The sequence below is a fragment of the Phascolarctos cinereus genome, unplaced genomic scaffold (genome assembly GCF_003287225.1).
Source record: "Phascolarctos cinereus isolate Bilbo 61053 unplaced genomic scaffold, phaCin_HiC Scaffold_5;HRSCAF=322, whole genome shotgun sequence".
NCBI classification, from domain to species: Eukaryota; Metazoa; Chordata; class Mammalia; order Diprotodontia; family Phascolarctidae; genus Phascolarctos; species Phascolarctos cinereus.
Window position 1 is genome coordinate 457,677,261 of NW_027555958.1, and position 144,179 is coordinate 457,821,439.

A 144,179-nucleotide genomic window follows, 5' to 3' on the forward strand; every position below is an offset into this window, starting at 1 on the left:
TCTCTAATTCCTTATAGACTTTAGGGGTCAGTATGTACAGAAGCTTGCCTCGGGATAAACGTTCCCATGCCTCTTGCCCTAGCTCTGTTTGTTATGGTTTGTTGATTCTAAGTTCTCACTCATGCTTAGCCTTGAGGCCAGGTGGCTGACTCGGGCAGACAATACTAAGAACTGGGCAGGGAAAACAATAGATATGAAATTTGGCATTGAAACTACTTTCTTGTGAGAAAATGAGGATCTTTAGCTGCTTAGATTGTTTATGTTATTAATTAGCACTTGTAGATCATTTCTCATGTACAAAGCTGTTTCCTATAGTATACAATCTTGTAACACCTGAAAATAAACTAGTCTTACAAGCATCAGTCTCAGACTCACCTAGCCCAACTTTTCTTTCTCCAGTTCCCCTTCCTCTTTTTCTTTCACCGCACTGTCTTACATCACGCCGGCTAGCAGCATAGGATTAGTTTAATGAAAAGCTTCTGACAGTTCTAGGTATGCAGCAGAGAAATGGGCTGTCTTAGGTCATGGGTTTCCCCTCACTAAGGGTCTTCAAGCAGATGCCAAACTGACTATTATAGAATGTTAGAGAATGAACTGAGTTCTGCTTAGCACAGTGTCTGGAACACAGTAGGTGCTCTACAAATACTTATTGACTGATTGACTTGATGGTCTCTGAGATCCCTTCCAACTTGGAATCCCTTCATTTTACAGACTTGGCAATGGAAGATCAGAGAAGTGACTTGCCCAAAGTCAAACATCGTCAGTGTTGAGTCAAACTCATGGCCTCTGGCTCCAAGTCCAGCACTTTCTAATGTGCAGCAGAGCCTTTCAGAATGACTTGGGGAGTGGGGAGGGTGTAGGCAGTCCCAGAGAGAATGGTTGGCTGTTGGCAATGGTGGGGCCCAGGAAAGTACAGTCACATGGAACAGGAGGGAAGAGCTCGGCTGGACAATGGGGAGGGAAGAGCAATGCGAGGTCATTGGGGGTTTAGTGTACTGTACATTGGTACAGATGCCCTGGCCAGACACCACACGGAGACAATACGTGGGGCCCCAAACAGAACCAGGAAGGGACCAGCCTGAATTGCTTCTGGAAAATTGCACAGTACACAGTACAGTATCACTCAACTTTCTCCCCCAAACAGACACCCATCTTTTTAATACCAGTGCTCTTTGGGTGTTTCCCTAATTCTCAAAGTCAAGAAATATCACAATTCTCAAAGCTGAAGAGTTGAGGATGGTACTCAAAATCAGTGGTGAGGCTCATTGTTGGAGTAAGTTTCAACACATTGTCATCCAAGAATTACAAAGGGGAAGGGGAAGAGAATAGGAAGAAAGGAATAAACATTTATATAGTGCGTCCTATGTGCCAGGCACTGTGCCAAACACTTTGCAAATATTATTTCATTTGATCCTCCCAACCAGCCTGGAAGGTAGGTGCTGTTATTACCCCCATTTTATAGATGAGGAGCCTGAGGCAGACAGAGATTAAGGGACATGCCCAGGGTCACACAGTTAGTGAGTGTCTGAGGATGGATTTGAACTCAAATCTTCCTGATTCCAGGCCCAAAAGGAAAAAGAGATGGTAGAAAAGGATTTCATCAAAGAAATGTCTGATTAATTAGATTCTAAAAAGACAGAAAGGCAAGGTAGTGTAAGATGAATGCAAAGGTGGGCCCAGTCCTGTAAGAATCATTCCAGAAACACAAGTGCCCAGAAAGCATTAAGGCTGGTGAGAAATGCTGGGTTCTAAGGTCTCTCCCAGAGCTGAGAGTCTGCTCCAAGGTGCATTCCACTCCTGATATTCCATGTTGGAAAGCTCCTTCTAGCTCTGACATTCTATGTTCTCAGGCCCCTCCCATCCTGATCTACTGAGGCTCCTTCCAAATCTGACATTCCATGTTCTAAGATTCATTCCGGTTCTAATATTCTTTGTCCTAAAGTGGGCAAGGGATGATTCAATTCTTGCATTTGGGAGATCTTGTCTAGCATATGAATGAATGGATGGAAAGACAGATTGATAGATTGATGGATGGATGGACGGATGGATGAATTCTTTCTCCTGTGTGAAAGACTGCAGTATTTGGCGTTAATGCTGAAATGCCTTTGAAAAGGAATAAAATCCAGGTTGATGTCAGGAAAGTGAAGGCAGGCGTATTTTTTTCTTCCAGGCAGCTGTAGCAAGACATTAAAATTCACCCAGGAGTCACCAGAATCCATTCAGCTGGAACTGAGACCAGCTAGGAATGTGACTGACCACATTTGTTTACAGTGTGCTAATCCCTCTCTGTTTTTAGTTCTGCACAGAAAGACTTCAGGAGAAATGTACTAAGTCTAATTACAGACTGTCGGCACTGAATATCTCAGGGGAAAGCATGTCCAGAATAAAAGTATTACAATGGTTATATATGTTGAGTTTTCTTTTATTTTTTTTTATCCTGGGTTCCTGGGTTCATACTGCCTTAGCTGTGAGGAATTTCCTAGGCCAAGGTAGGAGAACATTTCCATAAAGATTAACTCTGTTCTGTGTCCAGGGGCAGGGTCAATCTTACCTGTTGTTAACAATGAACATCAGAGTGGAAGAGTCCAATTGGGGCTGTTTACTGGAGACGAATGTCAAGGCTCCACTCAGAGATTTTTAGAGAAGGAACAGATATTTATGCAATTTTCATACTGCCTCCAATGTTGATGTACTCTGGTGTAACCAGCCTCTCCTCTGCAATCACTATAGCCCACGGGTCAGAAAGTCAGAGGTAGCTAGCAACTAGGTCTTGGAGAAGTTTATAGCAAGTTGGCTGTGGTCGTCTGGGGTTTTCATTCTTATTTGTCTTGGATTTTGATTGTGTGGCTTTGCCACTGTCCCTTTCAGAAGCACAGTCAGAGGCCGGTGTGATGTATCTGTGCTTCCTTATGTATCTCACATGGCCAACATCTGCACAGATGAGGAAACTGAGTCTCAGTGAGAGGGCCATAGAACTTGTAAGATTCAGAGCTGAGCAAATTGGCAGAGATAACAAAAGATGGGAATAGCAAATGTTGGTGGGATTGTCAGGACACAGGCACACAATTAATTGTTGGTGGAGCTGTGAATTAGGAAAACCATTGTGAAAACAAATTTGGAAATATGCAAATAAAGCGACTTAATGATCTATACCCTTTGACCAGAGATTCTGCTATTAGGTATATACTACAAGAAAATCATTGATTAAAAAAGTGTCCCTCAGAGATTCTAAAGTATTTGTAGTAGCATGTGTGTGTGCGTGTGTGTGTGTGTGTGTGTGTGTGTGTGTGTGGTATCAAAGAACTGAGGCAGCTAACAAAAACAGTTTTTTGCTTTTTTGCTTTTTGAATCAGACCTGCTTTTGTATTGCTGTAGATAGTGACGTTTCACTGAAGAAAGTCCATCTGCCAATATTGTTCAACTTGCAACTTGGGGAAATGTTCTGAGGCACTGAATGTGTAAATGCCTTCCCTATGTCACATATAGTTGGCATATATAAAACCAAATTTGGACCCAAGTGTTCTGATTCCAAGACTGGCTCTCTATCCACCCTGCCAAGATGTCTGTGCTTTCATGTACGTGCTTTTAAGTGTTCTTTGACTCAAGTTGAATAATTTCCCTCCGTTCAGTCAATCAATCAATCCACAGGCATTCATAAGCACCTACTGTGTTCCAAGAGCTACTTGGTCTTAGGTGAGGCAGCATGTCTTGCCCCTGAAAGGGTCCTGCAGACCCTTTATAAAGCCCCAGTACTGATATCAACAATCCCTTGACTGCAGGCAAACATGACATGCAGAATGAGCTAGACAATAACTCATGCCTGTCGGGAATTGGACACCACTGACTATTAGTGCAGCGAGTGATTCCTTTTCCAAATGGATTACCTTTTCTTCTGCCACTCTGCTCTTTGCCCCAATCTATCTCTAACAGAGTGCTGCAAATGAAGGCAAAACCCATGGACCCAAAGGGGCTTTCTGTAGCATTTGACATTCACCTCTGAATACTCAGTGTTGATGCACCCACGGAGGCAGTGGGTGCTGAGGGAAGAGGTGCTGGCCTGGGGGTCAAGAGACAGAGCTTCCAAGCCCATCTCTGATATTTGGGGACTGTGTGACCTTAGGCATGTCATTTTTCTCTCTAAGGTCCACTTCCCCTCATATCGTGCATTTCAAGTGAAATGCCTTCTCACGATTCTCTCTTCTGCCCAATTTCCATACTATGCTTCCATTCCCCAACCTATCCAGTTTACCTTCCATGTCCTCTAGGAGTTTCCAAGGTGATATTCCTAAAGTGTAGGGCTGACCTTTTCACTCTCCTGCTCAATGGACCCCCAATTCACAACTCCAGTGTCATCCTGGACTCTTCATTCTACCTCATTCCACATCGCCAGTCACTTGTTCAATGTCATGATGCCCACTTTTTCAGCCTCTTCTGTTTCTGTCCCTCCTCTCCACTCAAACGACCATGACCTTAGTCCAAAGCCTTATCATCTTTCCCTTAGATGACTGTGACAGTTTTCTAGTTGCCTCGAGCCTCTGCACTCTTCCACTCAGCTGCCAAAATGATTCTCCTAAGGCCTAGATCTGACCATGTCACCTCCTCCTCCCTCCTCAGTAACACCAGGGGCTCATAATTCCCAACCAAACCAAACCAAACCAAATAGAAACTTCTCTGTTTAAAGCCCTTTGCAACCTGGCTCCAACCTCCCTTGCCACCTTGTGATATATTACTCTCTTTGCTTAGAGGTAGCTAAATAGCTCAGTGGACAGAATCATGGACCTGCATCAACACTTAACACAGTGCCTAGTACATGATAGGTACTTCATAAATGCCTACTTCCTTGTTTCCTTCATGAACTCTATGGTTCAGCCAAATTTTCTTCCGCTCTGTCCATCGCACACTGCATTCTCTCTCCTCTTTCTGTGCCTCTGACCAGGCTGTTCCTGGTGCTTAGAATGCGCTCCTTCCTCATCACCTCTTAGAAGCCCTAGATTAGTGCCTCCTTTTCAAAATCACATTTTGTCTATTTATTATATTTTTATATCTATACATCAAAGAAATTGCAGGTTTGGTCTCTATTCCTATATTTTGTATGATTTCAAATATATGTATTGATAGAATTTAAACCCCTTAAAATAGCAAGATATGTTTGCATAAATGACCTTTCCAGTATCATTGCCTTCTCAGCCCTGTTTCTGCTTCTCTCTGGACTTAAATTCAGTGACTTGGGTGCTTGTCACTTTGCAATGCTCCTCTGCCATGCTGGCCCCCTGCTGTCGTGGATGAGTTCCTTTGGTGACCTTCATTTAGGGATTGGCTGCAGACTGGCCGTGTATCATTTCTTCCTGGCTGTTCTTCTAACTCTCCCTCTCCACCTTGATGTTCCTGTGGAAGGAGGTACCTCATTCCCTCACCCACTTTTATCTCCTTTTGCTGTACTGTCTTCCCTCATTAAACTGTAAGATCCTAAAGGGCAGGGACTGTCTTTCTTTTTGCTTATTGTACCCCTACATCTTAGCAAGGGTCTTGGCATATAGTAAGTGCTTAATGCTGACAGTTCTTGCTTTATGTAAATTTGCATTATGTAAATTTGATTTTACATAAAGAATTCTGAATGAAATCCACATTCTCCCCCCAGAACCCCCCCCACCAAAACTAAAAAACACCTATGTTAACTTTACTGTGGCTCTCTCCACTCCTGTCTCTTGGATCTATGCTCCTTGGCCTTCTTTCCCCCCTCAAATTGAAAGCAGAGCAGAGACTCAGAACTGATGCGGGAGGGTAGGACTTGGCTTGAGACCTTTGTCCCTCCCCACCCACCAATCCACAGGTCTGCCTTCTGTCTGTGCTGAGGTACCACCAGTGTGTCCCTGGTCCCTGTGTATTGCTCATCCTCTCCAGTCTGGGTCTATGCCCAGACCCGACATGTCTGTTCCCCCATCTTATCTGGATTTAAGCCTTACCTCTGACACTTACTGTGTAACTCTGTGCAAACTTTTCTAGGCTTCAGGTGACTGTCTAGGATGTCATAGAGGGGTTATAATTTACAGTGGTAGAGGAAGTTTCCACACTGGGAATTCCTTACACTGACAAATTCAGAGATATAATATCAAGGGGTTATCTAAGAATTTTAAAGCTTGAAAGGCCCTTAAAAAGCATCTTATCCATTCTCCATCGTGGGCCAATAAAGAAGCTGAGCTCTAAAGGGGGAAACTGACTTTCCCAAGGTCATCCCATGAATTCAAACTAATAATAACAGTCACTTCTATCTTCACATGCTTTACAGTCTACAAAGAGGTGGGTAGGTGTGGTGGTGAATTGAGCCTGGAGTCAGGAGGGCCTGAATTTCAGTCTGGCCTCAAACACTTACTAGCTGTGTGACCCTAGGCAAGTCCCTTAACCTTTGTCTACCTCAGTTTCCTCCACTGTAAAATGAAGATTGGCCATTATACCTCCCTCCCAGGGTTGTTATGAGGATCATATGAGATATTTGTAAAGCACTTGACATAGTGACTGGCACATAATAAGTGCTTTAAAATCCCTTCCTTTCTTCTGAGAGAAAGGATTATTAATAACCAATGACTTGGGGAGATCCAGAGTTCTCCCTTTTTCTGGCATCTTCATTTTGAAGCTCTGTCTCTGATGGCTGAATTCACATTCTCCTCAATCTTGTTCAGACCCATCCAACCTTGTAAGGAATTTCATCTAAGGTGGGGAAGCCCATTGTGCCCTATACAGGTTTGAGTGGGGATAAATTCTGTGAATAGATTGCCCAAGGCTGGGGGATTAGAAGCAAATGACATAATCCAAGTTCATTAGAAGAGGTCCAGCCCCTCATTATAATATTCATTATCTCCCATGACTCGTTAACCAATCAGAGTTGATTGCCAGCATCAGAAACACTTGCTCTTCCAAGGGCATAAAAACTGCGAAGCCACTGCCATGAGTGGATCTTTGGCATTTGAGAGTGTCACTGACCATTTTATTAATAAAATGCTAGCATTATTAATGAAATGATTAATTACCCAGAAATTATATCTTCTGAACTTGGTAAACATCACACTTCCACTGACCTTGTGAGCTGTGTAATGCAAGGATTCTTATCCTTATTTATAAATGAGGAATCTGTTGCTCGGAAAGGTCCAGTAACTTCCTTGAGTTCACACAATTGGGGATGGTAGAGTCAGGTCTGAAGCCTTTTTTCTGTGACTCTTAAGTCCAGTAGCCTTTCCACGATATGAACCTACCTACCCATAACTTGGGCTTCTGCAGTGGACTCCCATGTGCATGTAAATTCCAGCCAACTTCAGGGCTGAGAGACTGCAAGAAATAACTACCAGCTGTACCCAGATGAGGACACAGAAGGCCTTTTACTTAGTTACGCTAGATTGTTGATGGCCTCTGGTCTGATGCACATATATGGGTTCAGGTACAGCCTGTAACTGATGTCACGAAAAACTTCCCAACAATGAGAAATGTCTAAACATGAAATGGGCTGCCTTGAAAGGCAGCGAGCCTCCCCTTTTGGGAGGTCTTCATACAGAGGCTTAATGCCCACTCGTTGGATTTCTTTTGTGTATGAGTTGGGTTAGATGGTCACTGAGGTACCTTCCAACTCTCAGAATCTCTGATTCTGAGGCATAGACCCTTTTGGGAAGCAATGGTGGGGATGGGAAGGTGGGAAGGAAGTTGTACAAGACTTATTTAGGTTCAATGTCAAGAAAATTAGTGAGGGCTATCCTAAAGTACAATGAGCTGCCTTGAGAGGTGGGGGATTCCATCCCCACCCCCAGAGGTCTTCAAGCAAAGACTGGGTGACCACTCATTAGGTAACCTGTAGTGGGGATTTTTTTTCAGATTGGTTGAGCTAAATGCCCATTGAGATCTCTTCCAACTCTGTGATTCTATTAATTCAGCAAACATTTACTACACACCCACCTTGTGCAGTGCACTATCCTTGGTTCTAGGGTTATGCAGATGAAAAACTTTCTAGTCTCTGCTTCCAAGAAGCTTACTACCTCATGCTTTTCAGATTTAGGCACTAAAAAAATAAAATATACTATAAACTAGCTTCCAAATGATTCCTTTGTATTGTGTGGAATTCCATTGCTCTTCATACTGAGTGGTGATATATGAGCCGGCATGGTTTCATCAAGAATAACTCATGCCAGACTAACCTAATTTCCTTCTTTGACAGGATGACTAAAATGAATAGATAAAAGGAAGGCTAGTTTACCTAGATTTTAGCAAAGTGTCTCATCATATCTTATACTATTCTTGTAGAGAATATAAAGATATGAAATAGGTGATAATACAGCTGGATAGATTCAGAAACTGGCTGGATGGCTGGACTCAAAGAATTGAAGTTAATGGTGTAATGTCAACATGGCAGGTTGTCTTTGGTGGAGTACCCCAGAGATCTGGACTTGGGCCAGTGCCCAGGCACCCATTTTTAATCAGTGACATGGTTAAAGGCATAGATGTTGTGCTCATCAGATTTGCAGATGACACCAAGCTGGGAGGGTTAGCTAACACTCTGAATGATAGTCAGGAACCAAAAGTGAGTCAGTAGTGTGATTGGCTAATGCAATCTTGGGCCACAGCTTGTGAGAATGGGGAGAATCCCACTGTCCTCTGCCCTTGTCAGACCTCATCTGGAGGACTGTGTTCAACTCTGGGCATGTTGGTTTAAGAAGGAGAGTATCCAGGGGAAGGTAACCAGGATGATGGAAGGCCTTGAATTTATGATCTATGAGGCGCCATTTACGATTAGCCTGGGGAAAAGAAGACTCAGTGGGGACATCATAGCTGTGTTCAAGTATTTGAAGGGCTGCATGTGGAGGATGTGATTAAATTCGTTTTGCTTGTTCCCAGAGGGCAAAACAAGAAACAACGGGTAGAAATTGTAGAAGTCTTGATGTAAGAAAAACATTTCCTAAGTTAGAGCTGTCCTAAGTTGGAGAGGGCTGCCTTTGGAGGTGGTGAATCCTTTACTCCATCCCCACCCCCATCCCAACTTGGAGGTCTTCAAATAGGGGCCAGACAACCAGTTGTCAGGTGTACTGTAGTAGAGATTCCTTTGTCTATGGGTAGGGCTAGAAGCCTGCTGACAACCCTTCCAACTCTTTAGTTCTAAGGTTCTAGGTTTCTGTGATATTTGTCATTGAGTATTATGTTACTGCTTGATCCTTCTACCCAAAGGAATCTCTGCGTTCCTCAGGGCAAGTGGATGCCTCCATGAATCTGCCCCGAAGATTAAGGGGATGTGCAGCTCACTAACCCAGATGTATGATCATAAAATTTAAAGAGGAAGGGAGCCTTTGTGACTGCACAGTTCAATCAATGGTGCCCTCAGCTAACTGGAGAGGCAGCCAAGGACTGCAGGGGAGAAGGGCTTCTCCCAAATGAGCCTCAGAGTGTTAAGTGACTTGTTCAAGGCCACACAGGCAGCATGGGTCAAAGGTGGAATTTGAACCTAGAGAGGTCAGTGCTCTATCCGCTATGTCACACTGCCTCTCCACATAAAATATATAGACGGTATGTACAAAGTGATTTCAGGTGTTAGGAAGGGCAGTAACACATGGGGGGAATAAGTGTTATGTCTAAATTGTTGTTCTTGATGCAATGAATACATCTATTTTGATTTGAAAGAGAGAGAGAAAGAGATGGAGAGAGAGAAAGAGAAAGAAAGACAGAGAGAGTGGCAGAGACAGAGATAGAAAGAGAGATAGAGAAACAGACAAAGAGATGGAGGGAAAGGGACAGAGATAGGGAGCGACAAAGAGATAGAAACAGATAGAGACAAAGTGGACAGTCTTTTTGGATTTGTTCTTGTTTAGACTTTGGCCCTCGTGTGTTGAGATAACCCCATATCTTTGGAAGCTAAAGTTGGTTTAAAATTCTCTCTTGCTCAATGGTTATGCCACTCACTGCTTTCCCAAAGGCCAGAACAACTGGAGCCTTGGTGAGCTTGGAGTATCTAATCAATTGTCCCATCAATGATTAACTTTGAGGGGCCAAACCAATGTCTTCTGGTAACTCTCCATTTAGTAGAGACTTTTCAAGGTTGGACCCTGTAAAATTATTTTCTTTGAAGACAAACAAACCTCAAATCTCAATACCAGTGTAAAAGACACACCTGTTTAATCTTTTCTGCTGTCCTCCTTCAGAGCAATGGGGCCATGGCTCCTGAATGGGATAATGGCCTTGAGCTTCCTTGTCTTTTGCCTGATGTCAGACCAGCACGTCACAGCAGCCCAGGATAAGCTCAGGAGGTAAGTGAACTTAATCTCTCCCCGACATTCCATATAAAATTGTCCTATCTTTGGTCCAGAAAAGAGCTTGAGGGTATGCCATGTGTCATGACCAACAGGTTCATATAGTGTAGGATAAAATGGGAGTTCTTGTCCAAATTATCACTAGTGTTCCATTTTTGAAGCTGCTTTTTCTGGCAAAGGTGTCATGAATGGAGACAATATTTTGATTTGTATGAATTAATATTTGCCCAGCTAATGTGATCTTGGATTAAATTAAGAGCTCATAATGTTCTGGACTAGCGCCACAATAGTACTGCTATACCCGAGTTCTTAACTGGACCCCCAAGGGATTCATGGAGAGATTTCAGGGAGGCCATGAAGGGAAAAATTACAACTCTATTTTCACTAATTTCTAAATGAAATTTAGTATTTATTTCAATTATTTCAAAACAGTGTCCTAAGAAGGGGTCCATGGGCTTCACTAGACTTTCACAGGGTTTTGTGGCACAAAAACGGTTAAGAAGCTGATTCCATCTGCTTGGTCAGACCACATTCGAAATATTGTGCTCCATTGAGGGCTCCTCCTTATGTGAAGGGAACTAATCAGCTGGAGAATATCAATCAATCAATCATGTATTAAGTACTTACTGTGTGCTAAACCTCTGTGAAACCCTGGGGATACTATGCATCCAGAGGTGAAAGGCAGCAAGAATTTTGCCTCTGACACTAGCTAGGCCACTTTGGGCAAGTAAGCTAACTTCCCAGGCCTCAGCTTTCTACTTTGTCGGTTGGATTAAATGACTTTTGAGGTTTCCTTCAGCTCTAAACCTTGGATCCTGCAGTAATGCCATATTGGTTTTTAACCCACAGTTATACAGTACCTTAAATTTTGAAAAGCACTTTACGCAGATTATCTCGTTTGAGTTTCACAACAACTCTGTGCTGTTATTATCCTTATGTGACAGATGATGAAACTGAGGCTCATTGAATTGACTTGCCTGTGGAGCCATGTGGCTAGTAATCATTGGAGGCAGGATTGGAACCCAAGCCTTATCTGACTTCAGATCTGGTGCCCTATTCATTATGCCTCACTCCCTCTTGCATGAGGATCATTGGGGGATTGGGGGATTCCATTAGCCTGGAAGAGAGAAGGTTCAGAAATGACATGAAAACTGGTTTGTGTCCTTAAAAGGGCTGTGTCATGTGGAGGAGCAATTTGATTCTTTGGGTTGGAATTTGGCTTCCTAGCTACACACATGACACAGCTGGGAATGATGGGTAGGAATTACAAAGAGGATAGAAAGAAGAAAAGCCTTCTACCAACTAGAGGGATCCGAAGGGGCATTGGGCTGCCTGGAGGTCAGGGCTTCTTTCTCAAGCACAGGATGGAAGACTTCCTCTTCATTATGCCTGGAACACACTTGCTCCATGCCTCCATCTTGGAATATCTAGTAATTTCCTCAAAGGCTCAGCTCAAATTCCACCTTCTCCATGAGGCCTCCTCTGATTCCTCTAGACATTCATGTTCCTTTCTTACCTTGCTTCTATTTTATATCTTTGTATATACACACATATTCACACTTATATACAAATGCATACATACACACATGCATATATACACACATACACATATGCATACATAAATATTGTTTCTTTTTTTGAAGTTTTCTCTGCTTAATAGTATTTTAGTTTTTCAATTATATGTAAAAATAGTTTTCAACATTCACTTTAATAAGATTTTGAGTTTTTTCTCCCACCCCTCCCATCTCTCCCCAAACCACCAGCAATCTGATATAGATTACCCATGTACAATCATATCAAATATATTTCCACATTAGTCATGCTGTGAAAGAAGAATCAGAACAAAAGGGAAAAACCACAAGAAAGCAAAAACAAACAAACAAAAAAGAAAATAGTCATATTGTCTCTTCTGAATGAATATAAGTTCCTTGTAGTTAATTTGGGTATTTATTATAGTAACTACAAAAAACATTATGTGCATCCAGAGAAAGCAGTGATAAATAGAATCTGTATAGAATGATTTTACATACGTATGCATATCTGTGTCCAGTGGTAGCCATCTTGCGGGTGGAGGGAGGGAAGAAAAAAGAGAAAAAAGAAATTTACATGATAGCTTTATTACATATTTAAAAGGAATAGCAAGTTGTACATAGGATTTGTAGTTTCATGTGTGATTGCATCTTTGTAAAAATTCTACTATGTTATGGAAATGCTTGTTTTGTTTTATTAAGTAAAAATAAAATAAATACAAATTTGAAAAAGAATGCAAGTTCCTCGTGGGCAAGAATTGTTCCACCTGCTGTTTAATCAATGCTTATTGACTGATAGATGATTTGAGATTCATGTTCAGGTAGAGGGTGGACTGTACTGACTTTTCTGCCCCTCCAAAGCCACCAACTGACATTCTACAATTTTGTAATTGTTTGTGCCCTTTGCTTTGAACACCCTGATCTAGAGTCAAACTCTTCTCTTGTTCTCTAGACCCTATTGATTCAGATTGATAACACAGAAAACATTTATTTATGCTTTACACTTTAGGAAAGCACCCCCCCCCCACCCCCACATTTTAATCTCATCACTCTTGCAATGGCTTGTGACATAAGAAGTGAAAGTATTTTTAGTCCCATTTTTAGGTGAGTAAACTGAGGACCAGAGTGGAGAACTGACTTGCCCAACATCATGCAAATCAGGAGGTAGAGTTGGGGCTTGAGCCTAGGGTTTCTGATTTCAACTCCGACACTCTTTCCATTGCACCAAAACCTTTCACGAGATACATTTTGTTTTGATTAGATCATTCCATATTTTTTGTTTAGAGTACTTTAAAAGCAGATACTTTGCTTCAAACTGAAGATTTTTAACTATCAATCAGTATGACGAGTATTTATTAAGCACCTACTATACGCCAGGCACTGTATTAGGTGCTGGGGATACAAAGACAAATATAAAATGGTTCCTGCCTTAAAGCAGTTTAAAGTCTACCAATTAACTGATTAGCAAATCTGTTATAAAAACAGAAAGATGGCCTCAGAACCAGGAAGATCTGAGTTCGAATCCTGATTTAGGCACATACGAACTATGTGACCTCTAGTGAGTAATTTAAATTCTAGGCACCCAGGGCCACTCTCTAAGAATCTAAATTCTAGAGAAGGTGACTACTTGCATTGGTAGAGTGTATCCTGACTTGGGAGTTCTTGATACCAGTGAAATCATAAGTCCTATCCCTATGTGCCTTGCACAGTGCTGGGCTCAGGGGCTACAGAGACAAAAAACATCAAGCAGCTCTTGCTCTCGAGGAATTTGACTTTCCTGGAAATATTCTATTTAATTAATCAATCGACATTTATTTAGTGCCAGGCATTGTGCCTATGTGCCAGGCATTGTGCTGAGTTCTGGGGATTCAAAAAGAGGCAAAAGATGGTCTTATAATCTAGTACAAGAGTTTTACTCTATCTGGAATTTCTGTGGTGCTCAACAGTAATAAGGAAAAACTTCCGCAAGTATCATTTCATTTAAACCTCACAGCTCTGGAAGGAGTCAAGGCAAGCAGGGATTCCTATCCCAGAGTGGCGGAGTGGTCAATAATAACTGGCTAACATGTACCTGGTGCTTTACAAAGTTGCTTTGTACATGATATTGAATCTGATTCTGCCAAGGAGAACTGTGGATTAGGTCTAGTGTCATCGTGATAAGAGATATTAAATACCTGGGCTTAGAACACACCAGTAAACTAGTAGCAGTAATAGTGAGAATTTTAAAAGTGAGCATTTTAAGCTTTACAAAGCACTTCACAAATATCACCTCATTTGATCCTCATTATATTGGGAGATAGGTGCTAATATTTTTCCTATTTTACAAGTGAGGAAACTGAGTCAGATAGAGATTAAGTGACTTGTTCAGGGTCACACAGTTATTAAGGATCTGAAGTAGGATTTGAATTCACATCTTTCTGACTGCATCTAGCATTCTACTCATTAGGATACCTATCTGCCTTTGGACTGTAGAGCAAGGATTAGACCAAACCTCTTCATTTTAATGTCCATTGCATACCACATATGTGCACACACACATATGAATTTTAACTCTAATATCATTGTAGCTTTTATATTTTATAGTAAGAGATATCTCCTTTTTAGCAACAATTCAATGAAAAAAAAGAGCCCACTTTCTACAACATTTAATTTGCAACTTGTATTTAAAGCAAATACACTTTAGAAAAAAAATCAGAAAATTCATCACTAATAATTAGAAGATGAAGGCCAGGGAAGCTGTAGTAAGGGAAAACCTTTGCCGAGATACACTTAATTATAAAAGCTTATTATTGTAATCCCTTTTGAAAACGAACAAAGAGTCTCAATATTTGATGAACTTATCAAACAAGACAGACCCGGTGAAGAGGCGCATTTTAAGTCCAGGCAGAAGGAGAGCCAATTAAAGACTTTGCCCAGTGCTGCAGGAGATAATCAGCAGCTCCTTTGTCAGGGAGGAAAAGAACTCCAGCAGGCTTAGTGTGGGTTAGAGCTGGCCTGGAAGGTGGCCCGGCTGATCCTTTCTGCCATCTTTAATGGGAGACAATGATCAGTGGAGCCAGTGGGATTGTGGCCAATCTATGGGGCTCTTTTCCCTGGCCAACATGCATGCTTATAGAATCAGGGGTCTCCTCCTAGAGTCCTAGGATCAGATTCGAGGACAGAAAAATGTTGGAACGTAGAATGCGGCATCTGGGGGGTGCCTTAGACAATAGACCTTGAGAGGTTAGGGACCTCTCCAGGGTCATGCTGCTAAGTATTAGAAGCAAGATTTAAACCCACATCTTGCTGATTCTAAGTCCAGCTGCTATCTATGTTTGTACAGAGTTATTATCCCATTGCTTCCCCCCAAATAGACCCCTCCCCCAAGAGACCCCTTGAGGGCAGGGATTGTTTTTTGTCTCTCTTTGTATCCCCAGTGTTTAGCACCTTGGTGCCTGGTACACAGTAGGTGTTTAATAAATGCTTGTTGACACGACTTGGCTGTCTGTTGTAGTTACACTCAGATTCCCATGCAAACAGCATGAAGGAAGGGAAGGGAGAGAATATTGATTTTTTTCTTTCAGGCTCATTGCCTTTGAAGGTTAGCTAGGGAAGGTAGGGATAAGACTGTGCTTGAAGATTGTATCTATACTCATTCAAGGTCTTTTGCTTGCTTGCTTTGGGGAACAAATGCTTTTTGAAAACTTAGCTTGGCCATGCGGTAAGTGAGCATGTGTATGGATTTTCAGCCATCAAATGCTTTGTATCATCTTGACAATTTCATTGTGCTAATGTTTATAGAGCTTTTCATGGGGAAAGGCTCCCTTCTGCTTAGTGGGAAGCAGGGGGTAAAAATGGAATATGTATCTCAGCCAATGGGGTGATGAGAGACATTTTCTTAAGTTGTCAGGATATTTGCTTTCTTTGAAAAATTTTTGCCACTCAACTGCACTTGGTGGTGTTAGGATGGCCCATAAAGTGAAATACAATAAAAACTGTTCTGAACTCTAAGTCAGGGACTCTGATGCTTAATAGCTGAGTAGGTCATGGGCCAGGTCCTCCCACTCTCTGACTTCTAACTCAAACCTGTGAGGAAGCCATTCTCATGCCCTTTTTACTGATGAGAAAACTGAGATTCTCTCAGACAGCAAGGATAACAATAATGGGCATTTATGTAGCCTGAAGCACTTTAGGCACAATATCTTCTTGGATTCTCACAATAGATCCAGGAAGTGAGGTATGATCTCAGCTTTGAAGGACCCCAGGGATTCTGAGAGACAGAGGAGAGAAACCCCAGTTCTATCAGCTGATGCTCATCACTTGTGTCCCCCAGGAGAAGGCTGGGCATTAGGGGAGGGGCTCAGCTGTGGGCGTCAGTGACTCCCCAAATAGTCTACTGTCAGACTTTCTGGTTCTGTGTTGGAGATGGCTTCCTGTATTTACCTTTGTGTAGACATCATGTCACAAAGCTTTTAAATCCACAGTGACGAAGTTTCATTCCACCTAAGCTTTTGGTTACATCCCTTAATGCTCTTTCCCTCATTTCGACATCTTAATGGGGTCTCCATAGACTTGAAATGACATCCTGACAATTCTACTTGGATGTGCTGAAATATGCCAAACAGTAATTCCTTCCCTGCCTTATCAGATCATCAGCTTATTCGTAATTTTCTTTTTTCTATAGTAACATATTACAGTAGGAAAAGGGATTATCTTGGAGTCACAGGACGCTGGGTTCAAATCTCAGCTACCCCATTTATTTCCTGTGCACATTTGGTCATCACTTTACTTCTTGGGGGCTCAGTTTTCTCATCTGTAAAATGAGACCATTGGACTAAGTGACCCCTTTCCAGCTCTCCATCTGTGAGACAAAGATTGTTTTGATTTTCCCCTCCTGTCTTGAGGGGCTGGTTAGCACAATGTTTGTAAAGTGGTTTAGCCAAGTGCCCGGTGCATAAATGACATTAAATAAATATTTGTTCCTTTTCCTCTTCCCTGCTTAATAATGCTTATTGAGTTGACTTGATTTGAATATCCTATGATCTTATTAATAATTGTAGCTAGTGGTTATAAAATAAAGTTTGCAAAGGGCTTTCAAATTTTGATCTGATTTGATCCTCATAACAACCTTGAAAGGGAGGTGCCATTATTATTACCATTTTATGAACTAGGGAGTTGAAGCAGATAGAGGTAAAGTGACTTGCCCAGGATCACACAGCTAGAAAGTATCTAAGGCTGGATTTGAACTCAGGTCTTCTTGACTCTAGACTCAGTGCTCTGGGCCACTGCGCCATTTACCTTAGGATCATAGGAACTATGGTTACTAGATGGAGCAGCGGACAGGGTAGTGGAATTGGAGTCGGGACTTCAAATCTTGCCTCAGACATTCACTAGCTGTGTGATGCTGGGCAAATCCTTTACCTCTGTCTGCCTCAGTTCCTTCATCCACAGAATGGGGATAATAATAGTTTCTACCTACCAGAGTTGTGAGGAACAAATGTGATTATCCCTACAAAGGGCTTCACGAACCTCAAGGTGTTATAAATGCATTTTTATCATCATCATCATCATCACCACCATCATCATCATCATCATCATCATCATTAATTTAGAGCTGAATTACCTTAAAGCCTATTTAAATCTGACCTCCTTGTTTTACTGTTCCTTCCCAGATCTCAGCTTCTTCCTCTGGCTTTAGAGACGTTGCTTTTAGAGCAGAATAGGAGCTTTGAGGAAGCTGGTGGTGCCACAGATAGAGCACTTGGCCTGGAGTCAGGAAGAACTGAATTCAAATCTAGTTTCAGACACTTACTAGCTGTGTATCCCTGGAAAAGTCACTTAACTTCTGCCTCGGTTTCTTCAGCTGCAAAATGGAGGCAATAATAGAAACTACCACGAATGACTGTTGTGAGGATCAAATAAGATAATATTTGTGAAGCACTTAGTAGTGTGCCTAGCGCGTAGTAGGTACTTAATGAGTGCTTGTTTGCTCCTCTTAGAAGTCATTGAAATAAAAGGCTATTTCTTCCACTACAACGTAAGCCTTCTGAGGGCAAGACTTGCTTTATTTTTGGCTTTGTGTCTTTTATTAGCCAAATGCCACCACCTTTCTCAGTCTCCTTGTCTCCCTCTTTTAATTGAAAGAATGGAAATGACAATCTTTTCAAAGGTGTCAGCGTTCAAGGCAGAAAGGGACCTTAGAGATCATTTAACCTAACCATCTCATTTTCTTTTAATTTATTTTCATTTAATTTTATAGTAACATAATTTCTTTATATAAAATTAACATATTTTTATCTAAAACTAATGAAATGTACTAGGGAGAGTTTCTGACTCCTTCCTTCCTTGAGCAGGCATGTTGCCCATTGTCTCTTGCATTTTCTCTGTGCCCCAACTGGCGAGGTGATCACTTGGCTGTGATCTTGACCTGGGCAGGGTGGCGACCACTAACTGCCCTTAGCTTTTTGTTCTTTGTTGAGTATAGTATTATAGGAGCACAGCACCAGAGCAGATGAGGAAACGGAGACACAGAGAAATGACTTCTCCAGGGTGATAGCGTTAAGTAGCAAAATTAGGACTTGAACCCTTCCTCACTCCTACTCTAGCATTGTCCTCACAGCATCAGTAGACTGTGCTGTTTTGTGTCTAAGTTCCCCAAATTTGCATCTCCATCTTCATCCCCACCCTCCTCCCTAGAGAATACACCTTTTAAAATCCTGGTCTCCGAAAGATTCCTAATTGACCTAATTTGTGAGCTCCCTGTACTTTTGAGCAGAATGTCTACACACACACACACACACACACACACACACACACACACACCCCTCTTTCCCATTTTCCCATTCCCTACTCCAAGCACTTGGCTGAGGGTCCTGTACATAATAGATGTATAATGCCTCAATCATCCACTCATCAAACATGTATTAAGCACTTGCTGTATACCAGGTACTGGGGATATGAAGAAAAAAATGGAAGTTCCTGATCTCAAGGGGTGGTAATCCTGTTATGAATTTAAGGGTGGATAAAATAATGAAATAATAGATGAATTAATGAAAGAACAAATAAATGAATGCATCAAAAACAAGTTGTGATTCTGGTGACTCACTACATGAAAATCAACTTAATTATTTCCAAATAAGCCCTGAGACAGGTTGATGTGGCACTTATAATTCGACTTATGTTGTAGGATGGACATATGATTGGCCCGAGACAGAAGGTTCTCCCTTTGAAGTGGAGAGAAGGTTGGTTTTGGATTCTAACCTAGGTTTGAGTCCTGGACCTGCCATTTATTGTTTGACATCTGGCTTATATCTTACCATCTTTAACCCTCTGTAAAAGGGGAATAATGGTATTTGTACAACCTGGATCACAGGGCAGTGGTGAGTAGAGTGCTTTGTAAACAAAGGGCTAGGGAGAACAGAGTGGTTCTTAGTCACTGTTCATTATGGTTGTCGTTCATTAAAGGACACACACACACACACACACACACACACACACACACCCTCAAAAGCCTGCACAAATCCCTGCTGTTAATGAGCCTGACCTTTCAATGGCCTGTTTTCCTCCTCTGTTTGGTCACTCGTTCTCACCTATAGCAGTAGCTCCTGGTTTCCTGTATATTCTCACTGTGGCCTCATGGAAAAATCCCATGCCTTGTAGTCAAGAAGACCTGGTTTTGTGTCACGACTCAACTACTTCTGAGCTGTACAGTCTCTGGAAAGACATTTTTCCCTTTTGCACCCTCAGAATCCTCATTTATCAAATCATGAAATTCCTACCAGTTCCTCGTGGGCTATTGAGAGGCCAGACCAGAAGACACAGGTAAAGAGCTCTGTACTGGCAAAACTCTGGACAAATAAGCCATACGGGCTAGACACAGTTTATTTGCTCATTTTTACTGCTATCAAGTCAACAAGCATTTATTAAGCACCTACTGTGTGACAAGTACTATGCTAAGGACTGAAAATAAAAAGAAAGACAAGGAGTCCCTGGCCCCTAATAATCAAATAATTCATAATTGAATGGGGGCAGCAATATGCAAACATACATGCATACAAACTAGAGATATGGGGAAATGGGAGGTAACCAGCACAGGAAATTCCTGAAAGCTCTATTGAATTTACTTTTTTTTTTTGGGGGGGGGTTGTCTTTTCTCTTCAGAAGAATAGGGCGGGCAGATCAGCCCTCAACTCCTGCTCCAGTTGCTTGTCAGCTTAGTGAATGGTCAGCGTGGACCGAATGTTTTCCATGCCTGGGTAAAAAGGTAAGAATTCTGGTCAATATCTAGTCCATTGGACATATTTTTGCCTTTATGGATAATAGAACAATGAAGGTGGCCACAGAACAGAAAGTGTTATAGCTGACATGAACCTTAGAACATAGACTGCTAAAAGAAACCTAAGAGCATAGAAAGGGTACAGAATGTGAGAACATAGCAGAGGACATTGGTGCTAGAAGGAATCTTGGAAAATAGAGTGGTATGGGCGGGAGGGACCTTAGAAGAGGGAATGTCAGAGCTGGGAAGAACCTTAGAGCATAAAGCACATTGAAGGACAACACCAACAGCAACCTTGGCATTTTCCTAACATTTGAAGCTTCATATGATGCTGTACAAATACTGTCTTATTTGATTCTCACAATAGCCCTAGGAGGAAGGTGCCGTTATCATTCCTATTTAATACATGAGGAACCTGAGGCAGACAGAAGTTAAGTGACTTACCCAGGGTCACAGAGCCTTACAAGTATCTGGGACAGGATTTGAGCTTAAGCCTTGCTGAGTGCTAGAGAGGAACTTAGAACATAAAATGCTAAACTCAGAAGAGACGTTAGAACACAGAATGATAAAGCTGGTGTAGGGTGTGGCCCCTCAGAGCATAGATTGTTAATATTAAAAAGTAAAATATCTTGGAATATAGAAGGTTAGAAAACAGACCAAAAATGTTAGTGTAGCCCAGGTTAGTTCTGGGGTACCCTAGTCCCAACTCTTACTATCACAGATGTTGAGTCACCAAAACCTCAGGATTCTAAGGGTATGCCTTATAGCTCAGGGGTGATTCTCTAATGTCATTGGCTCAAGTATGCTTCCCCCAAGGTTATTGGCTGAAAATTAATTTAGTAAGCCAGCCTGAAGAGTAGGGTTGAAACCACCACCCCATCTCCCCAGCTTCAGAGATGTTAAGAGACCTGTTCGAGGTCACATAGCTAGGCATCTGGGTCTTGAAAACAGGTCATCTGTATTCCAGTGCTATTTTCTTTTCATTATGCTTTGAAAACTTGGAAGTGACTAAATATGACCTATAATAATTGTTATATCGAGCCTCCTCTAAATGACCTTTATGGTCACTTCCAAAGCTAAATTTCTATGGCTCTGCCTTATGATTGAGACTTAGCAGAGGAAATACAAACAAACAAACAAGCAATGAATCAGTGGGAGTGGTTCATGAGATTTTCTGGCTCAGACAACTTGCCTTTGACAATTTTAAATGTCAGAAAAAGGCAACAGGATTAGTTTTGAATTGGGCAGGCATTTAGCTCTAAATGGCTCTTTGCATTTTGTTAAGGGTCCAAGTTACTAGACTGGTAGATGAAGTGAATGCCATAAATAGAGTTTACCTAGATTGCAGCAAAGCATTTCATAAAATCTCTCATGCTATTGAAGTGAAAAGAAGGAAGAAACGTGGGTTGAGTGATAGTGTAATTAGATGCATTCAGAACTAATTGAATGGCTGGACCTAAAGAGTAGTCATAAGGTTTCATGTTAACTTGGAAGAATATCGCCAGTGGAGTGTTCCAGGCATCTTGGCTTTTCTTTAGACTGGTTAACATTTTTATAGATGACTTGGATGAAGTTACAAAATGCATGCACGTCAAATTTGGCAGAAGACACAAAGACGGGAGGGAACATTGACAGACTGAGAGGCAAAGCCAAGATTCAAAAAGATGGTGACAGGCTAGAACACTGGGCTGAATTTTAACAAGAGGAAATTTAATCAGTACAAATGTAAAATCTTACACTTGGGTACAAAAATCAACTTCATAAGTTGACTTAGATAACATTTTATCTGGGAAAAAAAAAAGAATCTGGGGATTTCGGTGGATTGCGTAGTGAGTATGGTTCCATGATGTTTCATGATAGCCAAAATGCAAATCTTGAGATGCATTAAGAGAGACATGGTGTCCAACACCAGGGAAGCGATGGTCCCATTTTACTTCATGCTGGTTATACTACATCTGGCATACTGTATTGAGTTCTGGGTGCCATATTTTAGAAAGGGTATTGATGAGCTCAAGAATGTCCAGAGGAAGGCAGCTAGAATGGTGAAAGGGACTGGAGTCCATACCATATGAGGACTAGTTAAATGAACTAGAAGGGAGTGGTATTTAGTCCAGAGAATTAAATAATTAGGGAAATATAATAACTATTTTTGAATACCTCAAGGGCTAGTACTTGGAAGATGGATTGGCTCCAGTGTGGCTGGCAGGATTTGGAGCAATCAATCAATCAGTCTATAAATGTTTATTATGCACATACTGTATGCCAAGTACTGTGCTAGGTTCTAGAAATATGTATTTGATTCTTTTCAACTTCCACCCATTCCATTCTAGGTTATGGGATCATTATAAATGTAGAGAAAGAAAGGACCACAAAGGTTCAGCCCTTTCATTTTATAAATGAGGAAACTGAGTCCTTGACAAGCCAAGCAAGTTGCCTAATGATCCCCAGCTAGTAAGTGACAAAGTCAAGATTTAAATTAGGACCAATCATTCCAAAGCCATGTCCTACAGCCCTAAAGGACATATAGAATATCTGAAACTTCCCTTATAAAAATAACTTTGTTAAAAATTCTCATTTTCCTCTGACTTTCTAAACTACTTTTTCTCAATTGTTGCCTTTGGAGATAACTCAGATGAAGGGCTTACAGTTTGGTTTATAATTGAATCACTTTTTCCTGGAGCTAATAAGACTGACCTTTCTTTAGAGTGACATTTTTTTTTTTGTATTTGTTAAGCTCTGGTCATTATTTCAGTGGAATACAGCCAATGTCCTTTTGCACAGTAATGTTCTTCCTCTTAAACTACCCCATCAGAGATAAGCATTTGGTTGGAAGAAACTAGCATTTTGAAGAGGAAATTAGGTTTCAGCATTACAGAATCTGAGAGGAGGAAGGAATTTCTCAAACCTTCTAGTCCAAATAATACCCGATTAAGAATCCTTTCTACAGCCCCCCTGGCCAGTGGTCAGCCAGCTTCCACCTGAAAACCTCCAGTAATGGAAAACTCAGCACCCTCTCTGGTTGCCCATTTCACTTTTCAGTGGCTCTGTTTGAAAGGAAGGTTTTCCTGGCATCAAGTTTAAATTTATGCCATTATAATTTCAAATCCATACTCCTGGCTCTACTTCTGGGGTCAAGGAAAATAAGTCTGCAGTTTTTACCATATGACAGCCCTCCAAATACTTGACAAGGGCAGCTATCTTGCTCCATTCCCCCTCACCCAAAGCATTCCCAGTCACTTGAATCAATTCTTATGAGTCATGATCTTGAGTTAGAGCACTGAGCTGGAGTGGGTCAGATAACCTGGATAACAATAAATGTCAAGTCTTACATACCAAGTCTAAAAAAATCAATGTCCCAATAGAATATGAGAGAGACATGGCCAGGCATCAATTCATTTGGAAAAGATCTGGGGTTTTGGTGGACTACACCTTTCATGTGAGCTAATAGTATGATATGGCAGCCAAAAACAAACAAAAAGCTAAGATGATTTTAGGCTACATTGAGTCACAGAGAATCCAACACTAGGGAGATTCCTCTGTGTTTGGCACTGACTGGGCCACGTACATCTGGGGTGTCATCATAGGTGCTATGTATTTGAAAAAAAAGTACATTGACTTGATGTCTTGTTTTTTCATTGCCTAAATTGTCCCCTTTACCCCCACCCGATAACCTTATAGCAAAGCATTTTTAAGAAAGAAAAACAGAAAAAGAGTAAGAGGAGAAAAAATAGTCAGTAAAATGGATTGATATTTTAAGTGTGTAGAATGGGGAAAGGGGAAGTGGGTAAGCACTGATTAAGGATACACTTGGGTAATTCTGTAAGCCATATATTGCACTAAGAGATTTACAGATATTGAACAACCACCCTGGAAGACATGTCCTATTATAATCCCCATTTTATAGTTGAGAAAACTGAGGCTGACAGAGTGACTTTTCCCAGGGTCACATAGCTATTAAATTCTGAGCCTGGATCTGAGCTCAAGTCTTCCTGACTCCAAGATGAGCACTCTGTTCACTAAACAGGGGTCCATGGATAGATTTCAGCAGGTCCATAAACTGGGATGGGAAAAAAATTAAATATCTTCACTAACATAGCTGAAATTTGTAATTTCCATGAATACAGGCAACAAACATGATACTGAGGAGGGTGCCATGGGCTTCACTAGATTGGCAAGGGGGTCTAAGGCCCCCAAAATAAAGAACCCCTGGTCTAGAAGAAGCTAACTAGAATGGTGGAAGGTGAGATCAGTTGGAGAAACTAGGGAGTTTTAGATCAGAGGAGACTTGAAGACTTGTTTCCTCTTCCCCTTCCCCCAGACCAACCCCATCTCATCCTTCTCTGCCACCATCAGAGAAGGAAAGAGATCATATTGTTGCTCCATGGGATGCACCCTGTGGTCTGACTCCTCAGACAGCTCAGCAGAGGCCTGGGAGAGTCTGTAGAATGTCTAGGCACGGGCTGAAGTGAAGAGCAGGACCCTCATTTATTTATTAATTTTTTTAAAAAAAATTTTGGCTAGGCAATGGGGTTAAGTGACTTGCCCAAGGTCACACAGCTAGTAAGTGTTATGTGTCTGAAGCTGGATTTGAACTCAGTTCCTCCTGAATCCAGGGCTGGTGCGCTATCTGCTGCACCACCTAGCTGCCCTGGGACCCCATTTAAATAGCCTAGTGCAACCTAGAAAATACTTATTCCCTCAAGTCAGACAACAGGCATTTATTTAGTGCCTACTATGTTGCAGGCACTGTGCACATATTAAGTGTCTGTTCTAGGGAATCATTAAATGCATGTGACGAATGCTCTTTCTTTGACTGAATGGATGAATGGTACACATGGAAGTGTTTCACAATCCTCTATCACAGAATAAACACTATGAATATTTTCTGTGATGTATGTTTTCAAGTGTGTTGTGTGATATTGTATTCTTCTTACACAGCTGGAGAATCAAGGACAGAAGGAATTCTTCTGGACTCTTGTGCCCTGCAGGGAATGCTCCCCACCAGGAGCTCAGTACTCTTGTCCCTGACCCCCTAGTTCTCCAGGAAATAGTCTACACCCATTCAATTGATGCAGCAGTGGGATCTTTCTGGGCCGTTGCCCAGCCTTGGAGGGAGAAAGGCCAATAACCCAGCCTCTATACAGGGATCAGGCCTTTATTTATCACAACAGGGACAGGGAGTGGGCTGGTAATTAAAATCTGCCCACAGTCCCAAATTGGCCATTAGTTACAACCTCCTACTACACAGGTTATAAACCTTTTTATCATGGCTGCTTAACTAGGAGGCAAATGGATGGCTTTGAACTTCACCTCCTCTGCGGTTCTCTGCTTCCTTGTCTAATGAGCAGCAAAGAAACCAAGAGGCAGACAAAGGGAGAGAGGAGGCGGGGAGGGTCTGGGCAACCGCGCCGTTCACCCACTGGGCTCCTGCCTCAGAAGCACCCTGGCATGGAAGCATTTCTGAAAGTATCCCTGGAAAGATTCCAGTGGCAGGATCTCCTGCTGTGCACAAGGGGACGTGTGACCCATCTCCCTCTGCTGAATCTTCTCACATTAGTATCAGCACTATCAATAATTATCATAATAATCGTCTCATTGCAATCATATTAAATCACTTCCAGTAAGTTCAATCCACAAACATTTATGAAGTACCTACCATGTACAGACACTGTGCTGAGCATGGAGAATGTGAAGAAAGACCCCTGTCCTCATGGAGGTTCCACAGAATGCAAATCCACATGCCACCATTTTCATTTGGTGACAAAAGTCAGCCATTCTCTCTAGCTGGGCAATAGATCCACAAGTAATAGATATAAAAAATAATAGGCAGCGAGTTATCCCAGGGTAACCTCTCTCTAAATTAGAGATGGAAGGAATGTAATAATAATAATAATAATAATGAGACGAATACAATAATAGCTGAAATACATATAGTGCTTCATAATCATTATTTCATTTGATATCTATGAATGATATTGTCTCACTTGGGATATTTAGGGACCCTCATCCAGCCCTATGATTTCATTCTTCCCCAACTTCCTTCAAGACCCAAGTGAAATCTCACCTTCTCCTGGGTGCTTTTCCCAGCCCCTCTTCCCTCCATTAGTTGTTTCCTCTTTATTCTGTCTGTGGCTTGTTGGCTCCTAGGTGTTTGCGTGGTGCTTCCCCCTTTAAATCGTGTGCTCCATGAGGGCGGGGACTGCTTTTTTGCCTCTCTTTGTAGCTCTAGTGCTCAGCGCAGTGCTGGGTACATAGTAATAAATGCTTACTGACTGACTGATTGACTTCTACAGAGAGCTCCTGGCTTAGAAACTCCCTGTGCCAACCCAAATTAGCAATCCCCCTTTTACTCATGGCTTTAGAGAGTTGAGTGGCAAACAGTGGTTCATTCTGCTTTTTGTCCATAATTATACAGCCAGGCTGTGTTGTAGGGAAGATGTGAATCCAGGTCTTCCTGATGCTGAGTCAGATCTACAGGATCACTAACCACATCTTGACTCTCAATAGTAACAGCTCACATTTATCTAAAGAGGTGGGCATGGTGTAGTGGGTAGCGTTCTGGCCTCAGAACCAGAAATACCTTGGCTGGGACACTACTAAGTAGGTTAATTCTCTTCTCTGATGGTCAGTCTCCTCCGTCCAAAAAAAGGACGTGTGAGTATAGCTGTCCTACCTAGCTCATGGGTTTATTTTGAGGCCAAGTGAAAATAGTCTATGTAGAGGACTCTGACAATTTCTTTAAAAGTGCTATATAAACATAGCGAGGCAGTGTGGTGTAAGGGAAAGAGAAGTGGCCTTGAAGTCAGGACAGTCTGAGTTAGTCCCAACCCTGCCCCATGCTGGTTATGTGATCATGGGTCAGACATTCAATCTAAGGTGCAGAGCTACAGAACAGCATTGATATGCATTAAGGGAATCTCCTCATCTGGGAGTGCCCTACTTTGAAGAAACCACAAGTTCAGATGAAACATACAGATATGGAAATATGGTCTAGCCAGGTGGTACAAGAGTGCTGGGCATGGAGTCAGAAAGACCTGAGTTCAAATCTACCCTCGGATACTTATTAGCTGTGCAGTCCTAAGTAATTCACTTAACCTCTGTCTCAGTTTCCTCATCTATAAAATGGGGGTGATAATAATCTTATAGGGCTGTTGTAAGTATAAAAGGAGATAATATGGATAAAGTGTTATTTCTAGCTACCACCACCACCATCATCATCATCAAAGTGTAACCTACCATGGTTGGGTTTCACTTTGCATATTGTAATGAAAGTCTACATTAATGAGGTCATAGATCTGTCTGAGTATTTGAATTTACATTAGTAGACATACTATTTATGCCTATATATGTCTATGAGTTAACATTACATAGTACTTTCTTCTAACAAAGAACATTATACCCATTGCCAAAAAGCCAGTGAGATCAGTAGTACAAGAAGTGTTATCCCATTTTGTAGAGGAAGAAAGAAATGCTCAGAAGAGTCAGGGGACTTATCCAAGGTCACAAAGCTAAGAAATGATGATGCCAAGACTGGAAGCCAGCCTTTCTGACTTAAAAACCCAGTACTCTTTGTACTGCACAGCCTCTCAGCCATTTTCTGGTTATCCCTAACTCCTTGGGTGCTTATATTCTGTCACCCTGGAATGCAATTCAACTCTGTAAATATTTTCTGAGCCCTCACTCTGTACACTCTGTACACTCTGCACTATGCTAGGCACTGGGGATAGGGATACAAAGACATGCATTCTGGAGCCTCAAGCAGCTCAGGGGCCAGATGAGGACCATTTCTTGGGGACACCTGGTTCAGAAACACCCTCAGCGAAGGTTATAATAGCCTTATAGAATTGGAGGCAGGGAGGTACAATGGAAAGAACCCTGGCTCTGGAATCGAAAGACAGGGGTTCACATCTGCCTTCTGTTGGTTATCATTTGTGTGATGTTGAATAAGTCAATCATCTTCCCTTGGCCTAGGTTTCCTTCTCTGTAAAATAAAGTGGTGAGAGGAGATTACCCTGAGGTCCTCTGCAGCCCTGGACCTTGATCCTATAAGTTATCTGATGCTCAGGAGGAGGCTAAGTGACTTGCACACATCATAGAGCTGCAAGTATCCAAAGCAAAATTTAAACTCAGTTCTTGTTGACCTCATGACCAGAATTCCATTCATTGTCCCACGTTGCCTTGTTACTAAAATTCGCATCACAGGAATAGAAGTTGTAGGAATTTTACTTTTCACATATTTCATGAGTATTTGCTTCTCCAGTTCCTTCAACTAATGTCTAATCTCCCTCCTCCCAAATTAGACTCTAGGCTCACCGAGAGTGGGGACCAAGTCTTAGTCACTTTTTTTTTTTATCACTTGGAGATCCTAGCACAAAACCTTGTATTGTGATACTAGTTGATTCATTCCTGTTGTATAATGAAAAGATGAAGAGAAATTCCTGGTTAAAAATCTGGTTTAGCATCGATACAGAAATCTCCTACAACCGTCCAAGTTTGGGGGAAACGTATGTGTTGGAGACCTTTGGGATGAGGCAGTCTGCACCAGCTCTGAAAGCTGTATGATGAAAGTACAATGTGGCCATGATTTCCAGTGTAAGGAATCAGGTGAGTAGGACACAGAGGGCTGAGCAGATACGGTGCAGCCTCTGTGTGTGTATAGTCTATGTATCTATGTATACGTATGTAATGTATATACATGCATATATACACCTGTGTAGTATGTATATATACACATACATGCATTTTATATACATACGTGTGTGTGTGTGTGTGTGTGTGTGTGTGTGTGTGTGTGTGTGTGTATGGAGAGAGAGAGAGAGAATAGATAAATCATTTGCTAAGCACTTTACCATGTGCCAGACATTGTGTTAAGCTCTTGGGACAGAAAAATATCAAGCTTAAATATATATTTTTTTGCAGTCTCCCCAAGCTCCTCCCCTGCCTTCCTTCTCCATTGCTTTGGCTTTGCCCTCCGGGTCGAAGCCAAATAAGGCGTAAGACTAATCCCTTTTCCACGGGACAGCCCTTGAAATACTTGAACATAGATCTTCTCTTTCTTCCAACCTCCCGAGTCTTCTTCCTCCAGAGTAAGCACCTCTATTTCCTCTGGCCAATCTCCATATGTTATGAACTCTTCACCAGCCTGGTTTCCTCTCTGCATACTCTCTAGTTTCTCAGTACCTTTCTTGAACTGTGGTGCCCAGGATTGACCACAGTACTCCAAATAAGGTCGGAAGAGAGTAGAGTCTAGTGGGACCTTTACCTCACTGAAGGATCACTAGCTTTCTCCATGCAGCCTAAGCCTGAGATCACATCAGTTTTGAGGCTGTCACGTCATGCTGCTGACTCATGTTGCGATTACAGGCCACTCACACACCAGGATCCATTACAGAACAGCTACTGTTGTGGCATGAGTGATGATGACTGTTAATGCTCAATGTAAAACTTTACATTTATCTCTATTGAATTTCATCACAGTAAGTTTAGCACAGGGCACTAGCCTGGTGAGATCCTTTTGAATCCTTCATTGTGCGAGCCATCCCTCCCAGTTATATGTCATCTGCAAATTTCATGAAGATGCTATCTATAGCTTATGCAAGTCATTAATAAAAATGTGAAACAGCTGTGGGCTCAGCACGGTTCCTGAGATCCTTCACTAGAGACCTCTCACAAGGTTGACATAGAGTTATTGACAGCTGCTTTTTGAAGGCAGCCACCCTCAGTTCTGAATCAATTGTGGATCTATCCTTTCTTCTCCCATTCCTCCCACAAACTTCTCCAAGAGAAGGCCGAATCAGAAGTCCAGAAGTTTTCCTTGGTTGACATAAGGAAAAACTTCTTCTTCTTCTTCTTTTTTTTTTTTTTGGCTAGTCAATGGGGTTAAGTGCCTTGCCCAGGGTCACACAGCTAGTAATTGTCAAGTGTCTGAGGTCAGATTTGAACTCAGGTCCTCCTGACTCCAGAGCCAGTGTTCTATCCACTGCACCACCTAGATGCCTCTGGGGGGAGGGGAAACTTCTTAAAAATCAAAGCTGTCCAAAATTTTCATTTGTTTTTGTATTCCCAGTACCTTGAGCATTGGAAGCATTAATAAATTCTTAAATGAATGAATTAATGAATGAAAACTGGAGCGGGTTGCCTTAGGAGGTGATGGTTTCTCTCTCAGTGAAGGTCAAAAAAAGCCTGGATAGCCACACTTCAGAAAAGTTTCAGAGAGAATTCTTGGCCACATATGAGTTGGACTAGATGGCCCCTGGGATTCCTTCCAGCTCTAAGATTCTAAAATTCTGATCTTCACAGTAAGTTGTGATCTCTCCCTTAGATTTCATAGAGCTCTGTCTGTGCCTTTCTAATGCACCAATCTCATTCTAATGTGAGTGAGATGTATTGGGATCCCTGCCTTATCTTCTGTCTGTTTCCCTGGCATGTTCTTATTCTTATTATTTCTGTCTGATTCTTATTCGAGTGATACGTATTTGTGTTCCTTTCTGATCTATCACTATCACCCCCATCCCTGGCCCTACTCTTATTAGACTATTAGCTCCTTAGGGGCAGGTGCCCTGTTAAGGAATCAAAAGATTCCTTAAACCCTAGCAAAACACATTTATAGCATGGACTAAACATGTAGCATAGGCCAAATGTCACAGACAACATCAAACATTGAGGACCTATGACTTCTGTTGTGTGGAAATCTTTCCCCTGATGCAAATTATAACCCCACCTATGACTTAGTAGATCAATCATGAGGAGTTTCCCAGTCTCAGAAAGCTTAAGTACTTTGCTCATGGTCACAAAGCTAGTAAGTGACAGATGGGGTTTGAATCTTCCTTCCTAACTCTGACTGTACTATAGCACCTTCCTCTCTCGTTATATGTGTGTTGACCAAATCTTCATCTTCAGCCTGAATTCACTCTAAGGCTGTTTAGGTTAACTTTGCTTCCTTAGCTCAGAATGATTCTAAGCAAAACCAGCACACCTAAGAGTTCCTGTTGGGCTTTCCAGATACCCCCTCTTTTCTCTCATAGTTGAAAGATGGTTGCTCATAGAAGCATTTGTTGCCATGACTCACTTTTTTCAGGTCGTTGCATCAAGCGGCGCCTTCTATGTAATGGAGATCGAGACTGTAATGATGGGTCTGATGAGGAGGACTGTGAAGATGCTGGGCTCCTTAAAAATGATTGCCTGGAATTCAACCCCATCCCTGGATCAGAAAAGGCAGCCCAAGGGTGAGTAATAACTGCTAAGTAACTGTGACTTATTAAGCTGTTCTAAGTATGCTTTCTGCCCTGGGCCTTTGGGTTACAGGGGTCCTCCCAACTCATGCTGGGGAGAGAGGGTGATCAATGTAACCAGCTGAATGTTACAGATGAGGGAACAGGGAGAGAAAATGCATACTTCAAACATTAAGGCTTAGGTCTGCAGAACTGGACAAAAGGGTAGTCATGCTGCTGCGAGCAGACACCATCCCCAAAACAAGCATGTGTCCCTATAACAATAATAATGATAATAATAATAATGATCGTAGTACTTCCAAGTCATAAGAGTGCTTTACACATATTATCTCTGTAACTTTAATCCATGCATCAGAAGTGAGGGAATCTTTATAAACTGGCAAAAAGTTAGACAAGTTGGAAAAAATCATAGCATTTAGAACTTGAACGGACTTTAGAGATCATATACCCCAAACCTGTAATGAGTCAGGATGGCTGAAAGGAGAGAGTCTTGAACTTGGAGTCAGGGAGACATGGATTTAAATCCTGCTTTAGACCCTTCCTAGCTCTGTGTGTGTGACTCTTACTATGTCAGTTAACAACAAAAACAGCTAACATTTAGGTAGCACATTTAGCCTTGGGACAAACTTTACACACACAGTAAATATAATTATAGTGGGAATTTACATAGCACCTTAAGCTATGCAAAGCACTTGAAACATGCTATCTTTGAACCTCACAACAACCCTGTTAGATAGATGCTATTATTATCCCCATTTTACAAATGAAGAAACTGAGGCTGCGATAGATGAAGTGAATTATGCAGGACCATGCAGTTAGTAAATCTAAAGGAGATTTGAACTCAGACTTTCCTGACTTGGAATCTGGAGCTGTATCCATATACCACCTAGTTTGCTTCCCACTTGCTGACTTTCCATTTCTTCATCTCTTAAAACAGTTATAATGATACTGCTCATGGGATAGTTGTGAGGATCAAATGAGAAAATACATGGGAAACACTTTGCACCTATTAGATGCTGTGTCAATGCCAGCTTTGGCACTCTCTGTTCTAAGTTCTGTTCTAGCTTGAACAGTCTAGGCTCTAGGGTCCTTTCAGGTTCACAGAATCCATGAGATTGGACCTTTGGCTGGGATACTGACATTTTGTTTGGAAAGATAATATGAAGCATTAGACCATTCAAGTTGACATGCCAGAAGATGCCTTTTCCTTATAGGTTTGACATTCTGACACAACAAGAAAAGATGAATGTGTATGACCCTACATTCTTTGGGGGCTGGTGTGAGCGTGTCTACAATGGAGACTGGAAGTCCCTCAGATATGACACTGTCTGTGAGAATCTCGATTATGACGAGAAGTATTTCCGCAGACCGTACAATTTTATCAAGTACCAATTTGAGGTAAGGCAAGTTTGGTGGGAATAATGAAGAAGATGTTGGTGATGGCCATGATGATGATGATGATGATGATGATGATGATGATGATGATGATGATGATAATGATGATGATGATGATGATGATGATGATAATGATGATGATGATGATGATGATGATGATAATGATGGTAGTTAATGTTACTATAGCTAGCACTTAGGGGTGAGAATTGCAAAGAAACAAACTTAGACTTGACATTAGGAAAGAAAACATCCTTATAATTAAAACCATGCCAAAGTTGAATGTACTGCCTAACCTATTAACAAGCATGAATTAAGCACCTTCTTTCTGTCAGGCACTGGCCTAGGTGCTAGGAATACAAAGACAGAAGTGAAATAGACCTTGCCTTCAAGAAGCTTGCGTTCTAATAGGGGAGGTGACATGCACATCCATAGGTCTATAGAAAATACATATATATTGGTAGGTATGAACTGGCTTCAGGAAGTCACCAGTTCCCCAACACTGAAGGTCTTTGAACAAAAGACAGATGATTAAATTCTTACTTTAGGTCAATCATTGTGATAGGCACTGGAGATGAAAAAAAAAGTCAAAAAACAGTCCTTGATCTCCTTTATCTTTCTAAGAGAGGGAAGCCACATGAATTGGAGAATGGTGGGCAGGGAAAGGGGTTTTAGTTTGGAAATTTACAGGCATAAGTGGGACCATAGGGATTGGAGTTACGCACTTCCCAGGAACAAGGGGCAGAGTTGCTTTGATCATGGTTCCAGAGCCAGAAAGACAAATATTGGGAGGAGAAAGCATGTCTGGGGAAGGCTGATGTGCAGAAGGTGGCTGGGAGGAGGAGGGAGTAAAATGAAGCCTGGCTGATTATGCCTTCCGTCCCTTCAGGCTCTCTAATTCCAGACAAATTGACCAGAATAATGCTGTTTGCTGTTTAGGACACCCCATCTCCCACCTCTATGCATGTGTACAGGTGGTGCCCCAAGCCTGGAGTGCTCTCTCCCTCCTCGACTCTGCCTCTAGAACCCCTAAGCTGTTTTACTCCTGGAAGTAGTTAGTGTCCTCCACCAAATTATTCTGCATTTACTTGGGATCATAGAATCACAGATTTAGATGGGGAAGGGACCTTAGAAGACATTTAGTCTAATCCCTTCATTTTACACATGAGGAAACTGAGGCCCAGAGGGACAGTGACTAGCCCATGGTCGCATATCTAGTAAATTTCTGAGCTGGGATTTGAATTTGGTTTCCTCGACTCCAAATCTGGTGCTGTTATTCTATACTACACTGCCTCTTACACTTATCTGGGTAAATGTTTCCCCTAGTGGAAGCCACTGGAGGGCAGGAATTGTTTCATCTTTGTCTGTATCCTTAGAGCCTAGCTCAGTGCCTGGTACATCACAAATGTTTAATGTACGTGTTGAATTGAATCGAAAGGAATACCATTAAGCAGGGAGCCCTGAGTGTTGATTGGCACTAAGTGTCTGTGTCCCTTTTCCTTTCAGACCCAGGCCCAATATGATTTCCACTCACATTTTTATAGCCATCTGGAAGAGCTAACCACAGGCCTACATAAAGAAAAATTCAGTTCTTCTAGCATCTCCATTGGAATTCCCATCTACTCTGTAATCCTGGGCTTGGGATTCTCCTGGGCATCTGGAAAGGGTTCCCTGAAGAATGTGACTGAGTACACAGACAAGGTAGGTATTCAGATCCTCAGATCATTGCCTCTTCACCACCAGCCTTCTTTTGGGACTTGCATTTATGTATTACCTTAATTGCATTAAAAAAAAAACTGCAGTAGTGATTCTCCCTTAATTTGCTCATGTAATTGGAAATGTCTGATCAGCCGTAATCCTGTTTGTTTTTCTTATTACACTTCTGTACTCACAATCATCATGATGGGAATAATTGAGTTACAAGACTAAGAACTCATGCCATCTCCCCTCCCCAGTCCCCAATCCCTTCCTTTTTTTTTTTTTTTACTGCAGAAGGAAGCTGATTAATGAATGCTTGGAATGATAGGGCAGCCATTGGAAGGAACACTGGGCCAAGAGTCAAGAGACCTGGGTTTGAGTCCTAGCTCTGACCCTTCTTCCCTGTGTGATCATGTAAAAATCACCTCCCTTCTCTGGAGACAGAAATGAAGAGAGGGGACCAGATGATCCCTAGTCCCTCCACAATCTAAATCCTATTATCCTGTGTTAGAATACGTATTGACTTAGACTCTTTCTCTGTGTATTGAGAAGCCAGAGATTGTTTCATTTTCACTGCTGTATCCCTTGCCTAGAATATAGCAGAAGCACCAACCTAAGCATTTGTTAAATGCCTACTCTGCCAATCACTATGCTGGGGGCTGGGGATTCAAAGGCAACATGAAATTATCCTTGCTCTCAAGAAGCTTCCATGCTACTAGGGGAGAAGACATGTATATATCATTTTCACCATAAGGAAAAACTCACCTTGGTTTCCCCTCTATTTTTTTTTTATCAGTTTGCTTCTATTTTGTCTTCTTTTTATTTGCTCTTCTCCTCAAGCATTGACTGGTAGGAAGTCTGGAGTTCTAGGTTCTAGAGCAAATACCTGGGATTAAGTTTGTGAACTGCTTTTCATAATTATCTCATTTGAGCCTCATAACCCTGTGGGCTAGATGCTACAAGTATTATTACCTCTGTTTTACTGATGACGAAACTGAGGCTTAGAGAGGTTCAGTAACTTGTTCTTGGTCATGCAACTAACCAATATCAGATACAGGATTTGAACCCAGGTCTCCTGGATAGCAAATCTAGCATCATGCTAGCCAACAATGTCCCATGGTCCCATGCAAACTAGCTGTGTGAACCTTGGACAAGTCATTTAGCCTGAGTCTCTGTTTCCTCATTTGTAAAGTTAGGTGGTTGGACCAGATTCCCTCTAAGATTCCTTCTAACTCCACTGTTCTATGTACTAACATACCTTTTAGATTTATCATTAAAAGTTTTAACAGAGTAATGGAGTCTCAATCAGCAGGCAACTCAGATTGTCCCTAATCTAATCATTCCTAAGCAAGAATTCCCCTCTGTAACATCCTCGACATGTGGTCATATAGTCTGTTCCTGAAAACCTCTGGTGATGGGGAGCTCATTCCCTAAAAAGTCAGCCCACTCCACTTTTGGACAACTTTCATTGTTGAAACATCCCTCCCCTCCCCTCCCCACCCTGATACTGAGTCTATATCTGCCTTTCTCTACTTTCCACACATGGTTTTGACCTTTGATGTCAAAGTAGAATAAATATGACATCTTTTCAATAAAATAACTCTTAGGTCCTTGAAGATAGCTATGATACTGTGCCCGAGTCTTCTTTTCTCAAGCCTAAACATCCCTACTTCCTCCAAACCATCTTCAGCTTCATCATCATTCCTTGTGTAGGACTAAATGAGATAATTTATGCATAAATAACTTATAAGCCTTAAGCACCCTAAAATGTCAGTTATATTTCTCAAATTAATGTATAACATGCATGTGTGTAAATATATAAATATGCACATATATGGATAGATACATACATGTATACATACATACCCACAGTTTGGTAAAATGGAGAGAGAGCTGCTTTCCTAGTCAGGAAGATTAATGTTACAGTTCTAGTCCTCACACAAACTGGCTGTGCAACTCTGGACAAGTCTTTGAACCTCTCTTTGCCTCTAAGACACAAAATTGCAAAGCAGGTGCCAATTGCCAGTCTTTATTGGCAGAAAGAATTTCTAGACTGGAAGTTCCCTACACCAAGAAATCATAAGTTTGGTTAAAAAAAGTATAGTGATGGGGTCAAATTAGAAATGAAGGTCTTCTGTTGTTGAAGCATCTGTGCTGACTCTTAGTAATGTGACCTAAGAAGAGGCAGCACCCTGGAGAGTCACCTACATTATCAGAGTCACAAGGACCTTAGGAAACTTCCAGCCCAACTCCCTCCGCTTAATTGCATTAAAATTAATGAAAAAGATAGTAAGATGAGGGGATGTCTGGGTTAGACTTATTTGAATGGGAGGTTCATCTTGAAGAATCATTGGAAAAATGATGGAAGTCAAACTTCTTATCAGGCTAGATCTGGAAACATTACATGGCAGATATGGCTTTCTGGTTAACATTGAAAAGTGGGAGATGAGGAAGAAGAAGTATCTTGGAGGGTGAGCTACGTGTAGGGTTGAAGCCACCTGGCAACCATTCTAGGGTGCTTTGGGAGGGAAGGTAGAAAGTGGGGATCTCAGAGCACTTATGAATGTATAAAACCTTCAAGGATATCTAATTTTTGTTGGTCACAGCATCCCCTTCACTGACCCAGAAACCTCTAATGAACTTCAAGAGTCTTGTGGCCAAAATATTCATCACTCTTGCAGTTAACCTGGTGATGAGCCTTCCTGTGCTTAGCTCAGTTGGTCATAGCATCAGACATGTAGAGCTTGAAGGGATCACCCATTTTATAGATGAGGAGACTGAGGTCTAGGGAGGTTGGGTCACTTGCCCATGGCCAGCCAGTTACTAATCATTTGAGGTGGGATTTGAACCTCCATCCTTTGACTCCAGACTCTTTTCTATCTCATCACAACTCATTGATCAATCATCACTTAAATACATTGAACCTCCTGTGTGCCAGGTGCTGTGCTGGGTACTTGGGAATTAAGACAAAGGTGAAATAGTCCCTGCCCTCAGAAAGCTTGCAATCTCACCAAGGGGCAAAATCTGTATATATGAAGTCTCTACAAAGACATTTGGGGAGGTTGACACTAGTAGCTGGAGGGAATCAGGCTGAGCCTTGAAGAAAACTTGGAATGCTGAGGAGGGAGTGCATTCCCCAAGTGCAGTGACAGCCAGTGAGAAAGCAAGGAGGTGGAAGGTAGATTACACTGTCTAAGGAACAGAAAGACACTCTGTCTGATACCATGGAGAGCGCATGGAGGGAACTATCATCCAATGAGCCTGGAAATGGGGGAAGGAGCCAGGTTTTAAAGGGATCTGGATACCCAACAGAGGAGTTCCTATTTAAACCTGGAGGTGACAAGGAGCCACTGGAGTTCCCTGAGTAGGAGAATGACATCATCAGAGCTGCACTTCAGGGGAATCACTTTGGCAGTGGAGGGGAGAATGACCCGGAGAGGGGAGAGACTTCAGACAGGGAGACCAATTCGGAGGCAATTACAACGGTCCAGGAGTGAGGTGATGAGGGCTCGAAATGGAACGAGGGTCAGAAGGAGACCATTTAATACACAACGTAGATGAAATAAACACAAAGTCACTTGGGGTGAAAGGAAAGAATTAGAAATTCATAAATAGAAGAGCTAAACACTTCATCCAAGGCTCTCTACATCATAGCTCACATTTACATAGCACTTCAAGTTTTACAGATATTATTATCTCCTTTTTTTCTCAAATATTATTTCTTTTCATTCTCGAAAGAACCTGAGAGGTAGGTACTATTATTATGTCCACTTTACAGATGAGGAAACTGAGGCCCAGAAGGTTAAGTGATTTGTTCAGGCCCACACAGCTAATAAATGTCTGAGGCAGGATTTGAACTCAGGTCTTCCTCATTCCAAATCCAGTGCTCTATCCTTTGTGCCACCTACCTCAACAACTACGCTATTTGCCACTTCAAGATACTATTGTGTGGAGCAGTGAAGTGGGAGTTTAAAGACCTATTATAATATATTCATAAAGTTATATTACCTTAGATCTGGAAGGAACCTCAGACATCATCTACTCCTGCTCCCTCTTTTTACAGATGAGGTAACTGAGTCTCATGGAGGTTAAGTGACTTACCCAAGGTGACACAGGACTTGAACACACTCCTTTGGCTCCAGAGCCAGAGATCTTTTCATTATACCACACTGCCTTTCCATTCCTTGTGTTTTCCCTCTCCCCACACCACTAGCACCTGGAATAGGTTGGTGGACACAGTAGGCGTACAGCCGATGTTCATTGAGTAAACAGGTAATATGGTAACATGGATTCTATCCCTATTTCTCTGTCTCTTCCTTGCTTCTGCCCAACCCTCCACCATCACTGAGTGATCTGTTTGTTTGTAGGAGTATAGCTTCATCCGGGTCTACACAAAAGCCCAGACTGCTCACTTCAAGATGAGGAGAGATGAAATCGTCCTGGATGAGGACATACTTCAAGCAATCACTGAGCTCCCTGACCAGTATGATTACGGCATGTATGCCAAGTTTATCAATGACTATGGCACCCACTACATCACCTCCGGGGCCATGGGAGGCATCGCAGAATATATTTTAGTCATCAACAAGGAAGTCATGAAAGCAAAAAGTGAGTAGCCCAGGAAATAGGGCGTGTTGGATACAGAGTATTACTGCTATATGTGAAAATAGTATGGATTTCGGATTTAACTTATTGAAACCAAGGGAAACATTCCAACACGAAAATCCACTGTTAGTATCATACACCTATTGAAGCTAAGGGTAGGGTGTATCATTTATAAACATACTTCTAAATTCAGCCTTAATTTTGGACTTACACATAGTAGGCACGTCTGTCCCCTTCTTGCCAGCCATATCACGGCCCTAGTTCAGTTCATCCTTACCTCTCATTTGGTGTACTGAAGAGCCCCTTAGCTCTTCTTCTTGTTTCTGACTTCTCCCTCTGATCCATTCTTCATACAGTTGCCAAATGCTTTCTGAAGCACGGGTTTGGTCATAACATGCTCAAGAATCTTCAGGGGTTCCTTATAACCACTAGAATGAATTAAAAACTCCTCAGCATAGATTGAAAATTGAGTAAGTCAGGCTCCAGCCTCCTTTTCCAGATATTTCTCATTGCTTAGGTGGATCAATGGATAGACCACTAGGCTGGGAATCAGTTTGACCCAAGTTCAAATCTGGCCTCAGACACTAGCTGTGTGACCCTGGGAAAGCCACTTAACCCTGTTTGCCTCAGTTTCTTTATCTGTAAAATGATCTGGATAAGGAAATGACAAACTACTCTAGTATCTCTGCTCCCTCCAAAAAAAAAAAACCACCAACAACAACCCAAATGGGGTCACGGAGAGTCAGAAGCGACTGAAAAACAACTGAACAACAACTCAGGGTTGTTGTGAGGATCAAATGAAATAATGAAGTCTATCCCAAAAGTCAGTGCAATTTTAACATTTTAATAGTATTTGTTAAGTCACTTTGCAAACTTTAAAATGCTATGGAAATGTTAGTTATGGTTATTGTTATTACTACCTTTCATGTACTGTCTGGTCAAATCAAACCCACCTGTTTGCCATTCTCACCTCCATATCTTTTCATGGGCTCTTTTCCAGAATTTGGCAAGCACTCCCTCCTTATCTCAATCTCCTGGAATTCCTGCTTTCCTTCAAGGCTCAACATAGACATCACCTCTTATGACAAGCAGTCTCCATCCTCTTAGGACACAGTGTTTTCTTCCTTCTCAAATTTATTTCATTATCTTTTCCCCACTGTTTTGACCTTGAACATAATTTCATCTCTTTGAAGGAAGGGACTCTTTCACTTATGTCTTTTTATCCCCAGCCCCTGGTACATGCATAATAAATACTTGTTGAATGAATGAGCCCTCTCCTCCACTCCCTATTTGTTTACTTATTCCCCTCCTTGATTCTCATCATCCCTGTTTGCTAGGGCTTGTCTTCATTGTCTAAAATATTTTCTCTATCCATTAGAATGCCAACTCCTCATGAGTAGGAATTATTTGATTAATATGTGTACATCTACAGCAACTACCACTGTACTTAGCACATAGGGGATAGGGAGTGGCCCTGTAATTTAACTGGCTTAGGGAACTCCTGAGAGAAGAATCTCCATTTATCAATGCATGTCAGCACCATCTCTGCAATTAAGTCTTAGAGACATGCTTAGAGCACCAAAAAGTTAAATGACTTACTCAAGATCACACATTCAAGATGTGTCACAAGCAAGACTTGAACCCAAGTTTCCTCAGCTTTGAGGATGATTCTGTAGCACTATATATGTGTGTAAAAATATATGCATACACACATACACATAGACACATATACATACATACACATACATAGACATGCTTGTAAGTATATATGTGTGTGTGTATCAATATCTATAACCATATCTATCAGTTGCTCCTTCATAGGTTCCCAAAGCTGAGACTGACCAATCTACTTCCTCTCCCCTTTCATTGTGCCATCGTGTCAACCTTTGTGTTTCCTGTCCCTATGTCTTTGTCCGAGCTGTTCCCCTTCCCTAGAATCTCTCCCCTATCCATTTAAATACCCTTATCTTTTTTCCTTTTATTTATCTCTTCAGTTATTAATCTATTTGTGTATTCATTTATTCACTCATACCATGCATTAAAAGAAAACAAAACTTGAGTTCCAAATTCTCTCCCTCTCTCCAGTCCTCCCCCTAACCCTAACCTTTCCATTGAGAAGCCAAGTAATTATTTTGTGAAGTCATGCAAAACATATTTCCAAATTAGCCATGTTACAAACAAACAAAAAAGAAAGAAAAATAAAGTGAGAAAAGTATGCTTCAATCTGCACTAAGAGTCCATCAGTTCTCTCTCTAGAGGTGGAGAACATTTTTCATCATGGCTCCTTTGAAACTGTCTTAGATCATTGTGTTGATCAGAATAGCTGAGACATTTACATTACTGTTATTGCATACAATGCTCTCATTCTGCTCACTTCACTTTGCATCAGTTCATAGAAATATTCCCAGGTTTTTCTACTCCCCCCCCCATAATTTCTCATAGCACAATAGTATCCCATCACAATCATGCACCACAACTTGTTTAGCAATTTCCCAATTGATGGACACCTTCCTAATTTCCAATTCTATGCCACTGCAAAAAAAAAACTGCTATAAATATTTTTGTACATATGGGTCCTTTTCCCTTTTCTTTGATCTCTTTGGGATACAGATCTAGTAGTGATATTGTTTGGTCAAAGGTTATGTATTTCTAATTGCCCATTAGGCAAATTGTTTTCTACAATGGACCAATTTATCACTCTACCAACAGCACATCAGTGTATTTGTTTTTTTTTTCTGCATTCCCTCCAACTTTTGTCATTTAAATTTTCTGCCATGTTATCCAACCTGATAGGTATGAGATGATACCTCAGAATTGTTTCAATATGTTTTTCTCTAGTCATAGTGATTTAGAGCATTTTTTCATGTGACTGTTAATAGTTTTGATTTCTTCTCCTGAAAATTATCTGTTCATATTCTTTGACCATTTATCAATTGAGGAATGGCTCTTTTTTTTTTTTTTTAATAAATTTACTCAGTTCCTTAAATATTTGAAAAAATGAAGCCCTTATCAGAGAAATTTCTTGTAAAATCCTGCCCCCACACCCAGTTTGCTGCTTTTCTTCTAATTTTGGCTGCATTGGTTTTGTTTGTGCAAAATGTCTTTAATTTCATTCAACCAAAAATATTTATTTTACTTCTTGTGATCATCTCTATCTCTCGTTTGGTCATAAGCTCTTCCCTTATCCATAGATCTGATGTATAAATTTTCATGCTTTTCTAATTTGCTTATGCTATTTATGTCTAAATCTATGTTCAAATAAATGTCTATTTATGTCCAAATCATTTACCCATTTTGACTTTATTAGGCACAACCCCCATCCTTCAAGGCCCAGCTTCAGCCACACCTCCTTCTGGAAGTCTCCTCTGACTGTGTGGTTCATGTTGACCATGTCCTTCTCTGACTTCTTACTACTCGAAATCATTTAGCATTGGTCTTTCTTATTTCCAAGGCATCACTTGTTCGTAATGTTGAGGCCTCAACTAAATGGTGAGCTCCAGGAGGGATAGAATCCCTATTAAAATTTGATATTCATAGAGATTTTCAGGGCTTACAAAGCACTTTGCATACAATATGCTGTCTCATTGGAGCCTGAGCAAACCCTGTTGTGGTTATTGTTGTTGCTGGGTTTTTTAAGTCATATCCAACTCTTTGCAAGCTTCTTTGGGGTTTTCTTGGCAAAGATATTGGAGTGGTTTGCCATTTCCTTCTCTAGCTCATTTTACATATGAGAAAACTGAGGTAAACAGGGTTAGGTGACTTGCCTATGGTAACACAACTAGTAAGTATCTGAGGCCAGATTTAAACTCAGGTCTTTCTGACTCTAGGCCTTTCATTCTCCATTTTATATCATTGAGATACTGCTTTTTGATGTGGCTTACTATATAGCAAATCACCCTGGGGGACCTGGGTTCAATCTTGTCTGGATGACCCTGGGCAAGTCATTCCCATTCTAGAGAGCTAAGCAATTTCATAAGTTTCAGGGAAGTTACCTTGCTCGATGGAGTTTTTTTTCATTCACATCAGGCAAATCATCGACTTGGTCCCTATTTTACACATGAAGGCTCAGAGATCTTGACTTACCCAGGGTCACAGACCTAGTCAATATCAGAGGTTGGATTTGAACCCAGGCCTTCCTGACTCAAAGTCTATAATGCTGTGAGGTATGTCATACCAAAATACAGAATCTCAAAGGTGGAAGAAACCTTAGAGCCCATGTATGTAGTATGACTTGAAAAACATCGGGGTAAATAATTCCAACTGTGACATTTCTGATACATGGTCACAATATCTCCCTTAGAAAATCTCCAGGGCTGGGGAACTTCCTACCTCTCACAGCAGTCCATTCCATGTTTTGAGATACTGTCACTAGTGTTCATATACATCCATCTATGTGGCCCCATTTGATTTTCAGGATACCCTCAAGTGTAGTTGGGTCAAGCATTTTTACCCCCTACTTTGTTTTTGGATCCGGCCTGTGATTTCTCTGATAAGGAGAACTTCTTCTACCAGTATGGATTGGTCCTTGCTTTGCAACTTAGAGTCCTGAAGACTTGCTCCATTTTGTCATTACTTTTTAAAATAATTCATAATTTAATAGCATACTGAAAGTTATAAGACATTTTCCTCATGATAGCCCTGGGAGGCAAGTCTTACTGCACCCATCTTTCAGATGAGGAAACTGAGTCTTCCCCTACTACCCTCCTCTCATGGAACAGATGGTAAGTGGTAGGTCTGAACTCCCACCTTAGGACTTAGACTGTAAGGGCATCCATCTTTATGATTTTGTAAGAGAAGTCACTGAAAGCCAAAGAGGAAGTGACTTACCTGAGGTGGGAAGGATCAGAGCTGAAACTCAAAGCCAGGACTCTTACTAAAAGAACAATATTTTTCTTCCATACTGAGGACAGAGAGGGCTATTCTAGAATTCTTCTGTAATTCCCACCCCTTTCCCTACCTCCACAGTGCCTAGTCCAGTGCAGGGGTGTGGCAGGTGCCCAGTGAACACTAGACTAGTCCCGAAGGTGTGGCCAGTCCAATGGCAGGGCTTTGAGGCCCCCTGGGGGCTGCCGCAGAGTCACTGGGGGAAGCCCTGGGTCTGGGGCCAGAGGATGGGCCTTTTCTCTTCTCAGAGATTTTGCCTCTGCTATGCACAGTCAGGCATGGCACAACCAACCGGGCCTCCAATTTGGTTAATATTTAAAAGGAGCTAAATAACAAATTGTCCCTGGGATAATTACCTCAGTCCTCTGTTAATAGAAAACCCTGTGTCGATAATGGGCCAATTTGCTGTTTGGGAAGAGCTGATTTTCTATAAATCCGGAAATTTCGTGCTGCTTTCCTATAAATATGGAAATGTGCTAATCATCACTTCGCCTGCTTGAGACCGTTAATAAATCAGAGTGGCATCTGCATATTAACCTGCGAAGAACAAAACACATCTACCTTCTTCCCTTTGATAAGTAGAGCTGCAGCAGGCTCCTCTGTCCCTCCTTCCCTTTCTCCTTTCCCACTCCATTTGGCTCTCTTTTCCCTGTCGGTCTCATCATCTCTGTCTCTCTGTCTCTGCCCTCTTCAATGACTTTGTCTCTGGCATTCCCCCTACTTGTCTCTGTCTTTTTTTCTCTCTATGTGTCTCTTCTCCATGATTCATTTTTTATGTCTCTGTCCTTCCACTTCTTCCCAGCTCTCTCTCCATTTCCTTCCTTCCTTCCTTCCTTCCTTCCTTCCTTCCTTCCTTCCTTCCTTCCTTCCTTCCTTCCTTCCTTCCTTCCTTCCTTCCTTCCTTCCTTCCTTCCTTTTTAAAGCTCTCTGCATCTGTCTGTCTTCTCCTTCCTATCTCTCTCTTTGTCTCTCCCCTCTTTTATGATTCTCTGTATCTTTGACTTTCCTCCCTTCTCTGCCTCCTGTTTCTCCATTTCCCTCTGTCTAGTTCTTTCTGTCCCCCCCTCCCATTGTGTTCTCTGGTTCTCTGTCCCCATTTGTGTCTTTCTCCTCTCTTTCTGTCACTCTTTCATTGTGTCTCCATCTCTCTTCTCCCCTCCTCTCCTCTCTTCTGTTCATCTCTTTCTTCCCTCTCCTGTGACTCTCTTTCTGCCTCTTCTCTTTCTCTGTGTCTATCTATCTCTGTATCTCTGTGTCTCTCTCTGTCTCTGTCTTTTTCCCTCCTTTCTCTGGAAAAAAGGACCAATTCCCTGCTCCCTCCTTTCTAGCTGACAGGCTTTAATAATATTTGCTACATTCAATGACCTTTTCCCAAACCTTTTATAGGAAGACTGGATGCTTGCAATGTCCTTGCGCATTGCTCTCTTCACTCCCCCAGCCTGCTTCTCTGCTGCCCCCACTTCCAGGCCTGGCTCTACCTTTGATTCCTCAAAGGCTGAGCCTGGGCATAGAAAGATTGAAAGCAAAAAACATCCCTTAGCTCTGGGGAAATGTTTTGTCCTTGGGCCTGCATCAGATCCTCCGTGGTTTTGTCCCCGAGGATGCATGAGAGGCTGTTTTCTTTTAATGCAGCTTCTAGAAAAAAGCATTCTCCCTAAAATACAGAGGAAAAGTGCAGCACAGAAGCCAAGAGAAGGGTCTTGATTCATGTTAAGGCATTCATAGACTTCAGTGACAGTAGAGCACGTCCTCAATGTTTTGAATGACAGCCTTCATTTTTTTATCTACAGGAATCAGCAAGGGGTCTGGTAGGAAAGGGTGGGTTTTTCCTCCCTTTTAAGGTTTTATCAGCAGAGGAATATTGGGGAAGCCCCTACCTTCACTGTCATAGAAATCATATGATAATGAAAGCAGATAATGTGTCAGAGTTGGAAGGAACCTTAGAACAGGGGATATCAGGTCTGGAAAGTGCACCTTGGAACCAGGAATTTTGGAGCTTGGAGGGATTTTGGGACCTAGAGTGTCAGAACTGGAAGGGCTGTTAAATGTATCATCTTTATAAACTCCATCATTTTCCAAAGGAAGAAATTAAGGATGAGAGAGATAAAATACTTCATTAAAACTCACCCAGGGAATTGGTAGCTATCAGGAGTCAAACTGAGGACTCTTGACTTTCACTCCAAAACTCTTTCCACAGCACTGTGCTATGACAGGTGTTCCCTGTGAGTGTTTGACTCTATTCTAGTAGACTGGCACATGCCGTGACCCGGCCAAGCCTTCCCTCTCATGATTATAGAACGAAGTCATAGGTAAGGAGATAGACAAGCCTATATTAGGAGACACCTGCCTCAACATTCCTTATTATGACTCTCCGATGCTGCGATTACAGTGACTCTAAATGCTCATCCATGGTGCCCCCAAAGCATTTGTAAATTAGAATTATCCCTAATTCTCTCCTCTTTCTTTGGGATTCTCTAGGTAAGAACATGAGGGTCATGTGGTTATCACCTTGTCTGGTTTATTAGTTGACTAATGAATCACAGAATTATGGAATCTGAGAGTCGGGGATGACCTCAGGGGTTATCTAGACCAAAGCATATGTGAAACAAACTCCCTCTTTTCAGTCCTTTGTCAGTCATGTCTGACTCTTCATGCCCCCATTTGGAGTTTTCTTGGCAAAGATACTGGAGTAGTTTGCCATTTCTTTCTCCAGCTCATTTGACAGATGAGGAAACTTAGGAAAATAGGGTTATGTGATGTGCCCAGGGTCACATAGCTACTAAGCATCTGAGGCCAGATTTGAACTCACAGAGATTAAACTTCCTGACTCCTGGCCTGGCACTCTATCCACTGTGCCACCTAGCTGCCCAAATTCCCTCCTGAGCACACCTAAGAAATGGCTCTTAAGCCTTTGATTGAAGAGCTTAAAGGAAGGGGAGCTCATCACCCCCCATCATATATTTGAGCAGCTCAAATTAGCAAGAAGTTTTGCCTGACATCCTAATTGTCTTTACATCTTTCAATCTGTTGCTCCTGCTTCCTCTCTCTGGGGCCCGAAAGACACAAGTGTAGTATATTGACATGTTGTCTTGTATCCTCCACCCTTGTTCCACATCAGGGATTATTCACCTTTTTTTTTTGTTGTTGTTGTGGAGACCTTTGGCAGTCTGGTGAACCTGATGGAATATTGCTCAGAATAAGGGTTTATTGTTTACATTCATTATTGAAGAAAATGACACATTTTAAAAAACCATCCAAATTCATGAACTCTTTGGAATCTAACCATGGAAGTCTGCGGGGTTAGATCCCCACTCTACAGATTCCCCATAGCCTAACATAAGACTGAATTTGGAAAATGTTTGATGTGAATAGTATTTCAGATTTGCAGAATGTTTTAATATTTACAAAACTTTCTGTTTTACCAAAAACAAAATCTAGGCTCATATTAGTGAAGTAAGAACACCTTTTTAGGACTGTGTCCCCTGCCCCCTGACCTTTCAGACCATAGTTGGTGCATGTTGCACCATATTTCAGGAACAAAATAAGTCATCTCTAGACTGGTCAAAGGAGGGGAGCAAGGGATGCCTAAGGGTCTGGAGATCATGGCATATGAAGGTCAATTAAGAAGCACAGGATGTTAAGCCAAAAGAGAGGGCTTGTGGGGAGACATCGTAGCTGTCTTCAAGTATCTAAAGGACTGTTCTGTGGAAGAAGGATTGGGCTACCCCAAAGTGGAATGGGTTTATTGGTGATGTAATGAGTTTCCCTTCACTGGGTGTCTTCAGATCAGTCCTGGACACCATGCTTCTGTTAACTCAGTCAAAGACAGCATTATCTTTTGTGGCCACCATATCATACTGTTGACACATATTGAGCCTGCAATCCACTAAAACTTTTTAAATAGTTTAGACAATATCTCTTTTCTAGCCCTGGCCTCCCATTTTGGACTAGTGAAATTGAATTTTTGAACCCAAGTTTATGACTCAATACTGATCTCTTCTAAATGTCATCTTACTAGATTTAGCCTGAAGGTCTAGACTATTGAGATCTCTTTTGGATGCTGTCACTCATTTTTTTTTCTTTTTAGGTGAGGCAGTCAGGGTTAAATGACTTGTCCAGGGTCACACAGCTAGGAAGTGTCAAGTGTCTGAGGCCAGATTTGAACTCAGGTTCTCCTGACTCCAAGGCTGGAACTCTATCCACTTTGCCACCTAGCTGCTCCTGGACGCTGTGATTCATTAAGTGAGCTGTGACTCTTGGTTTTGCATGACCTGCAGAACTGGTACAGTGTGCCATCTGTATCTTTAATTCAACTTACTTGTGCATACTAAACAGCATATAAGACCAAATATGCATTCCTGGAGAGGAGCTCTCCTTCCAGACTGACATCAAAACAATGACTACTCTTGGGTCCAACTACCCAATCAGTTCTGATCCACCTAATTATACAATTCTCTGGGTCAGTAGTAGTCATCTCCAAATTCTTTTTGTTCAGACATCCCTAGTACTAAAATAATATGGACAAACAATGGCTCTAATACATGTGTATTTGCTTATTTCCAAATTGTTGGCACATCATACAATATTGAAAGTTGAATGCATTACAAAACTTATATAAGAAGAAATATTAAAAAGGATACAATAAAGATGAAATACTCTTTGATCCTAGAGTCATTAGGTAGTCACAGGAGTTTACTAGGTAAGGGAATGACATGGTCCAACCTGTACTTAGGAAAATCACATTGACAGCTAAGGAAAGAATAGACTGGAATAGGGAAAGACTTCAGTTAAGGCCACTTAGGAAGTTATTGCAAGAGTCTAAGTGAGTGATAATTAGGTCTTCAATGAATGTGGTAACTGAGTGAGTGGAAAAAAGGGGACGGATGGGATAGAGGTTGTATAGGTAGGAACAAGAAGTAATTATTGATTGGATATATGGATGTGGGGTGAAGGGAAAATGAGGAGTCAAAGATGCCACAGAGATTGTGAAGACTTGGGTGACTAGCAAGATGATTATGTCTTCAACAATAGTTGGTAAATTTTGAAAACGAGTGGGTTGGTAGAGAAAAAGGGTAACGTAATGAAATCTGCGATCCTGATCCCAAACTGTCCATGTTTGCTCACACTATGTGACTCGGTCGTACATAAAATGAAAAGGGCAGAAGAAAGGTGGGACTCTTACACACTCATCAATAATCCCAAATGCAGAGCATGCCCTCAAAGAGGCACCTGATACAGCCACAAGAGGATGGGGAGGGGTGCAGTTTGAGTGGGCATTGCCAAAAGCACCTGTGCCACTGTGTTGAGTAGGAGTTAGATTTGTTTATAACATCCAACTCAGAAACTGAAAAGTTGTATGCTTACACATCAGAGAGAAGGGGAAGCAGGGAAGAGTGTTGGAGAATAAGGGTAAGTGAACTTGTGTTGAAGATATGCCCAGAAATTGGGGAGGATGAGATGCAACCTTTTGCACCTACTGATTGGTTGATCACATATGCCTTGCAGTCAGGCCAAAGTCTTTATATTAAAGGCCACTGATGAAGTCACATTTCCCTATATTTTCCACAAGAATAGTGGAATACTCTTTCAAATGTTTTGTTAGAATCCAGTGAGATGATATCTGGAGAATTTCTCTTATCTACCAGTTTCAAAATACGGCCATAAAAAGAATCAAGACTCATCCATTCTCAAAAGAGTCAGGCTTTTTCTTGGTGATAATCACTTCTTTAAATTACTCAGTAACTATCCCTTCAAGTCAAGTCAACAAGCATTTTAAGACCCCTATTTGCCAATCATTGTACAGAGTGTTGGCAATGCATAGAAAGGAAGAAAATTTAAAAAAAAACAGTCCTTGCTTAGGGAGTTCACATTCTAATGGGGAAGACAACATGCAGACAATTACATACGAACAAGAGACATATAGGATATGTTGGAGATCATCTTAGATAGGAAAAAATACTTAAAGAGAAAGTGCTAGCATTAAGGGGCAGGATAAAGGTGAGGAGGGACAGAACTCTAGGCATTGGGGACACCCAGTGAAAATAGTGAAAATGCTCAGAGTGTCTTTGTGAGAAACTTGACTTCATCAAAGATTCCCAGAGTGTATGTGTGTGTGTGTGTGTGTGTGTGTGTGTGTATGTATGTATGTGTGTATGTGTTATATCTATTTTTTAAAATTATCTTGAGTATACACTTCCTTTTAGCTATTTTCCCCCCTTGTCCTTTCCAGTCCAAAGAAGACTATCCTTTGCACTAGAAGCACACACCCACACCCACACCCACACACACACACCACACACACTGGGGTTTGAGAACTGAGTGACATCTTGGGGTTTGTAGCTCAGAGGAACAAATATTCCTCTCTCAGACTTGAGAGCTATTTGGATTATTGCTGTCTTTGATCTAGAAGACAAAATTGACTCACACCCTGAATTTCTTAAAGACACACACACACACACACACACACACACAGAGTTTGAGATACAGATTAAAAGGAAGGAGGGAGACTTCAGTACCTGAGCAGCAGCAGCAATGGAATAAGCCTCTCTCCAACCCCACAAGGGACTTACTGAGCTGAGCTCAAAAGAATCAATGGCACAGGTCAACAAATAAAAGGGGAAAAAAAAGAGTTGAACTGTAGCAGAGAGGGAGAGATGAGGGAAGGCCATAGGCCCCCAAGAAACTTCAGAACAGAAGACATAGGTTGACACCACCAGTTGTACCTACTTTTTCAGGGACTGAGGGAGGTTCCAAAAAAAAGTCTGCATTTTTCCCAACTTCTCTTCTCAGTGTTTGTAATGTATTCTGCTTATTTATTTCCATAAATATTTCTGGTTACGTGAATTTTACTTCAACTATAAAGAGAGCAGGGTTGAGCTACAGATAAACATAAATTTTAATTATGGCAGACAGCCAAATCTCTGTCTAAATGCTGGGAAATTTCCTGGGAGCTCTGAGCTATTGTAATTGTTCTAACTTTTTGTTTGTGACATAAAGCAACAGAGAAGTAGACAACCTGCATCTGAAAGGACGTCATATTGTGACTGATTAAATCTCCAGAGACGAGTCAAGAAGGGAGGATAAGGCAGTGATGACAGCCAGCCAATTACTCCTTCCACAGCATTTATTTACACACAATCACCAGTGTGACACATGCTAGAATTTTGCCAGTAAGAGGAGTAAAGCTCACTGATCTGTACGTTGTAGAGTACAATCTCTTTCCTGGTTCCTTCCAGTTCTAAATTCTTTTTCAAAAGCAGAAAAAGATTGCCACCCTTGTAGCAACTCTCCCATTCTCCACGATCTTTCCAAGATCCCTGACAATGGTTCGTTAATCACATCCACCAGTGCCTTCAGTACTTAAGAAGAGCACTCATCTTGCCCAGATGCATTCTTCATGTTGCCCGTGTGCCTTCCTTCTATCTTCTTAGTTATCTTGAGTGTATGCTTCCTTTTAGCCATTTCCCCCCTTATCCTTTCCAGTCCAAAGGTGACTATGCTTGGCAACAGAAAACCAAAGCAAAATAACGAGTAGCTCTGCCTTCTCTCTCTGGCCAGTGATCATTTTCTCGTCCACCTTGAGCAATGGTCTCAGCTCTCCTTTGATTTTTCTTTTGTTGTCTCCTCCAACACGGATTTGCAAAATCCTTTCCTGTTATACTTTGCTTCCATTTCCAGCTTCAGCTAATTCTGAGACTGGTCACCAAAAAACAAATCAGCATCATCTAATTTTAGAGTTGGAAATAGCCTCTGTGTCCATCTAGCTCAACTTATAAATGACCAAGTATCCTAGATGCTGCATACTCAATAATGAAGAGAAGCCAATGTAGATGTATAGGCCAGAAATGGGGCAGCTTCTTAGAGCCACAGGTAAGATGGTTGACAGGGTAGAAGCTTTGAAAAGGGCTTGGCAAGTCCTCATGCCAGGGGCTCTAGTCCTCTTTGAACACCCCATACCTTCCACAGCAGTTACACCCCAGTAAAACTATCTCAGCAGGTGGGTTAAACTAGGTTGATGATAACTGACATACCTCAAACCCATCGATGAGTTAGAGGAGTTCTGCCCCAAGCATGTGAAGACTTCCCCTTATGGAATGGGCAGATGAGAACAATTTGTTGCAACAGCCACGAAGTTGGCTAAAGCAGATGCTGTGGAGCTTGGTCAGACATCAAAGACACCAAGGTTATCCACTGCATCCCAGGCCATCGCCAGTTGTTTTGACTTTTGTCTTGCCACTGGAGTTCAGTGACTCTGGAAGAGAGAATACGGTTGATGACTTGGTGCAACTCTGCCTCACTTCAATCTGAGTCAACACATCATCCCATTATATCATTTTTCCCTTTTGAAAATGAAGGATGAATGACAAAGATCAGATAACTCATTGGTCTACTTAGACTTTTTTTAAGGAAGGAAGGGAACAAGCATTCACAAATCATCTGCTCTGTGCCAGGCACTGTGCAAAGAGATTTTTACAAATATGATCTCATTGCAACCTGATAACAACCCTGGGAGATAGGTGCTGTTATTATCTTTATTTTACAGTTGAGGAAAATGAGGTGGAAAGGCATTAATGGACTTTTCCTGGATCACAGCTAGTAAGTATCTGGGTCCCCCCTGACTTCAAGCCTAGCCTTCTATTCATGGTAGAATCTAGCTGTCTCTAGGTACCTATAGAGAAAACCAAAGTAAGAAAAAAAAAACTATGAGTCACTCAATCAAAAGCCATTGATTAAACACCTACTATGTGCCACAATATTGTACTTGGCTAGGGATAGCAAGATAAAAGTTAAATGTTCCATAGTCTCAAGGAGCCTACATTCTACTTGGGGAGATTCACCACTAGGTAAATGCAGGATGTGTGCAAAAAATATGCAAGTGATAGGAAGTGAGGTGGGCTGAGGGATGTGTGATAGCAACTGGAAAATTCAGGAAAGGCTTTGTTAGGACTGGTCCTTGAGCTGAGGCTTAAACCACTAGGGTTCCAAGAGGTAGAGGTGAAGAGGAGGATTATTCTAGGTAGAGGGCACAGCTTGAATTGAGCCGAAGAGATGGAAGATGGAATATTACCTACGGGGAGCAGCAAGTAAGCCAATTTGGCTGGAACGCAGAAGTCACAAGGAGGAGCGATATACATTCAGCCCGGAAAAAACACGTTGGAGACAAATTTTAAAATCCTCAACTGTCAAACCTGGCTGAGGCAATAGGAGCCCAATGTCATTCTCCTGATAAGAGAAGTGATGTTATGGTTGCTGTTCAGTCATATCTGACTCTTTGTGACCCCATTTACAGTTTTCTTGGCAAAGGTACTGGAATGGTTGGCCATTTCCTTCTCCGGCTCATTTTATAGTCGAGGAAACTGAGGCAAATAGGGTGAAGTGATCTGCCCAGGGTCGCACAGCTAGTAAGTGTCTGAGGCTAGATTGGAACTCGGGAAGATGAGTCTTCTTGACTCTAGGCCCAAATGCTTTATCTGCTGTGCCACCGAGCTACCCAAGAGAAATGATAGTATCATCCTAATACTTAAAGAATATCAGTTTGATAGCTGGATAGAAGGTGAATTGAAGAGGAGAGAGAGAGGATGGAGGAAAACTAACTGGGAGGCTATTGCAAAAGCCCTGATGAGAGTGGAGAAAAGCCTGTACTGTGGTGGTGGCTGTGGGAGCAGAGACAAGGGGCTAGCTGAGTAAATAATGAAGAGGTAAAATTGATAGGATTCAGTGAGTAACGAGAAATGAAGAATAAGGGAAAGGGAGGGGTTGACAACTCTAACATCACAATGTGGGTGACTGGAAGAATGGTGGCGTCTTTACCAGAAGCAAGGAAGTTAGGAGGAGGGGCAAGGCAAGGTCAGGGCTGAGATAAGGCGCTATTTTGGACACATAGAGTTTGAGATGTATATGGTCCAGGTGGAGATATCCAACAGACTGATGGGGATGTGGGACTGGGGTTCAGGAAAGAGATGAGTTTTGGAGAGAGATGTATATAACCTATGTCAAACTGCTTATAGACTTAGGGGGAGGAGAGGAAGGGAGAGAAACTCAAAATTTTATAAACAATGAATGTTAAAATTGTCTTTATGTCTAATTGGAAAAAATAAAATACTATTTTAAAAAAGAATTATGTGCTTAAGGATGATAATCGAATACATGTGAGAGGATGTGCTCACTAAGAGAGAAGTCTCAGGATAGAGCCCTGGCATGGATCTTTGAAAAGACAGAGGGACATAGATGTTGACCATATAAATGAGACTAAGGAGGGAGGTAATGGATTATCAGTACAAAAATCATTTAAGAAGAGGGGTGCTAAAGGAAGACGGGAGGAATCGGTAGTAATGGAAAGAGGTGCTAGAAGTGCATGAAAGAAGGGGTGACTACTGGAGCAGAATCCTAGGAAGGCGCAGTGGAATGGAGCAACAGGCACAGGGAAAGGAATGCTCCTGAGTGAATAGCAGGTACACATATTTTGTGAATAGAGGGCAGGAGGAAAGGTTGCATGATGATATACTGAGGATTTATGAAGAAGGGAGGAGGGAAGCTGAGGAAGCTAATGTCAGAGGGTCTCAGTCTTCTCACTGAAGCTAGAAGCCAGGAATCTGTTTGAAGAGTGGGGGATGCGAATGTATTTGAGGGGAAAAGGAAAGAAGACAAGATCTGAATATGTGAGGAATGAGAGTGGAGGAGAATTTAGAACATAAGCTTTCTGAGGCCAGGAGCTGTTTTATCCCTAGCACCTAGCAGAGGGCCTGGTATACATCAGGTACTCAGCTTTAAAGTTTTGCTGACTGGCAGGTTGATTGATTTGTTGCCAGATAAAAACAAGGGCTTAGGATTTCATGTACTGAAGAAGCAAGGATTTCCTGGAGATGGCTGAATCTTTTTTGGTCTGAGTCTTTTTTTTTTTTTCCTTTTTGGAAGTGGTAGAGTAGCACCACCTCTGGGTTGCTCTCTAGCTCACATTTAGGTCTCCATGGAGACAACTACCTCAGGTTCTAGGGGTAAACCTGTGAATCTCCATTGACCAAAAATAGGTCAGAAGCCCCCACTAGCATACTTCCCACTAACAATCAGTCACAACAATTAGCTCTTAGCAAAGGAATTTACTAAGGTGGCATATTAAGGACAGTTGGTGCAAAATATTATTTCCACGAACTCGGGACACACCTTAGCACAAATATATATGCTGTCCACAGGAAGAGTAGGCTCAAACTGAGAGTACAATAGTGATGAGGCACTCACATAGAAGATATTTCTGCTAAAGATTATTTACAACTTCTAGTAGAGCAGGTCCTCAAGTCCTTTCTCACTTCATGGCTCAGTGTCTCTGCTGAGTGGGTTGCTCATCTGAGTTCCCACAGTCTTCTCCTCTCCATGGTCTGTATTGCAAGGGCTGGCTGTCTTGAGTTTATACTCAGCTCTTTTCTCTGCTGCCAGGAATCATGGTCCATAAAACTGCTTTCTCCTTTGGGTGGCTGTCTCTGCTTCCTGCTGGTTCAAAGTTAAATGGTTGATGTGGGGGGAGAAAGGAGAAGGGGAAATTTGCTTCTCCACAGCCAGGAGAAGAGAAACATTTTTCCGCCTCCATGGGCAGCTCCAAGGTCCTAATCGTTCCCATTCTAAAACATGAAATTTGCTCAGGGTTTAGCTATTCAAAGCACCCTGGAGGAAGGCACATTTGTTTGGCCAGCTAATCCTGTTGTTTCCTCTTCGACTCAACCGGGAGAGTGTTAGAAGTTCACAAAGCAATTTCAAGGTGTTAAACCTCGTTAACGCATTAAAACCTCAATCATGTGTGACTACCTCATCTGAACTGGGAGAAGGAGTCACTAGCCCCTCCACACAGGAGGATAACCAACTGTGCCTTTTTCATCTGCTGTGGTATTACTGATTGTTCTCTCCCTAAACAGTGAACTACACAATGGATATTTCGGCAGGAATTCTAATTAGAGAAATAGAACTATTACTTTCATTCAGAAAACTTGAACTTCCGGAAAAGAATGGGACAGCATGGGGGACACCACAGGAGGCATTCTGTTGGCATGATGTAGGCAAAACCTGGGGCATTCAATAAATGTTTGTTGAATGAATGAATGAATTCATTTTTAAGAGCTCCCAGGAATGAGCTTCCTATTGACAGAAACTGACCGAACATAAACACCATATTTAGAATCAGACTATGTTTATATCATGGCAAATGTCTTCTAAAATGAAAGCTTTTTTTCTTTTTACTAAAACTTGTTTTTAAGGCAACAACTTATAGATACATACATACACATATATACATACACCCATCCACCTCTAGAGACAGAGCAATATATGTATCTAGATATGCGTGTATCTAGATACAGATATGTACGTATACTTATGTGTGTATTCAGATAGGACGTGGAACCTTGGACAAGTCGCAGAAATTCTCAGTGCCTTAGGCAAGTCTCTAAACTATAAGTTGCTGAAAAGGTGATGACATGCCTTGCAAGAGGGAATTTCCTCTCAATTCCCTATCCCAATGAAATCACAGCAGTCCAGACCCTATCTGTACATATAAGGGTGTGTGCATCTATGTATAATGTTTGTGAACACATATGTGTGTATGTATGTGTGTGTATTATACATATGATAGATCCTCCCCTCTCTCCTAAGAGGTCAATAACTGGATTCTTCCTGTACTGTTGGCTTCTGTCTTGGCTGTCTTATACTTCCTGTACTTTTAAAATCACCCTAAGGGGGCAGCTAGGTGGTGCAGTGGATAGAACACTTACCCTGGATTCAGGACGATTGAGTTCAAATCTGGCCTCAGACCCATAACACTTACTAGCTGTGTGACCCTGGGCAAGTCACTTAACCCCATTGCCTAGGCAAAAAAAAAAAAGAATCACCTTAAGGTGGCCAATGGTTATCCTACAGAAGGGTACTCATCTTTAGTAAAGTGATACCAAGGTGATAAGAGTTTGTTAGCACATCAATACCTCATCATCTGTGATTATTCTTGTGACTACATCAGCAGAGCTGAAGAGAATGAAACCAATCCTCACATAAACATTCCAACTTGGAAAGTAGAATTCTAGGATTGGGACAACAAGCAATAAATACTTGTTGAAATGAACAACACACAATTTCTAAGCCTGCATGCAAAACACTGTCTCTGTAGAGCAGATACAAAGTTTAAATGAGATGTAATCCTTGCCATCTTAGATTACAATATATTAAGGGATAACACCATCAAAGTCACCTATGTTACATAATCCCTCCTTCACACACCTGCCAAGTTGTTATTCCTAAAATGCTAATCTAACCATGTAACTCATGTACCCTAGATACTTCGTTAACTCCCTATTGCTTTTAAGTAAAAATAAAACTTCTCTGATCACCCTTCAAAATCTGGCATCTGTCTATTCTTTCAGGCTGTTTACACATTACTTCTCAAACTAATCTACATAGGATATTACCTATATGTAAAATTTCATTTCTCATCTCTGTGGTTTTGTACAAGCTGTCTCTCATGTCTGGCATGCTTTCACTGCCACAAAGGTCTATCTTGTAAAAAAAAAACATCCTTCTGGTAATGTTGTATGGTTATAAATCATGGAATGGCATGCTCTCAGAACAATTAAAGTTAAAAACCACCCAAAAAGAGATACATGCTGGTTGTGAGTAGGTTGCAACTCATTAAAGACAAGGACTTTTGAAGAAGTAGTACAAAGGATGTCAAGAACATGAAAAAGATGGGCCACTCAGTGGCAGCAGTGAGGGATAATTGACGCGCAGTTCATGGGCTTCATTGCTAAGCATGTGATGTCAAGAGATCCAGACGATCACTTCTAGCAGAGTGGGTGGATACCCTATGGAGTATTAGTGGAGAAGATGGGTAAGAATAACATGGGTGGGTGTGGATTAGTCTCTGTTGATCACAGAACCTCGTGCTAGTAAAACACATGGAATCTGCCCCGAAGGTACTTTATTCTAGAAAAACAGATGAAAACATTACTTACAACTTTGGGGAAAATGTGTGGTTTTGACCTTAAATGCCATTACTATTTGTAGAATAGATAAGTTAGCATGGGCTGCAATATCTGGGGGAGGCTTTAGGGAGAAGGTAAGGATGGAAATGGATTCAGATTTGGAAACCAGTTCATATTTGTGCCTGAAATAGTGGAAAGAAATTCTTAGGTTTTAGTCCATAGTAAAGAGTCTTGGGTTTGGGAGACAGAATACAAGGATTTGAGTCCTACCTCTTCCACTTGCTATCTCGGAGCAGTTTCTTCACCTCCAAGCCTCAGTTTCCACATCTGTAAAATATGGAGTTAGTAATACCTTGCAGTACCTACCTCTTGGAGATCTTGTATTTTCTCGAATTTTCAAAGATCTATTATCAGATGACTATATCTCAATTCAAATACTAGCTACTTGACCTGAGCAAAGCATTTAATCAATCAAGCAATAAGCATCAATTTAGTAGCTGTGAGGTGCAGTCACTGTGCTGGGTTCTGTGCATACAAAGACAAAAATGAGACAGGCCTATTTTCCAAGATTTTATATTCTATTATTATTCTATAATATAAGAATATTCTATTAGGGGAGATAATATCAGAATACATAGAAAATCTAGAAAGTAAGAAGAGATTCGTTGGTTGTGTTTTGGTTTGGTTTTGGTGGGGAGGAAAGCACTAGCAGCTGGGAGCTACCAGAAAGGCTTCATGTAAAAGGTGGCACATTTCTTTGAGCCTCAGTTTCCTCATTTGTAAAATGGCAACAACAATACACGCTGTCACTACCTCACAGGCCTGCTATGAGAAAGTTGCTATTTGAATGTGAATTATTATAAGACACTGATAATCATACATCCATTTTTGACCTAGGGAATCTCACTGAAGTGTCACAACATTTGTGTGAGCTCAGCAAGCAGGATGAGAATTAATATGACCATTTCATAGGTGAGAAAACTGAGACTTAGTGAGTGACTTACACAAGGTTGTAGCCCTAGTAAGGGTCACAGCTAGGATTAGGACCTAGGGCTTCTGCCTCTGATTCTGGTGTTCCTACTTCAGTTTGACATCACTGTGCAGAGGGGAGGAAGTTAGGTATTCCAGGGGAGGAATTGATGTTTGCATTGGTCTGGGGGCAGAGATGAGCCTCCTCTTTGGGGACCTAATTGGAGTATGGAAACTCAGACAGGGAACTGTGGAAAATAAAACCATAGCACCTACCTAGGGTATCATAAAATTGGAATGTCCTCACTCTTCATCCCTTAGAGAATTTATCTGAACTAACAGAGTATCTCCCATCTGAGATTCTTTTCCTTAAAAATATGAGTGCAAAGTCTGCATTTACAGACTCAGAGATGGGTGGGGGTGGAGTGGGGTAGGGGGAGCCTACAAGCGATTGCATTTTGGACACAATGTCTGCTAGCAGAGAAGGTACATAAATGGCCCTGGGTCCTCCCCAGCTCCAAGGCCTATCTCTAGTTGCCATGGAGATGAAACCACTGAGCAGAGGACATATTGATTGTAGGTCTCTGGAATCCCAGGCCATGGCCCCAGTTTACATGATGTTGAAACCAGAGCTTTAACTAGCATGTGGTGAATGGTTTTCTCCCCAGGGTGTTGATACGGGAGGGAATCATGGCTCATCTCACAAGCATCAGGCAGCTGGCACTACAACTGATATCAACTATTTTTTCTGGGATTTTATGTGACACTCCACTACTGGTACTCTTCTTCCCTCAACTCCTCCTCCCCCAACTGAATATCCTCTAGGTCATATTCTCTATTCATCCATCCTCAAAGCAGAGCTTTTAAATACGTTAAATAAAAAACATAGTCACAAAGTGAACCAATTATAATGAAATATAGCTATCTATCTATATGTTTTTGAAAACCAAGCTCACAAGCCTCATGTTAAAACTCCATTCTCTAGGCATAGTTATTGCTAGTTGGGGTGTATGGTGTGTTCAGAGAAGACTAGTACCTTTGGTGTGGGGGCTGCAGGGCCCTTTGAAGGACTGCCTGATCCATCTAACTCTCACCTGTGGCTCTAAAAAGCTGTAGCACACAGTGGCCACACCCCAGTAAACTGTTTTGGCAGGCATGCTAAACCAGATTTTGGGCAACCAAGGGCTCTCGGTGAGTTAGGGGGTTGTCTACCCCACGTATGTGAAGACTTCCCCTGGTGGAATGGGCAAATGAGAATGATTTGTTCCAATTGCCATGAAGGCAGCCGAAGCAGGTGCTGTGGAGTACTTAGAGTTTGGTTAGACATCAGAGACGCCAAAGTCAACCAGTGTATACTGAACCATCACCAATCATCTTGACTCTTCTGCCACTGGACTGTGATGAGTGTGGAAAAGAGAGCGAGTCTGATGACTTCATGCAACTCTGCCTCACTTAAATCCAGTTTATGCATGAATCAAAAGACATCACCCATATATTTTACCCTTTTTTTATCTGTCTCACAGTCCTATGTGACAGGCAAGTGATGAAGCAGCAGGTGTGGATACACTGGGAGCTATAGTCACAACCCTGCACACAGGCGGCCCAGGCCATAGGGTCATCATCTCATTGGAAGCAGCAGTGGGATTCGGCAGATTCCTGGGTGTCTGGGCAGCCTTTAAGGACTACACTGCTCACTTCCAGGTGTGAGGAAGAGGCTAGAAAAGGTGCCCTGAAAATTGTTTGCTTACTCAACACTGGCCTTTTTACTGTGGCAGGCACAAAAAACGTACAAAAACTCCTGCAAAGATGATTCCACTCACCAGTGGTGCATGGAATATGCACACACTTATGGGCAACACAACATCCGGTAGACCTGAAAGACGAACAGCTCTGGTTGTGAGAGAGCTCAGCAGGTATCACATCCAAATAGCAGCCCTGAGTGAAACAAGACTGGTAAATGAAGGCCAGTATACTGAAGAGGGAGCTGGATGCATGTTTTTCTGCAGTGAAGGGGAGTGAAGTGAAGGTGGCAGAGGTTCTGCAAATCCAAACTAATCTAGTCAACAAGGAGTGAATGACAGGCTCATGACAGCGCAACAGTCACTTGCAGGGGAGCGCCACACCACTATCATCAGTGCCTGTGCTCCCTCCATGAAGAACCCTGGTGAGGTCAAAGAAAAGAGCATGAAGACCTGGAGACCCTCATCATTGATGTGCCAAAGAGAACAAGCTTACAATTCTGGGTGACTTTAATGCTAGAGTAGGCTCAAACAACCAGACATGACAGGGAGTTCTTGGGAGGAATGAAGTTGGAAATAACAGCAGCAGTGGTCACTTATTGCTGAAGACTTGTACGTATCATCAGCGCTGTCTTCCCTTTACCTAAATGCAATAAAACTTTGTGGATGCGCTCTTACAGCAAACATTGGTATGTAATAGAGCAGGGTGGGGAACCTGTGGCCTGGAGGCCACATGTGGCCTTCGAGGTCCTTGGGCGTGGCCTTTTGACTGAGTCCAAGTTTTACAGAACAAATCCTTTTATTAAGGGGATTTATTCTGTGAAGTTTGGATTCAGTCAAAGGGCTGTACTTGAGGACCTAGAGTGCCACATGTGGCCTTGAGGCCACCGGTTCCCCATCCATATAATAGACTATATCATTGTGAGGAGAAGAGACAGACAGGATGTGAAAGTGATGAAGGCAATGGGTGGTGCTGTGTGCTGGACTGGTCATAGACTTATCCTCTCCAAACTAAATATTCAAATTCAACAAGAGCAGTGTCCCCAAGGCAAGATGACTACCAGAAGACTTAATGTCAACAGATTAGAGTGTTTCTCTGAGCAGGAACAGTTTTGTTGTTAACTTGGAGAGAAAGTTGAGCCAACATAGAGTTGGCACAGTGGAGCAGAAGACGAATGAGTAGCTTTTAAAGATTTGGTGTATAGCACCACATTTGCTCATCTGGGTCAGAACACTCACAGACATCAAGACTGGTTTGATGAAAATGATGGGGAAATTCAGAAGCTGCTAAATGAAAAACGAGAACTCCACAAGGTTTACCAGCAGGATAGTCCATCCATCTCTAAGAAAGCAGCATTTAACTCCATCAAAAGTAAAGTACAGACACATAGTACTTACTAGCTGTGTGACCTTAGGCAAGTCACTTAATCCCATTGCCTACCAAAATTAAAAAAAGAAAGAAAGAAAGAAAGAAAGAAAGAAAGAAAGAAAGAAAGAAAGAAAGAAAGAAGAAAGAGAGAAAGAAAGAAAAGTCAAGTACAAGTGAAGCTTGGGGAGAGCTTCCATTTGAATTGTCTTAGGAAGATTCTAAAGATCAGTTGGCAGGATAAGGTACCAGACACTGAGGTTCTTTCTTCAACTAAACAGCCAAGCATTCAAACTCTATTGCAGAGAGTGCAACTCCAGTGGGCTAGTCACGTTGTTCAAATGCCAATTGTTTGCTTTCCTAAAAGACAATTTAATGAGAACTTGCACAAGGTAAACACTCACATGGTGGCCAGAAGAGGCAATACAAGGACACTCTCAAGGTCTCTCTGAAGTATTTTGGAATTGATTGTATGACATGGAAGACCCTGACACAGGACCGCCCACTGTGGTGTGCCTTTATCAAAGAAAGTGCTATGCTATCTGAACAAAACAGAATTGAAGTAGCTCAAAAGAAATTCAAGATGTGCAGATTGAGAGAATCCACCCCAAATGTTCCCATAGACTATTTGGGCTGACCTGTGGTAGAGCATGCCAAGCTCATACTGGTCTGATCAGCCACAGTGGGACACACTGTAACTTGACTCTAACATAGTGATTTTGGTCCTCTGCTAGTTAAACTACTTAGACCCACGGGGTTTTAGGATTGCCTTCGTAGGCTGAGATGCAATAACAAGGCAACAAGCTTATATTCAGCATCTCCTAAGGACCAAGCACAGTGCTAAGTGCTGGGGATAAAAAGGGAGGTGCATACCATGGAAAGGGTGGGGCTTAGGGTCCAAAGACATGCGTTCCAGTCCCATCTCTGAAACTTGCTAGCTGTATGACCCTGGGAAAGTTGGTCAATCTCACCTCAACTGTAAAATAGAAATTGAAAGGTCTATAGTTCATGATTTCTGATCAGAATCACAGACTTTCAGACCTGGAAAGAAACTCAGGGCCTTCTATCATACTAGAGCTGGAAGGGCCCTCAGTGCTCGCCTAATCCAAAGCCCGTCCTTTTAAAGTGAGGAAACTGAGGCCTGGAGAAGATAGGATTGTGGAATCATTGATCATAAAATTATAGGTTTAGAGCTAGAAGGGACTATAGAGGCCACTGGATCTGATTTTCTCATTTTAAAAGTGAGGAAACTGAGCAAAGAACAGTAAAGTGACTTGCACAGAGTCACATTAACTAATAAGTACCTGAGGCAACATTTGAATTCAGTTCTTTTGCCTTCCAATTCCAGAGATCTAGTTTAACTTCCTTGGCTTGACTAGTTTAGTGTTGTCTTTGTGCTTTGTTAAACATAAGCTCTGAGGGGCAGCTTGGGGGCACAGTGGATAGAGTGTCAGGCCTGAAGTTAGGAAGACTCACCATCCTGAGTTCAAATCTAGCCTCAGACACTTGCTAGCTGTGTGAGCCTAAACAAGTCATTTGACCCTGTTTGCCTTAGTTTCTTCATTTGTAAAATGATCTAAAGAAGGAAATAGCAAACTATTCTAGTATCTTTGCCTAGAAAATTCCCAGTGGGGTTATGAAAGTCAGACATGACTGAACAACAAACCCATTCCCAGAAGCTGCTCTTCCAACCCTGACTTGACCTGGCAGGTGTGGTCCCCAGAGGGAAGCTGTTACTTCCTCCCTTAGAGTTCTAAGGGTAGTCACTCTTCCGGGGTTGGGATAGTTTTCCGTAGTACACAAACCCCCACTGATGTGTTTCCCCTTTCACATATTGATGATCAGTTGATACGAATTAGTCAGACTTAATTAGCTTTTAATCAGGGGTATCTGTTAAAGTAATATCACAACAACTCTTGGTACAAAAAAGTCCCCCTCAAAGGTCTCCAACCAATACATACAGAATCCAGGGGAAAATGGGCTCAAACTTAGAGCCCATGTGATAAAGGAAGTAACTCCACTCCTGAAGATCTTTTTTTTTTTTTTGCTGAAGTCCTCAACATCTTCCTCCTTAGGCAGGATATAGTTTTCTGCTGGGCTCCCTGTAGAATCCTTAAAGGTGTCTTTCCTCCATATGTTTAGTGTGTCCTTGACTCCCAATACAGACACTTCGCTCAGCAACCTCCCCTGTCTCCTGCTCTCCTGGTGACACTGCTAAGATGCCAAGTCCTCCAACTCTCCAAATTTCACAAGGCTGTCCTCTGGTGGGAGGACCTACCATGTGCAAGAGACCTTTCCTTTGATACAACCTTCCATCTACCCAGTATATGCCTTGTATATTTATAGTTGTTTTCATGTTGTCTTTCTCATTAAAACACAAGCTCCTTGAAGTCAAGGGACTGGTTTTGCCTTTTTTCGTTTTTGTGACTCCAGAACTTAGCTCAGTGTCTGGAACATATCTTGTTGATTGATTGGCAAGAGTAGGAATGAGAGACGGGCTTCTCTTCAGCCTTCCCGATCCTTTCTCTCTGGGGGCTCTCTTTTCTAGATAGCCAGACCCTCAAATGCTGGTTTGCCATCTTGTAAGTGGACCTGAGAGTATGACCAGTCATCCAGTCTGCATATACCTTCGAGCTTGTGTAATTTCACTTAATCCAATGATTCCTTCATTCCTTTCAAACTGATTAAGGACTCTTTCCCTGTTAAAATGTCTTTGGTTGATGATTCAGCAGGTATGTAGGCCTAGTTCACACCTGGTTCATGCCCCTGTTCATTATATCAGAGATGTTCTCGCCTAATAAAGGTATGAAGCTAGAGTATTTTATTAGTTACTTCAAGTGGGGGGGTGTGAGTATTTGATCATTCAGCTAGCTCCCCACCCCCTTTACCTTTATAACCATTTGTGATTTCATTAGTGAGAAAACTCCCTTTACCCAAGCAGACCAGAAAGCCAATTCAATGTATAGTCTCAGAGCTGCTAGAGGGCACTGAAATGTTAAGTGTCTTGCTCAGGGTCAGTCAATGTTTGAGGCAGGACTTGAATTCAGGTCTTCCTGACTCCAGGGTGCACTATTTTTCTGCCATGCCGCTATATATATATGTGTGTGTGTGTGTGTGTGTGTGTGTGTGTGTGTGTGTGTGTGTGTGTGTGTGTGTGCGTGTGTGCACGTGTGCGTGTGCATGCATTTCCACATCAAGGAGAAGTCTAGAATAATTGAAATCTCTGGGCCATTTCCCAACTGCCCTCAGACTACTGTCATGCTTGCATCCAAACGGAAGATGTGTCACTGTTGACATTAGGGCACTGGATCCTGAGATAGGGGAAGGGTTAGAGCAGGGATTAGATGCTCAAGAGAGGGACATGAAAACCAAAGGCTCCTATGTCAACTAAGTGAGTCATAGGGCAGCTGGTGGGGAGGTGAGAAGTGTGGCCCTTGGACTATGATGTTGGGATCTGAAATACTGCCCCAGGGGACCCACTCTCTGCAGACAGCATGTTTGTCTGTGATTTGGGGAAAACAAGGCAGTGGAACAAAAGGAGACAAGTAGTCAGAGGAGCTGAAAGGCTTGTGTTTTTTGTGAAGAGATAAATAACGCATCACACCTGCTGCTTTCCACCTGATGGCTTTTAATCTTAGCAGTGACAGAGATTTGCCTTGTTTCAGCTTTCCAGTAGGAGAGGTTTTTGAAAGCTTGTTGAGTCTGCCTCAAAGCCATGTTTATGTAACAGATCAGCTCAACCATTAGAATTACAGGTAACTCAGGGTCTGGAGAACTGAAGCAACAGGCACATCTGCTCAAGGAATCAGGATTCAATATCACTGGGGACTCATTCCTCCAGTCTGAAGTTTCAGATCAGAATCATAAACCAGAGAAGAGCAGAGAAAGAAGGGACCCTTGAGCAGCAAATTCAGATCTACAAGGACCTTAGAACAGAGGATGTCAGAGCTGGGAGCTAGACTTTAGGGCAGAGAATGTCAGGGCTGGGAAGGAGCTTAGAACAGGGAATGGCAGAATTGGAAAAGGCTTAAGAACACAGAATGCAAGAGGTGGGAAGGATTTTGTTGTTAGTTTTTGATGAGACTAGTTATTTTATCGGTGTGGGGAGAACCCAGGGAGTAAATTCCTATCCCCATATATGTCAGCACTTTCTCCACAGTGGATAGTCTTGTTTGGGGCACTAAGCAGTTAAGTGACTTGCTCTTGTCAAGAACTTAACAAGTTCTTGCTCTACTGTCATTTGCTAAGTGACCCCAACCATATGAGCCAGAAGTAAAACCTTCATGAAACCTTTGCTGAGCATGTGTCCACTTCTCTGTCCATTACTCCACACTGCCATGGGACATCAAATGTTAGCACATTGAATGTTAGAAGGGTCTATCAGAGAACCTAAGAGATGGAAGAGACCTCAGATGCCTTTACTCTAAGCTATTTTAACCCCAACAGCAGCCACAACAGGTGGCCATGCAGCCTCTTCCTGAAGACCTAAGGCAGCCTCTGAGGAGGAAAAAAAGTGAGGCCTAATCTGTTATGCACCCTGGTTTTTGAGAGAGTACATTTAAAGGATTCAGAGAAAGGAGAAGTAGAATCTAATGGAAATTGGCCTACAAGAGATGGGAAGCTCTCAGAAATGGAGTCTAAAAACTCAATCAGAAATGATTTTCATGAGGATAGAAAAGCTGCCTCTATTTAGAGGCAGGGATGAATTGGGAGCTCATAAATCAACTCATTTTAAAGGGACACATGTTGCAGTTACTTGAAAGGACAAATAACTGAAGATAAAGGCAGAAGAACAGGATGCTGGGAGACTGAGTCAGTATTGAGTAGCATTCTTTATCACTTGAGTTTGATCGTTATATTGACTGGAGCTTTTATATTCATTATTACAATATTGTACTGCTCTTTTCATTTTACTTTCCATCCATTTATAGAAATATCCCCATTTCTTTGAACCTGTTCCATTAATATTTCCTGATGGTACAGTAATATTCTATTACATTCATCTTAATGACAATTTTTTGACATGTCTAATATGGGAATTTGTTTCAATTGATTATGGGCATTTGTAATAAAGATTTCGTTTTTATTTTTCAATGGGTGCGATTGAGAGAAAAAGAAAATAAAAAATAGCTAATTGAAAAAAATCAAAACAAAGCCTCAGTACTGGGAGGGACCTCAAAGGCAATGAGCTAATAAGTGATCATCTAATTGACATGTAAAGACTTTCATGAATGTGCAGCCCTTTCCACTCTGGGACAATGTAATCTTTAGCAAGTTTTTCCTGATATCGAGCCAAAATCTGCCTCTAGTCTCTTCTATTCTTGATCCTAGGTCTGTTCTCGTGGGCCAAGTAGAACAAGCCTAATCCCTCTTGCATGGGATTAATCTTTCCTGAGTTTTCTGCTTTCCACCCAGGCCATTGCTCCTCTTCCTACAATTGGTCCTCAGATGTCACGGACTTGAGTCATTTCACCATCCTGGTTGCTCTTTTGTGGATGGCCATAGTTGTGCCATAAGCACAATGTCATCCACACCTTTTTCCATTTGGCCTCCTTGCAGAATATCTTCACAAAGGTGACAAACACCTTTGATATGCAGATGTCTCCACACATGCTTCCTTGCTTGGTACTGACAATCAGAGGATCATAGGATAAAGGTAGCCCCATAACTATATCTTATGCACTAACTAGTGCATGAGAACTCCTTGGAGGGAGAGAAATTTGAAAGCTGCATCTTGTTCTACCAAGTCAAATGCTCTTTAAAAAACCCCAGCTGGGGCAGTTAGGTGGCACAGTGGAGAGAGCACCGGCCCTAGAGTCAGGAGGACCTGAGTTCAAATTTGGCCTCAGACACTTGACATTTAACTAGCTGTGTGACCATGGGCAAGTCACTTAACCCCATTGCCTAGGAAAACAAACAGGAAAAAACACCAGCAAATGGTAAATACAGTGGGATCTTATATTTTTTTCTTGAGTGTGGGACAGTAGAGGGGGCACTGAATTTGGAGGCAGAAAAAATGTGGGTTCAAATCCTACTGCTGACTTGGACTTGCTATGGAAATTTAAGCAAGTGCTTTGACTTCTCTCAGCCTCAGTTTCCTTAGCTGTAAAATAAGGGTCTTAAACATAATGAACTCTAAGGTCTTTTCCAGCTGTACAACTTTGATCTTAAGATCAATCATTCCATTATGAGGCTGTGAAGATATGGACTGCTGTGGATAATAATCGGTGAAAGCCTGCTTCTTTCCTTCTCATATTTTCATCAAGGATATTCTCAATCAAAGCATGTCTACATCATTCTCATAAAGATTTTATAGAGATGAAAAAGAAGAGAAAAAATTTATAGACTCACAGGTCAGTAGTTACTGACATTTTCTCTTGATTGTCTTTTAGGGAAAAAAGAATACTGTCCTTGATATTTTTCTACAAACGTTTGGTATCATTCTCTCCTTTGGCTGTCTTGAAAATCAATTCTTTGATGGTTTAGAAATGTACTAGTGACTTCTTCCATGTAGACATGACTTGATTCAGACATTTTTCCTCACTTCATCTTCTTATAAATAATTCCTACTTCTTGAAGAAGATCAGAGGCACTAGAGTTCAAATACATTAATTACACAAAAAACAAAAATGTTTCTTGTTGCATTCAATGTGGGATGAAGCCAACTCCTCAATTTACTTCTTCAAAGAAAGTCCTTCCATTTGGATGTAACTTACTTCTGGCTTCTGATTTCATTTATAGCAAAGTTGTCAGTATTTGAATACTTAACTTCCTGCAATAGTATGTCAACCCACTCATGGCTTACTGGACAAGGATCTCACATTTACAGGATCAGAAATTAAATTTAAATTTATAGAGAGTCTGAAAACCATTCATTGTGTCTTCTATATCCCTTCCCACTACTCTGTCACCTTCTTTGTAGAAATTCAAGGGACTGGCACATGACTGAGTACTAGTTTGTATTCTTGCCTTCAACAGCAGTCAAAAGATTCACCATCTGGGACATTTTCCCTTTGGTGATGAATCTTTCCATACTTTGTGACTCAGGTCTTTGAATAGCAGATCAAAACAGTTACTGGGACTGTACTCAATCATTTAATCAATTAGAAAACATTTATTAAGCACTGACTCTGTGCCTACCACTGTGCTTGTTGCTGGGGATACAATTGAAACTATCAACTTGTCTCTCCCATTAAAATGTAAAGTCCTTGCAGAGCAGGGCTAGAAGGGTCTGCATTCCAGCCATGTGGGATGGCCAGTGCAAATCAATGGATTGACAAGGTATAGTGTTGTGGGGAAGGAGAAAGATGGCCAGTTTGACTGAAAGCCAGAATAGGGAGGAGAGTCATGTACAACCAGTCTGGAAAGCTACTTGGTGCCATGTTGTGAAGGCCTTTGAGAGCTAAATAAGAAGAGTTTCTATTTGGTTCTAGAAGCAATAAGATCCCACTGGAGGTTACTGAGAAAGGGAATGACAGAGTCAGATCTATGCTTAGAAAAAGTAGTGGCAGGACTGTGTAGAATGGCCCTGAGAGATGAAAGACTTTAGGAGGCTGGTGCAATAATATAGATGAGAAGTGATGAGGACCTGGACTAGGGTGGAGTCTGTGTAAGTGTAGGGTAATCTGATGTGAGATTCTGTGAAGGTAGAAATGGTCACCTGTGGCAACTGATGGGATATACAGGGGAGGGAGAGTGAGGAATTGAGAATAACATGATGTTACAAACCTGGGAGACAAGAAGGATGGTGGTGTCTTTGACAAAGAGAAATTTGGAAGAATGAAAGGTTTTGGGGAAAATATAATGCGTGAAGGTTTGGGTACATGAAATTTAAGGGTCCTCCTTGATACAGGACCTAATGGACCTTGCTCTCAGCTGGTACAGTCTCTGAGAAACTTGGGTTGTCTCCATGTTGTGATCAGAGATATCGGAGCAGGTCTTTTCTGGAGATAAACGAGATGATGGATAACATTGTGAGATTGGGAATTCAGGTATTAGTAGCCCAGTTTTACAGATGAGATTATAGTGCTTCAAAGTATAGAAAGTGCTTCCTCACAACAGCTCTGTGAAATAAGCAATAAGAATACTAGTCCAGTTTTACAGATTGTTAGCAAGTTTTTCTTTTTTTTTTAAAGTCTTGGACTGATTAAATTATTTGCTTACACAGTCCTAAAGCCAGGATTTGTGCAAACCTGAATAGAGATCTTCTGATTTCAAGCCTGATACTCTTTCCACTATCCTAGAGAATATTAAGTCACCCTCTAATTGTATCCTCCCCCTCTCACCCCTTGCACACATCATGATTGGTCATGCATGTTTGCAGTTTGGACTGAATTTCCCAAAAGATATCACCCATGCTCTCTGTTTGCTATTCAGACATGGGTCTTATTTTCTCATGTTCTTATGAATATGATCTTCCTTCATAGGACTGCGGATACAGATCTGGAATGGATCTCAGAGGCCATCCTTTCCAACCTCCTCATTTTTTACATTAAAAAACTAAAAGTCCCTGAGAAGTTAAGTAATTTGCCCATGGTCAAACAGCTAATAATACTGCATTTCTGATTCCCAATCAAGCATGATTTCTAGACTACTGGGCTACTTTTATTCCACTAATTTGAAATGTATCTGAGATGATACTTTTCTACTTTAATCTATAAAGAAATAACTTCACTAATGTGAAAATATGTTTAATAGGAATGTAAATGTAAAGCCTATATCAGATTGTGTGCCGTCTTGGGGAGGGTGGGGGGGAGGAAGGGGGAGAAAAATTTTCAACTCAGAAGAATATGGAAGTGATTGTTGATAAATCAAAATAAATTAATAAAATTAAAAAAAAATAAAAGCCCCCAAAAATCTATAAAGATTTTAGCCTTCTTTCTATATATACATATGTGAGTATACAAATACATATATATGTATCTATATATATGTATATATATACACTTTCTATTTTAATCCTTTTTGCTTTCTTATTTATAGTATAATTTCTTTCTACTATAACCTCTGGCAGCAGCTAGGTGACACAGTGAATAGAGCGCCAATCTTGGAGTCAGGAAGACTCATCTTCAAATCTGGCCCTGAGCACTTACTAGACATGTGACCCTGGACAAGTCATTTAACCCTGTTTGTCTCAGTTTCTTCATCTGTAAAATGACCTGGGAAGGAAATGGCAAACCACTCTAGTATTATTGCCAAGAAAATACCAAATGGGGTCATGAAGAGTCAAAAACAACTGAAAAATGACTGAACAATGAACACTTCCTAACACCAGGCCCAGAGCTCTATCACTTTTACCACCTAGCTGCTTAATACATGCTTATTGATTGATTGAGTTCTGGGAGCCATATCTATCTATCTACATATATATAATCAGATCTATTCATCAGAAAGATGCCTGACTGCATGTGCAGGATGGATTGAAGGGGAAACTGACTAAAGAGGTGAGAAGTTTGTAGGCTATTGAAATATTCTGTAAGAGTGATTTGAATCTTACCTCAACCATTCAAAGAATGATTCTGAGTAATACCAGTAATGATAGCTAGAATTTATGGAGTACTTTATGTGTGCTATCTCATTTGAACCTCACAATAGCCCTGAAAGAGAGGTTGTATTATTATATCCATTTTATAGATGAGGAAATTGAGGTCAAAAGAGGTTAAGTGACTTGACCAGAGTCACACAGTAAGTGTCTGAGGAAGGATTTGAATTTAAGTTGTTCAGGCCCCAGGTCCAACACTCCATCCATTTTACCATTTAATTGCCCAGTAGAACTTCAAGCATTCCAAACAGACTTCAGGGGCAGATACTGGTAAAATATTGACAATCAAAGAAATAGCATTTGTTAATATTATATTCCAAGCACAGTGCTCTTCACTGGAGATGCAGTGCAAAAAGCAAAAAGGTCTCTGCTCATAAGGTGTTTACATGTTAGTGTGGAAGACTGTACAAACGTAGAAAGGGAAGCAGTGATCATGGAAGACTGTTAATTACGATCAAATAACTTAGGAGGAGGGTAGGATAGTAAGTGTGGCTAAAGGAGAGTGGATTGATACAACCCATCCAGGTACAATGACCAGGTTGATTAGATCAGGGTTCATGGTTTCAGAACTACTGGGAAAGAGGAGAAAAAGATGGCAACGAAAATGGCAAGAAGAGATGACAGTAGAGTAGGGATTGAAATGCATAGCTAAAAAAGAAGCAGTCTCCCAGTCAGGAGAACAAGGTGCCAGGTAAACATTTCTCTAGGATAGGGGAATTTTTTATTCATGGCCAAATAATATTATTCCAGTAGTTAACTACTCTGCCTACTTTTAAGGCCACTTCTGCTTGTTTCTAGGCTGCCACTAGTACCACCCATGCATAGCCAGCTTCTCCCTGGACATAAGAGAACCTTTGTTCTCTTAGCTCTACCTCCTCTAAGGATTTGAGCCTTTACCTTGCCATTAACTAACTAGCTGTGTGACCTGAAGCAAGTTACTTCTCCTTTCTGAGATTCAGTTTACTTCCTTCTAAATGGAGTTGAATTGCTGATTTTCAAGGTCGTTTTCAGCCCTAATATTCTATGTTATAACATTCTGTATCTGAAGTCTCTGACAGCTCTGACATTCTCTGTCCTAAGGTCCCTTCCCAGCTCTGACATCCTCTGTCCTAAGATCCCTTGTAACTCTGAAATTCTCTGCTCTCAGATCCCTTTGAACCCTAACATTCTATCTACTCACATGCTTTGTTTCAAAGTCCATTCCATCCCTCACCCACTCTGTGCCAATCAAGAGTGGGCTGTATGATGTTTTTTGAACTGACAGCATATTATAGCCCATCCACTGACCTTTTGTGAACCTAATTACCCAACAGAAGCCTCCTAACTCAATTAATCAGCTGGTAACAACTTTAATTCAGAGACACTCCACTATACCACTCACCTCAGTAATCACTTGAGTTTCTGGCAGGGAGCACCCACTTTTGTTTATAACTATTGAAGTATTTTTAATCAAAATAATTAAATGTGCTAAGTTTCCCTCAATTAGCAATACATTAAAAATTAAAAGTGCTTAAATGAAGGCTGGCGGAAAAAAAAAAAGCCCTTTGCCTGGAGCTGAGTGCTGGTACTTAACCAGTTCCCTCCTCCTGGAGCCTCTTGCATCTGATTCAGACACTTCAGAATGGTGGTTTTTTCCTAATCCAGGATTTTTCCAAACAATAGCACAAAACATTTCAGTGCTTTTATGGATCTACCCAGCAGCCTCTGGCAGGAGGGAAGGAGAGGGAACGTGGGAGCTCTCTCAGCTCATGAGTTATATGACGTTAAGGAAGCTATCACCTCTCTCTGGGTCTCCATTTCTGGATCTAGCAAATGTGGAGATTCAATGAAGTGTTCTCAAATGTACCATTCAGCTCCCCAGTTGTACACTACTCTAAAAAAAGGGAAGTGCGGTAGAAACAACAACAAGGACAGCTAGACTTGCAGTTAGGAGAGCAGAGAGACTGTGGCTAAGTGACTGTTCCTCTCTATACAGTTTCCTCATTTATAAAATGGGGATAATGATATTTGAAAGTATCTACCTCACAGGGATCCATAGTCTATTGGCAACCTCATCAACTCCCATAGATTCAACTATCATTCTTATTCAGATGTCTCCCAATCAATTGACCAGCATTGATTAAGTGTCTGTTAAGTACTAGGCACTGGGAAAAGTGGGGCAGTTAGAAGGCTCAGTGGATAGAGTGCTGGACCTGAAGTCAGGAAGACCTGAGTTCAAATATGGCCTTAGATACTCACTAGCTGCATGGCCCTGGACAAGTCACTTAGCTGGGTTTGCCTCAGTTTCTTCATTCATAAAATGAGCTGGAGAAGGAAATGGCAAACCATTCCAGTATCTTTACCAAGAAAACTCTAAATGAGGTCACAAAGAGTTGGACATGACTGAAAAATAACTGAATAACAACCAGAAAAGAACTAAGGATAGAAATACAAAGGTGAAACAGGGCCTATTCTCATTGAGTTTACATCCTACTAGGAGTAGACATTTTCATAGATAAATAAATGCAAGGTACAGGAAAAATACACTGTGAGGATGAGGACATCACTGGCAACTCAGGGAATCAGGAAAGTGGGTGGTAATTGAACTGAAACTTGAAAGAAAGATAGGGATTTGAAAAGGATGGAGAGAGAATTCCAGGCATTGGGGACGTCCTGGAGTTAGGTAGAAGCAGGGATTTGTGTACTAGAAGTGGCAAGCAGGTCATTGGCTGGGGGTGTCCACTATGAGAGAAGGAGTAATTTGCAATTATTCTAGAAAGATAGGGAAAGACCTTAGCTCAAAAAAACCATGCTCTCCCATTTCATCCAGGACAATCATCAGTTGTCTTGAGTTATGTCTTGCAGTACACTCTGATGACTCCGGAGGAGAGAGGCTGATGACTTTGTATAGCTCTGCCTCACTTAAATCCAATTCACTTGCAAGTCAAGACATCACCTTCCATCTTTGGTCCTCTTTAAAAACAAAGGGAAGGGGGGCGGAGCCAAGATGATGGAGTGAAAGCAGCAACTTGCTTGAGCTCTCCCCCAAACCCCTCCAAATACCTATAAAAATGGCTCTAAACAAGTTCTAAGGCAGCTTAACCCACAAAAAGACAGAGTAAAACAAATTTCCAGCCCAAGACAACCTGGATGATTGATCTGAAAGGTACATCACACTAGGCTGGGAGTGGAGCACAGTGTGGTGTGGGCACAGGCCACAGCAAACCTGGAGCAGGCCTCAGAGGACTGAATCTTGGGCAGCTGTGGTGGTTTCCAGACTCCTCAATCCACAAATACCAAAGACAACTTAGAAGGTCACTGGGAAAAGTCTGTTTCTGTGGTGCTGAGAGAGGAAGGTGGGGTCTCAGATCCATTCCCCAAAAGTGTGGCCCTGGGGTGGGCAGCTGCTTCCCAAGCTTCTGGCCCACAGACTGAGGGGGAATCCAGTGGCTGATCAGAGGGGGATTGCAGGGATCTCTCTGCTGGTGCTGAGGCAGGAATCTCTTGCATTGCCCGTGCTTGGATCTGGGTCACAGTTCTGGACGGGGGTCCTGGGGTGAGAAGGAGCACTGGCACAGTGGAGCTTGTAGTGGATATGGATAGGAAACCTTCCTCACAGTTCCAGGACAGAAAGGAGTGCTTGTGGTCAGTAATAGACCACAGCACAGGACAGGAAAGGAGTAAACACCTCACCCCTTATCATACCACCTTGGAAGAACTGAAAATTTGTGGGTCCCTACAAGTATCTCTGAAAATGGCTATATAACCCCCTGAAGCTTGGGACAGTACATTCTCCACATTGGAAGCAGACTCTCACCTTAACAAAGGTTTAAAACTCAAGTAATTGGCTGGGATCATGAGCAAGCAGCGCAAAAAGAGTCAGACTATATTATCTTACTTTGGTGACAAAGAAGATCAAAATAAAAAACCAGAAGAAGACAACAAAGTCAAAGCTCCTACAGCCAAAGCCTCCAAGAAAAATATGAATCAGTTCCAGGCCTTGGAAGAGCTCAAAAAGGATTTTGGGAAGCAAGTAAGAGAAGTAGAGGAAAAACTGGGAAGAGAAATGAGAGTGATGCAAGAAAATCATGAAAAACAAATCAACAGTTTGCTAAAGGAGAACCAAAAAAATACTGAAGAAAATAACACCTTAAAAAATAGCCTAACCCAAATGGCAAAAGAGGTCCAAAAAGCCAATGAGGAGAAGAATGCCCTAAAAAGAAAAATTGGCCAAATGGAAAAGGAAGTCCAAAAGATTACTGAAGAAAATACTTCCTTAAAAATTAGAATAGAGCAATTGGAGGCTATTGACTTTATGAGAAATCAAGACACTGTAAAACAAATCCAAAAGAATGAAAAATAGAAAAATGTGAAATATCTCATTGGAAAAACAACTGACCTGGAAAATAGATCCAGGAGAGAGAATTTAAAAATTATTGGACTATCTGAAAGCCATGATCAAAAAAAGACCCTAGACATCATGTTTCAAGAAATTATCAAGGAAAACTGCCCTGATATATTAGAGCCAGAGGGTAAAATAGAAATTGAAAGAATCCACCGATCTCCTCCTGAAAGAGATCCCCAAAGGAAAACTCCTAGGAATATTGTAACCAAATTCCAGAGTTCCCAGGTCAAGGAGAAAATATTACAAGCTGCCAGAAAGAAACAATTCAAGTACTGTGGAAACACAATCAGGATAACACAAGATTTAGCAGCTTCTACATTAAAGGACCAGGGCATGGAATATCTGGAGGGCAAAGGAGATAGGATTACAACCAAGAATCACCTACCCAGCAAAAATGAGTATAATCCTTTAGGGGGAAAAATGGTCATTCAGTGAAATAGAGGACTTTCAAGCATTCTTGATGAAAAGACCAGAGCTGAATAGAAAATTGAGTTTCAAATATAGTACTCAAGTGGAATATGAAGAGGTAAACAGGAAAGGAAAATCATAAGAGACTTATTAAGGTTGAACTGTTACATTCCTGCATGGAAAGATGATATTTGTAACTCATGAGATCTTTGTCAGTATTACAGTAGTTGGAGGAAAAACATTATATGTATGTATGTATAGGTAGATAAATAGATAGATAGATAGATAGATAGATAGATAGATAGATAGATAGATAGAGGCCACAGGGTGAGTTGAAGATTAAGGGGTTATATCTGGAGAATAAAATTAAGGGATGAGAGAGGATTATATTGGAGAAGAAGAAAGGGAGAGGTAGAATGGGGTAAATTATCTCACAAAAAAAAACAGAAAAGAAAATCTCTTACAGTGGAGGGGAAATGGGGAAGGTGAGAGGGAATGAGTGAATCTTATTCTCATAGGATTTGGCTTAAGGAGGGAATAACATACACATTCAATTGGGTATGGAAATCTGTCTTACCCTGGAAAATAGGGGAGAAGGGGACAAGAGAAGGGGGATGATAGAGAGGAGGGCAGATTGGAAAAGGGGGTAATCAGATGTAAATACTTCTGAGGAGGGACAGGGTCAAAAGAAAGAATAGAATAAATGGGAGGGCAGGATAAGATTAAGGGAAATAGAGTTAGTTTTTCACAACATGTCTACTATGGAAGTATTTTGTATAACTGCACATGTACAACCTATATTGAGTTACTTACCTTTTCAATGAGGGTGGGTGGGGAGGGAGGAAGGGAGAAGATTTGAAACTTAAAGTTTTAAAAACATATGTTTAAAAAAATGTTTTCACATGCTACTGGGATATAAGAAATACAGGAAATGGGGTACAGCAGTCTATCCAGCCCTACAGGATAATAGAAGGGGAAGGGGATAAGAGAAGCGGGGAAGAGATAGAAGAGAGGGCAGACTAGGGTAAAGGATATTCAGAATGCAAGCCATCTTGGGGTGGAGGGAGGGAGAGATGGGGTGAAAATTTGGAACTCAAAATCTTGTGGAAGTATTGAAAACTGAAAATAAATAAATTTACACACACACACACACAAAGAAAACAAAGGACAGACAACAACGACAACCACACCAACAGAAAGATAGGTTAGAACCACACTGTGAAGGGCATTGAATAACAAGCAGAGAAGTTTGTATGTCAATGTGAGGCAATAGGAAACCCAGATCTATACATCATGCCCTCTTCTCTATCCTGAGCTCCATTGCCTAATATCCAGGTCCCTGATAGATGTCTCTACCCAGGCATCTCAGAAGTGTCTTAAACTCAACATGTCAAAAGAAAGAACTCTTCTTTTCCCTAACTCCACGACTTCTCTTACGTTCCCTGTTTTGGTCAAGGGTGCAACCACTTTTCGAGTCACCAAAGTCCACAGCCAAAGTATCATCCTCTACTCTTCACTCTTACTCATCCAATCAGTTGCATAGGCTTGTCAATTCCATCTCCTCAATATCTTCTCTCTACTCATACCACAACTAGGCTAGGCCAGGCCCTTATCAGCTCTTGCTTAGGCTACTACAACCACTTCCTCATTGATTTTTCTCCATTCAGTCTCTTCCACTTCAAGCCCACCCACTATTTTGTTCAGATATTTCACTTGTATCTGATTCTTCATGACAGCATCTGGGGTTTTCTTGGCAAAGATACTGGAGTAGTTTGCCATTTCCACCTCATTTTGCAGATGAGGAAACTAAGGCAAATAGGTTTAAGTGACTTGACCAGCATCACATAGCTAGAAAAAATCTAAGGCTAGGTTTGAACTCAGGAAGAGGAGTTTTCCTGATTCCTAGACCTGTGCTCTATGCACTCTGGTGCCACCTAGCTGCCTGATATTTTTAAATATTAGGCTTCAGTCTTCCCTACTTCCCTGCATTGACTTTAGGATAAAATACAAGCTCTTCTGTTTAGCTTCTGAAACCCATCACAATTTAGCTCTAGAGTATCTGTCTAGCCTGATCACACATTTCTCCCCATCATGGACTCCATACCACAGTCCAACTGGACTACTTGTTGTTTCCTGTACATGACATCTCATCTTCCACCTCCAGGCCTTTGTATGTAACTATATCTATAATGCTGTCCTTATTTCTACTTCTTGGAACCCCTTTGAGACTCAAATTCAATATCCTTTCCAAGAGTCCTTTTCTGATTCCATGAGTTGTTAGGGACTTGCCAGATCACTTTGTATTTGTTTGGTCTATATTCTGTGTTTGCTTATCTGAGAATATGTTGCATCCCTTCCCTCATGCCAGGAGAAGGGAGAGGGATAGGGGTTTTCTCACCTCTGTGTTTTTATCCCCAGTTCTAGCATAGCTGCTTAATCAATGCTTGTTGATAAATTGAAGTTGAAATGAGATAGTACATCAAAGTACTTTTGTTAAGGGGTAGCTAGGTGATGCAGTGGACAGAGGGACAGGCCTGGTGTCAGTCAGAAGGACCTGTGTTCAAATCTGACCTCAGACACTTCTTACTAGCCATGTGACTCTAGACAAGTCATTTAACCTTTTTTGTCTCAGTTTCCTCATCTGTCAAATAAGCTGGAGAAATGGCAAACTGCTTCAGCGTCTTTGCTAAGAAAACCGCAAAGGGATTTGTTAAGAGTCAGACTTGACTGAAAACGATTAAACAACAACTTTGTTATGCCATCCAGTAAGCATTAAACAGGCCCTGCCCTCAAGGAGCTTACATTCTATAAGAGATAAACTTTCCTTATTCATGGAACAAAGGAATGGGGACAGATGATCTCCAATGTCCTTTTCAGTTCTAACTCCATGATTCTAACCCCACTCATAACAGATGCAGAAAATATGGGCCAGGAATGGGAAGGGGCTCCCTCAAAGTCACACAAATAGTAACTGGCCAGATCTCAGGTTGAAACTACTAAATTCAATGCTATTCCCACTACACCATGGAACACTTGGACTTGGAGCACAAAGACTTGGATTCTCTTCCTGAGAGTAACCTTGGGCAAGTCATTTTCTTTTTCTGGCTCCAATCTTCTCTGCCATATGGGAAGGGTGAGCTTACTAATCTCCACAACTCCTTCTAGCTCTCACAGGCTAGGAGTCAGACAGCTTATAAGTGTCTGATATGGGATTTGAAGAGAATTTTTCCTGACTCCAAGGCCAGGACCATCCACCACACAACACTACCTCTCGATTTCCATTGATTGTTCCAACTCCTGTTTTCTAGCCTGAACCAAACAAATCTCATCTTGCTTTCAAATGATAGGCACCCAGATACTTGAAGATGGCCCTCGTGTCTCCCCAGAAATTCTGTCTTCTCTAAGTTAAATGTCTCTAATTCATATAACTGGTTCTCATATACCATGGTGTTGAGTCCTGTGAAAAATCATTCTGGACAGTAATTCAATCATTTTGGTATAATAATATACAGGCTGTCATATTAGGTTAGTCAGTCAGTCAATAAGCATTTACTAAGGACCTATGATATGCCAGACGCTATGCTAAGTGCTGGAGATTAAAATAAAAAGGCATAAACAGAGTTCCTACCCTCAAAGAACTTATGGTCAAGAGCCAGAGGTGAGGAAGAAAAGTGTTCTAGGCTTGGAGCACAGCCAATGCAAAAGTATGGAGTCAAAAGATGGAATGCGGTGTTCAAGGAAGAGCTTGTATGTTTGCATTATAGAATTGGGTGTAGGGGAGCAAAATATAAAGAAAATAGAAAGTGAGGGGTGGGGGACAATTTATAAAAAAAGATTTATATTTATTCCTGGAGGTAGTAGGGAGCTCCTTGAATTTATTGAGTAAGAGTTAGTCGTGGGCAGATGTGTATTTTTGACAGATCACTTTGGCATCTGATGGAGGATACATTGGAGTGGAGGGAAACCTGAAGCAGGAAAACACATTAAAAAGTGATTGCCTACCCCCTTCCTGACAGAGAGAATGGTCTCAAGATGCAAAATGAGACATACATTATCAGACACAGCTAATCTGAGAATTTGTTTCTCTTGACTGTATGTATTTGTTTAATGGTTTAATTTTTCCATTTAAAAATTTGGGATTCAGAGAGGGGTTGGTATGGGTAGCCAAAAGAAAAAGAAAAGAAAGTGGGCCACTGATAGGTTTTAAAATGCCAACTTTAATTTAGTAAAAAGAAAAAAAAATCACAGAAGAAAAGAGGAAGCCTGAAAGCATCACAATAGGTTTGAACATTACATGCTTAATTTTGTAAAGATTTTTTTAAAGTGAGCTGTATGCAATAGAGATACCCAGTTTCCTGACCAATCCTTTTTTTTCTTTTTTCTAGTATAAATGTGAAAATTCCCACTTTGATGTTTATGTTTAAAGTATAAAAGAAAAGAAGGCTATTTCAAGAGTCCAGGAAAGAGATGATGAGGGCACAGTCTAGGTTTGTGGCTGGTTGAAGGAGAAGATTGAACAGCTGATGGCCTATAAGCAATGAATGTGGAAGTTGAGCTGAGGGTGACGCTGAGGTTTTGAGCCTGGGTTACTGGAAGGATGGGAGGTACTGGAGCAGTTAGGAAGAGGCTGAGCCCCATGGTGCCTCGAGTGTGGTGAGAATACAGGTGCCAAGAGAGAGCCCATGAATTGGGCCTGGTTGTCCTTGACATTGACTATAGAATTCATGTTCCCCACAGCGTCTTTTGTTTTTGAGTAATATGACTCATTCTCTTCTACCTTCTTCTTCCTTCTCTCTCCCTCTCCCTCTCTCACTGTCCCTACCCCTTTCCTTCTCTTTCTCCTTCTCCTTCCCCAACACCTTTGTTTCTTTTTCTAGAGGTTACTGATGAAGCTATAAGTTCCTGTTTTGGAGCATCCCTGGGTATCCAATATAAGTTGGTTCAAGGTCAATTGATGGGCTCAAAATGTAAGAAAAGTGGAGATGGAACCTATGGTAAGTCCCTTGCAAATACCTTCATCAGTTACCATGAATGCCAATTTTCCACATAGTCCATTGCCTCCAGATGTCCACAGATTTAGAGTTCCAGCATTGCAAAAGCCCTCAGAAGGCATCTGGTCCAACTCACATCTGTACAAGAATTGTTTCAATAAACATATCCAACAAGTGGACATCCAAACCTGGAAGACCTCCAATGAGAGGTAGCTCACTTCTCTCCCATGCAGCCTCTTCTGCTTTTGGGGAGCCCTATTTTCAGTGAATTTTCTCCTTCACATCAGACTCACTTCCACTTCTCAGCAATGTCCACTCTTGCTCCTAGTTCTAACCCCTGATATGAAGCAGAGTCAACCCAATCCTTTTTCCTCTTGACAACACTTTGAATACTCAGGATCTTAGGATCATAGATCTGAAGCTGAAGAGGGTCTCATAGGACCAGAAGGTATAAGTTTGTCATTTTACAAATGAGCGTAAAGAAATAATGAGAGGGGAAACGACTTGTCCAGGCCTCACGGCTAATGAGTGGCAGTTAGAATTTGAACCAAGGGCTTCTGACTCTGTAGCTCATGTTTGTTCAACCATAAGCTACCTCTTAAGACAGCTTTTGGGCCCTCTAGGTCTTCTCTTCCCTAGGCTTAATGTCTCCAGCCTCTTCAACCTTTCCTCAGATGGCATGAGCTCAAGTCCCCTCACCACGGAAGTCAAACTCCTCTGCATGCTCTCCAGTTTATCGATTTCCTTTCTAGAATATAGTACTCAAAGATCTGGGCCTTCTTTTTTCTTTCCTTCTCCTATCTAATCAATTACAAAGTCTTGTCAATTCTACATTCATAGACATCTATGAATCTATATGCAAACACATTATCACCAGGCTGCCAGAAAAGTGAAGAATTCTTTGACCACAAAAATCCTTGAAGCTAAGTTACTAAATCAATGTGGGAATTGTTGTCTGGGTCAAGCGGAAGTAGCTAAGCCAATGAAAATATAGATCACTCAATTAATGAGCATTTCTTAAGTGCCTACTTGGTTCCAGCCACAAATCTTTGAAATGTTAAGCTGTAGTGGTGTGCCCTCACCCTCTGGGAAGCTTTGTGAGGGCAGGGACTATGAATCACTGAAACTTGTGTATCTTCATCAGTGTCCACCACAGTGATGGCCAGATAGTAGGCATTTAATAAATGATATTTGAATTTAAACTTCAGGTTACTACTAATGGAACTGCTCCAGCTTCTCTTCATCACTCTATCTGATGACTGAATTAGGTTCTTTGGGGGGTGAAGCACAAGGAGGGCTAGAGATACGGTCAATAGCTGTACAAGGTGAGGCACTAAATAATTAAAATGCATTACCAAATGGTTGATTCAGTTTGGATCCAATTTCAAGAGTTCAATTGACTTAAATCAATCCGGACTCTGAAGCCATGCCTGATATTTCTTAAGCAATAAATACTTCCTGAATTCAAGGACCTTTGGTTCTATCAGGATGAGTCAACCTTCCGCAGAAATGGATCATGACCCCTTAACTTATTTAGTAGACTGCTTTGCCTGAACAGAACAAAACAAATCACCCTGCAGCTAATTTGGGTATGAACTCTACCCTGTCACCTCCCGTCTTCTGGGGCCAGAGATATACAGCCCAGTACTGGGTCCCTACCTGCCTTTCCAGCTTTGGAGGAAATGTCAGAGCTCAGGTCTGATGCCATAGGCTTCAAGAAGATAGAATCACGATAAAACTTGAAGCAATCTTATTTCTGCCTCTCTGTAACTCCCATCCACTGCTCCTAATTCTATCTTCTGGGCTCAAGAAAATCAAGCCTCTTCTATATGACAGCTCTTCCACAAAATGAATATTCCAGGAGGAACTGACCAGCTGAAGGAAGGGGCTGCAGGGGTAAAGGGATCCTCCCAGGTAAGAATGTTCCTGGGGAATGGTGAAGTCTGCAGAGCCAGGAGCAGAACTAGACCAGAGGACAGTGGGACTGTCACCTACATAGTCACCAAAAAGGAAGGCCTATGGGAGCATAGCAGGAATTCCACACACATGTCAAGACAAAGTCACAATCCTTTCACATAGCATTAGAAAATTCAAATGGCATGGAATAGATAGTATTTCTACATGGTGTGGCAGGCATCCTTGTATCCAGGCTGGGATCCCCTCAGCTAGTTTTCAGCTGGGGTTCTTAGTATTAATGATAATAACAACTGACATTTATGGGTTCGTAAAGTACTTTTATATGTTATCTCATTTGAGCCGTCGCAGAAAATAGGTAGTTATTGTCCCCATTTTACAGGTGAGAAAACTCAGGCTGATAGAAGTTAATTCACTTAGGGTCATACAGCTAGGAATTGACTGAGGCTGGATTTGAACTCATGTACTCCTGAGTGTAAGTCCAGAGCTCTGTGTTCACCTGGGTTTCCAGCCTAACGGCTCTGTATGTAAATCAACTTTACATTCACCAGTCAATTCACAAACATGTACCACTTACCATATACTAGGCCCTGTGTTAGGTGCTAAGGAAACAAGGGTTTCCAGGCCAGTGACTTCTACCTGAACTGCTTCACTTGGCCATCATAGAGTGAAGTTCTTACATTCTTCCTGCAGTTTATGGCAACACTAGATTGAGCCTTTCCTAAATTGCATATTGCTTATTCGTTGACACAGTTCAGTTTACATGTGTAGAATTTCCTTTTGGCTCCAGTCAGATGAGGATCTCCCAGGGAGAGGCTCTATCCAAGCAGAGAATGGGGGCATAACTAAATGGGATTCCTCCATTGTCCAAATCAAATATCAGGAAGTTCCCAGCATAACAGCAGCAGATTGGGTATAATTATGCTTTTATCACAAACCCAGTTAATTCATCTGCCCAATATAATGTCATCTTTGTGACAGTAGCATCAGGGTCTTATCCAAACTTTGTATCTTTCCTCAGAGCATAGTGCTGTGCACACAGTAGGTGTTTCACAATTTTTTTTAAAAGAATTAATGAATGAATGAGTTGTCACTACAAATCCTGAGTTTAGCTATTCTGTCTTTGTGCTGATAATGGCATTTTTCCCATACTACTAAGCACAGATCACATTACATTTTGTATATAATTATTTCTATTCAGATTGCCCCACTATGAGACTCTAAGTTCCATGAGGGCAGTATCTATGTTTTCTCTAATTTCCCTCACTTCCCAGCAGAGTTTCTGCAGATGTGGGCACTTAATGAGGTTTTTTTTTTTTAATTGAATAGAATTCACCTTAAGTGAACTAAACACTGTTTTTCATGTCGTGGCAGAAAAGGCCTTGAAAGACATGGGTGTTGAGGACATTATATCACGCGTGCGTGGTGGAACTGCTGTACCAAGCGCTGGCCTTTCCAACAGCTGGACAGCTGAGATGTATCTTTCCTGGGGGAGGTCGTTAAAGGATAATCCTGCTGTTATTGATTTTGAGGTAAGTCTTTTCTCAGTTGAAGAAACTCCACGGCCAGAAGGAATGAAAGTGAAACAGACCAAATCATTTCATATTTTTTATTATGAGCCCATCAGAGAACAAGATTAAATGTAACGGGGCACTGCCCTGGTAGCCTCCCTTTTGCTTCACCACAGGCAGTCTATTTCTTACCCAGAGCCCCCGAAGTGAGCTAGACCAGAAACTTCATATCTGGCCACTGCCTGGATCCTTCTCAGAGGGCCTTGGGAAGTAAGGCACTGATAGATAACTCCAAGAATGTCCTCAGGGTTGGATTACATTCAATCACTATGCTTCTCGTATCCAAAGGAAACATGATATACAAATGAAGAAAGGCTTGTCTCTCCTGCTGAGTGTCCCATTTAAAATCTGTTCTGATCAGAGTTTTGAAGGACAAGATAATTGAATATCCGATTCTCCTCTAGTGTTATGTTTTTTAAAAAATGTTTAAGTATGTAAGGGTGTGTTGTAGGTGGCAGGAAGGCTAGCAAGAATATAACTAAAGAGTCCAAGTAGCATTATTAGAGATGACTTTAGTAAGACTGATGTGGCATTCTTCAGTCAGGGCACTGGGACCCCAGCACAGAGTAGCAGAGATAAAAGGGTTGAGTCCTGCAAAGCACCATTTCTGATCTGGGTATCAAGGAGGCAAGTGGCCTTCAGATAACATTCTCCCCCCCCCCCACTTTCAGGGTTCTGTCGGCTACGCTAGGAAGGTTGTAGGTTCTGCTTCACATTATGGTTAGCCATATGATGCATTAACCAAAAAGATTTAGAGCAGGATGAAGTAGATAATATTGCATGTTAAAAATTAGTGTAATTCTAATAGAAGATCAGCAACTTTTAAGCCTCGGGGTTGGGGTACAATATAATGCCCCATAAGTACACACGGTTCCTTTTTCTTTTAAGGAGGTTTTTTTTTTTTGAGTTTTTTAGATGGGTCCTTGTGTCCTCAGGTACATTCACTCAGAGTCCCCAGGTGGAAATTTCCTAACATTTAAGCAGAGGTTATGCTTTCTACCTAACTTTATATTTATCTCTCTCTCTAGTTAACCCCTGGCCTCTTTGTGGTACAGGGAACATTCCACTTAATGTAATTGTTTGGGTAATGAAATAGCAGATTTTATTAAACTATGGAAATCCCTAGAAGGGGAAGTTGGGGAAAGAGCTGGTCTTTTCTTGGGACTTTTGTTACCTGGATGTTCTGCTCCAAGATAACTGTAGAATCAACAACTTTCTCCATAACTCCCTTCTCTGCCACAACTCAATCCTTTTATCCCACAAAAGTGTACTAATATGACATGATCCAGCCTTTCAGTTCCAAGCCCTCGGAAACTCTCCCTCTGGTTCTGAGATAGCTTCTTCCTTTTATTCAATTTCCTTAGGGTGTGACCCAGTCTCTCCTACAATGGCTTTGATTGGCTAAAAGAGGTATATAGGTCCGATTAAAATTCCCTCCTGATTATTTGATTTCAAGAAAGAGTAACAAAGGTAATAAATTTTAATTGGTTGGGATAATTCATGGAACCTCATCATTATATGTCTAGATGAGAGGGGAAGCAGGGTGGAATATAGTTATAGTGAACCTTGCAGCCAGAGTCCAAGTCTTGCCTCTGATATATACTAGCTATGTGACCTTAAATAAATCATGTACACTCTCAGTGCTCTAGACAACTTTCTTAGTTTACAAATTGCATAAAGGGTACTGACCAGCATTGGTAAAGGGAGTGTCTTTATTTGGGTGTTCCACATAAAATGGAAATAATAGCTTCAGTACCATCTTTAGCCTTTACACAAGTGAGGCAAGATGGCATAGTAGTGAGGAATACTTAAGCTCAAGTGTTCTTGACTCCTACACCTGATAGTTTTGTGACCATAGGCAGGTGACTTAACAGTGTACCAGGTGACCCCAAGACTAGAAGTTGTACTATATTTGCTGATCTGCCTTGATGGAAGATGTTTTCCCACATGGATTCCAAAATAAACAAACAAAAACTTACTCCAAATAGTATGGTCATGCTCCTTCTTTTGAGATAAACAAATACATCTAAACCGAGGTCCATTACATTCACCTTTCACTGACAAATGAATGGAAAACATTGTACGTGTTAGAAAGAGGTAGGATGGATTAACTTTAATTTTGTTTTTATGCCAACAATTGAGAAACTGATTTTTCAAGCACCTGAAATTTGGTGGAGGTGCTGGAAATGGGTATCATTGAGTGATGAGTGATTGAAAAATTCATAACCAGAGTATTCTGAAAACTTCCATGGCCAAAAGCCAAATTTTGTGCTTTCCTTGAAGAAAACTTCAAGGTAAAGAGTGAGAATTATGGTTTAAGTGAACAGTAAATATATCACTTGCTGTGTTCCCAAGAAAGATTTAAGGATCCAGTGAAGAGGAAGACTTGGAGGAGGCCAAAAGTAAAGCATGTTTGTCAATATGTTCAGAGGATGGCTGGAGGGGATGACTGGCTTCCTGAAAGGGTCAGTCTTTTCATTTCTGTGTCAATCAATCCATCTAGATGCCAAGTAACATTCAAGGTGTTAGGAAACATAGGAAAAGGAAACAATTCCTGGGGACTTTGTATCCCATGGGGGGAGATGACATGTACATGTATGATTATATACAGAATATGTATATAATCAATTAAAATCATTTTATTTATGGTGAGAAGGCACATATAGCAATGGGAATCAGGAAGGGCTTCCTATAGAAGGTAGATTATAGCCACACCTCAGAACATTGTGTCTCAGGTGGGAGTTTAGGAATAGATTCACTTATAAATCATTTTTAATCCCAGGCCACTGACCTGGATTGTCCAGCCCATACTCAACCCCTAGTATTTTCTAGCCTCCAGCACTATGTGAGGACCAACAGGTCTCTCTATGACAGATCAAAGACGCGGCATGCCTCTGCTGGCCTGGTGATAGCCATCCCTTGACAAAAATAGGACACAAATGATCTGCTCCATCAATAATGGGGATAAGACCAACAGATTCTACAGAGTTCTGATTTCTTGAAGGATCAGTTCCTGTAAGTATTCAATTTCAGCTAACACATGCAGAGCTACAAGACACTGAAAGAGTCCCAAATATGCTGAGGGAAGATAGAGTAAGAGATAAGGATAATTGATATTTCTATAGCCTTTTAAGGTTTCCACGGCTCCTTACATTCCTTATGTCACTGAATCCTCACAATAGCTCTGGAGGTAGGCACTCCAGGTATTATTGCCCCTATTTTACAAGTGAGGAGCACACCGCTCAGACAGGTTAGGTGACTGGGGCGTAGCCACATATAGCTAAGTCTCAAAGATTCCAAGCCAGGTTTCTCCTTATTCTTAGTTCCGTGCTCTTCCTGCCACATTATGATCAACAGTAGTCAGGGACCCTTTGCCACCTCCTATGAGTCCATGCTGCTGCCAGAATAACATTTTCTTACTTCTCTTAGTATGAGGGCACTTTCACAGCTGATGATGACTGTAACCCAAAAGCAGAGAGTCTCTGGCCCTAGGGGCTAAAAGCAAAGTTCAAGACCAGCTTCCATAAATCACCTCTCCCCAGAACAGCTGCCAGTCCTGCCCAAACAGACACAGGGCTGATGTCATATAAAGCAGCACAAGGAATTTCCCAGTATTGGTTATGATGCTCAGCCTTTGTCCTGCTTGGTTAAGGAGTTACTACACTATGGGTGGAAGCTGATGCTGTGTGTGGATAGAAAAAAGAAACTTGAGTGAGATCTAGAGCACCAAAGAAAGTCTGCCCCTGTAGGCTGCAGTGTATTGGGAATATTAGGGAATTTCATTTGTTCCGGATGTTAGCAATAGTTCCAGGAAGATATGCCTTGTTTTCTTTTGCCCTAGGATAGTGTGAACCTCTGGTCGGCATCTTTCTGGTGTATGAATCTGTGCTTGAGTTAGATTACCAAGGAGAGAAATTCATGACAATCACTAATATTAGCTGTCTGGCTGGACTCGTGAGGCATAGTATGGTTCCAAGGATTCACCGCTCTCTAGTGAGAGCTACCTGGAAAGGGATAGTCCCTTATAGCTGCATCCAGGTGTAAGCTTGAAAGATGAGCCCACAAGGTCAGCACCATGGCCAGCAACTTCAGTGGCTGGCACAGCTCTGCCATCATAGTCATAAATACACTAAAATCAGAAGTGAACGTTATAATAGTCTTCACATATGTGAAGGAATTCCGAATAGGAGAGGGTTTAGACTTGTTCCGTTTGGTCAGAGAGTAGAACTACTGGAGGAGCAATGAGTGAAAGTTACAGATATTCAAATTTAGACTTCATGGTATCGTGGGTACTGGACCTGCATTTCCCCTGATATAAGGAGCTCCTGATGAGAAATTTCATCTACGAATGCAGATTGGCACCTTCTTATCAACTTAGAGACTTAGAGAATTGTGTAGAGCACTGAAGGTTAGGTGACTTGCCTAAGATTACACAGCTAATATGTGTCAGTGGTAAGATGCAGTCAGGTGTTCCTGGCTCCAAGACTACCTCATTATAAAAACAACTCTTAATATCACTATGCTACACTTGAATGGAAGTTGGCTGTTTTATGTGAATGGAGGCCTTCAATCAAAGGTGAGATGACTACTTATTGGAGATGTCATAGAGAAGATTTTTATTTTAGGAGTGTTCATTTCCCACCCAGCTGATATCCTGAACCTCAACATCATCTCCAATAACTCAATTAGCAACACTGAATCAACTCTGAAATTCACTCTTTCTCAATATCCTTCTGGTGCCAGGATTTCTCCCTGCCTCTGATTGGAGAGAGTAGAGTTTGGACATTAGGGAGCTCCTCCATGGTCTTCCATTTAAAAAGGGGAATCAAGGCAGCCACCTCATCATCTCCCACCTACCTGTAGGTCTTCATCTTTCCCCCCTCACTGGGTACTCTCCTATTTTCAGTTTTTATGTGTTGTCTCTCTCATTAGATTGTAAGTTTATTGAGGTCAGGGACTGTCTTTTGCCTTTCTCTGTTGCCCCCAGTGCTTAGCAGAGTGCTTGGCACACAGCAGGTCTTTAACAAATTTCTTATTGACTGAGGATGGGCAAGTGAGTTAGATTAGATTACCACTGAGGTCCCTTCCAACCCTGTAATTTTATGACATTCTATGATTCTCTGATATTAGAGATTATAGGGTCAAGTAACCTCATTTTACAGATAAGGAAACTGAAGTGCTAAGAAATTCAATGACTTGGCTGTAGTCACATGGGAACTACTTGTGGGTAATGAGTTTTATTAACTAGAATTTTTAAAAAAAGAGGGAATAATCAGGTAAGGCTCTATGGAGATGGAAGGTTTAACTTGACAGTGAAGGATGACTAAACCTTATTTGGGCAAGTAGACAAAAGAGAAGGATAAGTCACTTCATCTTCCTTTGGCTTCAGTTTCTCCACCTATATTATTAATCAAAGGAATGGTTTTGAATTCTGTCTTTCTCATTTCCCACCTGTGTCTCTGGATAAGTCACTTCAACTTTGGGCCTCAGTTTCCTCATTTGTCTATGGGTAAAATGAGAGGATTGGACTGGATAACATCTCAACGTCTCTATAGCTTTTAATCAGGGGTCCTATGGTCAGATGATTCTATAACTTGGATTGAAATCTTGACTCTACTACTTCTTAGTTGAAGTCATGACCCTTCACCTGCTTAATTTCTTTAACATAAAATGAAGAGTTGGACTAAGTGAACTTGAGGGTTCTTACATTCCATAATTGTTCTCCTAATCTTACCTTCCTCCTTAAGATTTTCCCCCTCCTTTCTTCCTCTCCTCTCCTCTCCTCTCCTCTCCTCTCCTCTCCTCTCCTCTCTCTCCTCTCCTCTCCTCTCCTCTCCTCTCCTCTCCTCTCCTCTCCTCTCCTCTCCTCTCCTCTCCTCTCCTCCATCCCCTCTCTCTTTCTCTCTCTCACCTTCTCACAGCAAAGCTGAGCAAACAATGATGGGGGAAACATGATGCAAGTAGCTTGAGCTCTCTCTGACCCTCAACCCCATTAACAGGGTAAATGGAAAATTGTCCTACAGGCTGCATCTGGCCCTGAAGATAAGAGGCTCCATTAGTGAGAAACATCTTTTCCTGACTGCCACCCTTGCAGCTGTAGGGTGACCCCATTTCTTCTGCAAACTCCCCAGGAATTGGTGGCCAAATTCTCTGCAATCTTCCTGGAAACCAGTTGGCAACCTCTCAGTTGGCTGTCTGAGAAGCCCTGCAATTATGCCTGTGGCTTCAGGCCACTGATGGGCTGCCCTATCCTCCTGGAAAATTCCTTATCTCAGTCCCAGGTTTATTTGCTCGAGGTCTTTGTGCAGTTTTCCAGGGCTCCATTCAATGTCATCAATAGTTGTCTGCTGGTGCTCTCATCATACCTTTTGTTTTGCAAGAAGGAAGTTTCTCTTCTTTTTAGGTCACATCAGACAATAGCGCTGGGCATCAAGACACATGGGCTCTATTTCTGGCCTGGTCACTGACTAATTGTGTGGCTTCAGGCAAGTTCTTTCTCTGGCCCTCACTTTCCTCATTTGTAATAAAACAATTTAACCAAATGATCCCTAAGATAGGAACTTTCTAGATAAGAAATTAAAGGTTCTACAACCATATACAATGACCTAAAAGGGACCTCAGAGGCCATCTAGTTCAACTTTCTTTTATTTGACAGATGAGGAAACTGAGGCACAGAGGTCAAGTAATTTGCTCAAGGTCACAATGATAGTAAGTAGCAGAGCCAGAATGTGAACATGGGTTGTCTGACTCCAAACAGCACTCAGAGTATCAGGGGCTTGTACATCTAGAGTTTGAAGAGAACTCAGAGGTTATCCAATTCCCCCCTTTTACAGATGGGGAACTTGAGGCCAAGGGAAATTAAATGACTTATCTAAGATAACACAGGCAGTAAGAAGTCAACTCAGGACTTAAACTCAGATCCTATATCTTTGAATTAGGGACAGCTAGGTAACATCACATTGCATGGAGCACTGGGCTTGGAGTCAGGAAGATTCATATTCATGAGTTCAAATCCAGCCTCAGACAGCTTCTAGCTGTGTGGCCCTGGCAAGTCACTTCATCCTGTTTGCCACAGTTTCCTCATCTGTCAAATGAGCTGGAGAAGAAAATGGTGAACCACTCCAGTATCTCTGCCAAGAAAATCCTAAATGAGGTCATGAAGAGTTGGACATGTCTGAAATGACCAAACAGCACCAAAAAGAAATCTTTGAATTATCATGTAACTTAAAGGGTCCTTCAGAACTTGGAGTTATGAAACCTAGACTCCTGACATGGCTAGTTCCATCACTTATTGCCTGTGTGATTGTGGGGAAAGTCACGTTGAGTCTTTTCTCAAACTCACATATTGTGAGGATCACAATATTCACAATGTCTACTTTACAGGTGAGTAAACAGGATCAGAGCAGTTATGTGATTTGCCAAGGTCCCATAGCTACTAAGGTCAATGGTAAGATTGAATTCAAATTCTTTGTGTCCAGTCATAGGACTCCTATTATACTATGTTGCTTCAGGGTATTAGCAGCTGGATGGTGCACTAGGCTTGGAGTCAGGAAGACCTGAGTTCAAATCTTGCCTCAAGTACTTCATAGCTTGAGCAAGTTACCAAGGCTCTCTTTTCCTCAGTTTCCTCATTTGTAAAATGGAGATATTAATAGTACCTACCTCAGTAATATTGTGAGCCGCAAATGAGATAATATTTACAAAACACTTATCACAGTGCCTGGCACATAGTAACTTATATAAATGTTGGCTATAAATAGGTAGTAGTAGTAATGGTGGTGGTGGTGGTGGTGGTGGTGGTAGTGGTGGTGGTGGTGGTAGTAGTAGTAGTAGTAGTAGTAGTAGTAGTAGTAGTAGTGGTAGTAGTAGTAGTAGTAGTAGTAGTAATAGTAATCCAAAACCATTAGGAGAGGAGAAGATGGTGGGAGTCCAAGATCATTGTTTAAAATATTTGATGGATTACAATGTAGCAGAGGTAGTACAGAGGACCCCATGCCTTATTGAGGCTTCATAAGGCAAAACTAGGATCAGTGGGTTTCTGCCTATTCTACCAGTAGAAAGCGGATTTCCACATGACAGTGAATTATTTGACATTTGCATTTTTGTGGCCCCTGTATCCCGTACATACTTGGTGCTTAATGTATGCTTCTTGACTGATTCACTGTTCAATCTTCCCTTTTGTTCCATTTCTAGTAAAGCGAAAGTTCCTTAGACAGGGACTGGACTTCCTTTTCTCTTTGTATCACTAATGTCTAGCACAATGCCTTGAACATAAGAAACACTTAATACTTGTCGAACTGAATTGAATTGCCCAAGGTTCCTTAAGGGGTTTAAACTCTACTCTTCTGACTCCAACTTCAGTGTATTTTATACTGTCCCAAATGCCTCTCCTGTTTCCAACAGCTCCTGCCCATCTTTGCTGTGTTACGTCAAAGCAACCTGGGCCACCATGAACGCAAATGGCAGAACATGAGGAGGGCACTGGATGAGTACCTGGCAGAGCATGACTCTTGCCGTTGTGGGCCCTGCATGAACAATGGTGAGCCCATCCTTGAGGGTACCAACTGCCTGTGCCAGTGTCCCCAGGGTCGATCTGGCCCTGCCTGTGAGAGAATGGAGCAACAGGGTAAGTAAGGCAGACCTTCCAAAAGCCCTCCTGTCTCTCCTCTTCCCCATTCTCTTCTCCCCTTGCAGCAGAGATGAGCCCCCTGGAGTCCAGAGATGGCTTTGTACAAAATGTCAGAGTTACTCTGATTTTACTTTGGTGAACTCAGGCTTCCCCTTTCCACTTCCTCAAAGTCTTCTCTGTGTGAACATGTACCTCCTTCTAGTATCCTCCTTCATCTAGACTCTGCCTCTAACCCTGGTCTTCAAGAAAGGAGCTAAAAGGCTCTTTGAAACCCAGGTGGAAAGAACTCCTAAGGATCATAGCATCCCAGCTCTGGTGCTGAAAAGAACCTTTGCACATAGCTAGTGTACCATCCTTTTATAGAGGAGGAAACTGAGGCTCAGAGCAGGAAAGGGTCTCTCTGAAGTTCCATGGGCAGTAATTCAGGTTCATACACATGTCTCCTGGTGTCAAATCCTGTGTTCTTTCCACTAACCTCTATTGTGGCGCTAATTTAACTCATAAAATTGGATTTCTCCTTTCCCAAAGCTGCACACCACCCTAATTCAGGCCCTAATTGCTTTTCACCTCAATTGCTTCTCAGGTGTTCCTTATACAATCAGTTCCTGCCCCTCCCCCTCCAACCCATCCTCTAACCTCTTGCCAGATGACTTTTCCTTTAGAAAATGAGGAAGGTATTTGGTGGAATGGAAGGCATCCACCTGGTGGTTCCAAAGTCAGACTATATAGTATTCATTTACTCTAAAAGACAGTGTCTTATAGTGTGAAATGCCCCCTTTTTGAAGTAAAGAGACCTGGATTCTTGTCTCATCCCTAAATTCCCAGAACTAAACACTCTGAATCTATGAACCTAATTCCTATCTCCACCACTTATGAGCTGGGTCACCTTTCGTAAATCACTTTCTTTGCTGGGCCTCCGTTCCCTTATATAAGAAATGGGAGTAATAATTTTTCTATTTCCTACCTCATGCATGGAGGTAGCTAGGCGGCTCAATGTATGGATTGCTGGACCTAGCATCATCAAGATCGAAATTCAAATCCCACCTCAGCCACTTACCAGTTTTGTGACCATGGCAAGTTGCTTAATGTCTGACTCAGTTTCATCATCTGTAAAATGGGGATAATAATACCATCTATTTCCCAATGATCAAATAATATTTCTAAAGCTCTTTGCAAATCTTAAAACACTATATAAATGCTATTATAATTATTATTGGCTAAACCATCAGTATTATATGTTGTTTGATGATGGAGTGAGATAATGTGAATAAAACCCTTTGGAACCATAAAGGGTTACAGAAATGTTGTTCTTATTGTTGTTGATGATGATGGTGATATGGATTGGACTTAGTCTAGGATTTCCTTGTTCTGGGAAACACCCAGATGAGGAAACTCCCTCTACCAATGTAGTTGAGTGCCAGCTCGGCAAAGTATGGAATTAGCCATTTTCCTAGAGAACTAAGAGGTCAAGTGATTTGCCCCAGGTCAGTATGCACCAAAAGCCTGACCTGAACCCAGCTCTTCCTTGCTTTGAGCCTGGCTCTCATTCACTACTCATACTGCCTCTTAATAACAATAATAATAAATGTAATATTATTATTACTATTATCATATAGAAATGCAAGGAAATAGCTAAATCCATCCCCAAATGCACACCCAAAGCCTTTGGTCCTGGCCCCCAGTGAGAACTTTCCAAATGTAGAGAGATCTACCAGAAGGGAGCCAAGTCATGTGGACATGGGATGAGAGGCAGACTTTCCCCAGCATACTGTCCCTGAAGCCCCTGCAGCAATCACATTCTAAAATGCTGCAATCCTCTCATTTTCTTCACCTTGGCCCCTTGTGTCTCTGGGACAAAACCAGATGAGAGCAGGATTATTTGGAAGTTGTTGTTTTTAATTGTCTTTCTTGGATGGGCAGAGAGAGCCTAAATATGTCCAGTAAAGAAGGTGCAAGCCTGGCAGTGACACCAAATGAATGGATTGGAGCTGTTTAGAGCTGGTCAGTAGCCAGGACAGTGAGACCCTGCCAGGGAACATGAAAAACAATGACTTTTGAGAGTTTCTACCTCAATCTTTAGTAGAGATAACAAGGACAGGCTGAGAAAGGTCTTTTAAGTGGCCAGCTGCTATGTTCAGCAGAGACCAAAACAAGTCATTTTATACACATAGTGCCAGCACTGGGGAAAGGAAGGGATGGGAGATGTGAAGGTATTTGCCAGGTTATTGGGGTGCTCTTCCAGTGGCCCTGGTATGTCATGCTGGATTTGTATTAAAGGGATTGAGCTTCAGTTGATTTCTGACATCCAATTTTGAGACTGTGCTAAGCAGAGGATGGCCCTGCGAGGCCCATGAGACAATTAAATGGGGATTTATCCGAAAAAAAAATAAATCTATGCTTGGAGAGGCAGAGCTGAATCATTTGGACCTATTATCATGGAATGTCAGAGCTGGGAGGGAACCTACAAAGTAGAAATTTAGAATTATAAGGGGCTTTAGATAACCTTTAATCCAATCCAATCATTTTATTGATGAAGACTCTGAGCCTAAGAAGGATCAGTGATTCACTCAAAATTATACACATTGTTAGTATCAGAGGTGGATTCAAACACAGATCCTTTGACTCTAAGTTCATCATGATTGAACTTCATAGATTTGTTCTTCTTGATATGTTCTCTTGGGGCAATGAGAAGAAGTTGCAAAGAGAGAAATTCAGACTTGATGTCAGGAAAGCTTTCTAACAATGCCAACCATCCCCAAATGGATGGTCCATCTAAAGAGGTGGTGGGTCTCCCTCATTGGACATCTTCAACAAGAGGCTACATAAGCCCCATTGCACATGTCATGGAGGAGATTGCTTTTGGGAGATGGTTTAAGCTAACTTCTATGATTCTGTGATTCCCATCATATGGAAAGAGGTGAGCAAAGGCTCAGAGGGTTTTTCATAACTTCCCTTAGCTATGTTCTAGAGACTCAGGGCCTCTTTACTTTGGCATTCCAGTAAACCCGCACTTGTGAGAACTCCTCCTTCACATTGTCCAAGAACAGATATATTTTGCTTCTAGACAAAACCACCTTATTTTCTTTTTCTTCTTTCAAGTTTGTTCTTTTTCTAAGACTTGCAATATTTCAGTGCCTCCTATTCCTTCTTTTCAATTATACATCAACCATATCAAATTGTCATAAACAATTCACAATAGACTCTTATGTATCTCCATAAAGCCCAACTGGGATCCCTTAGTGGTGAGGTTAGTGGGGATGGGCTCTGGGCTGAAGAGAGATGGTCATTCTGAAGCTTTGTACACTTCAGGCATTTAAGAAATACTTGTTTTTGAAGGAAGAGAGGCAGTACCAGGAAGTGGGGTCCAGGGCAAGGATAAATGTTATCTATCTAAAATTTGTTTAAGGAGCTGTTCTATCTTTCACAACTGCCCTTAGACGCAGATCAAGCTGCAGAATATAAGCAGCATTGATTCTGAGTAATTCATTTCACTCCTGAGTCTCAGTTTCCTCATCTGTAAAATAGGAATAATTTCTATAGTATCAACCTTAAGTTAGTGAGATCTCTCTCTATATAAAGTGTTTTGAAAACTTGAAAGTACTATATAAATCTCAGTAATTGATGTTATTTTTATTGGGATTATAAAATCAAAGATCTAGAAAGGACCTTAGAGGCCATCTTGTCCAACCACATCTTTTTTATAGGTGGGAAAACTGAGGCCCAAAGAATTTAACTTCCACCATGTAGCAATTTATTATCATAGCATTTCAGAGTGGATTGGAATGCAAAGTTAGGGTTCAGGTGGCAAGATTGCAAACCCCAAAAATGGGCTTGGTTGGGAACAGGTAATTAGCACCAGATGTAGGAGGAGGCATTCATAAGCAGATCCAGATGTTTGGAAAAAGGTCTTGGGGTCCTCTAGTGATATCAGGCTTGGATGAAGCTTGGGTAGGGGGAATTTCTTTATCACAACCACAAACTGGTGGGAGAGTCTAACATTAACTAAGGCAGCAGGAGGATGACTCAACGTCCCTGTAAGAGGGCAAGAATTCATCCTATCAAAAACTGTGGGCCTTACCCATTTGACATGGAGACAGTGGAAAGTGGAAGGATGCTTCTATGGTTATTAGAACTACTTAGCCCAAGGGACTCCACATTGGAGCCCTAGCACTACAGTATAACAAACGGTAATGAAGCAAGAACATAAAAAAGAATCAAGTTTATGATTATTGTTCCCTCCCTCCAGTGGAATAGGTGCCCCTCGAGGGCCTGGATTGTTTGCTTCTTTTGTCTTTTCATTCCAACTCAAGTCATATGACTCCAAATTTAGTGCTCTTTACATCATAGAATACGTCAGAGTCTGACTATGGAGACTGGCCCACAGCAGGTGCAGCATAACTGCTTGTTGAATAACTGACTCTAAAGGGGAATTGATTCCCTGAATGGGCAGGATTTGGATGGGACCAGGATAGGCTGGAATTTACCTTTTTAGTAGAATGATAATAATATCAATAAAAAAGAATAATAATGATCCAACAATGTCCAAGAGTTCACAAAGCACCTACCACGTACTAGGCGCTGTACAAGGCATTGGGGTTACAAGAAAAAAGAATGAAGCAATCTCTCCCCTCCCCCACAAGGAGATCACTTTGTTATACTATGGAGCCCATCTATAACCTACACAATAAATGGACATCCAGCCTCTTCTTGAAGGCCTACAGTTGCAGAGAAAACCAGTCCCTTCCCCTTTTACATAGCTCTAATTATTAGAAAGATTTTCCTTATAATCAGATGTAATTTGCCTCTAATTTTCATTCATTGCCATCTGGGGTCAAGCAGGACAAGTCTAATCCCTTTAGCATGTGAAAACCTTTCAAATACTTGAAGAAAGTCACCATATCCTCCCCCGAGTCCCCTCTTCTCCAGGATAAACATACATGGTTCCTTCAAGATATCTTCATATGACATGGACTCAAAGCCCTTTACTACTTGGGTTGTTTTTCTCTGGATGCTCCAACTTAACTAAATTCATATTAAACCACAGTGCCTAAAAAGCAACAACATATTCCAGATGTGGCCAGACACTGTAGAGGGTGGGGAATGGTCAACTCCCCAGGCCAGATGTTTTCTCTCTTTTGATGTAGCCATTTGCTGGGTTGTACCACAGGCACATATTGAACTTACATAGGCCATTTTCCAATAGCCACAGCCCCAGTACTGCCAGGATTGTTAATTTTCTTCCTGTTATTTTTGAGTAAAGTACTCTGAAAGCTGTGGAGCCCTCTAAAAGTGTGAGTGAGACTTCTTGATATTTTCCAGAAGGTTAGAGACTAACTAACATGACCTTCTGTTCCCTTGGATTAACAATAATTTTTAGAGGCAGGGGAACCAGTTTTGTACTTGCAAAGATTTGCCTCCAGGGAAAATGTCACTGTGATGGTCTGCCTAAAACTGTGTTCCTCATTTTGGCATCTCTCCAAAAGAGAAGGGGGAAAAAAGGAAAATACTGAAAAAGAATGAAGCAAAGAAGCTAGTAAGGAGGGAAGGAAGGAATGAAGGAGAGGGAGGAAAGAAAGAAAGGAACAGAGAACTAGGGAGAGAAAAGAAAGAAGGAAAGAGGGAAAGGAAGAAAGAGAGAAAGAAGGAAAAAGGAAAGCAAGAAAGAGAGAGAAAAAGAAAGAATGAAAGGAAGGAAGGAAAGAGGGAAGGAAGGAATATGGACTATAGATGTATAAAAAAGGCACATCATTTCCCTTTAGAAGGCTGATACTTTGATCAGGTAGGAAGAGACCAAACGTATCATGGCTTAGGAATTATCAGAAAGGAGATTCAGTCAACAAACATCTATTTGTTAAACTTACTCTGTAGCAGACACTGTGCTAAGTCCCTGGGAGAGGAATTGTGATTTCATTGGTATAGGTAATGCTCTTTGTCAGTGCAAATTAACACTTTCTCTGTAACTTGGTGTCTTAGAGAGTTACTTAACACTGAGAATGCAAGTGACTTGCCCAAGGTTGCACAGCCCATGTTGTCAGAGTCTGGACTTGGACTTAATTCTTCCTGACTCAAAGGCTGGTTCTCTGTCCACCATTCCAAAGCCAAAAGTGAGAGAGTCTTTGCCCTCAAAGATCTTGTGGCTTAATGAGGAGATAATAGGTACATATTTTAGTATACACAAGGTGGACCCAAGTGGATTGCAGGGAGGGGTGGAGAGGTCAGTACTGGCATTGGAATCGGGGTGTCAGAAAAGGATTCATGGAGAAAATAGAATGGGAGCTGAATCTTGAAGGAAACTTGAGATTCTAAGAGCCTAGAAGAGGTGGGGGTTCATTTGAGAAATGGGGGCAGCCAGTGGCCAGCCATAGAGATGGGATCAAGTGAAGGCAGTTAGGCTACTCTACAGAGTGTGGGAGTTCAACAAGACCAGAAGAGTAAGTAGGGGCCAGGTTGTGAAGGGCTTTGAATGACATTTGGAAGAGTTTACATTTCATCTTAAAGGATATCCTAAAATAGCAAGCCACTAGGGCTGGTCAAGTTGGTATGGATGCCATATTGTCGAATTGTTTGCTCTCATTCACTCCCATGAATGAGTGACATTAGTGGCGTGAAACCCGGCCTCAGAGACAGGGATTGCTTAGTCCCCATGTCACAGGGAATGAATTATGTGACCTTGGACAGTCACTTTACTTTCTTATGACCTGGTTTTTTCATTTATAAAATAAGGAGGTCAGACAAGATGATATCTCAGATCCTTGACAGCTCCATCAGTCTAAGTTCTGACATTGAACATCAATTTAACAAGCATTTATTAAGCACCTACTATATAAGAACCACTGGGATACAAAGAAAGGCAAAAACATGGTCTCTGCTCTCATGGACCTCCGAATCTAATGGGAGAAAGCACGCAAAAAAACAGCATTAAGAAACACCTCACATTGAGGTGAAGACAAAGGACAGAGAAGATAAAGCCCAAGGAAGGGATAAGTCATTAAACCTATTGCCTCAGCTGAGGCAACGTGATGTAGTGGATACAGAACTGGACCTGAAATCTAGAAGAGCTGGGCTTAAATCTTGCCTCTGATATTTAATGGTTTGGTGACCTTGAGTGCATTCCTTAAACTTTGCGTATCTAAGTTTCCCCATTTGTAAAATAAGAGGACTGGACTTGTTCTCTATAGTCCCTTCAAGCTTAAAAGGTGCTAAAATAAGGCCTCTTGTAGAAGACACTTAGCTGAGACTGGAAAGAAGTCAGGATGTTGGGAGGCAGAGACAAGGAAAGACACCATACCAGTCATGGGGGGCAACCAACAAAAATGCTCTAAGTCCAGAGATGGAGTGACCTGTTTGAGGAGGAGCAAGGAGACCAGTGTTATAGAATAGTCAAATGGGCCTCCTGGATTCGCAGAGAGAAGATTCCATGGGTTGAGAGAACAGAGATGTAGGGGCCCATGGATTCACATTGCACGAGGACAGTGAGGCCAGCAGAGATGGGAAGCTCAAAATTTCATCAAGGCTGAAATTCTGAAGATGAAACAAAGAGAAACAATACCAATGAGAGGAAAGGGAAGTTGTCTAAAGAGATTGATGTGAATGGGCAGGCAACTTGTCAAGCAAACGCTGATTTTAAAAAGATACAACCAGAAGATGGAAGCAAAGACAGGTAATGGAGGATCGATACAGAAGCAGGACATAGTCCTAGAAGAAAAATGGCTGGAGCCCTGAGCCCTTGAAGGAGTCAGGAAAACAAAGAAGAATAACAGCAATGACAAAGAAAAGGGGATTTAAAAATCCATATTGGAAAAAAGAGGGGAATAAAGAAGGGGGCGAGAGGGATACTTTCAGTGGATCAAATGATTCTGGCCAAAGGGAAACCATGGCTGCTCAGCTCCTATTTTGTCTGTTTTCTCTGCCGAGAAGAATGATCTTTGGATTGGTAAGGATGGAACCAAAATGGCTAATTAGCAGTTGAAACTCATGATTAGAAAGCCGGTAATTAGACATCCCTGAGCTTCATTAGGGGAATTCAGACCTCCAGACGAAGATGAATTGTATTGTATGACTGGAAAGAGGTCAGGGATGTTGGGAGGCAGAGACAAGGAAAGACACCATACCAGTCTGAAGGAGAGGCTGGTGTGGCGGCTGAGTTTTGGCCAATGATATTTGGAAGGTCACGTAGAATAGGAGAGTGGAGAAAGGTGAGCATTGTCCTAATGTCCAAAAAAGGGGCCCTAAAATCTAGAGCTAGAGCTGAAAGGGAACCCAGTGGCTGTTTAGTTCAGCCCTTTCATTTAACATAGACAGATACTGAGGCCTCATGATGAGAAGTGACCTATGTAAGGTTAAACTGGAGGGACACATCAGTGGGGGATCTTTACCCAAGCCTCTTGACTCGAGAGCCAGCACATGTTCTCCCTATACTATAGCATAGACCAGTCTCTAAACTACAGGTCATAGAATGTGGGCTCCCTGGGAACAGGGTTTGTCTTGCTTTTTGGTTGGTATCCCCAGCACTTGGCACAGTGGTCCACACATAGTAAGTGCTTAACAAATGCTTCATTCATTCATTCATTCATTCAGTGATCTTGGCTTTAATTCTTGACAAAATTCTAGAAATTCTGTCATTGACATGATGGTTAGTGAACATTTAGAATAGGAAGCCATGATAACAAAATCAGCCATGGATTCAATCAAAAACATAGCATCCCAGATTTATTGACTTTTTAGACAAGGTTAGTGGACTTGTTTGAATATCTTTGTTATCTTTGAATAGGAGAAAGCTTTGGATACAGCATTTGATAAAGTCTCACATACTTTTCTTGTGAAAAAGATGAAGAAATGTGGTGTAGACAGTTAAGGCTAGCAAAGTGCTTTACAAGTATTGTCTCATTTTATCCTCACAAAATCCTGTAGGTAGGTACTATTATTATCCCCATTTTACATTTGAGGAAACTGAAGACAGTTGAAGTGATTTGTTTAAGGTCACACAGCTAGTAAGTGTCTAAGGCAGAATTTGAACTAAGGTCTTCTTGCTACAAATCCAGCACTCTATCCACTTGGCCATCTAGCTGCCTTTAAATTCAATTACTGTGATGAATTGAGTCACAGAATTTCAGAGATCTGAGGGAATTCAGGACTTACTTCCTAGATCATAAATCTACAGTTGCAAGAGGAAGCAGAAGTTACCCATTCCCAAGCTTTAATTTTGTAGATGAAGAAACTGATGTTAAGGGAGAAGTGGCTTCCCCAAGGCTACACTTGTAACTTTAGAAGAACTTGGATTTGAACTCTGGTCCCATGGCTCCGAATTCTGTGTTGGGTGCTTCTGCACCCCAAGGCTGAGTAATTTTGTCCGACACGTGACTGGTCAAGAATTTCCTCACACACAGTCTATTATAATTTCTTTTTAAATTTTGTATTGATGTGCTTTGTTTTACAGCATCTACAATTCCCAATTTATCCTTTCCCCTTCCCCTGGCCCCTCCGAAAAAACCATCCCTTTATAACAAAGTATTTATAAAGAGGGAAAAAAGAACAGTATAGCAAAACTAACCATCATATTGTGTGTTCTCTCCCCTAAATAGAGCATGAGCTCCTTGAGAGCAAGGCTGTCTTGTTTTTTCCATTTGTGTCTCCAGAGTGTAGCAAGGACTTGTGTTGGAATATTAGCTGTTGTTCAGTCTGTTTTTCAGTCATGTCTGACTCTTCGTGATCCCATTTGGGGTTTTCTTAACAAAGATATTGGAGTGGTTGGCCGTTTCCTTCTCCAGCTTATTTGATAGATGAGGAAACTGAGGCAAACAGGGTTAGGTGACTTGCTTAGGGTCACACAGTTAATGTCTGAGGCCAGATCTGAACTCAGGAAGATGAGTCTTCCTGACTCCAGGCCCATCTCTACCTAGCTATTTATGTGAATTACAATCTATTGATATTTACCATATTAGAAATTTAAATGTCTTGTTATTGATATAAAAATAGTTTTGGCTTCATGGACTCCTTGAAAGGGCCTCAGGAACCCCTAGGATTTCCCAGACCACACATTGAAAACTATTGAGCTAGTCCAATCTGTACTTAAGTGGTAATCATTTTTCTAATGAAAAAAAAAAACCACAAAAAACCCACAACCCCCCCCCCAAAGTAGCTATCGAGCCTGTGCTTGAAGAAGTCTAAGGAAAGGTACCCTGTCATCTGATGAAGTGGCCCCCTCCACTCTGGGGCAGCTCTAATGGTTAGGAGGTTTTTTCTGACATCAAATTGAGATTTGCTTCCTTTTACCTTCTCCCAAATTGCTCCTCGTTCTGCTCCCTCTTGCTCTAGGAAAGTGAACTTTGATCCTTAACTCACAGCATGTTAAAGCTGAGAGGCCTTTAGAGATCCTTTAGTCTGGGGAAGTGTGGTGCATATACATATGTGGTGCATGTACATATACAAATATATGTATATATATATATATATATATATATATTTCTATTTCTCCTGTTTATAACGATATCTCTGTAACTATGGATGCATGTATGTGTGTGTGTGTGTGTGTGTGTGTGTGTGTGTGTGTGTGTGTGTGTGTGTGTGTATGGGTGGATGGATGTATTTATCTAAGATCTATTTCCTATCCATGTTCCCAGACCTTCTGGAATCTGTCTATGGACCCCAGCTTACCAACTCTTGGTTCAGATAGACAGGTGACAGCCAGCTCATGATGATCCCTTGGTTTTAAATGCCCAGCAGAAAAGTTAATATTTAATATTTAGAATTGAAGAACCTGTGTTCCGAACTCAGCTCTGAAACTTGCTCCTTGTGCCACCTTGGGCAATTTATTAGCCGACCTGGTCTTCAGTTCCCTTCTCTGGGCGAGATGGCTTTTGGAGGTTCCTTCCAGCTTCAGCTCTAGGATACCTATTCTCTTCATCATCCTTGATCCATGACATTGACTTGTCCTCTGGTGCCTGTCACATGTTTGTCATTTTAATTGTATTTTTTTCTTTCCAATAAGACTTCATCTGTAGCCCCTGAACTCTAGGGCCAGTGTTCTCCCTGCATAGAGATTAAAGGGGTCCCCAGGAGGGAGTGTGTTTGTGCATTTTCCAGCTTGGCAGCCTTTGCATGTCTTTTGTGTGGATTATTGCAGGTCCCAGCTCATTATTCAAGAAAAGCCTTTCTGCACCCTCTGAATTCCTCTATCTGTCTTCCATCCCGCCGGTGCCCTGCCAAGTGCCTGGGCTGCAGCTACAATTCTAGTTTTGAGAGATGGGGTATGAGCCAGCTTGCTGTGGCTCCACTCAGAGGGAGGTCAAAATGAATTGGGGGGCAGGGAAGCCAACAGTCTCAGTCTGATACACTGCTTTGGCCCCTAGAGGAAAATTGGAATTCAGGCTAGGGAAACAGACAAGAGGAGCAATGAGCTTCTGTGGAGGGAGGATTGAGCATGGGATGAGATTTGGTTTAATCTTTCTGGGAAATCTTCTCTGCAGGAAGTCCTGCTGTGGGCCACTGGAGTTGCTGGAGTCTCTGGTCCCCCTGCCAGGCAGGCAAAAAGGAGAGGTCAAGAAGCTGCAGCAACCCAGCTCCCCAGAATGGAGGGGTCTCGTGTCAAGGATCCAGTATCGAGAGACAGGAGTGCTGAGGGCCTCAAGGAGGGCCTTTGCTTGACCTCTTATCTGTCCAGAGTGCTGAATGTGGCCACCTCTCTCCACTGCCCCCTATACTTAATTGGCAATAATAATAATATAATAAATTCAACAAATTTTACAGAGTACTTTGCCTTAAATCCAGGACTTGGAGGAAGGTCAGGAAAGGCTCAGGTAAGAGGTAGTGTTTGGGCTGAAATATATACAATCACAGCAATGTATATATGTGTATCCATATATGTTTATGAGTGCATATATATATGTACATATACAAATATATGTATATATATATTTCTATTTCTCCTGTTTATAACGATATCTCTGTAACTATGGATGCATGTATGTATGTGTGTGTGTGTGTGTGTGTGTGTGTGTGTATGGGTGGATGGATGTATTTATCTAAGATCTATTTCCTATCCATGTTCCCAGACCTTCTGGAATCTGTCTATGGACCCCAGCTTACCAACTCTTGGTTCAGATAGACAGGTGACAGCCAGCTCATGATGATCCCTTGGTTTTAAATGCCCAGCAGAAAAGTTAATATTTAATCCTGGTGGCAATTGAGAGCTAATGAAGGAGTTTCTAGAGCAGGGGATGGGGGAAAGTGGGAGGTTGCAAAATAGGCTAACTATACTAGTAAAAAAAGAAAATTTAGTTATGAAAGAGGGGTATCAAAATAAGATGCCTCAAGATTCTAATTAGAACGTCAGTCTATCTCAACAGTTATGAATTGAAAGAGAGACTGGGTAATGACCATTTGTGGCATGGTCATAAAAAACACATAAAAAGTGCTTGATACATTCTTGTATCAATTCATTCAAAAGACATTTCTTATCTCCTTTAAGGTACTATGCTGGGTATATAAGTATGTTGAGGGTATGAGAAAGGTCTGCATGGTGGGAAGATCTAGAATTTAGATAAGAGAGTCCCTGGCCTCAAGGAACCACTTTCTCCAAGATCACTTGCCAGTTGTGAACAAGGGCTTTGTAATGACTATACTATGTATTAGAACTCCCATTCTTCACAGTGGAGCAGGACAATGGAGCTACACAACAACCAGCCAATTAGAAGGAATTCTGAGGCTCAGAGCTGCTTGACATACCAACGATCCTTTGGGAATGAACTCTAGCAGAATTTGGAGATGCCTGTAGTTGCCAGAAACCACAGAACCAGCCTTGACCAGCTCAAGGGCAACCTTGAGCAGCAGCTGCAGACTTGAGATCTTGCTTGGGACTTTCTAAACATCCTGCTCCCTGGCTCATTGTGCCTACAGATGTCTTCTCCTCTAACTTTCCCTCCCCCTCCTGAAATTCTGGAGCCAGCCTATGCTGGTGAATGCTCCTTCTCAGTATCCTTTGCTGGATTCTCTTCCAGATCACATCCTCTGTCCATAGGTATCCCTCAGGGTTCAGTCCTCCCACCTCCATACTGCTTCAGTTGGTGGAATTCATTCACTCCTATTTAATTACCACATTTATGTTAATGATTCTCAAATCTACCTATCCTTCCCCAACCTCTCTGCTGGCCTCCAGTCTCAAATTTCCACCTGTCTTTCAGATATCTCAAACTAGATGTTCGATAGACATCTTAAACTCAACATGTGCAACGATGAACTCATTATCTTTCTCCTCAGACTTCCCTATTGTTATTCCCCATTTCTAAGCTTTCCTGTTTCTGTAGAGGGTATCACCATCCTGCCATGCCCTCAGGCTTGAAACCTAGATACCATCCTGGAATCCCTACTCTCTACCCCTCCTCAATAACCAGCTGTTGTCAAGGCCTACAGATTTCACCTCTGTGGCATCTCTCAAATATGCCTCCTTCTCTCCTCTGACATGGCTCCCACCCTGACACAGACTGTCATCACCTCACATCCAGAGTACTGGAATAACCTGCTTGGGGTGACTGTCTCTAGTCTCTTGCCACTCCAATCCTTCCTCCATTCAGTCACTAAAGTGATTTTCCTAAAACACAGGTGTCATCATGCCACCCCTCCCTTCCAATAAACTACAGTGGCTCACTGTCACCTCCAAGATCAAAGACAAAATCCTCTATTTGGCATTCAAAGCTCTATATAACCTAGTCCACTTCTACCTTTTCAATCTTCTTACACCTTACTCTCAACAAGTAATCTTTGATCCATTGACATTAGCCTCCTGGCTGTTCCAAAAATAAGACACTCCATCTCTTGGCTCTGGGCATTTTCTCAGGCTATATCTGGAGTTCTGTCCCTCCTCATCTCTGCCTACTGGACTCCCTGGCTTCTTTTAGGTTCCAATGAAAGTTCCACCTTCTGCAGGAAGTGTTTCCCAGATCCTCTTATTTCTAGTGCCTTGCCTCCCTTAATTATTTCCTATTTATCATACACATACACACACACACATATGCATATACATATATACACTTATACATACATATATATGTACACACATATATACACACATAATACATAAGTACATATATACACAGAGAGAAAGAGTGAGAGAGACAGAGAGAGACAAAAGAGAGAGAGAGAGAGACAGAGAGAGACAGAGAGAGAGAGAGAGAGAGAGAGAGAGAGAGAACTTGTATATATTTATTTGTTTTCTCCACTACTAGATTGTGAGCTTCTCAAGGGCAGAGACTGACTGTCTTTTACCTCTTTGTATCTCCAGGGCTTAGAACAATGCCTAGCACATATTAGATACTTTAAAAATGTTTATTGACTGACTGCATGGAAATATAGGGGAGTCCATTAACATACCCTTTCCAGAGCAATGGTAGTGTGTATTTCATTATAGTTCTCAGAAGGAGTTTTCTCAACCTGGGAATTTTCTACACCAACAACATCATATGTCCTGCCCATGCTCATTGCATGAAGTGGAAAGATATAGGAGAGGGGGGAGGTGGAAAGAATCCACACAAAGAATCAGAGTCCCAGATGATTCAGTCACAGAGTGTTCAGGTTAATAAATGTTTGTTGAAAGACGGATCCATTCATTGATTAGTAGGGGAAACAAGATGTGCCTACAGCTGGGTACAGTAGAAATAGTACATAAGAGACAAAAGCCTCTGAAAGTAGAGAAGGGAAAGAGAGCTTTCATTTTGGGATCAGGAAAAAAAAGCTTTGTGAAAGGCGAGGCATTTGAATTGGACCTTCAAAAATAGAGCATTGGTAGACAAAGACAGAGGCTTCAGGCTTGAGGGTGGGAAGGATATTCCAGGGATAAGGAAAAACTTTTCTTTCCAAGCAATTATATTTGAAGGTCCCAGATTAAGGAGGGAAATGAATGAATGAATGAATGAAAAAGCATTTATCAAGCATTTACTCTGTTCCAGTCATTATACTAAATGTTGGGAACTGAAATACAAAAAAAAAAAAAAGGCAAGACAAGGCACAGGGGGTGGGGGGAGGTAGAGGCAAATTGAAGGTCTCTGTATTAGTGGATTGTTAACAATGACTGGTGACTGCAGTCTGAATCTGTGTTTCTACTGACTCTGAGCCTTGTAACTCAGCAGATTCATTGGCTAATAAATCATCATGGTCATATCTTTGTAGAGCACTTGAAGGTTTACAATGTACTTTCCCTTTTGTCTCTGCATCCCCAGTGCTTAGCATATATAGACTTTGAGACTGAACCCAGCACTGCTTTTGTATAGGGAAGCTCCTGGTGAAGACACTCTTTCTACTAACGTAGGTCAGTGCTTTCCCTAAACTTATTAATGGTAGCTAGCACTTATAAAGTGTTCCAAGTTTAACAAAGCCCTTTGCAGATAGTATCTCATTTGATCTTCCCAACAACCTTGGGGCAATCAGTTGCCCTCATTGATTGACCTTATTAGTGCCATTTTACAAATGAGGAAACTGAGGCTGAGAGAAGTCAAATGACTTGCCCAGCTTGTGTAAGGCAGGATTCAAACCCAGGTGTTCCTGAGTCTAAGTTCAGAATATTATCTACTATGCCACCTTAAAGGCTTGAAGTTTTAGAACACTTAGAGGTTATATTGACTTACCCTGGGTCACACAGTATGGATCAGAGGCAGTATTTGAACCCAGATCTTCCTGACTCCACTTCTCTTTCACCAAGTAGAGAGAGCTTGCCATGTAGAAGGCATTTTATAAGCGATTATCATGTGAATGAATATATAAAAAGGACATTCTATAGTTGTCAATACTAACATTTTATAGAAGAGGAAACTGAGCCCCAGAGAGGGAAAGTGATTTGTGCAAAGCTGCACAGCTCATCCATGGCAGTTCTGGTTCTCCAATGCTCACAGGACCTTGGAGAGCAATTTTCTTATGGCATGTGTTACTTGGGGACAGAAGAAGACAGTCCAGATTGATGCCTGGTTCAGGGTGGGGTTAGCATGCCATATCCCAGCCTTCCAAGAATATTTATCGGGGGTGGAGGAAGGAGAAATGGTGAGAGGAGATGACCCTGGAAACCTCCTCTGGCCAGGAAGCTGCTACTCTAGGCTTTTCCGGCTTCATCAGAGGGGAAGGGGGCTCCAAGGGCTGATGAGCTAACAAGGTCTCTTGGAGATTGTGAGCAATTATACCTGTCAGGGCTTAGAGAAAGAAACTCCAATAAGCTCAGCTGAGAATCCTCTGTCTAGGTTAGTTTTTTCCCCCTCATCATCAAGATGAGATAAGGGAAAATATGTTTCTTCTCTATATTAACAGCTTATAATGTGAGATAAAAGCTTCCACCATCACCTGTTTTTAATGAATGGAACCTCCTGTCTCCCAGCATCATGTCTGTTTGATGGATCTATTTATTCATTCTACTCTTTCAGAGATAGCTGCTCAAGAATTTTGTCATTTCCCCTCCCCCTTCTTCCTTCTCTACCCAGGCAGTAGGCATGATGAATGTATTGGGCTTGGGGAAAAAGGAACTGAAATGAGATCACTGGGGGATATGAGAAAACTTGCTTATTCACAAAGGGGCCTGGCTCCAAGGAGGGGTCAGGAAGGAGGCGTGTAAGGAGTACACAAAGGCTGGATGATGGATGATAGAACACGTGGGGCTGCAAGGTGTAGACAGAAGATAACTGGCAAACAGAGCAGCTGATAATGGGCCCACGAGAGCCTGAGAGGTGTTTTTGACACAGGTGAATGTCAGACAGCTCTACCTGACTCCTTCTGACAATTGTCCAAGAGTTCCCAACAGCCCTTGCTCCCAGAGTGATACTTTTGGGGGGGGGGGTAGAAGGGAGAGAGATGACATTATATGTTGTATGTGCTTGGGAGCAGGCAAACAAATCATAGGAATGAAAGCTAAAAGAAATCTTATAAACATATGTTAGAACATTGAATGTAGACTACTCAAGCTGAAATAAGGGGTCTTAGAAAAGAGAATATTGTCTTGGGAGGGCCCTTAGAACACAGAATATGAGAGCTGGGAGGGGAGCTTAGAACAGGAAATGTCCGAGCTAGGACCTTAGATCAAATAACAGAGAATGTTGGAGCTGGGAGGCACCTCAGAACAGGCCATATTAGAGCTGGGAGGGGCCTTAGAACATGCAATGTTACACCTGGTAGAAAATTTAGAATGTAGACTATTAGAATATGAAACATAAGACATTAGATGCAGAAGGTGTCTTAACAATCCAATATCCTTGCTTTGCACATAACATTGTCTACCACTGCCCTTCTTCCCCATTTCCTCCCAAGCCTGGGTCCTATGCTGCTTCAGGAAAATCTCACAGACTCATGATCTAGTTGTTGTCTGGAGTTCTCCTAACACTGATGTTAGTTTCTTGTTTCCATCCAAGCATTCCAAGTCCTGAATGAGGAAAGGTAGCATTGATGTTACACTGCAGAAAATGCAGAGCACACAAAGGGATCCCAGGTGCCTCTACATGGACAGCTAATTTGGGGCAAGGGTGGTAGATCACATTCCAGGTAGGGGGAATCAGGAAATTCCTCGTGTACTAGGTGGCTTGAGCTTGCAAAGCATACAGCTCATACAAAGGGGTATAGATTGTCGTATGTGAGCAATAGCTAAAGGACCAGTTGGGCTGCACAGTGAAGCTCATGAAGGGGTGTAACGTGTAATGAGGCTGGGGAAGCAAGTTGTGAAGTCCTTTAAATGTCAAATGGAAGAGTCTGTACTAGGGAGCCAAGGAGTGACCAGGTCAGACCTGCTCTTTTGGAAAATCACATTGGTGGCTAAGTAGAAGACGAATTGGAAATGGTGGAGACTAGAGGCAGGGATACCAATTAGGAGGCTGCTGCAATAGTACAGATGAAAGGGAACCAGGGTTTGAATGCAGGCTCTCTGAGTTCAACCTCAGGGTTCTTCCTATGACTCACATTTATGCAGCATCTTAGAGTTATGAACATCTCTTCATTGAAGATTTGATTTGTGATTGCGAGATAGGTAGAGTGAGAAAATAGTGATGGATTTGCAGCCTGAATCCTAGTTCAGATATTTATTAATTACATGACCTTGGTCAAATCTTTTCCCTTTTCTGAGCTTCAGTTTCCTTCTAATACCTACTTCACTAGGTTGCTGAAAGTTCACACTACCTGATTTTGAGTTAGTTAGTGTCCTTATAATAATCTAGAAATGTAGTTAGTGAAAGTGTTATTGGGGGCAGCTTGGTGGTGCAGTGGATTAGAACACCAGCCCTGAAGTCAGGAGGAACTGAGTTCAAATCCAGCCTCAGACCAAACACTTGACACTTACTAGCTGTGTGACTCTGGGCAAGTCACTTAACCCCAATTGCCAAAAAAAAAAAAAAAGAAAAGAAAAAGAAAAAAAGAAAGTGTTATTGTTCTCAATATCTCCATTTTACAGATGAGCAACCAGAGATCCATAGCAGTGAAGTGAAAATGACAGAATTAGAAAGGAGGAAAGCTGGAATCTCAACCCAAGCCAGAAAATCAGAGGATCAAACACTGAGAGCTGGAAGTGACCTTAGAGGTCATTTATTCCCAACTTCTCATTTTATAAATGAGGAGACTGAGACCCATAGTGGGGAAGTGACTTGCTCAAGGTCTTAGAGACAGTTTATGTCTTCTGACTCCAAGTCCATGATTCTTTCTCTCTCCTTCTCTCTGCCTCTCTCCATCTCTTCCCCTTCTCTGTATCTTTCTCTTTTCTCCTTCCCCTCCCTCCCTCCCTCCCTTTCCCTCTCTGTCTGTCTGTCCCTGTTTCTCTGTCTCTCCTTTCTACACCTTCTTTCTCCCTCCCTCTCTCTCTCTCTTCCTTCCTTCTTTTCCCCCTCTCTCTGTGTCTCTCTCTGTCTTTTCTCTCTCCCTCTCTCTCTTCTTCCTTCACACCCTACCCCTCTCTTTCTCTTTTCCCTCCATCTCCCGTCCATCTGTCTCTCTCTTTTATCATGCTTCCTCTAAAAAGAAAAAAACCGTTAGCATGGAACCTCTGGTGGATAATTGTGGTTTATTTGACTATGAATCAGGTGATGATGATGATGATGATGATAGCAATAATGACATTTTTATAGTGCTTTAAAGTTTGTAAAACACTTTGCTGCCTCAATTCAGCCACATGATGTTTCCTGTGACACATGAAAAAATTGACACTTAGAGGAGAGAGCTTAACCATGGTTATATGGCTGGCAAGGATCAGAGTTAGGCTTTTAACTCAGGTTTTCCTAAATAAAGTGTTCAGAACATGATTTGCTATGCCATGACGGAATATCCCCATTTCACAGGAGATGCTACATTAAGTTAGACCTCCTGTTGTGTCATGCTACTATAGCATTAATCAGAACAACGATTGCTTTTGGCAGCCACCTCTTCAGTGCCCAACTTGGGGATCACCAGATTTGGAGTCTTGCATGGCCCTTGAATCTTATAATACCCCCTTTCATGAGCTCTTTTCAAAATAGCACTCCAGTTCCTGGCCACCATTCCAACCCATGTTGCCTGAACTCCAGCAATCATTCCCATTTCCCTCCTCAACTTTCTATGAGAACCTTGGGATAAGACACTTCCCCTCTTGGGACCACAGTTTCCTTATCTATAAAATGGAGAAAAAACAACTCCATACCTGCTATATATGCTATATATCTAGAAAGGGGATACTAGGGTCTAAGTGGCTGCATTAGCTAATGTTGTTTCCTAAAACACAGAATATTTGGAGTAGAAGGGATTCAAAAGGTATAAAACATACACTTTATTACTTTTAATCTATGGATAATCTACCCCCCTGCACTGCCCCAAATACCCTGGGATCACACAGACATGATTCTGTGGGACTGATGCCAATGGGGTCAATTTCTGCCTTTGGTTCATTGCTGCACCTGAAGGTGCTTCAGAGGAAAAAAAAATCTCCTAATATTGTCATGGAATACTTGGATCTAGACCCCAAATGTGGATCTTCAGTGTCTGATGATACGGCTGGAAAGGCCAACGGACCTTCTATCATGTCTCACTCTCAGGGGCCGTTCTGTGGACCATAGCTGCTGCCTCTACAAGTAGGGTGTACCATGGTGATTCTGGTTGTCAGGCATTGCTTCATTGATTTAGCCAACTCAGGTGATCTAATCAAGTTCATGATGGGTGAGTGTCACCCAGAGCTTCAAACAGCAAAACTGATCAAATTGGTCTTTACTTCTCACCCCCTTCCTTGTTCTCCCTTTCCCTTAATTTATTTTGTCCTTGAATATGTCTGGGTGGGCGCATGAATAAACTCCAAATTTTCTGATATGGACAATAAAATCCTATAGAAAGTCACAAAAAGAGAGGTCTCTGTGGGTTAAAATAGTTATGAAGAAAAGCACTTTCTCATCTGGGCCTTGAAGTACGAGTAGGATATAGATGAGAGAAAGGCACCATGGTAGAGGGGTAAGAATGCTCTATTTGGATTATTCATCTTCATACCCTGGTTCTTCCATTCAATGCCCATGTGACCCTATGAAAGTCTCAATTCCTGTTACCTAAGCTATATATTCAAGGGGTTGGATTACATGGTCTCTAAATTCCCTTACAGTCTTTAATCTATGCTCCTGTGATTCTATGAAAGGAACAAAAGAAAGGAAACATATTCAATTTAATTAAACATTTATTGAGCTCCTTCTCGATATGCAAAGTTCTGTGCTTCTAGCAATGACAACCGTGGGAGACCCAAAATGGCTATGACATGATTTTTGCCCTTGATGTATGGGTACATGTGCAGGCTGGTAGCCAGAGTGGGTTTCTCTAGTTCATATGAGTAAGGATGGGGGGGTGGTATTAAATGGTTAAATCAACCCTGGTGACAATAGTAGTACAATGTCATACCCTGGAATTTTACCAGGTAAGAACAAGTCTCAATTATTCAATCCTGGGCTTTAGATCAAGTTGGCAAAAAAAAAAAAGTCCTTGGATGAGCTGGGGTGATGTTCATGAAAGTAAGGAAACTTGGTCACATCCTCAGTGTTATCTATAAAATATTGATCCTATTTTAGAATAGAAAAAGCCTAAGAATATGGAAGTGGCGAGGAAATATCCAGAGCTGAAATAATCAGTAGCTCTGAGTCAACCAACAAAATGAGAAGTAGAAGGTGGTGCTGAGCTAGGGCTGAGGCAGGGGATGTGGTAGTGTGTGTGTGTGTGTGTGTGTGTGTGCGCGCACGCACATCTTGCCTCTAGGCTTTAAATGGTGTTATTATTGTAACAGGGTGTTTATATTACTCAGAATAGAATAATATTCTCAGTACTTGAAGTCAGGGAAGAGAAACAAACTATTTTGCTGGGGAAACACCTTGAGTAGGTTGAACTCAAGCCAAATCCCTTCCATACATGATTATGGATCCCTGTTTAATCTCTAATCCAATTCTTCCTGAAGGAACTGGCTCCTCAGTTGGAGTCCCAACTTGTGTGAAGCTAACTCCAGTCATGAGCTATTGCATCCCTGTTCTATGGACATGTCAGAGAGACTTTGTGGAGAAGTCGATCCCAATTTTAAAAAATCTTGAAACATCAAGATTTTATCTCTGTATAACCTCAGATCAAGCCTCTGAAAGCCAAGCAGTCATGTATACACTCCATTTGTCAGGCCACAGGTATATATTGAACATAGTTGGGAATAATGAATGTAAAGCCCTCAGGCAGATGGTCATCTAGGACACATTTGGATTCCAGTTTGATATGTAACCTGGGCAAGCTATTTATCTTCTCTAGTGCTCATATTCCACATTTGTGAAATAAGAATTGAATTAAATGTTCTCTATTGTACTTTCCAATTAAAAAAATCTTTTACTCTGTGATCATAACTTCCAAGGGGTGCAGCGAGGGAGTTTATTTTATCACAAAGCAACTAGTTCCATTATTGGGTGACTCTAGTGCTTAGGTGAAGTCTAACTTCCCATAATCTTTACCCTTCAGTTCTAGTTCTCTGGAGCTGTATGTAATAAGCTAAATTCCTCATCCACAGGAAAACCTTTATGCATATTCTAAAATTGTAATCAGGTCTATTGTATCTTTTCATCTCCAGGCTAATCACTTCTTTCAACTCATCCTTGTATAACCTATTCTGGACCCAGTGTCTGACACAGACTAAATGCTTAGGATACATTTTATTTGTCTGCCTTTCACTACCATGCTTGTCCTCCCCTGGATACTTGGCAGTTTATCAGTGTTCTTATTTAAATAGAACATGCCAAAATGAATCCCAGGTGTGGTCTGACTGTGGAATAATACATTCATATCATCACCTTTTTTCTTGGACAGTGGAATGCTCCTGATGTAGCTCTCAAAATCACAGTCACTTTTTTTTTGGCTGAATATCTCACTCTTGAGCCAACCCCAGACCTTTTTCAATGAGCTGCTATATAGCTATGCCATTCTACCTCATACTTTTAAAGATGAATGTTTGAACCCAAATGTAAAACTTTGCATTTATCCAGATTAAATATCAAGATTAAATTGCATCTTCTTAGATTTAGTTCAACGTCCCAGCCTCTCAAGGTCTTTTTGGAAACTGATAGAAGATAGCATCCCTTCATTTTATAAAAGAGGAATCTGAGGAAACAAAAATAAAGTGACTTACAGAGTCAAGATATAACAGCACATCTTTTGACTTCAATATTTTGCTGCAACACTGGACAGTGTTGCTTGTGACAAAACTAAGGGATAAGTGACTTGTCCAAGGTCACACATGCAATAAGTAGCATGGGCCAGGAATTAAAGCCAAGCCTTCTGACTACATTTAATTATTTTTCCTAGTCTCCCACATGCTCTTACCTATGTCAAAAGTAAAACACAGACTCACTGAATGCTTTGTCTACAAGTCACATGGTGTATGTGGAAATGTCCTGGTATTTTAGGGAATATTTCAAGGACTGAGCATGTGCATTCTCAGACATGAAGCTTCTAGTCACCGAGGTATGTTGCACACCCAGAATTCCAGGCCAGCTGTCAAAACTGGAGGCTTAGCTATTGGAAGGATCCCATAGACACTTCAAGGTGAGGGGTATTTGCCAACCATCTTCAAATGAATGTTTTTTCTTATTCTGCTTAATATCTACATGATGCTTCAGCCTTCTTCTAAACATATTTGTTGTGCAAAAAAGCCACAAGGGAAAGTTCAGACCACAAACACCAATGGCATGATTATACATGTTGACACAGCATTTGGTGTCACCTTGGTATACACTGGCTTTTCATAATTCAATTTGCTGTCATTCAAGAACATATTTAAAACAACTTATGTGAAATGAAATAAATGTGTATACCATTGACGTAAGTTTCACAGGAGAAATGTGGCACTGATTGAGATTTAGGCATTTAATTTGGTGTTTTCCTGTTGACGGTTTTATGGAAATATTACATCAGCCCCTCTTCCTGTACATCAAAGACAGAAACAATCATTCCTGTCCCTAGGGGATCTTTAAAGAAGATAGATTATAACTTGAGAAAATGGTCTGGCCTCTGTATAATGAAAAAGATAGAGTGTCATTGGATTAGCCTGTCGAAATCAAGGCAGAAAGCAATGCAATAATATTTAACTCAACAAGGGCACCAAACCTTGCAATTATTTGTAAGATGAAACAAAACAAAAACAACCAATGAGCTGGGGGAGCCAAGCTGCTGGAGAAGCCCAGGAAGGAATCACATAGGTCATGGGGTCCAGCTAGTCCCTGAAGAAGAATCCCTAACCTACCTAACTGGCAAGCAATCAGCTGTGCTATGCTTGGAAGCTCCCAGCAAGGATGCAGTGGAAAGAGGGTTTGGTCAGAAATCTTGGGGAGAGGGTTCACTCCATCACATCCTACCTGTGTGATATCGGGCACCTGATTTCATTTCTCTGGCCCTAGTTTCTTCATATTCTACATTTTAGATTTTAGTAAGCCACTATGTCCTATGCCAAAACTAAAACACAGGTTAAGTGGCTTATCTATAACACACATAGCATGTGAGGCAATATCCTGATATTGAACATTTTGATAGGTGACATGAGGGTGTTAGGGTAGATGTCTTCTAGGACCCCTTGGGGACTCAGTTTCCTCTTTTGTAATATGAGGTAGATGTACTATAATCCTTTGACCTAAGAGTCAAAGGTACAGTGGATAGAGTACTGGGTCAGGAATCAGGAAGACCTGAATTCAAATCCAGCCTCAGACAGTACTAGTTGAGTGACTTTAGGCAAATCACTTAAATTCTGTCTGCCTTAATTTCCTCAACTATAAAATGGGGGTAATAACAGCACCTACCTCACAGGATTATTGAGGATCAGGGGATAGAATGTTTGTAAAGTACTTAGCACAGTGCCTGGCACATAGTAGATGCTTAATAAATGCTTATTCTCTTCCCTCTGAGCCTCATCTTCCTCATATGCATCTTGATGAGGTTATGATAGACGGCCTCTCAGTCATTCTCCAGCTCTAAGGTTACAATCTTGTGATATGTGTGACTCCAGGCAAGTCATGTAAATGCTCTAAATCTCAGTTTCTTCATTTCTAACAAGGGGTTGGACTAGCTATGTTAAAGAGCACACTGAATGCCAAATCTATGACACTATGACCTCTTGGGCAGACCATTCCACTTTGAGACAGCTCTAATTGCTCAAAAGATTTTTCTTGTGTCCAGCCAAATTTTGGCCCTACAAATGTCTCTCCAGCTCACATTCTCCTTGTTGCCAGTTTTGTCCTCTAGAGTCAAGTGAAACAAGTCCAATCTCCTTACCAGGACAACCCTTCTAATTCTTGTGAAGAGCTTTAAAAGAAGATTTCGAATAATTCACGTGATTTCTCAACAGCTGATTGGGAAGTGAAATAACCAGACAACCAGGTTCTTGTCCTTCTAACAGAATGCCAGGTGGGAGGGACTATTGGCATTATGTATATGGCACTGTGGTTGTATCAGTAGAATCTGGGAGACCTGTAAACTAACTAAACAGAACCTTGATAAAGGGAGAGAGAGGGAGGGAGGGAGGGAGAGAGGGAGGGAAAGAGGGAGGGAGAGAGAGAGAGAGAAAGAGAGAGAGAGAGAGAGAGAGAGAGAGAGAGAGAGAGAGAGAGAGAGAGAAAGAGAGAGAGACAGAGAGACAGAGAGAGAGACAGAGAGAGAGACAGAGAGAGAGATATAGAGACAGAGAGAGACAGAGACACAGAGACAGAGACACAGAGAGACAGACAGAGAGAGATAGAGAAGGAGAAGGAGAAGAAGGAGGAGGAGGAGGAGGAGGAGGAGGAAGAGGGAGAAGGGAGAATGAAGAGGAGAGGAAAGGGGACAAAAGAGAAACAAAACTTGAAGGGATTTCATTTAGAGGGTGAAACAAACACAACTTAGAAGATAACTCTTTTTAGGGAGGTAGTTGAGAAACAGGGAATGTCCAACTAAGATCCCTGAGAGTTCTGTGTGAGTCCTCTTTCTATTACTAACATTCTGTGAGATCTTTGGTTGGTCACTATCCTTCTGTCAGCCACATTTAGAAAATGGCTATAAAATGAGAGCATGGGACCTGATGATCCCTTCTGCCTGTGGATTTAATTTTATGAATTTATAGACATACAGTGTGGTTGGAAGTGATACCTTTAATCCTTCTCCTCCTCTTCCTCATCATCATTATCACAATCGCTCACATATAGATAGAGCTTCTTGGCTTACACAACATTTGCCAATTTGCCATTTGACATCTCATCTGAACCCCATCTTCCCCTACTTCCCCTAGGAAGTAAGTCCTACACTGATGATTATCCCACCTTACAGATGAGGAAACTGAAGCTTGAAGTAGTTATATAGCTTTGTTTATGGTCCCCGAGACAACACTGGACGTAGACCCACAGAGATCAGGGAGGCCTCCTGCCTCTATATCCATGGACACATTGATTGCCTTCTCTGCATAGCAGGTTTCTCATCTGTGATGGAGATAATAATGGCCAGAGCCCCTACCTTACAGAATTACTTCAAGACTCCAATGAAATCTTGATGGAAAGCACTCTGGACACATCAAAGGGCAGGAGAAATGTTGGCCATTGTTATGATTTGGACTTTAAAATCAAAGGGATTTTCGATAATGTTGAGAAAGATTTTGAAATCACATAATTCAGAGGATCATAGCTCTAGAACTGGAAAGTCCCCAGAGACCATCTACACCAACCCTCTCATTTAACAGATGAGGTCAAGGGAGGTGAGTGACTTGCCCAAGGTCACACAGGTAGGAAACGCAAGATAAAAGACTGTTGTTAAAACATATTGCAATATATAGAAATGTAGGTTTATTTTTAATGAACAATGATACCTTCTTTTCTAAAAAAGATAAAAAAATCCCCAAACCCTCATGCTATTTTCTGCACTTGGGCAGGTCTAATCTACCTATTTGCAGATGGGCCAGGGGAAGTTAGGAAGCCTTTGCGGCAGCGCTGCTTCCATCAAAAAGGTGAAGGCCAGGGGAAGCAGAGCCAAGATGACGGAGTAAAAGCAGTGACTTGCTTGAGCTGTCCCTCAAACCCCTCCAAATACTCATAAAAAATGGTTCTAAACAAATTCTGAAGCAGCAGAACCCACAAAAAGACAGAGTGAAACAAATTTTCAGCCCAAGACAACCTGGATGATTGATCAGAAAGGTATATCACACTGGGCTGGCAGCACAGTGCAGTGTGGCGTGCAGGATGCAGGGAACCTGGAGCAGGCCTCAGAGGACTGAATCGTGAGCAGCTGTGGAGGTTTCCAGACTCCTCAATCCGTGAATGCCAAAGACAAATTAGAAGGTCAGTGGGAAAAGTCTGTTTCTGCGGTGCTGAGAGATGAAGGTGGGGTCTCAGCTCAGTTCCCCAAGAGCATGGCCCTGGGGTGGGGCGCAGCTGCTTCCTGAGCTTCTGGCCCACAGACTGAGGGGGAATCCAGTGGCTGATCAGAGAGGGACTGCAGGGATCTCTTTACCAGTGCTGAGGCAGGCATCTCTTGCTTTGCCCGTGTTTGGATCTGGGTCACAGTTCTGGGAGGCAGTGCTGGGGTGAAGAGGAGCACTGGCGTGGTGGAGCTTGTAGTGGCTGTGGAGAGAAACCCCTCCTCACAGTTATAGGACAGAAAGGAATACTTGTGGTCACAGGCCAGGAAAGGAGTAAACACCTCGCCCCTTATCATACCACCTTGGAAGAACTGAAAATTTACAGGTCCGTACAAGTATCTCTGAAAACAGCTGTACAAACCCCTGAAGCTTGGGACATACATTCTCCACATTGGAAGCAGATTCGTACCTTAACAAAGAGTTTAAAACTCAAGTAATTGGCTGGGATCATGAGCAAGCAGCGCAAAAAGAGTCAGACTATATTATCTTACTTTGGTGACAAAGAAGATCAAAATATACAACCAGAAGAAGACAACAAAGTCAAAGCTCCTACATCCAAAGCCTCCAAGAAAAATATGAATCAGTCCCAGGCCTTGGAAGAGCTCAAAAGGGATTTTGAGAAGCAAGTAAGAGAAGTAGAGGAAAAACTGGGAACAGAAATGAGAGTGATGCAAGAAAAATCTCAAAAAAACAAGTCAACAGCTTGCTAAAGGGGGCCCAAAAAAATACTGAAGAAAATAACGCCTTAAAAAATAGCCTAACCCAAATGGCAAAAGAGGTCCAAAAAGCCAATGAGGAGAAGAATGCCCAAAAAAGTAAAATTGGCCAAATGGAAAAGGAAGTCCAAAAGATTACTGAAGAAAATACTTCCTTAAAAATTAGAATAGAGCAATTGGAAGCTAGTGACTTTATGAGAAATCAAGACACTGTAAAACAAATCCAAAAGAATGAAAAATTAGAAAACAATGTGAAATATCTCATTGGAAAAACAACTGACCTGGAAAATAGATCCAGGAGAGAGAATTTAAAAATTATTGGACTATCTGAAAGCCATGATAAAAAAAGAGCCTAGACATCATCTTTCAAGAAATTATCAAGGAAAACTGCCCTGATATATTAGAACCAGAGGGCAAAACAGAAATTGAAAGAATCCACAGATCTCCTCCTGAAAGAGATCCCCAAAGGAAAACTCCTAGGAATATTATAGCCAAATTCCAGAGTTCCCAGGTCAAGGAGAAAATATTACAAGCTGCCAGAAGAAACAATTCAAGTACTGTGGAAACACAATCAGGATAACACAAGATTTAGCAGCTTCTACATTAAAGGACCACAGGGCATGGAATATAATATTCCAGAGGGCAAAGGAGATAGGATTACAACCAAGAATCACCTACCCAGCAAAACTGAGTATAATCCTTCAGGGAAAAAATGGTCATTCAGTGAAATAGAGGACTTTCAAACATTCTTGATGAAAAGACCAGAGCTGAATAGAAAATTTGACTTTCAAATACAACTCAAGTGGAACATGAAGAAGTAAACAGGAAAGAGAAATCATAAGAGACTTATTAAGATTGAACTGTTTACATTCCTGCATGGAAAGATGATATTTATGACTCATGAGACCTTTGTCAGTATTAGGGTAGTTGGAGGGAAAAAATTATATGTATGTGTATATATATATATATATATATATATAATAGATAGATAGATAGATAGATAGATAGATAGATAGATAGATAGATGATAGATAGATAGATAGATAGATAGAGGGCACAGGGTGAGTTGAAGATTAAGGGGTCATATCTGGAGAATAAAATTAAGGGATGAGAGAGGATTATACTTGGAGAAGAAGAAAGGGAGAGGTAGAATGGGGTAAATTATCTCACAAAAAAAAAAAAAGAAAAGAAAAGTCTCTTACAGTGGAGGGGAAATGGGGGAAGGTGAGAGGGAATGAGTGAATCTTATTCTCATAGGATTTGGCTTAAGGAGGGAATAACATACACATTCAATTGGGTATGGAAATCTCTCTTACCCTACAGGAAAATAGGGGGAGAAGGGGACAAGAGAGCAGGGGGATGATAGAGAGGAGGGCAGATTGGGAAAGGGGTAATCAGAAGTAAATACTTCTGAGGAGGGACAGGGTCAAAAGAAAGAATAGAATAAATGGGAGGGCAGGATAGGATTAAGGGAAATAGAGTTAGTTTTTCACAACATGTCTACTATGGAAGTGTTTTGCATAACTGCACATGTACAACCTATATTGAGTTGCTTGCCTTTTCAATGAGGGTGGGTGGGGAGGGAGGAAGAGAGAAAATTTGAAACCTAAAGTTTTAAAAACATGCTTAAAAAAAGTTTTCAATTGCTATCGGGAAATGAGAAATACAGGAAATGGGGTACAGAAGTCTATCCTGCCCTACAGGAAAATAGAAGGGGAAGGGGATAAGAGAAGGGTGGAGAGATAGAAGACAGGACAGACTAGGGGAAGGGATATTCAGAATGCATGCCATCTTGGGGTGGGGGGAGGGGTGAGATGGGGTGAAAATTTGGAACTCAAAAATTTGTGGAAGTGAATGTTGAAAACTAAAAATAAATAAATTTATATTAAAACAATAATAATAATAACAATAATATTTAAAAACAAAAAAAATAAAAGTGAAGGCCACTAGAGGTAGAGGTGGAGAGCGTGAGAGCGGCTCCTGGAGCTGGGCAGCGACTTCTGCTTTGCTAGCAGATCCTGTCTTCTCTCTGTCACCCTGGGCGTGGTTTGGTACCCCCTGGCATTGGGTTATTGCACAGATTTTCTCTCTTTTGCTTTGCATCCTTGCAGTCTGCCCATCTGGACCATCAGCTCCAGCTTCTGGCAACATAACCTATGAAGGCAAGGCAGAGATCAAAGCAAACTAGGGGTGCTGCTATAAGAGTGTGCATGGAGGCATGTGGATGTGTGTGTGTGTTAACATGATTAAAATGAGAAATAGAACATTAACACACACACATACATACATACATACATATCTCTCCTCACACCCAGCAAATTGGCAAAAGTGATGAAAGATGGAAATAGTCAATAATGGAAGGGCTATAGGAAGACAGCCATGCTAACACATTGTTGGTGATGTTGCAAATTAATCCAGACATTCTGGAAAGCAGTTTGGAATGATGTGAAAAATACCTAAATTTTTCAGATTCTTTGGTCCAGAGATCTTACTATCTGGCCTACAGCCCTAGCAGTCTAAGGACAGAAAGAAGAGTCCCATTTACAAGAAAGGTATTCATACTAGCATCGTTTTGTGGTAGCAAAGAAACTGGAAGCAAAGTCTGTGCTTTTCGACTGAAGAACAGCTGAACAAACCATGGTATTATAGGCATCTAGGTAGTGGTGGCTAGAGTGCAGGACCTGGAGTTGGGAAGACCTGAGTTCAAATCCTGCCTTAAACACTTCCTAGTCATGTGACTCTGGACAAGTCATTTAACTTCTCTCCAACCCTATTTCTTCCTCTGTGAAATGGGGATGATTTTAGTACCTGCTTCAAAGAGTTGTTGTGAGGATAAATGAGTTAACTTATGGAAAGCACCTTGCAACTCATTAAGCCTGCCTAGACAAATGCTTTTTGTTATTTTGTTGTTCAGGTGTGTTTGACTGTTCGTGACCCCATGGACTTGTCCATGGGGTTTTCTTGGCAAACACTCCAGAGTGGTTTGTCACTTCTTTTTCCGGTATGTCCCCATTTTATAGATGATAAACTGCAAATAAGTATTAAATGACTTGCCTAGGGTCACACAGTTTTTGTCTGAGGCCAGATTTGAACTAAGATTTTCCCGACCCAAGGCCAGTACTCTACCCACTGAGCCACATAGCTGCTAGCTATCATTAACAAAGATAAAGAGGATGAATTCAGAAAGACTTGAGAAACATTCATGAACCCATTGGGAGTGAAAATTTAGAGACTGATATACTCAATGACCACCCTCATATAATATGAAATAGCACTTAAGCCACGAGAGCTCAAATGAATGCAGTTGCCAGTCTTGACCCAAGAGAAACAAGAATGACAGATATCAGTCGGTCCCCTTTTCTTGGTAGAGATAAGGTACTGAGCAAGGCAAACTCTATCACCCATGGGCAACATGTAAGCCATGGTTGGCTTAATTCTGCTTCTTTGTTGTAAGGAAGGATTTTACTATTGGGAAGTGATTTTGTGTGTGAAAAAATAAAGTATCAATGAAGGATTTTTTAAACATATGTGAACACGATTAAAATGAGAAATGGAACATTAAGCCTGTTGCTTAACTTCTTTTGGATCAGGGATTCTTTTCCTGTGTCCTGGATCCTTTTTGGGCAGAATGGTGAAACCTATGGGTCCCTTCTCAGATACTTTTTAAAGTACATAAAATAAAATGCATAAGATGCCAAAGGAAACTAACTACAGTGAAATATAGTTTATCAAAATATTGTAGGCCTGGACATATGGAATGGTGGTGATTTGTAAGGCTCTCTCTGAGTACTGATGAATCTTTGATGACTTTAAATCTCCATGAGTCATTTAACCAATGCAGGTGGGCACTGTCTCATGAACACAGATCTCATTTTCTTGGGGTCCTGTAGCATCAAAACTTAATCCCCTCCCTGCTCCTAGTCATGCTGATCTTTGGATGGCTGACATAATGCGAGGCTGGGTCTCTACTCAAATCCTTTCCAACTTAGAAAGGACAATGTAAGCTTGTGAATCACTGGCATGGCCTTTGAGATTGCAGGGTCCCTGCCATGCTAACTTAAGGACCAAGAGGAGAACTTTGGTAAGTCTTGGAGCTTGTCAGCACATCCTTTTAGGAACTGCCTGACTCTCAAACCTCTCATTCCGCCTCTAACCTCAGCTAGGTGTCTAACCATCTATGTTTGAAGACCTGGTCTGTCTTGGAATAGGAATTATGCAAAGGGACTTTGCCTTAAAATGCTACAGAACTTTGGAGATGAAAGGGACCCCAGAATCCAATATATCCCTGTGCAAGATTTCCCACTCCAGCATCCAGAGTCAATGTGGTTGAGTTCAGAGGGCTTATAGAATACAGAGAGATCAGGATTCAAATTCAGCCCTTGGACACTTAAAACCTGGGCAAGACACAAGAAAGGACTCTTTTGTACCTTGCACATAGTAGGAGCTTAGTAATATTTTGAATTGAAGCATTGAATAAAACTGGCTTTTTGTGCTGACAGTTGGAAAAAGCATGTGACTCAGTTTTCTCATCAGTAAAATGAAGGCATTGAGTCTCTAAGGAATGTTACATTTTAAAATCTATAATACTATAAAACCATGACAATGAATTGATTATGATGGAGTCTAGTTTTTCTCTAAGGCAGCTAGTAAAGTGCTTAGAACAGTGCCTGGCATTTGCCATTGTTATTATTATTTAGAGCATTGGACTTTGAGTGAGAAATATCTGAGTTTAATTCCTGCCTCAGACACTTAGCTGTGTGATCCTGCTCAAGTCATTTAGTATCTGTCTGCCTCAGTTTCTTCATCTTTAAAATGGAGGTAATCATAACAGCTACTTCTCAGTGTTGTTGCAAATATCAAAATTAGGTGTTCTATGTAAAGTGTTTTATGGTGTTATGTAAGTGTTAGCTATTATTCTTATCATTATTATTCTCTGTCCTAGCAGGTCTCTCTGGATAATGTCAGGTTTGCCTTACAAAAGCAGCCAACCCAGCACTGTCTTCCCAGGTCTCGTGTCTCTGGTCATCCTTTCCCTATCATTGTGCAGATCCCAGCTCAAACCCAACCTAAGTCCCTGTGCCTTCATTGTCTAGGGCATCCGGGTTCAGAATGAGGGCATACTTATCCATAGCTCCAAGGAGAGCATCTGAAATCATGTGTCTCCTTGGCTCAGACGAAGTCTCTGTAATCTGTGGTCAGTGGGCAGCCTGGCTATGTGCATCAGGTATTTGTAATCGAACATTAGGTGCTTGGATCTCATTCTGTAGTGTCCGATGTTGATGGCACATCGCATTGCAGGATTTTGTTTTTCTAAGTGAAATGCCAACAGGGGAAAACAAATCCTTTAAATGTAGGGTTGTGGGATGAAAGGGTGAACTTTACAAATACCATCTTCTCTCTGGTGCCATCACCAGGCTCGGCACACTTACACTGGGCAGTAGATACACCACCAGCCCTAGAGTCAGAAAGACCTGAGTCCAAATTTGGCTCCTGACATGTACTAGCTGTGTGACTCTGGCTAAATCACTTAACTCTGTTTGAATCAGTTTCCTCATCTGTAAAATGAGCTGGAGAAGGAAATGGCAAAGCACTCCAGTATCCCTGCCAAGAAAACCCCAAGTAGGCCAGGAAGAATTGAACATGACTAAAATGATGAAATAACAATTAAAAGTCTCTTTCAGCTCTAAATTGATAATTCTATGATGCTAAACTTCTCCTTAGTACAAAAGTCTACCTGCTTAACACCAATATTCTCCTAATGATTCTACGCATCTGCAAATAGTGGAATCCTATGATCTTGGAAACTCCATAATTTATCACCCAAAAGGCAATGGAGAGATGCATTGTGGGCGTGAGTGGGCTTCAGATTGGTTTCGGTAATGGAATATGAAAAGCACTCATGGCATAGAAACAGAGGGCCTGAGTTCAATTCATGTCTTGCCACCTACTGCCAGGAGCCATGGATGAAAGTTGCAGAGCCCAGTTGAGGCTTGATGTCAGAGGAAACAACAAAAGACCTCCATAATGATGAGAGATTTCTCAGACTGAAGTGGGTTGCTTTGGGCTATGTGGGCTTCTCTTTCCTTGGACATCTTCAAGCAGGGGCTGGAAGACCATTTCTGGCACATAGTGTAGTCTTTGCTTATATACGCAGTGGTTGGTGTCTAGAAAGCACTTAGAAATGCTTGGGGATTCATAATAAAAACATCTCATCTTTACATATTGCTTTAAGGGTGGTGAAGTACTCTGTAAATATTACCTTATTTTATCCTGGGGGGTAGGTCACGTGTCAGCATTACAATAGGGGAAGGATGTGATCCCAGATCTTATGGAATCCAAGAGCACCACTAAGTCAAACTGGTGATATATCATTATATGAATACAGATTCATAAGTTCATTTAGTGAACATTTATTAAGAAACATTGTGCATAAAGTCCTCCACTGTGTGCTGGGGGCACATAGATGAAACCAAATTTAATTCAGTTCAAATAAGTGCTAGTTAAACTCAATTAAATGAAATAACATCATAAGAAGATAGATAGCAGGAGAGCTGGAAGGGAACTCAGAGATCATTGAGTCCAACTCTTCATTTTTACAGATGAGGAAACTGAGGCATGAAGAAGTTAAATGATTTCATAACATAATAGATCTAGTTTTAGAGGTACCTCAGGGACCATCTAGTCCATTCCCCTCATATTAGAGATGAGGAAGCTGAGGTGCAGAGAGGGTAATTGAATTATGCAACATTACACAGGCAGTAAATGGCCAAGCTAGGATTTGAATCCAGGTCCTTTGATCCCAACTTTTTTATCTCGTTACCTTGCTTCCCTCCATCCCTGCTCTTGAGGGGCACACACAATAAATGGGAGATAAGAGAAATCCAAATGGAGTCCAAACTAGAATATGTTAAGCATATAAGAGAGATCCAAGGCAGATATTATGAGGGATATCTCAGGAAGGAAGGACTCAGAGAAGTTCAAGAAGAAAAAGGCCACTCATGGAAACACCCTCCCTTTCTAGAAATGTAATTATTTGTATGTCTACATGTGTATGTGTATATGTATATATAGTATAGTTATACTATAATATATATGCCACATGTAATACATACATGCAATGCATGCACATATGCCCCTCATTAATGAGATGTTATTACAAACATTGTATCTATCTCTATATAATTATGTTATATATAATTATATTTTCTGTGATCATATATAACCATACTATAGAAAAATATATAATATAGAACATATAACTAGATAGATATGTTATATAATGCTATATATCTATATATCTATATAAATTAAATATCCATATATAAAATATATATTGAATATAAAGGAGATAGCTAGGTAGCTCAGTGGATAGAGCAATGGGCCTGGAGTCGAAAAGACCTAAGTTCAAATCTGGCTTCAGATGCTTACTAGCTGTGTGATCCTGAATGAGTCACTTAACCTCGATTTGCCTTAATCCACTGGAGAAGGAAATAGTAAACGACCTCTGTATCTTTGCTAAGAAAACCCTACATGAGTATGGTCCACAGGGTCATGAAGAGTCAAATACAACTGAACAATAAAATTGAATATAACTATAAATTATACATAAATTTATAATTCTATGTAACATATAGATATATAATTATAATATCTCTATATAATTATAAAATATCTGTGATTTCATGAGCATACAGACTTCCTATACAAAAATTCCCTCCCCTGATGCAGACTGCCAGCCCATCTATAACCTGCCGCCTTGGAAAATTGATTAGATCACTGAGAGGTTAAGAGATTTGTCCAGGGTCATACAACCAATACAGGTCCCAAGTTCAAATGCTCCCTGAGTGCCTTCTAGTAAGACGCTTTTCCTCTCCATGATATAATTTCTTGCTGTTAAAATGAGGTGGATGGGTTTGAGCACGTCTGAGGCATCTTATAGCTCCAGATCCTAGAATTATTACATATGGGGGTAAGGACTTTAAAAAAAAAAGCCCAGATAAATGGCTGTTGGAAAAGTAAAATGAGGGCTTTCCCCCAGGCCTCTGCTCCAAAGCTCCTTTAAGGCAGTGGACCAGAACCTCAAACTTCTTCGAAGGTGTTGGATACTCACTCACTTTTTCTCACAAGGATTGCACTGACTCTAGAGTAATCAGCTGGAGACAATGCAGTCTGTGGGGCCGGGTGTCCCCATTCAGCTGTGGATCCATCTGCTTTTGGTAACGTTCACCTTGACCGTCTTTGAGTCTTGGGAAGATCTGAATAGGGGCCAAAAGAGAGGGAAATTAGGATCATGGGATTATGTATCAATCTAGAATGGGAAGGAACTCTCATTTGACAGATGAGCTAACTGAGTCTCATAAAGGTCAGAGGACTTGTCCAAAATCACTTAAGCTTAGCCTCAGAGGTAGAATTAGAACCCAGGTTCTCCGATTGTCTGCGCTAGGGCTCTTTCCATCAACCTCCACTGTCTCTTCAAGCAACCTGGCAATAGAATCATAATTACTGACATTTATGCAGACTTAAACCTTGAATTTTACAAAGTACTTTGAATACATGGTGGTTCATTTGAGAAACAGCCCTGTGAGGTAGGTGTTACAGGTATTAATGTCCTCATATTTATCTGTCATGTGAGCAATGGAAGAAGGAAAGGATGGAAAATATAAGTTGGCACATTTCCGCTCCATGTCTGGATAAACTGCCTGACAGTTAGAACTTACCTCTAAGTGGAATGGACTGCCTGGAGTGGTGGCAGGTGCCCAATGGGGACAAGTGGCTAGGTCATGGTTACACATCTAGTGAGCAAGAAAGGGAGGATTTGAGGCCAGTTTCTGACTCTAATTTCATCCATAATTAAGATAGGGGTATTATACACCCTTCAGTAATTATAATCCTCAAAAATTACAGAGGGCCCAGACTTCTCAATTTAATACAGTGATCAAAGTCATACACTAAAAACAGCTGGGTGGGTAGAGACCTAGGACTGGAGTCAGGAACACCTGAATTCAAATGTACCCTCAGGCACTTACTAGCTGTGTGAGCCTAGGGCAAGCTACTCCGTCTGCTTTGATGTCCTCCTCTGTAAAATGGGGATAATAATAGCACCTATTTCTCGGGTTGTTGTGAAGATCAAATGAAATAATATTCGTAATGTACTTTGTAAACCTTAAAGTGCTACATAAAAGCTAGTTATTATTGTTGTGATTATTGTTATTAATGAACAAGGTCTCGACTTTGAATTAATCAGCCAGTAAAGGGCATTATTGGTCATTCGTTCAGTCATGTTCGACTCATTGTGACTGTTCACGTGGATTTCTTGGCAAATATATCAAAGTGGTTTGCTATTTCCTTACCTAGTGGGTTAAGTGACTTGCCCAGGATCACACAGTAAGTGTCTGAGGCTGGATTTGAACTTTTATCTTCCTGGCCCGGCACTCTATCTACTGAACCACCTAGCTGCCTAGTAGAGGACATTAGACTAGGTTTAAGCAACCCAGTTAATCCATTTGGAAGGATGCATTGGATGAAATAGAATGACATTTTATTGAGGTGCCACATGGAGGTATTGTATGGAGATATTTACTGAAGGAAATCAGCTACACCTGTGGGTTTCATATACAGTAGCAAGCCAGTTTGTTTTCTGACGTTCCAGTGATGAGCCAGAAGAAAGAGGTTCCAGTTAATCCCCTGGGAAAGATTTCCTTAAGGGGTTGGGAGTGGGGTGGCAGGAAAGGAGTAATGGAGCCTCTGTCCCCCATCCCCCTTTACCAAAGGAAGATTTGGGTTTCTCTTGGGTATCCTGGTAATTAGCAGTGTCTACATCAGGAGCTGATGACATACTAGACACACCTAGGAAAGGTAGCTTCAAGAGTCCGTGAGGAACTAGGAGAAAGCTACTGTGTGCAAGAAGAAATATCTTGAGGACTCCAGCAAAAGGATTTGCAGGAACTATGAGTTTTCCCTCTGCCTCATGTGTTCTAAGCTTGAACCCACTTGCCATTGAACTCTGTCTGTACACGTGACAGAGGGGAGAACTGTCTTATGCTTTGTATCATCTGTATCATTGTATTACCATACCACATTAGTAAATACCCCTTTCTAAAATCTAATTAGGTCTAACTAGCTAATTGGTGGCAACTGACAATCAGTGGGGAGGGGACGCATACTAGTGGGGCTTGTGAGTTACAATAGCAGAGGAACCCCCCCCCCCAAACTCATCTGGATCACGCCTGGGACCTGGAGTAGCCACCTTTGAGAACCCAGCTTTCCAGGGCTGGTGGCAGTTAGAAGGATTTCTCCAGAACTATGAGCTTCGTGTAAAAGAAGGGAGTGAACTACAGCAATAGTATCAAGCTCACATAAAAAATGGATCACTGTCTTCCCACATTGTCTTAGAAAACCACAAATTAACATTATCTATATTGTATTCTATTTTTATTTAGGGCCCTGATTTCAACAATTCTGAACTAAGAGGATGTCTTTGGTGTCTCATAGTTCCACATCCTATGATAGCAACAGATAGCATCCCACTCATTACACCATATATAGAAATAGAACACCAGGGTTTCTAAACCTAGAAAAGACTTTCAGAGATCATCAGACCCGTCCCCTTCCAAGAGCAAGCTGAAGCCCAGGGAAGGGAAATGACTTACATAAGGTCATATAGCAATTCAGTAGCAGGAGTGAGGATTAGAAGCATAGCCATGCTGAACTTCATTCCAGTGCTCCTCCTATAATGTACCACTAAGGACTCTTTCCAACCCCCCTTCCTTTCCTGTTGCCCTGTGAAGTGATATCCATGTATTCTATCTCCAATATACCTAATACAGAATCATCCCACCTGTGCATTAATCCCTAGAGTGAGGAGGCACCTGCCACCACTCCAGGCAGTCCATTCCACTTAGATGTAAGCTGTAACTGTCAGGCAGTTTATTCAGACATTGAACTGAAATGTGCCAACTTATATTTTCCATCCTTTCCTTCTTCCATTGCTCACATGACAGCTAAACATTTTAGAACATTTTCATGACTCTAATTTTCAAGGAATGTATTCAGAGTGGTTCATCTGATGACATGAAAGACATGCAAGTCTTGGAGGCTCTGACTACTCTGCTCAAGGAGTCCTGGACCCAGAGAGGGCTTTATGTGTAGGTAGAGTAGATGACTGCCTAAACCATTTTGTCATCATTCAATCTTAGGGAGCTAGGGTTCCTTCATGAGATTAGAGCATTCAGTACTGCCATATTGGTGTATTTAATTGAAAAGAGTCATAAACCACTAACTTTGTCAATAAGCAATCATCTTAGCTGTAACCGACCCTCAAAGGTAATACCTAGCTATGGCATAGTTCTGATGTAGGCAATGCATAGCTCCCATTTTATTTTCCTGTCTCCTTCACAGCTCGATCACTCCTTATCAGAGCCACTCTTCGGCATGCAACAACTCAGACTCTGACTTTAAGGTCCCTCCATGTGATATTGTCTGTTCTAAGGTCTTCTTAAGTTCTCACACTCTTTGCCCTAAGATCACTTCCAATTCTGATACTCTATGTTCTGAGGTCTCTTCCTATCATGCCATTTCCTATTCTAACAATCTATTCCCAAACATCACATTCCAAATACCACATTCATTATGTTAAGATCACTCCCAGTTCTGATATTCTATGATTCTTCCAACTAGCACATTTGTTGTGTTAATATCACTACCAAATCTGATATTATGTGATTCTAGGTTGGTAGATAAAACTGAAAATAGTAGCTTCCTATTCTCCTAGTCCCAAGGGCAGGGCCATAAAGCCAAGAGATAATTTTGTGGTCCTGGGAAGAGACCCTAGAAGAGACTTTAGGGCCCATGAGCCCATGGTTGACTTCACTTAAATCTCCCTCATACCTGCCACATTCCATCCCAGGGTCCCAAATGAAGTCATTAATGGAAATGGCATCACCCAAGCTTTATCATTCAATTTATTTTAAGTGTGATTTCACACAAGTTCATTAACAATATGGCCTTACTTGGCAAAAGTTCTAAATGGGAGAAATATGAAGAACCATGAAATGTGTCTCAGAGTTCCCCAAGAGATGAACAGAGATCAGTTGTCTTATAAAGCAGGGTCTTAACTAAAGGTCAGAGAACTTTTGGGACACCACCAATGATAATCCCAGCTCATGTTTCTAGAAGAGGAAGAAACTGAGGCTCAAGGTAAAGTGACTTACCGCAGATAATCCAGACTATTTTTGCTAGGAAAAAAAGGGGTTGGGTTATAATAATCTAGGGAGTCCCCAAAGTCTTAGTGCAGTTTTAAGCTTTAATAACTGAAAAATGCACTAAAACTTTTGGGATGCCCTATCCTTGCTTCACCTCCCACATTGATATTTAACAATATCATGGGTTTAAAACTGAGAGGGACCTTGAGCTCAATGGCCACCAAGGTTTCTTCCAACTCTAAAATTCTCTGTTGCTATACTGGACAATGTCCCAAGTTCCTTCTAGTTCTAATTTTGGAGTCCTAAGATTATTTCAGCACAATGGTGATCAGTAGCATCTTTAGAGCACTCGTTTTATCCATGAATCTGTATATTTAAAAAAATAATATTATCTCAAATTTGTTACCCCTTTCTCCCTCCCAATACTATATTTTAAATAGCAGCAGGAAATCCTAACGCTCAGTCTCCCCACTGGATTTAATTACAAAGCAGATGTATTGTCTTTTAGCAGGAATCGTAAGTTGCTTTGTCCCATACCAGTTCAGTGGCTATGGCTGAGAATGGATGAATAAGTAATACCAGCATACTCTATTAGGGCACACAATTATTTTCCTCACTGTGATGTGGAAATATTTTAATGGAATAGATAATCATTTGCAAAAAGAACATTGTAAAAATCCCTCTAATTATAAGGTTTCTTCATTTTTGCAACTAAATTTTCATTACAGAGGTGCTGAAATAATGAGGTAATCAGCTGGATAAATAGTGGATTATGTAAATTGTATTTTATAAGATTTTTAATAGCATATTAAGACAATAAAATCTATAAGTGAGAGACGGACTGTAGTAAAGTACAGTGTAGGAGACATGGTCCTTGACATATAGCTAGGCCTCAAGGCTTTCCCTTTTCTTGGCTTCCCTCCTCTGGACATTAGCTATCAAATCCCTACTTTCCGCATTAGACCAGAGATGTCAAAGGACAGGCCACATTGAAGCCCCAATTCCCTTGACTGTATCTGAACCAGATTAAATTGCAATTGGGAATTGTTTTTTTTTTCCTTTTTTCCCCTTTCTTTTCCTTTTTTTTTTGTGCAAGGCAATGGGGTGAAGTGACTTGGCTAGGGTTACACAGTTTGTATCAAGTGTCTGAAGCCAGATTTGAACTCAGGTCTTCCTGAAGCCAGGGCCAGTACTCTATCCACTGCTCCATCTAGCTGTTCCCTATTGGGGAATATTTAACAAAATAAGTTAGAAAACAATAGAACATAGATAATATTAATTTGTGGTTTTCTAAGTCAATATGCTGCCTGCAGAGATCCGTAAGTATGTGAGTGGTGCTTGTTTCTATTTGAGTTTGATGCCACTGTATTAGACCATTTCATTTTGGGACATGGAGTCAAGAAGTTCTTGGTTCAAATTCTGCCTGAGATACTAACAGTGTGATCCTGAGCAAGTCACTTAAGCTCTGCTTTCTTCAGTTTTCTCATATGTAAAATGAAGAGTATAATAGCATCCATCTCACAGTTAGAAAGTTCTTGAAGGACAGCATAATGATAGACTCGGCATCTGGAAAGTCCCACCTCAGACACTTCTAAACTATGACACTCTGAGCAAGTAACTTAACTTCTCAGTGCCTCAGTTTCCTTGTCTATCAAATGAGGGGTTTTGACTCAGTGTCCCTTCCGGCTCTCAATCAATAATGCTACAATCTTCTTTAATTTGGATTGAAAGTTGCCTTCTACCTGACCTAGTTCTGACACCAAGCAGAATAAATCAAATTCTTCTTCCATATCATAAACTCCTGAGATTGTTGCAAAAAGTGATCATGAGATGGAGAATTGCGGAATCAGAGAGTTAGAAGGGAGCTCAATAGCCATCTAGTCTAGCCCATGTACAACAGATAGTTGTCCAGCCTCTGCTTGAAGACCTTCAGTGAAGAGAAACTTATCAACCCTTGAGACAGCTAATTCCTATTTGGACACCTCCCATTTTTAGGAAGTCTTTCCTGATCTCTGCTGTCAATTGGCCTCTTTAACTTCCACCCAATTTTCCTTGTTCTGTCCCCTGGGCCCAAGTAGAACAAGCCCAAATCCTTCTGAAGCCTGGGAGAGAGAAAGAAGCATGGGATTTAAATTCAGAAGGTCTAAGTTCAAATCCCACCTTTTTTTTCCCCTTTCTTTTTTCTCTTATTAGCTGTGTGACTTTGGGCAAGTCCATTAATCTGTAGGAGCCTCATCTGTAAAATGAGGAAGTTGGACTAAATGATCTTCTTTCCAACTCTAAATCTATGATCTTATAGTCCTATGTGTCTTTCCTATTTGACAGCATTTGAAATGCTGGAAAACAAATATCCCTATCTCCTTTAGCTGACCATCTCAGAGCATGGTCATGAGGCCTTTTACCATCTTGGTCACCCCATTCTCAGTACTCTCCACCTTATCACCACTTTTTGAAACAGCCCAGTTCTGGGTATTAGCAAGTTTTTTTGTTTTGTTTTGTTTTCACCTGAAATCTGACTTTTATGTAATGGTCCAAGTTCTCCCCTCAGGAGTCAAGAATTGTACATCCTATCCTTCCACACCATCACCTTACAAATTGATGAAGAAAGTGATCCTAACTCTCCTACCTCCTTTAGCTTTCCCATTTGCAGTTTTTTCCAATCTTCCTTCAATGATATGGCTTTGAGCTGCCTCCTCTCTTGAACAAATTGCCCTGAATTCTTGTCATATCCTTCCCAAGATTGCATAAGCTTTCTTTATTCATCCTTCCTTCCTTCCTTCCTTCCTTCCTTCCTTCCTTCCTTCCTTCCTTCCTTCCTCCCTCCCTTCCTTCCTCCTTCCTTCCTTCCTTCCTTTCTTTCTTTTTCTTTCTTTCTTTCTTTCTTTCTTTCTTTCTTTCTTTCTTTCTTTCTTTCTTTCTTTCTTTCTTTCTTTCTTTCTTTCCTTCCTTCCTTTCTTTTTCTTTCTTTCTTTCTTTCTTTCTTTCTTTCTTTCTTTCTTTCTTTCTTTCTTTCTTTCTTTCTTTCTTTCTTTCCTTCCTTTCACCTTCCTTCCTTTCACCTTCCTTCCTTCCTTCCTTCCTTCCTTCCTTCCTTCCTTCCTTCCTTCCTTCCTTCCTTCCTTCTTCCTTCCTTCCTTCCTTCCTCCCTCCCTCCTCCCTTCCTTCCTTCCTTCCTTCCTTCCTTCCTTTCTTCCTTTCTTTCTTTCTTTCTTTCTTTCTTTCCTTCCAATAAGCATTTATTAAGTGCTTCTTATGTACCTGGCCCCATGCATAGATAGCCACTGTCCCCAGCCCTCAGATTTCTGTCAGAATCTACAGTATTTTCATCAACAAGAGCATACATTCTTGATGGGCACAGGGAATGATTTATCCCCACAGAAATCCAGCAGTCGGTCAATAAGCATTTACCTCTATGCCAGGTGTTGTGCTGAGTGCTGGAGATACAAAAAGAGGCAAAAGATATTTCCTGTCCTCAAGGGGCTCACAATCTTATGTGGGAGCCAACAAGCAAACCGATATGTACAAACAAGCTACAGTCAGGTTAAATGCAAAACAATCAGGAGAAGGCACAAAAATAAAGAGGGATTGGGAAAGGCTTGGGATCTTGCAAATGTAAATGTGACGCCTTTTAAAATAAAGATGGATAGACCTGCCATCTGTAGCAGACTCAGGTTCAGCAGGAAATGATGAGTCATCAGATTCAATAGATAAATCCTGCTGGAGAATTTATTTGCATTTTGAGTCTGAATGCCCTGACACAATAACTTTGCTTCCCTGAACAATTTGTCTTGCAGTTGTGTTCTCTTGTTCCTTTTATAAACAGATCTGCCTTCCGGTTTCTCTTTGAAAGAGTTTGATTGGGTGAAATGCAGTCTGTTCTGATTTGATTTAACAGGTATTTATCAAGTGCCTAGTGGATCCATGACTTCATCGATATAAAGGACTCCAAGATGAGGAAATTCCTTCTCAATGTAGGTCTGCACCTCCTCTGCAACTTATAATCTTAAAGAGTTGCTTAGGGCATGGAGAAGTTAGTGGCTTACCCAAGGTCACAGTATAGGTCAGAGATGAGAATCTTGGGTCACAAATATGATACAAGGATATAGTGTCCATACTCAAGGAGCTCACAGTCTGAAAGGGAGATGAATTGGCAAAAAGTTAAAAATGCCACACTCTAGTGTTCCCTATGAATGTCCTAGAATCACAGACTCTTAACTCTAGAAGGGTCCTTAGTGTCTTATCTAATTCAGCATGTACCTTGTAAGGTAGGTGAATTTCAGTGTGTGTGAAGTGGATTTTTTGTTATTCTTTCTTAGAGTTTTATTCCCAGGATCCATAGCCACAACAATCTCTATTTTTCAGGTGTTAGATATGAGTTCTCATGATCATGGTTCAAAACAGTTTCTACTGCACAGTTATGGTGTATGTAGGGATGAAGTAGTATAAAATTGTGAGGCTGTTGCTAGCAAAGTGCCTTCTTTGGCGATTGCCCTATAAAGCAAGTGGGCAATGGTCAGTGACTGGGGACTCCCCAGGGGTGAATGTGTAGGCTGAATGCTGTCTGTGCCTTGATTGGCCCCCATCAAGGCTTGGGAGGGGGAATCTGTGTGTTTGCCTCAATTGGCCCCCATTTGGGTTTGAGGGGATTTAGGGAAGTGCACAAGCTGTGCTGGTCTCAATTGACCACATCTAGATGAGGGGTAGTTTCCCCTCCACTTCCCTTCACACCGACCCTTGTAAGAGTGGTTGTTAGGGAATGCTGCAGGAGTTGGAGCTCCCATTATCAGCAAACTCCCTTTGAGAAGACTAGACTAGAATAAAGTAAGCTTATTTATCCCCTTATTATGACTCCATTCCTGTCCTTCTGTCTGACCAAATCAAAAGTGAACCTGCTAGTGAGAAAGGTGCTAGAAGCCCTCCTGTGTCTCCTAAGAAATGGCAGAGTCGATGCGTTTACTTGCCTAACATAACCTGAATATGAATCCCTTCTACAATGCACCCAACAAGTTGTCAGCCAGTCTCACCTGAAGTTTCCTAGTGATGGGAAACCAGGTTCATTCAAGGCAGTCTACTTGTCTGGGGAATTGGTCTAACCAGTTGGGGCTCATTTCCTTCCATTTAACTGAAAGCTGGCTCCCTAGAACCTGAAGGAATGAATGAATAAGCATTTATTAAGTGCTTATTACGTACCAAGTGGAGTGCAAAATTCTGGGTCAGAAAAACAAGCAAGTATGACAGTCCTTTTCCCCCAAGAACTTACATTCTATTAGGGGAAGACGAAAGGAGCCGGGGGAGAGAAGTGAAGAGGTGGGGGAGAGGGCATGTGAGCAGGGCTGGGCTATGGACATAGGCAGGCTAAATAAGATGAAAGCTCCCCAGTCTGGGCCAAGGGATGTGGAGCCAGAAGCTCAGGTTCTGGCAGTAGAAGGGGAAGGCCAGAGAGCAGACAGCAAGGCTTGGAGATGCCTGGGGACCGATCCTCATGGCTCCCTGTGCTGTCCTCTGGGGCCAAGCACAATAAGTCCAATCCTCGTTCTAAATGATAACCTTTCAGAGAGTTGATGACATTTTGTTATTCTGTCCTTCTCCCCTTTGGGAAAAAAAAGGATATTCTTTTCAGCCTAAATGGCCTCAGTCCTTCAACTGATCTCTGTATAGTACAGTATCCAGTCCTTTCATCATTTGATCACTTGATTAGCATGATCGTAGGAGAACCCCAAAGTCATGCTGGATGTTCTCTTGTACATTCATATGCCTGGGAAAATACTGTTCTGGAGCTTTAACACAATGTTCAGTCAGGTATGGTCTCACCAAGTAAGAACAGTGGAAGTATCTATCCCAGGGGTGGGGAAACTTAATAAAATGACCTGGTCTGTGAAGTTTGGATGCTGTCAAAGGGCTGTACTTGAGGACCTAGAGGCTGCAGGGTCCCCATCCTTACTATCCCCTGCTTCACCTACCATACTCTTGGTATCCTTGCTGCTTCCTCTCCAGTTCTGGCCTGATGGTATCAACTGCAAGAGAGAGCACATGGAGAATGCAATCCTCTCGTCTCTGAGGCAGTGACCTCCTGTGATCCCTTGGAGGATGAGCATGTAAGATGTGTGTGTGTGTGTGTGTGTGCATGTATGTGTGTGTGCACGCATGTGCGTGTGTCTGTATGTGAAGAGAGAGAGAGATACACAGAGAAAGAAGGAAAGAGAGAAAGGTACAGAGAGCCAGGGACACACAGAGGGAGAGTCAAACACAAGGAAAGAAGGGGGGAAGGAAGAGAGAGATAAATGGAGCCTGATATGATCACTATTGAGGAATTTCAGCTGATTACCAGGTAGTTCTGGTCATTGTTATACATCTAAGTCATTTCAGCTGAATTTCCTTTTCTTTCTCATCCATAACAAACCTTCCTTTGCACAGAGATTACATTAGCTCTTTGTTCTGGGGTGCTGGAAAAAAGGGAGTCCTATTCTTCTTGACACGACAAAATACCTTTAAACATGTCAGTTTTTCCCTGGAACTTTTGTTGAAGGCAGTGGCTCAGTGCCAGAATAATGGAAATGGAGTGGCTGATGTGACTTTATCAGATGCACACAAATAGTTCCACAAGACAGCCCTTATTCACCACCCCAACAGCCAGGAGCCGGTCAGCATTGTGCAGAATTCCATCTTCTGTCATATTATTGATTGGGAGAACATTTTTATGAGTTGCTTATTTGGAGTTGCACAAGACAAGCCAACACGGTGCAGAGAAGAAACAGCTTCAGGGGCCACAGATGCCCTCACCCCATCTCCTCCAGAAGACATTTATGCCAGTCTCTCTCCTGAGAAGTCCCTGTTGGATGAATCCAGAGCAAACAGTCAGTCCTAGACCAGAAATGTGCAACTTGGGCCAGGGACCTGCAAAATTCACCAATGTGGCTTGAACCTCATTAAATATAATTGGGAAATGTTTAATAAAATGAATTAAAAATGCGATACAGCATAGATGATATTAATTTCTGATTTTGAGTCAATATGTGACCTGCAGGAATTTGTATCTACTTGAGTTTGACAACATTGTTCTAGACTTTAGTAGACAGAGAAATCCCAATCAGACCAGGATGGGGAGAAGTTGGAAAAGTGTGGCATCATAAGGAAGCTAAGGGGAAATATCAGAAGCTAGGAAGAAAGAGTGTTCAACATTGTGTAAAGAAAATGCAGGGATTGTCTTTGTTTTTGGCTTAAAAGTATATTCCCAGCACTTAGTATAGTGCTGGGCACATGGTAAGTGCTTAATAAATCCATCCTTCCTTCCTTCCTTCCTTCCTTCCTTCCTTCCTTCCTTCCTTCCTTCCTTCCTTCCTTCCTTCCTTCCTTCCTTCCTGATAATTTACAAACAAATGTGTCTGAATAAGATATGTACAGGCTAAATTGAAGATAATTAGCAGAAAGAAGATATTATCATTAAGGAAAAAGCTTGGACAAGTTTGTCACTGTATGGGAAAGGGAGAGAGAGAAGAGGGTGGAGAGAGAGACAGAGAGACAGAGACAGAGACAGAGAGACACAGAGACAGAGACACACAGAGAGAGAGAAGAGGAAATTTCCTGGAGGAGAGGAGAAGAGAGGGAGTGAAACCAAGAGAACAAGTAGAGAAATTGTAGCTTTGAAAAGAAGAAAAAGTGTCCCTTAGCAGAGGGTATTTTTGGTGGCATTGGAAGCTTCAGGAAAGAGGTATAGCTTTGGAACAGAAATTTTAAAAATGTCTTGACATTCTAGAAGGAGAATTAACTTGTTGTGTGTCATGGACCCTTTTGGAAGGCTGGTAGACTCTGTGGACTTTTCAGAATGATGTTTTTAAATACATAAAGTAAAATATATAGGATGTCAAAGGAAACCAATTATATTAAATAGAAAAAAACAAAACAAATGAACAAAAAGCCCGTTGCTTTACAAATGCGGGAACTGAGGACCAGAAAAGTGACCCAGTTAGTAAATAACAGCACTAGGATTCTCACCCAGGTCCTCTGACATCAAATCTATTCTTCTGACAGAACTTGCCCTGAATCATGCAATTTTATAGTCTAACAAAACCACACTGCCCCTCATCCAACTCTGGGCATCCAAATCCTAGATGTTACCATGGCCTTAGTCAAGTGGCTGGTTCCCACAGGATCCCAGCATTGAGAGTGAGACGCAGCACTGGAAACCCTCCCTTCCAGGAGGAGCTTTTCCCAACCTCCGTTAACGCTAGTGCCTTCTCTCTGAAAGGCTCTCCAGTTTATTCGGTCTCCGTCTTGTTTTTATCTAGTTGGATGTATTTGTCTCCTCCACTAAGCTGGGAGTTCCTTGGGAGTAGAAACTTGGTTTTGTGTTTTTGCATTTTTACCTTCCTTTATATCCGCAGAACTTAGCACAGTGCTTAGCACATAGTACGTGCTTTGTAAATGCTTGTCAAATTGACTGGCTACTTCAATCTTCTCACTTTACAAGGAAAGAGACTGAGGCCCAAAGAGATGTAAGAACTTGTCTATGATTACAAAAGTATTAAGCACAACAGAAGTGGGGATCAAACCCGGGTCTTCTGACTCTACTACAGAGGCAGCTGGTGGCACAGTGTGTAGAGCACTAGCTCTGGGAGCAGGAGGATCTGAATTCAAATCTGGTTTCCGATACGTATTAGCTCTATGACCCTGGGAAATTCACATAATCTCTGTTTGCCTCAGTTTCCTCAGCAATTAAATGGGGATAATAATAGCACTTATTTCCTAGGTTTGTTGTGAGCAATCAAACGAGATATTTGTAAAAAAAATGCTTAGCACTTGGCACATAGGATGCACTTTGTAAGTGTTTATGCCCTTCCCTTCCCCCTAAATACCTCTACTCCACCACACTACCTCCAAGAAAACCCTTCCCTGATTCCCTACCCATGGAAGCAATCTCACTCACTTCTGAATTTCCCTAACACTTTGTAGCTTTCTTTTAGCACACATCACATTTTGCCTTGTGTTACCATTATCTGAGTATATATCTAAGATCCTCTTCAGGATTGTAAGCTACTCGAAGTTAGGAACTGTATGATCTCTTACTGGAGGGAATAACTGCTCCTACTGCCTTCTACTCAGAGCGAAGATGGGGACAAGGTGAGAAGACACTTGGAAAATATGATAGCAGATGCAGGTCTTCAGCCTGTTTCATTTCCACTTTCACCAAATAGGAGATTGTGAAGAGCTGGCCTTGTGGGTCCCCCCCACCTTGTCCCCAAATAATAATATTTATTATTATACTAACTATAGAGAGTATTTCTTCAGAGCTTCTAGGCTTACAAATTATGTATGTATATATGTATGTAAACATATGCTATAAATTTATAATCTTTTATTCTCACAACAATCCTGTAGGTGCTATTATTATCATCTTCATTTTACAGCTATGGAAACTGAGGCAGATGAGGTTAAGTGACCTGCCCAAGGTCACAGAGCAAGGAAGTATTTAAGGTCAGATTTGAACCCAAATGTTGTGATGCTGAGTCCATCACAATAACAGCTGACCTTTATATATGCTTCTGGTTCTGCAAAGGACATTGCATGGATTTTATCTCATTTGAAAATGAGATACTTGTTACAGATAGCTTTATCCCCATTCTGCAGATGAATAGGCTGAGGCTAGAAATAGAGACTGGAGTTGTGATTTCAATCATATAGGAAACTCCTGGGGAAGGAATCTCCCTCTACCACTACAAGTTGACAGCCTTCTTTATAACATATAGTCGTAATTGTCTATAGGAACTTGAGGGCAAGGACTGTCTTTTGCCTCTTTTTGTAATTCCCAGCACTTAGCATGGTACCTGATTGATTGATCAAAGTGCCTTTTTCAGGGTCACACCAGCAGTATGAGTCAGAGGCAAGCGTTGAAATCAGATCTTTGCAGTGGGGAAGCAGACTCTATCTGATATGCCACTCAGCCTCCCAATCCAAGGCTAATCCAATAAACCAGTAAGCTTGGATTAAGTGCCTACTACCTTCCAGAACGATGACAAGTACTGGGGATAGAAAGACAACAATGAAATTGTGCCTACTCTTAAGGACTGTACATATGACTGAGGGTAACACATACTTCTGCTTACATAGAAATAGATACAAAGTAAATCTAACAATTTTTGGGAGGCAGTTAATACCTGGGGGGTGGACTGGGATCAGGAAGGTCTCCTGTAGGTTTCACATGAACTGAGGATTCTAAGCGGTGAAAGTGAGGAGGGAGAGTGTCCAGGGAAGAGAAGCAGCCTAGGAATGGAAGAAGGACTGCTGTGTATGAGCTGCAGAAGGCAGGTCATTTTGACTGAGAAAAGGATGTGTGAAGGGGAATCAAATAGAATACACTTGGAAAGATAGACTGGAGCCTGATTACAAATAGCTTTAAATGTCAAATATCCTAGAGGCAAGAGACAGGCACTGCAGCCTCCTGAGAAAGGATATGACATGGTTTGCCTTTTTTTTTTAGACTATCATGTGTGCAGCTGGGTAAGAGATGGGTTGGAGAGGAGAGACTAGAATCAGAGCGATCAACCAGGAGACTAGTGGGACAGTCCAGATGGAAGGAGATGAGAGCGTAGCCCAGGGCAGCTGTGGTGAGCATGGAGAATTCTTCTTCTTGGGGGTCTTGGACGCAGAAGACGTTGAAGAACTGGAATTGGACAAACTTGATGATTTGATTGTGTATGCTAGGCAAGGTGTGGCCTAGAGGGCAGAGGTGAAGATGATTCCATAATTATGAACGTGGGTGATTGAAAAGATGGTGGTAGCCATCTCTAGGGCAGGAGGAATGGGGAGGAATAAGAGAACTTTACATAACAACTTTATTATATATTTCAAAGGAATAGCAAGTTGTACATAATCAAATTGCAGTTTCATGTGAAGCTTTTGGTTAGATAAAGAGATAGAGAGATTCTCTTGGTCTCTGGGATCTCAGAAAAATTGAGAAATTTGGGGGGAAAGAGAGGCAGTGTATCTTTTGAGAGAGAGAGAGAGAGAGAGAGAGAGAGAGAGAGAGAGAGAGAGAGAGAGAGAGAGAGAGAGGCAGTCTGAACCTGCCTCCAAGCCTGCCTCCAGGG

General features: G+C 41.5%; 1 protein-coding gene across 1 annotated transcript; it reads left to right on the plus strand.

The window, feature by feature from the left end:
- The first annotated feature begins 9,989 nt into the window (after positions 1–9,989).
- On the plus strand, positions 9,990–105,079 carry C8A (complement C8 alpha chain). The gene is made up of 12 exons (XM_020976904.2): positions 9,990–10,065; positions 10,170–10,274; positions 19,946–20,048; positions 28,520–28,664; positions 31,138–31,285; positions 32,506–32,689; positions 34,190–34,384; positions 38,749–38,989; positions 81,110–81,226; positions 84,512–84,669; positions 93,112–93,334; positions 104,803–105,079. Exons 1-12 carry the CDS (start codon positions 10,025–10,027, stop codon positions 104,952–104,954), a joined length of 1,812 nt encoding a protein of 603 aa, XP_020832563.1. The 5' UTR covers positions 9,990–10,024; the 3' UTR covers positions 104,955–105,079.
- Positions 105,080–144,179: the final 39,100 nt, after the last annotated feature.

Coding starts and splice junctions, on each gene's coding strand:
- C8A (XM_020976904.2), top strand. CDS start 10,025: ATGTCTTCTGGTAACTCTCCATTTAGTAGAGACTTTTCAAG. Junction 28,665..31,137: donor TTTCCAGTGTAAGGAATCAG/GTGAGTAGGACA, acceptor CACTTTTTTCAG/GTCGTTGCATCAAGCGGCGC. Junction 31,286..32,505: donor TCAGAAAAGGCAGCCCAAGG/GTGAGTAATAAC, acceptor TTTTCCTTATAG/GTTTGACATTCTGACACAAC.